At 40.3% G+C, this 131,607-nt stretch overlaps 1 protein-coding gene and 1 long non-coding RNA gene across 2 annotated transcripts; both read right to left on the bottom strand.

The window, feature by feature from the left end:
* Positions 1–23,433: 23,433 nt before the first annotated feature.
* LOC113026334 (solute carrier family 23 member 2) lies at positions 23,434–107,658 on the bottom strand. The gene is made up of 12 exons (XM_026174991.1): positions 107,583–107,658; positions 72,605–72,757; positions 68,377–68,534; positions 59,916–60,099; positions 58,931–59,112; positions 55,774–55,891; positions 54,075–54,231; positions 45,404–45,657; positions 38,525–38,689; positions 37,100–37,208; positions 23,994–24,089; positions 23,434–23,913 (listed from the first exon to the last, which is right to left on the bottom strand). The coding sequence occupies exons 1-12, from the start codon at positions 107,652–107,654 to the stop codon at positions 23,744–23,746; spliced, it is 1,818 nt and encodes a 605-aa protein (XP_026030776.1). The 5' UTR covers positions 107,655–107,658; the 3' UTR covers positions 23,434–23,743.
* A 14,181-nt stretch (positions 107,659–121,839) lies between these two features.
* Positions 121,840–122,920, bottom strand: LOC113027426 (uncharacterized). The gene is made up of 3 exons (XR_003273050.1): positions 122,748–122,920; positions 122,480–122,608; positions 121,840–122,219 (listed from the first exon to the last, which is right to left on the bottom strand). It is a non-coding gene; the product is annotated as an uncharacterized LOC113027426 (long non-coding RNA).
* Between the last annotated feature and the right edge of the window lie 8,687 nt (positions 122,921–131,607).

The following is a 131,607-nucleotide window of genomic DNA, read 5'->3' as shown; positions in this document are numbered from 1 at the left end:
CACTTTTCCCCTCCTTAGTTGATTCTGTCTTCCAACTCTTTTCTATATATTCGCCACTTTTCCCCAATTTTAATCTGAATTGTTCTTACACTTAGGAAGCTCATAATTCCACTGACTTCAGTTTGATGCAGTTTTATCATCAGGTCATCCTCCAACATCCAGGGATACGTAGCCTCACCAACTTTGGCTTTGATTTTTTTTTGTGTGTGTGAAATTTAGCAGCTCCATTATCTTTATCCCACCATCACCTTCCAACCTCACCACAACATGAAGGGATTCCACTTTAGACTTCATCTCACCTTCACAACTCTCACTGTCTAATCCTTCCAAGTTAGCCTCCTCATCCGACATAGCAGACAAGTCTGGTGTCAAATCGGCACTGCTGGCTGCTTCTGGCATGGTAAGTGGTATGTAGAGTTGGATGTCTCGTGACCACTTTTACGTGGTCTTGGTCTTGTATTGGTCTCGATGGACTTTGGTCTTGGTCTTGGATCCCTCGGTCTTGTCTTGGTCTCACTGTCTCGGTCTTGCTGTCTCAGATCGACATAGTGGTCGGGAGATTTGGAGTCAACGGTATCCATGACACACAATGTAATGTTCGATAATGTGTCGTGCGCAAAAGCATCAGCTCTAACAGAGTGCTTTGTAGTGAATCAGAAGAGTCAACTCCCATTGAGCGAGAGCCGGCTACTCACTTAATTTCCTTTCGCTGCTCAGCTCTCACACAGTGGCTCAGCTATGCTACAATCCCTCCATATTATAGCCAATCACATGCGAGGATATATATATATATCAGAGAGGGTGAGAGACGCGACAGTCAAGTGGAGCATGTGTCTGTCCTCTCAGTAAGTGAGTGAGACAGTAGACAGCAGTGAGGAGGGCTGTGTGAGTGCATCTCATAAACACATAAATATGCCTGACACCCGTAAACGAAGCAGCATCTGGCTGCAGTTTAAAGACTTTTTTGTCTCGGTCTCGGTCTTGGTCTCGTCTCAACTTTGTCTTGGTCTTGACTCAGTCTGTCTTGGTCTCGATACCCTCTGGTCTTGGTATTGTCTTGGTCTTGGTTTAGGCGGTGTTGACTACAAATCTAGTGGTATGTCATCCAGATATGGGCATAGATGGCACTGTTTATGTGATGGCATGCCACATCTGGCCCGATTGTGGTTTGGTTTATGTGGCCCATGCTCATAGAAAACAGGAAGATCCAAATGCCATGTTGCAATTCTATACTGCCATGGTAGCCAACATTTCAAATACAGGTTTGACAGGTTTGTGAGTGTACACTTTATCCTAAACCTAGTGAGGGTTTACTGTTTACCACTGAGTGGCTGTAGCTCAGGAGGTAGAGCAGGTCACCTACTGATCGGAAGGTTAGTGGTTCTAAGTCTGCATGTCAGGAGTGTGAATGTGTATGAATGCAGTGAGGAAGCACTCAGTTAAGAGAAAGTGTGTGATTGGATGAGTATAACATGTTGTATAGAGCTCTTTGGAAAGCAGAAAAGCGCTGTATAAGAATCAATCCATTCACTGTCTGAACAGTTTTGTCATGCTACTTTTGCACTATTATGTTCTGGCACATGTTGTTATTACATGGCTTGATTAAGGTACATATTAGGCTGACATCTGGGGCCAGAGCTGAAACTGTTCTGGGCCAGCATAGGACCACTAGTGTGTCTGCAATCGGCCTTGTGCTGGCCCATGTGTGGGCCACCTCTGGCCAACCACATCTGGGCCACCAAAGGGCCGTCATTCTTTGCGGTATGTGGGCCATGTGTAAGCACACTGTGTGGGCCAGATCTGGGCGATACCAGTTTTGCTATGTGGGATGCGTCTTATTCTTCTGACCTCTCTCCGCCTGCTGCCATTTACTTTCCTCTCTATCCTTTTCACTACCTCCGTACTTACCTCCATGCTATTGCAGCTATCGGTGTTCCCACCATGGCCTTCATGAAAAAGCATTGAAGAGTATTGCTATTGGATTTATACAGGCACCTTCTGCCCACACTAAATGTATTACTTGACCCAACTGTTGACAAGTTCAAATATGGAAGTTTTTTTCTGCCAATAAAAAAAAGAATATCCCCCAACTATAAATATATAAGTAAATACATTTGCCAACCATAAGTCACAATTTCAGGTCATATAAATTTTGACTCAATTACCTAAAACTTCCTGTCAGTTTTGATTTAATTTCATAGGATTTTGAGTTAGTAAGTCTCAGGAATCCTAAAACCTTAAGCCCTAATCTTAACCCCTAATCTCAACCCTTGTTTCAGGTTAGTAAGTCAAAATTGCAAGTCTATTCACTTGAAATTTTGGTAAAAACCGAAAATTGAAAGAGTAACCAAAATAACCAAAAACTGACTCATGGATGGTGAAAAAGGGTTAGGGTTAGGTTTCCATGAGTCCATCCATGGACTCCATGAGTCAGTTTTAAAACCAAAAACTGACTCATGGATGGTGAAAAAAAAAATCAGTGGCAGACAGAAGCTTCTGTATCCACAGTCTGCAATCCAAAGTCAAAGTCTGTTAATCCATTCAATCCATTTCAGACCAAAATGATCCTAATTACTTGCACCTGTACTTATAAAAGGAGAAAAAACATCTACTTAACAGTAACCAAGCCCTGCAAAGGGGTGGCGCTTATTCCTAGGTTCTACCACTCAAAAAATGACAACTTAAAGGTCTCTTCTGACTTCTGAAGAGAGTCTAGGTTAAGTTATTTTTCTCTCTTTTTTTGTCCTGTCAACACATACGCTCGTGTTTAAGTAAATGGCATTTTTTTTGCATCTATACATTATTTCTTTTTGTCTAGATACAAATGGTATTTTAGGTAAAAAAACAAAAACAAAAACAAAACCCATCATTGTGGGTGTCTTCCCCCCCCTCAAATTCTGCAATTCTTTACATGTGGACAAGGAAGCAAAGTTTTTTATTTCTGAACTGAAAAGTGATTGTGTTTTCAAAAAGCTCTATTGGTCCTTTTAACAGTCAAAACACATCAAAGCAAGATGGTGTGTTATACTGAGTTTATATCTGCTGTAAGATGTGTAGAGTGAAGTTGGGTTGTAACTAAAAAGCTAGCACTCAAAATCCCAACATCCAGCTCTCTCTCTCTCTCTCTCTCTCTCTCTCTCTCTCTCTCTCTCTCTCTCTCTCTCACACACACACACACACACACATACACACACACAAAGCTAAACTGAAACTAGAGCTGCAAACTCCTGTCACAAAAGTCAATTAGGATTTTCTTAATCCTCAAAAGGAGCTGGTAATAAAGTATACAACACTGTAGGCTGTCTCAAGGAAGCAAAATCGTTGCAGAGCTTTTGCTTTTCAACAGAAGTTGTCCCTAATTTTGTTCCCTGTCTTAGACCCTTAAAAGTAAATAAGATTTGATACGTTTTGTATATTTTAATATTGTGCCTTAGAAAATACAGTTTAAAATGGTTACATTACACTCAAATACAGTTTACTTATGTTGGATTATAACCTACTTTCTCTTCTCAGCAGGAAGTGGAACTGCTCATGTGGTAGTAGAGCAACAGGATTAACTGCACAAAAATAAACCACATTATCTTAAGGCAACAACATGCAGAGTTGGCAAAAGTACACACATTTGTGACATAAATAATATTTGTTACACTACGTCTAACACTTCACTTGGACACGTATGTTGTAAAAGAAAAAAACTCTTAATCTCTGAGTGAAGTTATCACACGTTCTTTTCTCTCCTTATGTAACACAGCAGCTTGCTACTGCTATGTTATGCTAGGCTATGGTGCTATATTAAGCTACAGCAGTTAAAACTGTGTGACAAACTGCACAGAATTTTGTGTGTTCGCTGATATTTAATGAGCTATTACGAACATTACAGTTGAAACTGCCTGCCACTTAAAAAAGCATTACTTTTTATTTTTTTATTATTTGTGTGTAACCAGCTACAGCCCAAACTCCACCTGAGAGCAAGAATAATAGCAGGATAGAGAGAGAAAAGAGAAGAAAGAGGAAAGAGAAAATAAAGAGGGCCCAGTGGGACCATGACAGAATTAACCATAACCAGTTAGTTCTGAATAATCAGTATTATGGTATGCAAATTGAGCATATGGAGGTGAGAGTAAAGAAAAAAGAGAACTTTTTTGTTAAGGTTAGTGTTTCTGAGTTTTCGGGTCGAAATGAAAAGATTTTGTTTTGATTTTAGGAGGACTTTAAAGATAATCCAGGCCTGTTTGCTTTTAATACATGTGTCAAGTTTTACTAGCTGATTTGTTTTTTCTGGGTGGATGTTATATACATAAATATATTTATATTTATGTATATATGTATATATATATATATATATATATATATATATATATATATATATATATATATATATATATATATATATATATATATGTATCTAGGCTGGCCAAAGGAGGAGATAGAAGCCACTGACATAAAGACAAGAAAGCTCCTTACCATGCATGGAGGGTTTCACCCCAAGTCCAGCACCCTGAGGCTGTATGCTAAGCGGAAGGAAGGGGGCCGGGGACTGGTGAGTATCAGCACCACAGTCCAGGATGAGACAACGAACATCCAAGAATACATTGGGAAGATGGCCCCAACTGACCGAGTGCTCAGTGAATACCTCAGGCAGCAGAAACCCAAGAAAGAGGAGGGAGACGAGGAACCATCATGGAAGGACAGGCCCCTGCACGGTATGTACCACCGGCAGATAGAGGAGGTGGCTGATATCCAGAAATCCTACCAGTGGCTGGACAAAGCTAGACTGAAAGACAGCACAGAGGCACTAATCATGGCAGCACAAGAACAAGCTCTGAGCACAAGATCCATAGAGGCTGGGGTCTATCACACCAGGCAAGACCCCAGGTGCAGGCTGTGTAAAGATGCCCCAGAGACAATCCAGCACATAACAGCAGGGTGCAAGATGCTAGCAGGCAAGGCATACATGGAACGCCATAACCAAGTGGCCGGCATAGTGTACAGGAACATCTGTGCCGAGTATAACCTGGAAGTCCCGAGGTCAAAATGGGAGATGCCCCCAAGGGTGGTGAAGAATGACCGAGCTAAGATCCTGTGGGACTTCCAGATACAGACAGACAAAATGGTGGTGGCTAACCAACCGGACATAGTGGTGGTAGACAAACAGAAGAAGACGGCCGTAGTGATTGATGTAGCGGTTCCAAATGACAGCAATATCAGGAAGAAGGAACACGAGAAGCTGGAGAAATACCAAGGGCTCAGAGAAGAGCTCGAGAGGATGTGGAGGGTGAAGGTAACGGTGGTCCCCGTGGTAATCGGAGCACTAGGTGCGGTGACTCCCAAGCTAGGCGAGTGGCTCCAGCAGATCCCGGGAACAACATCGGAGATCTCTGTCCAGAAGAGCGCAGTCCTGGGAACAGCTAAGATGCTGCGCAGGACCCTCAAGCTCCCAGGCCTCTGGTAGAGGACCCGAGCTTGAAGGATGAACCGCCCGCAGGGGCGTGCTGGTTTTTATATATATATATATATATATATATATATATATATATATATATATATATATATATATATATATATATATGCAGAGGGATTATGGTAAATGCAACTGTTTGTCGGAGGACAGATGGGGTATGTTTCATCCACTGTGGCTAATTTATTGAGATCTTGAACCTTAAGGTCATGAACTTTTCAATTCTGATCCGTTTAAATGATGAGTCCATGCAGGTTAAAGTCACCACCTTTGGTTTTAGGTATTTAAAGTCTGAGCTGGGATTGCATACAGACAGTGTTGGGAAGGTTACTTTTAAAATGTATTCCACTACAGATTACAGAACATATGCCCCAAAATGTATTCTGTAACGTATTCCGTTACGTTACTCAATGACAGTAACGTATTCTGAATACTTTGGATTACTTAATATATTATCATGCTGTTTACAACTACGTGAATGTACTGTTGCTGTGTGATTTATTACTATTACTGAAGGTCCGCGGCTCCGAGCCGTAGTAAAGGGACCTCTGGCTAATGCCGTGGGTTCTGTAGCCGAAAAATAGTTTTACTTTGTTGTGTGGGTCAACTTTGCTTGCGAGAGACAGAGAGAGGCGTTGAAAGGCTGCTCCAACGGAACTTATTGTTTTTGGAGGAAAACACGAGCACAGTGTACAGTCGAGTCTTAATAGCTTACTTACAACTGGGCTCGTCAGGCACTCTTCTTGGCTGCAGTGGTTATTATTATATTTACATGCTTCCAGCTCTCGTTTCTGCTCGATGACAGCTTGTACTTTTCCTTTTTCTTCCTCCCTCGCTCACAGACACATAACGGGTGTGGCAGTCCATTCTCCCTGCAGCACAGACTACACTGCCTATGATGCTACATTCTTTAGAGCTATATCTGTAGCATTCTGCCTGTTAGTTTAGCACAACAACAACAAAAAGGGCTCTCTCACCCAGGAAACACGCAGAGAGAGAGTCACTCTGTAACCATGGCAACCGTAACGCTGCCGCCTGGAACAACAGAACACAGCTGTCAAACAAAACCGAAACAGTCCTGACCCGCCACAATATGAAACAGGGAAGTACCGTCCTGTAATCAGTTTATTTCAACAAAGTAACTGTATTCTAAATACCACCTTTTTAAACGGTAACTGTAACGGAATACAGTTACTCATATTTTGTACTTTAAATACGTAACGGCGGTACATGTATTCTGTTACTCCCCAACACTGCACACAGATTTGTTTTGTCTGGTTTAAGTTATGACTTCTTTAAAATAATTTTATAAAAAACATTTTGCATTGGTTCGTGTTAGCATGAGTGTTCTGCAGTATTATCTTATATTGTCTTTTACTGGTAAAGTGGAAATAATCCTGATTTAGCTTTTTTGTCTAAATCCAACAAGGTTTTACCACTAAAAACCTACGTTGAGAGCAGGCATAATCACATTTCTAAGAAAATAGAAAACATTAACTGGGTCTGACAGACAGCTGAGAGCTCAAGTGGGAGCTCTCAGCTGCTGGAGGTACTTAGGTATTTTGTTAAAGGATGTCAGACTTTATAGGATAGTAAACGTGTAGTTACAGAATGATATTCATTCTTACTGAAACCTTTATTTGATCTGCATAAGATGACCCTGTGTCCATGATCATATGGCGGAAATAGTTTAGGAAGATGAGGCAAAGAGTGAGAGAAAAGTAGCCAATAAGTGCTCAGCATAAGGCGTTCTCTAAATCATCTTCATAAGGCAGTAAACTGGAAGGTTTTTAAACGGGAGTCCTAAAGTGTGACAATGAAAAAGGTTGATTTATTGAATTATTCGATTTTTTTGTTAATTTATTTCAGTATGAGAAATCACCATAGACTAAATCGTCAATGCATTTGGTTGATTACTCTTATGTCATTAGGAATGGCCACGCTTCAGTCTGCGGTGACCATGGCTACCACACACCATTACTGGCTCTGCCTCTATGCCCATAACTTCCTGAGAGTAACTTACTTCCCTAACAGCAGGCTGCTGTAAAACACACACACACACACACACACACACACACACACACACACACACACACACACACACACACACACACACACACACACACACACACACACACACACACACACACACACTTCTGGAAGCTAAGACTGAATGCAGATAACTAATTGTAATAACTGAGACTGTGAGAAAATCAGTTTCGTGGTGTTTACTTTCCCCAAAAGATTGTCATGATATGTTATTGGCTATGACCACATATCGTAACCACATTTCCCTTTTGGTGATTTATGCAGTGCAATGCATAAATCAGAATGCTGAATTTACATAACTTTAAATGACTAGTTGCCCCAAGGAATGAAACTAGTTTGGAAAATTGACCATAGCCGTTCATATACAGTAAACAAATGCAAATTTGATAATGGGGTATCTGGGCAACAAGGGAAGTTAATTCACATAAAAGAAGTTTCAAATAAATTAACTGACCATAACAAAATGCTGTTTAATCACTCTGAGTCAAAAGCTGGATTGGAAGCAATTGCGACTCGGGTTGTAGAGCACTTTGTCCACTATTTGGAAATTCTAGATAAGGTTGCTCCCAAGGACTGCTTTGGGCCCTGAATGCCACAAGTGCTGACACTTGTGTATAAGTCCATGTGTTAGAAACAAAGTGTTTTGTAGAACAAAGGAGCTTGCAAAGAAAAGCGTCTGGACTTCTTTAAGTTGCTTGAAGATGTTTCACCTCTCATCCGAGCATTATTATTATTATTATTATTATTATTATTATTATTATTATTATTATTATTGGTGGTGGTGGTGCTTTTGCTGTTTTATTTGTACATTTTTGTATTTTTATTCTATATAATAATGTTTTGGGTCTGAAACTCTACTAGTGGCAAAGTGCATGCCATCATTATCACTTTCTACTTCCTAAGAGCTTCAAACTCGATGACCCAGAGTTGGACCATTTCCAAAAAGGGATCATCCGATTCTAACCGCCTGTCGCAGAGCTTGATTCTTGAGTGTGTGGTGATCAGACGGTCCACACTGTTAGAAGAATGATACACCAGAAGGCATTTCTTTTGTTCGATGATCATTCTCACACTGTTGATAAGCCTTTTTAGTGTGTTATATTAAATGCAATGTTGTTATCCAGAGTGTTGCTAAATCTGTGTGGAAATATCAGTGTGAGCAACAGAAAATGCCAGGCTGGTCAGTGCCAGTATTCTAAGTAACACAGTTTGATGAAAGAAAAAGTTATGTCTTGTGCCTTTGTGCTAATTGATGTTATTTGGAGTTCGCTGGATAAGTGGCCAGGAAAATTGATACATTGAGGAGTTGAACACTTGCTTACCAGCATAGCTGGACTGGCCATCGGGCATTTGCCCGGTGGGCTGCTGGCGATTTTTTGTTTTTATGGGCCGATCGATTTTTTTTTTTTGGAAGGGTATAAATAATGAAAGGTTTGGCCAATTGGTCATGATCGACTCTGGGCTGGACCAATTACAGCCGAGGAGGTCGGATGCACCCTCCCCCTTGTTTAGCAATCTTATAGACGAACTAAAGAAAATGGAGAACAAAAAAAGGAAAGGAGGTGCAGAAAAAATTAGGGCCAAAAAGAAACAAGCCCTTCAGGCAGACGCTGCCAAATGTGTAAAAATAACTGAATTGTTTGGCGGTAGCTATGGCATAGCTTCCACAGATTTAGCAACATCAGCAAGTGGTGGAGGCCAGCAGGTGGATAAGGGAAAGGGGAGGCAAGAGGAGGAGAGACCCGAGGCGGCCGCCGGTCATAGTGGCAGAGGAACTGAACTTCAGGTAAGAGGTTATGACCTGCTGTCTATCTGTGTCAGATATAAACCAAGTTTAGTTGTAGTTTGTTTTCGTTGTGCTGACTTTTTACAGTCGCTTAGAATAACTGGTACTGCGTACTAGCTAGCATGATGGAGTTTATATACTGCTGGGCGGGTGCTATGAAGTTACTGATAGTAAATTTTATTTTATGCTTAAGGTTAGTTTCTCAAACTCCTCAAAATCTTAACAAATTGTGCCAATCCTTACATGCTGCACCAGGCTGATTTATCATCAAAAGTGGAGAAGTCTGTGACAGAGGAGACAGGAGAGCAGCAGAGAGAGATGGAGAGATGACTTTATGTCATCCATGAGGGATGTATTTGACATATGTTTCACATATTATAGCCCAACAAGTTACTTATAGCAATTTAGCAATTTAAATACGAGCAATCAGTTTTTGGCAAATACCGGAAATCAGTTTTTGGCAGACAATCACTTTTTGGCACAACACCGGCTATTGCAGTTAATAATACAACAGCTTCTTGCCATTTTTTGGGTTTCTTTTTATCGCTGTGTAACTGAGTTCAATTGAAAGTCTGCATGCGCTAGTACCTCTTGCCACAAGTTCCCAGAATCCTTTGCGGTTTTACCCGTGAATGACGTCACATTTTTGGTGGGTCAAAATGCCCGGGCCGATTTTTGGTCCCAGTCCAGTCCTGCTTACCAGTGACACTATAGTCATGATCCTGATTATGCATCATCAGTGATTGCATAGTTTCAGAATGTTGTTTTAATTAAGAAGGTGGACTACATATTCAGTGTGAAACATAGTTTCTATCATAAACATGGACGTCATAAAGTATCCCATTGGGAAAATCAATTACTACCACATTCCTTCTGATGAATTAATTCAAATGTTCTCTCTCTCTCCCTTGTCAAGAATTCCACAACAAAAATAATTCCTTAGAAAAATTTCTTGGAACAGCATCCATATCTGATGCCTTGTAGTCAGTCTGCCAGACAGATCAGCATGTGATGCAGAGCAAAGTAGCAGTTAAATTGAAGGCATTATAGGCATTTCAGTTCTCTGGAGCCAGGAGTGATTAGATAAAGTAGATCACTTTATGAGGCCTAAAATTGGTTTAAATGATTAATGAATCTGGCCTTCATTTTTGATCCCTCCAAAAGCTAAAACATTTTCAGCCGTTTTCTGGTTATGATTAATAGTGATAGAATATGTTGACGATCAAAATGAGAAGAAAACTCAATCAAATTTTTTCCGTACTGCGTGCTAGCTAGCATGACGGAGTTTCTACACAGCTGGGTGGGTGCTATGAAGTTAATGATGTTGAACCTTATTTTGTTCATAAGTTATTAGAGTTGCCAACCGTCCCGTCTGGTATTCAGAGAAAATATTACGCGTTTCTTATTGAGGTGAAAAGGAACAGTTTGTCCCGTAATTCAGCTACAATGAAAAAGGCACAAAGCTGGAGTTATTCTGTGTCTTTACGCTGCACAGCTGCCTCTTCTTCTCTCATTCTCCCCCCTCCCTCTCCCGTTTCTACTTCAATCATGAAACTGATCAATGATCAGCTGATCGGCTCTCTTGTTTGTTTATCGCCCACTTTGCGCCGAAAGAGGAAACCAGCGGATGTCGCGCTAAACAACAGCAGCACGTTTAAGCTTGATCAGCTGTTGTTAGAATTTATTTAATATTAATTTCTAGTATCAGCTGATGTTTGCTGGAGCCACAGCTGTAAAAAAAAGCTGCTGGTCATGATATGGTTTGGTTATCTGGTGAGAGGGAAACATGAAGATGAAACCAGGAGATGTCCTTACTGGATCATCAGAGCTGAACAGGTGATGGAGAAACAGGTTTACCTTTTAGATGACATGAATGAGTTGAAGGGAAGTTATGAACTGTTTCTGAGAGACAAATAACCCCAGGATCCTTTTTTAGGTAGCTGACAGCTGGTAACTGTGCAGGTGCGGATCTAGCAAAGTGTGGCCAAGGGGGCATGTAGGGCATTAACAGGGAATGGGGGGCACAAAGAAATACTTTACTTTCTTATTCTCATTTAAAATGTCTAGCTTTTAAAAAATAATTATCTGAATCTTACAACAAACGATTGATAGATTGATGCATATATACCATCAAAACAGTGTACATCACTGTCACAACAGTGTTTGTTTTCATTCAAAGGCTTTATGATTTTTCCTATAATGGTGGGCCAGTTTCTAGTCAAAATGCCCGGGCCAATTTTCTGTCCCAGTCCAGCCCTGTATGCAGCTCATCTGCAGTCTGGTGTTACCTACATCTTCCTATTCAGAAGGCAGAATTTCTGAGTTCTGAGTACAATCGAAAGCACCACGACTGCAGTTTTTGTGTTGGATGTAAAAGGCGCACATGACTCTGTGACGTAGGCTAGAATCATGGCAGCAGTCAATGACGGTCCAGGCGTGGGATTTCTCTCGTGGAAATATGCACGTTATCATATCCTTTCTATTGGTAGGTGGCACAGTGCACTTGTGGCAAGTAAGCAAGCTAGAAGACTGGCAAAGTTATGGAAGAAACACATTAACAAGAGAATTCTGAGTAAAACCAAAGTTACTTTCCCTAGTAACTAGTTACTTTGAAAGTAACGAGTAACTTGAAGTAACTGAGTTACTTTTGAGAGAAGTAACTAGTAATGTAACTAAGTTACTATTTTAAAGTAACTTACCCAACACTGGTCATACAAAACCCTGCACTGTATGAATGTATGAATGTTTTAGTGTCCTTCAAAGTGCTCTAAGTAACTAAGAATTGAAAAGTATGGTAAAAAGCTGTCTCTTTTGATTTGTTTCAAATAATAATAAGGCACCCAAAGCACTTTACAATTCCACTATTCATTCACACACTGGTGGAGGCAAGCTACAGTTGTAGCCACAGCTGCCCTGGGGCAGACTGACATAAGCAAGGCTGCCATATCGCACCATCGGCCCCTCAGGCCAAAACCAGTAGGCAGTAGGTGAAGTGTCTTGCCCAAGGACACAACAACCAGGACAGGGATCGAACCTGCAAATTACAAATGAGCTTCCCAACCCCCTGAGCCATGCGTCACCCCAAGTTGTGGATAAAAAAGTTGTGGACTTACAAATCTTAGCTTTCTGGGTTAACTGCTGAGTTACCCTAACCCATTTTTTTGTAGTTTTGCTTCGGTACACTAACACAGGGGGCTTTTAAATCAAACAATGAAGACTGATGACTGAAGGGCAGACTTTCAGTTTTAAATTAAGGAATTTGCTAAAACTAATGCATTAACTATAGTTAATAGGGTTAGGGTTAACCCTAACCCTAACCCACTGCTGTGTATAAAAATAGCTGTAATTGGTAAATATATTTACCAATTACAGCTATTTTTATACACAACAGTGACCATGTCAACATTCTTACTTAAGAAAAAGGATTGAACTGCTGGCCAGTTCAGCGAAACCAAAAGACCTGAAAGATCGCAAAAGACAACTGATGAAAATCATCATAAATAAAAAATAAAATGCATTCACAACATGAAATCAAATCAAGAACACTCTGGAGGTAGTATCATTGTCAAATTCTGCAATGAAGACGCCTTCAATGATTTCAGAGAGAGGAAGAACAGGATCGAAGGATGAATTTATGTTCTTTGCTTAGATTCAGCCAGAGGTAAAACCGATTAGACAACACCTCACAGGAATAGGAAATGATCCAAAGCAAACTGACAAGTTAATGTCCACGGGTTTTAAACTTAAACTGACAACAAATCATTTTCTTCCCAGTATTGAAAATAACCCTTGTACTTCAGTTATGTTAGTCTGTCCAATTATATTTGTGACTCTGAAAATGGAGGACTGTGTATAAAAATGTCTGTAATTCTGAAACAGTTATTGCATTGTTTTTTTATTAAAGCCTTGAATTAAACTTAAAAATCTGCCCCTCAATCACCACTGTGGTGGTGTACCAATAAAAATCGCTGGTAAGAGTGCATACCATTGCCTTGCCGGTATAGGAAACAAAAAGACACAGACACACATGAATTAATTTTAACACAAGCATGTGTTAATAATAAAGTGCTCTAGCATGAACAGAAATTAGCAGAGACATAAAATATAAATAAGGGACTTAAAGCTCTATCAAAGCATTCTCAGTACTTCATCTTTTTTCACCCGGGGTGTTAATGTAGTAAATAGCAAATCCGTGAAGGACTGTAGAGCAGGAAGCAGGGAAAACAGGCAGTTTTATAACAGCAGCAGACCTACAGGGATCAAGTACAAGGAAAAGAGAGACAGAGAGCCTCTTTATTTTGTGCATCCTCATTTGCTCTTTCTTCTGTCCTCCTGTCTGTTACCTATAAATCAATCTTGTTATGCCGTGTTGAAGGATATCTTGGTTCTTAAAATATATCCCAAAGAGGAGAGAGGCTTGCTGGATGAGGTATAATTCTTTGTATCTTTGAGACTTAAATGAGGAGGTCCAAACTGCAAGAGAGTACAAACCACGGTGAGAGAAACACCACAGAAACACCTTCTTTTTAGTCAAATGCTGTTTTCAGTTATTTAAAATGACCATATATGAGATCAAACTTTCAATCTATCTCAAAAAAAGGAAGCTGCAATGTCTCATTTTCATCATTTATTGTTATCTTGACTTCTCTCTCCTTATGTCTCTTTTTCACCTCCTCCATTCTCAACTTCTTTCTGGAGGGACTAAGACTAAAAGAGAGAAAGAAAGGAGAGGATGTCTCCTCTGGCCTCCATTCTCCTGCATGTGGCCAATTTAAGGCAATCTTCACACTGCAGGTCTTAATGCTCAATTCCCATGTTTTGATCAAATCAGATTTTTTGCGACCACAAATAAATGTGACAGCAAACGCGCTCTAGTGTGAACAGTTCACGGCCCTCAAAGTGGCCCGCTTGAGCAAAAGAAGACGTCACACACAGCGCGCTCTGTTTACGGAAGTAAAAATGGCAGCTACAGAGCTAGTAGGTGTTGCTGCAGCAGTCTATCAATGTCTGCACAGTCGTAACCGGCAGAATTTTGACAAATTTATTAGAGAAAGAAGGACACTGAGAAAATAGAGAGCCCGTGCTTTAACAATGGCCATCTTGTTTGTCTTCTCCAGCGCTGATAATTAGCGTCTGTCTTGTGTCAGTGAAGTAAAAGACGGATTTAATGTGACATGACCGTTCAAACAGCAGTTGCTTTCTAAAACATCAGATATGTATCGGATTCAGTACCACATAGGAAAGTGACCTAGGTTGGATTTGAAAATATCAGATTTGTGCTGTTCACACTGTCATACCATGATCGGATATGGGTCGCATAGGGTCAAAAAAGATGGATTTTATTAAACTATTATTTAATATTTGATCATAAATATTTTGATCCATAAATAAAAAGGATCAAAATATTTGATCCTTTCATGTTTTTAAGATGGTTACTTTTTCTTCACAATTTTTTATGTGTTTTATAAGAAGTTACATTAACTTGTCACATTTAGTTAAAAATGACCTTATATAGAAAAGAAAATTATATGTCATGACCACTGTTACAAACGAGATCATCTGTAGGCTAAATTATTCATGTAAAACTGTGTAAAAAGTGTCAAAGCTTAAATTTTACTGACACCACTCAGAAATCAAGTGTGAAAGTCTGTCTTACTTCATTAAATGTCTGATGCCTCTGCTCCTTTCTCTTTGTGCCCCTTCCTTGCCTCCTGCACTCACACAGTTAGCAGGATGGACTAAACACAAGGAGAGAATTAGAGGAGAGGAATTATGCATAAGCAATTTGGGAATTGACAAAGGAGTAAATACACAGAGGTAGGAGACAACTGTAAATGGGCAAGACCACATTGCCAGGAAACATATGAAGGTAGTCCTTTGCAGTAAAACACATATGAAATTATTTAACAATAAATAAGATAATGTCTTTACATTACTTTAATGATGGTTAAGGAATAAGAAGGTTTACTTTTGTTACTTTTCTCAGAAAGGGGCTCTGTTTGTATTTACATTCATCTAATACCATGCTGTTGAGCTCAGCAGTATCAGCCATCAGAAATTTAATATACCAAAATATTTTGCAAATTCCCCGTCAAGGGAAAAAGCGTTCTTGAAAAAACTTAGATCATTCTTTTTTCCTGTAACGTCTACTGCTTGGCAACAACAACAATGCCAGTGGTACATGTTATTGTATGGATTCTGTCTAGGATTTTATGAAAAAGGGACATCAGGTTGCTGCATCTGATATCTCTGGGTTGGTGTTGCTCCTGTATTATCATAATTACGTCCAACATCAACATTGCAACTGACAATCACTTTGTTATTTTCCACATCGCTTTGGAATGTGATGGAAAAAGAGAGAAATGCCCTTTTTTTATTTAAAATGATCTTCTAGGAAAAATGGCAAACATTACAAGTGCAATTTTTACTAATGTATGCGATATAACAAATATATAGTAAATGTAGGTTACCTGCAAGCCAAATATAGGTTACTCGTGTTGATTTGCTTGAGATAGTTATCTAATACTAACTTAATGCTCAAAAAAGTACACCTACCTAAATCAACAAAAACTATTGATTAACAGGTAAAGGTGGTTCTTATTTATTTAATTTATCAGAACTTGTATCCTTAACCAATGCTAAGGACAAGTTTTAGGGAACGACTTTAAAGCTGGAATATAAGCCAATATACTGATGTTTGTCAAGACAATGGACCACTTTGATTCTCTACATATGATTCACTAATGTCTAATAAATTTAGTCGAGTTGTAATATAATGAATCATTGCTATAATTCGTTTTTTGAATATCTCTATACCAGGACCAGGATCAGGTTACCTGTTGACTTCTATTAAAAATGGTTTCAGCATGAGTGGAGCACTTAAACACAGGATATTAGAGGCCAATCAAAATCCACAATCCAGATCTTTATTGTCAGGCAACAAATCATACAATGGTCATACAAGTGAAACATGAGCAACAAATAAAAAATACACAAATAAAAATTACATCTGAAGGGAAAACAAAATCAAACTACAAAAACAAAAAGATGCAAAACTGGATGGACAGGTTACCTGTAAAGAGTAACAAGGCAACCTGGCAGCTGGAAGAAGGTCAAAGGGTTGAATATATACTGAAGCGAGGATTGTCTGACTAGACATTGTTGTGGCAGAAAACTTTCGGAAATAGAACAAAGTGTGGAAGTAGAGCTGACAGGAATAAAATAAGGTAAGTAGTTCCCAGATTAAACAGGAAATGACAGAACATCAAAACTTCAGAATCGAAATTTTAATGAGCATTTTATTTTTCATGTCTTTTACATTATAGCCATAAGAAAACATGCATTTATTCTAATATTACATTATATTTAGTAACATGTAAATAAATTAGCGAGGCATGGTGCATGGGTGACATAGAAACAAGCATGTTATTAATAATGACCAGTTGCAGTCTTTGCAAAATCAGTAAGGCTTAGGGAAAACTAATAAATAATGGCTTCCAATCTTCTGGCCTCCATTGGATTAGTTCAGTATGGTGTACCTTAGAGTAAAGCTGTATAAAGTAGCTTAACTAAGGAGAAACTAACCTGCACCATCTTTTGCCCTAAGCCATGATCTGTTGGTCTTGGTTATACTGTATTTGCAGATTAATTTCCTTTGGTCTGTGTAGTTAACTTGGGGGTACGAACAAAAAAAGAGTAAAGTTCATCCTACTCGTTTTTGAACATAAACATTGTGTAGACATATTCATGCAGCCTTTGTTATTTTTCTCTTTTTTTTCTCTTGTTTGAAATAAACTATTCTTAAAAATCTCTGTTCTGAATGTTCTTAATTTTAGGACTTAATAAAACAAAATTATTTGTAAAAAAAAAAAAAATTGGTACTTTTTACTGGTACATTTCTTTTACTTTACAACTTTTTTTTTTAACTTCCATGGTGGGATTCAAGCAAAACACACACCCTCCCCTCCCTACATTAAAAAAAAATAAATTTAAACCCACAAACGAGCACCTGTATCTCACTTTCTTAATGACCCTACTACTAATGCAAGCTTGCATAGAGTAGACAGGCTTAGTTTACTATTCTCCTGCATTTAGGAGACCTTTGAGCTCAGAGATGGCATGCATTCAAGGCAGGTCACGTTTCAAAGGGTTGATAAACCCTGGGGCAGGTAATACCCTGACAGACTTTCTGTAATGCCTCACGTTTGGAACATTGTGGCTGAAGGTGTCTCTTCACATAATGAATGCTCACATCTGTCAATTCAACTCAATCCTGATTAGGATTTGGTAATCATGTTAGCTTTGCGCCAGTGTAGCTGCAAGGGTTGCCCACCATTTTAAATATCTATCTGTGCCACTGGCTTATTCCTTGACCAGGTGACTTGCTGACAAACTTGGCACTTTTGCTAGCCACATGGCTTTTACATATGGTACTCACAGTGTGTGACCTGATTTGCACTTGCTATGCCACTGAAGCTGTTGGTAAAACATGTTACACTACTTTTAACACCTGTCTTAGACTACGTCCACACTAATGCTTTTTCGTTTAAAAACGCATCGTCTTCTCTCCGTTTTGACGTCCCGTCCACACTGAGATGGCGTTTTCGCTGAAGGAAAACGCAAAAAACACATACATTTGAAAACAGTGCTTTCGCATATATGGACAGCAAAAACTGAGACTTTTTGAAAACGATGACACATTTTAGTCATGTGTTGCAGTCATGTGACCAATTAAACTAAGATAGCGGAGGGCATTATACAGCAGTCGTTTTGTTTGCTCTCAATTTTGACAGCCCTATTACAGATTAATATCAGTTTGTACATGCTCCAGAAAGCTTTTCTTCAAATTCTTTAATTCTCACTCACTTTTGCAACTTTGTACTTTTGTGTTACTTGCAGCAGCAAAAAACAAAAAAATACTTGCTGCTTTTCCTTGACATTCTGCCGCAACATTTCAAAGAGCCGGAAAGCAAATAAAAGGCAGACAGAAATGAGGCAGGTCGAATCTTCTTGCGTTTCACGCATGCGCTGCACTGGAACATAAGCGTTTTCGGCCATTGCAATGTGGACGCACAACTCTGTGAAAATGACTGAAAACGAAAACACATTTTCAAATCTATCCGGGCTAATGTGGACGTAGCCTTAGATACCAATGTTCTGAAAGAAGTGACAAATTACACACCATGAGCTCCCTTTAATTGATCCTACACTAGTAACTGTCATTCATCCCTATTCTCTGTTCATAGTGCTTGGAGCTGGATAATGAGTGTCTGCTTTTTGGAATTTCATTCTTTTTACTGAGTGCTATGGATATTTTTTGTAATGCGCCTGATCAGAAATATTAAACATCACACAAAATGTCAGATCTCCAAAAATGTCTTAAACAACACGAGAAAACGATGCAATGCCAGTCCTTACTGTAGAATGTATCATAGGTTGTATTTCTGAAAGAGGAAGAGATTTCAAAGATTCCTGTTCAGACCAGGGAGGGGTGAAGACAAAACATCAGTCAAAAATAAACATCAAAGAATTCAGAAATACCAAAACATGAGATAAGAGATGAAATAGCCTTTATTTGTCATTTGCAGGCCTTTTGCCCACAACCGAGATGACAGACCTTGCCGACCGTACGTACAATACACAAACATCACATTGGGGAGACAGGTCAGGCTAGGTAGCGAGGAAAAAAACATCGAAATGTGTAACACAAAAGGGTAAAGTGTGTCAATAGCATTCAGAGACCAGTTGATCAAATCCATAATTCTCTTTAGGTTTTAGAAACAGACTGTGAGAGAGTGTTCCAGGGAAAGTAATACAAAAAAAACACAAGACTAGACAAGGACATAAGAGCTAAGCAGGAAAGATAAGGGAGAGGAGAGGAGAAAAAGTGCGTCCGCCTCCCCCGAGAGCCAAAAAGAAGTGCAGACACATACTGTAAGTACTCGGGCTTTATGTTTGAATCCACTAACAAAAAGATTTAAGCATTTAAGCACATGTTTATACTGTGAGACCCTGATGGGAGTCTCTTATGCTGCATAAACCTGCCTTAATCATTGGCTCTAGAAGCTCTCCATGTTTATCTTAAAGCAATTAACCTTTGCCTCAGCAGTTGCCCTGTCTCTGTAACTGGGCAGCATGCTGTGAGACAGACATGCATGTAAAAGGTTACTGTAAATGCTGCTACACATATGTTCAACCCATTTTCTTTGTTTTTAACATTTTAGCATAACGTGTTTAATATCTTTTTTAGCATTTAAAAAATAATGTAGCATATTTTTTTAAAAACTAGATGCTGTGCAATTATTGCTGTTAACTCAGTAAAGTTCTGCCAACTAACAATGGACTCTACATGAGGGAAGTTGACTTTTAACTGGGATAGGGATAAAAAAATAAATATTTCTGTTTACACATTAATTCTTATAATCCTACTCTGACCTTTGTAGTTGGTGAGGACTGGATGTCTCTCTGCCCCTGGCGCCGATTAAAATATCAACCACTAATTCACAATTAGTTGTGCATATTGAATATTGCACAGGAGAAGTACTGGAATCTTTAACTGTTAATCTGTGCCATTTTCAAGATTTTGAATATTCAGATTTATTAATTAATTCTATATTCTGCTGTATTCGTCACTAAATATCATCCCCCTAACCTTAGACATGGTTCAGAGGAAATTGATGGATTTCTTTCCAAATATACAACATAAATTGCCCTATGTCTGTGAAGGTTCTCAGTCATCCAGGTCATCGTAGTCAAAGGAGCTTGCAAAGAAAAGCGTCTGGACTTCTTTAAGTTGCTTGAAGACGTTTCACCTCTCATCCGAGAAGCTTCTTCAGTTCTAAGGTCAAATGGTGGAGAGTTGGGACCCACACCCAGTTTCACACCTTGGCTCAGGCGATTAGAGGATCATCAGGGGGTCCTTTTGTCCCTCTGTGGGGGGATACTCCCACTAAGTTTATATCTGGGACTCTCCACCATTTGACCTCAGAACTGAAGAAGCTTCTCGGATGAGAGGTGAAACGTCTTCAAGCAACTTAAAGAAGTCCAGATGCTTTTCTTTGCAAGCTCCTTTGAATAAATTGCCCTAATTGACATAATTTGATGTATCATTAGTTCAGGGGATATAAATATTCACACTGACAACAGCAACAATGAAAAGTGATATAAAACAGACAATCCCTTTATTAGAATGTTTTGACTTTAAATAGCATGTGAATGGACCCATTCATACAAAAGGTCATACACTTGCTCTAATTGTTTCCAAACGCCTTGATGTCACATTTACAAATGTTCAAAATGTTGCTCTCTCGAATCATTATTGTGTGTTTTATTTGTCTTGTCAAAACAAATACCAACCGATTAATTAACGAGCATTACATCAATGGCATCACAGGTGACATATTTATCAGCGAACTTTCAAAGCACACATTACAAGTACTGTTATCATATCATTAAATGCTGCATAATTTCTCCGATGCAATTTCTCAAATAATTAATTATATTGATTTTGCCAGAAATGTAGATATACATAATCCACCTAAAGTTCCTGGAAGAAACAAAGGAAAGGTAAAGATGACAGAAATAAAATGCTGCAGACCTTTTATTCAGCTCACAAGTCAATTGGTTTAAGAGTTGGTCAGGTCATGTTTTTCACTGGTACTCATCATACCAAAAGTGCAAACGTTTTTGTGTTTTAATTCGTAGCTTTGGAACTGCTCAAATAAAAATTCAAAGGATTTTCCTTTGGGTCTATCACCGGTCTGTTACACGTTAACCTTCACATAGTCCTGCTTGGTGCTGTCATAAAAAATCTCAATATATCCCATCATTCTTATGCACATGACACTGCTTCACCTAACCTGAACCCTTTTCCTAACATGATCTAACCTTTTTTTTTTTTTAACAAACTAATAAGCTGCACTGATGACATTAACTCTGGATGTCTAGAAACTTTATAGAATTTTTTTTAGAACAGAATTATTTGTAGTCAGTTAGTTCACATTTATCTTTCCTGCCTCTGAAACACAGCAAAGAAGTCAGAAACCTTGGCATCATTTTGAACAGCGATCACAGTTTTGATAATAAGGTCTGCTGCCAGAGTCGTTACACGTACATGGAAATTTGAACATGTGCTGAAGTGCTTAACTACTTCATTGGCTCCCAGTTCAAAAAGTTAATTTTAAACTTTATGAACTAAACGTTCGCTGCCTTACTGCTCACTGTCTGCAACCCAGTTAAACAACATCAGGTGTCCCCCGAATTAGAGCTACATGTCGTGAGGGTGGTTTCTGTTACTGTGCTCCTATATTTGTAACAAGTTGCCTGCTGACCTGAGGTAAGTTACAGCTGTGCCTGCATTCAAAAAACGACTCAATAAGTCAAAAGCTGAGTGTCTGTGAGTGTGTGTGCATGTGTATGTTAGCTGTTTTAACTATTATAAGATTTATTTTTCAGCTGTCATTATAAACCTATATAGATTTGTGTTTATTTTTACTCTCTGTAGTAAGCAGATTGAATTTGAGTATGACGAATTCTGCAACATGACTAAAGTTGCCATTACCATGATTTGGTCAAACATTGCAAATATTTTAGTATTTCTAGTATGTTGTTTGTATGCCCACAATTTTTTCCTTGTTGCTCCTTGTTTGTTGTGTGTCTGAACATCTGGATTGTTTTTTGGACTTTACTTTTGCCATATTTGGATTTGTTTGCCTCCTCTGCCTTCCTGTGTACAGCTTTCTGGATTAAAGATCTGGATTTTTGGGTGTCCTGCTTGTGGGTCTTGCTCCTTCATGATCATTGTAATTAACTGTTTACTCTTAAAAAGCTATAAAATAATCACTAATATAAAAAACATTAATAAGCAACAATCTCAACTCGTCACATTTTAATACAACCTGTTCAAGTTCAAACAAAATGAAACAGTGAAAATGAAGCAGGACACAAACATCAGCGATATTGCAAAAAAAACAAAAAAAAACATCCTAATGTTTATAAATGCACTACCTATAAATTGCTATTTTAATTGCAACCATCCATATAATTAATTAATTAAACATAATATAAAAACAAACTAGTAACCAATTAGCACAAATATTGTTTCAGTGTTTGTTTTCGGTAAGTGCGATTATGTTAAAGAATCAGCGGCTTTATGTCTCCACTGGGTTTTCAGTCTAAAAGATAGTTTCAGAAGCACGATGACAGTTTAAAGCCGCAGCAGCTTGACCTCTGCCTATTGATGCCAATGTACACTGTATGTCTGTGAAGGTTCTCAGTCATCCAGGTCATTGTAGTCAAAGGAGCTTGCAAAGAAAAGCGTCTGGACTTCTTTAAGTTGCTTGAAGACGTTTCACCTCTCATCCGAGAAGCTTCTTCAGTTCTAAGGTCAAATGGTGGAGAGTCCCAGATATAAACCTAGTGGGAGAATCCCCCCACAGAGGGACAAAAGGACCCCCTGATGAAACTGGTTCACCCGAAAGACAAAACTCCAAAACACAAACTTAACAATGTGGTGTATGCTGTACAGTGCAGCGAGGAATGCTCAGACCTCTACATTGGAGAGACCAAACAGCCACTTCACAAGCGCATGGCACAACACAGAAGAGCCACCTCCACAGGACAAGACTCAGCAGTCCATCTGCATCTTAAGTATAAAGGACACTCTTTCGAGGATGCCAATGTTCACATTTTGGACAGAGAGGACAGATGGTTTGAAAGAGGAGTGAAAGAAGCCATCTATGTCCACTGTGAGCGACCATCTTTGAACAGAGGCGGGGGTTTACGACACCAACTGTCTGCCATCTATAATCCAGTTTTGAGATCCCTTCCCAGACGCCTTAACGCCCACTCACATCCTGGGCCATCTGACCTCAGGAATTCGCATGATAAGGTGGGGCCAGGTTTCACAATGAACACACCCGAAACTGGCTGATTGGGACCCACACCCAGTTTCACACCTTGGCTCAGGCGATTAGAGGATCATCAGGGGGTCCTTTTGTCCCTGTGTGGGGGGTTACTCCCACTAGGTTTATATCTGGGACTCTCCACCATTTGACCTTAGAACTGAAGAAGCTTCTCGGATGAGCAAGCAACTTAAAGAAGTCCAGACGCTTTTCTTTGCAAGCTCCTATGTACACTGTAATGTGAATTTGAAATTCTGTAATGTGAAACACTTCTATTTGTTTCAAAGATTCAACTCTTTAGAAATAATTAACCAGATCAACAAAAATGGGAAACTGAAACTTCAACAGAAAGGTGACACTGTGAAAACACTGTCAGCAGTGAAGTTTAAAATGAACCGTAATAGCACTGAAGAAATAAGGTAAGTGTCATGTACACTTATTTTGTCATTGAGAATATTCCATCCAATTAAGACTTCTTTGTTCTAATGGGGCTAACAGGCCAACATTAATGTTGCACACTGAGCTACCACATCATTACATGGTTGCCTCCTACTGGGTGGTGTTGTAAGAAGGGAGGAAGGGGAGGCACTGGAAACATCTAAACCTTTTCAAAACCTTGTTGCAGAAAGGTATATCATAGCATGACTGGTCATGCATGTTTTTGCTTCCATCTTGCACCTTGTCCTGCCAGCTCTTGATACCTCTCTCTTTGTCAGTACCTGAAAAAGATGGGATGAGGTTAGATGATAGAGCTTACTTTATAATTGATTGTCTTTAACACAAGTATTCTGTCATTCACCTGGAATGGTGTTATCCAGTATGAATCCAAAAAATCCACCGATGAACATATGTGTGGTAAAAAGCACTACAATCAATTGGTCCAGCTCTTTTATTCCTTTAGAGACAAGAACAAACAAAACAAGTCGTTAACCTTTATTAGCCAAAGATAAAAGAACTATAAATCTTGTACAAGATTATCGTTGCGCTTGCCTCTTCCATATGAAGGCAAGGATTCATTCTTTTTAAAACTAAATCAAGGCTTAATCATCCATCCACCCATTTCCTTAACTTCTTATGCAGTTTAGATCTCAAGGGTGCTGGAGCCTATCTTAGCTGACATCCCAGTCCAGCATAGGGCCAACACAGAGAGACAGACAGCATTCACTCTTACTCAGTTTACTGTGTGAGGAAGCCAGAATGCCTGGTATGCACTTTTACCACGGTTGCTGAGTTTACCATACACATTTTTTTTTGTGTGGTGTTTGGTTGTATTCAAGCATCTTAGAAGCAAACGGGTGAATCCCTATATGTCTGACTGAGATGGATTTGTCTGAGATATTTTATATTTTATCAGTGGCCTGTAAACTGTTTGTGGTATTTTTTGACAGTTAAAAACTTTCTTTGTTTGAGGTTTTCAAAACATTCGACTTCACATAGACACAAATAAATGAATATATTAAAGTATCTTAACTTGCCCTTCACTGGGAGTTGCACTGTGCTCTTGTTTATATAAAATTTTTAACTGGAGAGTGGATCAACTTGGTGAGGTTATCTGGTTATGGCTTACCGAGAAATGTCTATTTCAAATTAATTAATTGTATTCACACATTAGGCTAAAAACTTGATAGTGCCAAGAGAAAGGATTTTTAAATCTTATCAAACCTTATTAAAACTTAAAAAAAATCACATTTAACAGGATATTTTGTATAAGTAACTTGTATGTTCCCTTGACCACTGAAATCAAAGACAAGCTAGATAATGCTTCCAAATAACTATTCAAATCACTTCCCGGATACAGTTAAAAATGGACTGACTTTTTGAAGCAATCTGGGTCAGTACAGAATGTGATGTCACTAGGTTGTTTGGTTGCTAATAGATTCCCATTAGTTTATGTTAGCTAGTTAGTGACAAAACCAATAACGCCATGGAAAGTGTTTAATTCAATTCAGTTCTATAGAAATAAAACTAAAGTGGCTTCATGGTGCTTCATATTGTAAGGTAAAGACCCTACAACAGGGGTTCTCAAACTTTTAGGGGCCAGGGACCCCATACAGGGGGTAAAATATTTCCAAGGACCCCCTTATAACTCTCATGCTTTGAGATGAGATGCCACTTTAGCTTGGCTGGCTTCATTGCTTCATTTTCTAGCACTTGAAGACACACAATGCATTTTGGTCTTCCATCAACATTCTCGATAAAGCCAAACTCGAGGGGACTGTTGTCACTGGCACATGTTTTTAAGTGCCACTATGCGCCAGGTGACACTATGTGTTTTCACAGACCCCCAATCTGCATCTTGCATACCCCTAGAGGTCTGGGGACCTCACTTTGATAGCCACTGCCCTACAATAATAGAGAGAAAACCCCAACAATGAAATGAGCAATCACTTTGAGCAATCACTTTGAGCAATCACTTGGCAACAGTGGGAAGGAAAAACCCCTTTTAACAGGAAGAAAAGTCCAAGAAGGAAGTGGCTGCCTGCCACCACTGGTTGAGTTTAATGAAAGGAAGAGAGAATTAAAAAAAGCACACTGTGAAAAGAGCCAGAGATTAAGTAAATCAAGGTGAACTCAAACTTAAAAGTGGTCTGATACTGTCCTTCCTGTGTTTTTTCTTTGTCTGGTGGGTAAACTGAGAGGGGCAATTAACTAGCAGAGCAGATGTCCACTAGATGTGATCAGTACCATTTTATGCCATAAAATACTTTCTTTACCCAAGCACATCCAAACATAACTAAGTTTCTTACCAAAGCACGATCAGGAATCCTACCATCCAGTGATATGTTCATCTAAGATAACTCTTTATTGTCATTGCACAGTCATACATAGTACAGTAGTACAATGAAATCCATCCATCCCTCCATTCATTTTCTTTCGCCTATCAGGAGCAGGGTTATGAGGGCAGAAACCCAAGCAGAGAAGCCCAGACTCACTGTCCTCAGCCTCCTCCTCTGCTTATCCAGGGGAATAACACCAAGACACTTTCAGGCCAGCCAAGAGATGTAATCTCTCCTGTTTGTCCTAAGTCTGCCCTGGGGCCTCCTCTCAGTGGGATATGCCCAGAACACCTCAACCAGGAGACACCTAGGAGGCATCCTTATCAGATGTGCAAACCACTTCAGCTCGCTCCTTTTGATGAGCATGTCCACGGAACAAAAAAAATCTCCCTGTGGACATGCTCATGCATTCTAGGATTATCAGTTATGCTTCAGTTTCTTGTGTGATATATAAGTAGTAAACTGGTTGGATATGCTTTTGAGAGAAGAAAAACTATTTTATTGCATAAAATAGCACTGATCGCATCTTGTAGACATATATCTGCCAGTTGATTGAACTGCTCAGTCTGTCCACTCAACCTAACAACAAAAATCACACACAGAGGGGACAGTGTCGGACAGTTTGTCTGTGTGGTGAATCAACCGTGAGCCTGACTCAAACAAGCTCTTTTGCACATAGTCTTCATTTATTAAACTGCTCGACAAACTCTAACACTACAGTCAGCAGGAGAATTTTCCCATTACAGTGCAGCTAGCCAACAATAAAGAACAACTTACTGCTTAGGAGACAGAGAGTAAAGTTGATTGTAAAACAAATTAGTTTTTTAACATAAAAGTTATTGCTACAGCCAGGGGCGATTTAAAAGTGACACCCCCGAGACTGCTTTTTACTTTTAGTTTCCCTGTTTTCTATTGAGTTATCAATTCTGTTACTAGCTAGCTAATGCAAGACTATTAGCAGCAACCAACCAACTTAGTGATCTCACATTCTGTACTGGCACAAGATGGTGCTATGCATGCTCTAAAAATTGTAACTCTAAATACTTATTTCTTAAATCAACATTCACAGATAGTGCTAAATCTTAGAGTATTTTAAGTTGGGCTCCATGGTTTATTACACATTAATACACAACCACAGCAAAGTGTGTAATAGACAGGCTGGTCCAAATCGAGAACTGGATACACATGCAGAATCTGCATTACCAACAGGGGGAGATAATATATTTAAAGTCAGGAAGTCAGTAGTGAGCACAGAAAGGTATGATTTACATTCTTGGGTCGTTAATCGACAGAAATGATAAAGCTAGTTGGCTAATATGTATTTACATATGAATAATGTCTGTTTAAAATGTGTTCCCATGATTATTTCAATGTTAGTTTGAAATAAAATATCTCACTCTGCTGGTTCTGCAGCTTACTGCAACTTTGCATGCGTCTCCAATTCATGCTTTGGAGAGGCAAAGTATAAAATGGCGAACTGGCGTGTCTGTTGCACATTTTGCCATGATACTGTCATGTCCACTTTAAGGTGATTGCTTTCTTTATTAACATACAAAAAGTCTGCCTTTATAATAATTTTATAGTGGCCAGGAAGTCATGATGATAAAGCCATGATGTAAAATCTGCTTATGTATTAACCACAGTATATGTGACAGTATGTGTGACTGATTACTTCTTTTTGCTGCACTGCCCCATTACACTGGACCTTAGGGTTCCCCCACCTACCAAATCCTATTTTAACTCTTTTTTTTATTAAGATTTGTACCATATCAACCCTTATTTACTTTCTTAGGATTGGGGTATAGAGGAAGGACATGACTTCCAGAAAACAGTTTGGAGAAACATGGTGCAGCGGTGCACAAGGAGATGACCTAGAAGGGGACAACGTCAATGTAAAACTAGCTACTATCTGATGCCAATAGTAAAAATACATATATTTTTGTAACTGATGAACTGATGTAAATTAATCTTTTACATGGAGACATTTTAAGTGAAGTGGATAATAAGAAACAGAACATGTAGTAGCATTCTAAAAGTGTCATGAATCGCTGTGCGGCAGGCAGGAGTTGGACCCAAAATGCAAGACTCACAGACTCAGGGGATGAACTCAAAAATCACAGCTTTATTTGCTGGTAGGACAAACATACAAACTAAACTAAACTAACCTAAACTAAACTGGGGAAACAACAAACTAAGAACTCACAGAGAGACACAGGGCGATCCACACAGCATGAGGGACGACACGACACTGACTCAGAGAAACACAGGGTTTAAATACAATGGGAAGTAACGAGGGGAATGAGACACAGAAGGAGAGCACAGCTGGGAGAAATCAGAACTGATGAGACAAGGGAGCAAAGTAGGATACACTCACATGAGACACAGACCTTCAAAGTAAAACAGGAATTAGCACAGATGCAAACTAGACTAGGGGAGACAGCAACTAAGAAACACAGAGGGCAGCTACTAAATAATCAGAGAACTAAACAGAATACAAGAACACCAAACTAAGACACTACACTAAAGAACAAGCTAGGACAACAACGAGAACTAAGAACATAATACAGAAAACTCAGAGGCACAAGAAACTCAAAACACTGGGTCACTGACCCAGGACCGTGACAAAAAGAGCAAATTTGCTGGTAGTTTAATAAAAGCCACATTGTTGACACAAAGTGGTAACATAGGTACAATTTGCCTGTAGCACCTCACAAGAGTGTCCTGTGACATTGACAAAAGAGCCACGGATGTTTAGATATATGGATTTGTAAAGGTTTCTGTTGACCAAGGGGCACCGTTTTTAATCACTAGAGACCACTAAGATACTCTAAAATCCTGAGTCAGAGTTGGCTTTTCATGTGGCATGTGTGACCATGAGCACATGGTGGAATACAGAGGGCCATTCAAAATGGAAATGCCTGCAAGTCCAAGGCCGTGCTTTCATAATCCTTCTCAGGCAATAAACTGCATAATGAAGTTGTACTGAATTGAATCAAGAACTGCAAACAGCGCTGACGTAGTTTGACTCTGAAAAAACTCTTGTTCAAATAACCCATCCCAAAACATATACACACAAAGGAACACACACACATCTCCTGCCCAAAACGACAGCAGTCAAAAGTTCAAGGCATCCACAGAGTTGATTTTAAATCCAACAGCTTGTACATCGAAAGACGTCGGGATGAGCAAGAGTTTGTTTACAAAGAGCATTGACAGGTTTCCTCTTGTCTGGTGCTATCAGCTAATGTTGAGGCTGGGGACAGACTCTGGAGCAAGAGTGCTTTATCTGAGCTGGGCAGATTACAGCCAGTTACATGGGGGCAAGCCAAGAGGATTGGGAGGTAAGCAGCCTAGACCAGAGAAAACCAGACAAGCCCTCATGCCCAGTATTGCACTCTGGATTAACACTTTCTTGGGAGACACTAGCATCACATGACACATAGGATCAAGGTCTCATGTCTGCGGAGAAGAACTGTTTAATCTTGAAGATTGCTCTTTTGATGGCGCTTCATAGGAGGTGGTCACAAAGCCTATGAATCAGCTAATCAAAATGTCATCAAAATAATGTACTTATCAGTTGTCAACCTGTGACGATCTATAACTCTCTTACTTCTAAGATCTCTGACTGATCATATTTATTTCACATTGTGTAATTTCATCTATTAGATTAATGTTTGGATTGATGACTGCATTAGTGTAAGCTGAGAGTGATCTATCAGTTGCATATGAATGCATATTTTATTATGTTTATGTAATGTAGAAAAACATTTAAAGTATTACAAAACAATTTTACCCTATTCACCTTTCGCATTTAGCTTTATTATTATTATTTTTCCCCTTTCTGCTTTTTCACTATTGTTTTTCCCTGTTTAGTCATTCCTCTTACCAATAGGCCAATAGGCAATAATGTCAATGAAGAATTTGTGCACACTACATAAACAGAAGTGCAAGTAAACCTAGAGTTATCTATGATTATACCCTTGGAATGTTTTATAGATTTGACCTAGGCACTGTGAAACCTTTATAAGATGTATGTGATGGGATTACCATATTACAAATACTTACGAAGTTGCAGTGCTTTTTTTCTTTAAATTGTTTGCAAAATTGTCAGAGACCTGATTGAAGTTGGCAATATCTGCAATCAGCAAATTCCAGTATAACATAGAAAAAACTATATTTTTACAAATGAAATCTAGAGTAATTGTTAAAAACTAACAAACAAGAAACCCCCCAAAAATATTTCAAGCATTAGGTTCTTTTCTGATGTTTTCTGCAATCTGCACATCCCTAGATGTAGAAGTTTTCCAAAGAAGCTAAAGTCACATATAACCAAGCCAAGCCCTTAAAATTCTATTCTCAAAGCTGCCGACAACATCTACAGTTTTACACTTTAAATAAATGTGATTCCAACCCAGCCTCCTTCTTGTGCTAAGAAGAAAAGTCATGCATGGATGTACAAAGAATCAAGCTCAAGAGCCTTATCAGTGCCCCCTACTGGCTGTTATGCTGGTTTTATCCTATTCAACCCATATAAAACATGTCTTAAAAGACTGGACTCCAAACTGAATGTTTTTCTGTCCTAAGTACATAAAGGTAAAACCAAAGATTCCCAAAACACATTTAGTCTAAAAGACAATTTGCCACCTTTAGCCTAAAGACTAAATGTAAAATGTTTGCCATCTGGGCCTGTGGGATTTTGGAACACCTTGGCATTAGGAGCTTAGGCTGGCAAAACTACTGCATCTTTTCAAGGGTAATCTCTAAGTGTCTGTGGGAACACAGCCTGGAATTCACCGTAAGAGGACTATGTCACTGGATGTTTTATTTTTTGTCATTGTTTACTGATTTTGTTTTGATTAATAAAAAATAAAATGGTCAAACTTGTGTAATATCTCAAGCAGAAATCTTACAAAAGTGTCCCACAGCACAACTATTTGAACAATTATAAATGTTATTAAAGCACCATAGCTTAGTTTCTTCAATTATGCACCAGATGTTTAGAGCACTTTCTATTGTGATTCCTGTTAGATAAAATCATAAAGGAGGTGGTGAAATAAATGATAGATCACACCCAGTGTGGGTACAGACAAAGAGTTTGTCATGGTACAGTGGCTACTGTGTACTGAACTGAGAAGAAAATGACGTGAAACTGCTGCTTTCCAACATTTTTAATGCTCATTGATGCATAGTAACAAACTAGTGCTGTGCCATAACAAACAGACATGGGTTGTGTGGGCTTAAATAGACAAAAGAGCAGGTGCATGTGCCATCTTGTGTATTTTATCGTCCTATTTTGTTGATATTATGCTGTGAAATAAATTATTATAAACCAGGCTGAATAAGCTAAAATAGTACAGTGTGTTAGCAAGCTACATTCTTTGCTGTCTCTATAGGTATCAGATATCTTTTGTGCTTGAATTTTTCTCTGCACTCGTCATGTGATACCTGGGCATCGGGGTGCCAGAGCTGGGCCATGTACTATGAAACAAGTTCAGCATACACATGATATTCAATACCTGGCTTCACTTACCCTGCCAATTGTGTTAAGCAGTCACATGAAGGTGGTTATTAGCTCAGTAAGCCCAAGGTTTCCTAATCTAGCTATGCACACATTCACATGAAAGACGTGGCATATGACCAACCAGATGACCATTAGAAACATGGTCAGATTTTTGTTTTATCAACAAAGTGTCTGATTTCACAAACGAAAGGAAAACTATTTAAAATATAAAGACATTAATAACATGATACAGCAGTGACACAGTTGCTGCAGACAATGATATCAGTTACTCTTAAAACAACTTTTGCTATCTATGCATCTGAAACTAATTTCTGGAAAATTGATTGGTCAGTGAGCAGCGATTTTATACGCTACTGAGCTATAACCTGCTTCCGAGCAGGTTAGTTCTGCAGCATATTTATAGCTTGATAGGCCCTAACCATACTTTGTACTATTTTGGAGGACTGTACTATGTACAGGATTGATTTTTTTTTTCATGTCCTAAGAATAACATCCATCCATCCATCCATCCATCCATTTGCTTCCGCTTATCCTTTTCAGGGTCGCGGGGGGCGCTGGAGCCTATCCCAGCTGTCATAGGGCGAGAGGCAGGTTACACTCTGGACAGGTCGCCAGTCTGTCGCAGGGCTAACACATAGGGACAGACAACCATTCACACTCACATTCACTCGCACATTCACACCTAGTGGCAATTTGGATTATTCAATTAACCTATCCCCACAAGCTGCATGTCTTTGGACGGTGGGAGGAAGCCGGAGTACCCGGAGAGAACCCACGCAAACACGGGGAGAACATGCAAACTCCACACAGAAAGACCCCGGCCTGATGGTGGAATTGAACTCAGGACCTTCTTTTTTTTTTTTTTTTTTTTTTTTTTTTTTCTGGAAGTGACATCAGAAACAGCAGCATGTGACATCACGTGATGGCGGAGCTTCAGTTCATCCTTTGTCATCCTTTTCTTTTTTCTTTTTTTTTTAATAGGACAGGGGGAAAGAATGAAAGAAAGAGGGGGAGAGGAAGAAAGAAAACCAAAGGGGAGAAGAGACGGTGAGAAGGGGGGGAAGAGAGAAAAAAAAAAAAACTCCTGGGTCACCTGTATGGAGAGAAAGAAAAACAAAAAAAACAGGGGAGACAGCAAACAACAAAGAGCAACATAATAATAATAAAAAAAAGCACCATCACAATAAACTAGCTAGTCATAGATATCAATAGTTCCTAAATAATAAACGATATTGTGCAGCACGCAAGATAGACAGCGCACAGTGTGCTTTGAGGCAGCAGCCAAGAAAGCTGTAGTCCGCATCTGTGAATACCCATGTGTGCATACCTGTGTGCATACCTGTGTGGATCAGCATGCTTGCATTCCAAAGGTTTCTCCATGTAATGATCTGCTAGAGAGTGTGGGGAGCCACAGCCCTGTCCTCTATGGTATCAAGCAGGTATGGAGGAGATCAAAACTCCAGACATCCAGAGGCCCCCAGAACACAAGAGACCAAGGAAGACCAACAGAGGGGCAGCCGCGCCACTGTCCCAGTAAGAGCTGAGGAGAGTCCCAGATGAGAGCTCATTCAGCAGCCGCGGAGCAGAAGCCAGGGGGAGTTGCAGTGACGCGCCCGTGAGCTCCGCCGGCAGCCAGCTGTGCCTGAGTGACCGAGCCCCAGGCCGAGAGGCCGGGGGCACCCCACCTCCAAAGTGGCCCGAGCGAGCCCCAATAAGCGGCCGCCAAGGAGTGAGCCGGTGTGTACCCGGACGCCCACCCCCAGATACAAAGAACCACCAACGCACCGATACCTGAGGGAGTCCGCCACTGGCAGGGGAAGTGGTGGTGGGTGGAGATAGGCCTCCAAACCTTGGAGGGCCCGAGATGTCCCCAGAGAGGTGGCGTCTGATACCCAACCTGACATATAGACACAGACATACAGGCACACACAGACACAAACATCCATTCCCACCCTCATGCTCTCATATGCACTTACTCCACACTCAACCGACGTGGAGACAGACATAAAGAGACGCTGTATACACGATCACACTCCCCAAGCGTACTCTACTAACCGGGTCTAGGTACCCTTGCCCCTGGAGGGGGGGACTGCACCCAGACTCAGGACCTTCTTGCTGTGCGGCAACAGTGCTAACCACCGTGCCACCGTGCTGCCCTAAGAATAACATATATAAATGACAACAGTTTCTCAGTTAATGACTCAGTCAGTGAGGTCGACTGTAGCAAGGTGTACAGAGTATAGACACAGAATCCAAATGTAGGACATAGAAGGCTGACTTGAACAACAAATGATGAGTCTTTAATATTGGCTATAAACAAAAGTCCAAAGCACATTTCTAGCGTTAACTGAACTTCCAAAACACTACCTCGATCACTTAAATTACACAATTGAAAGTATATGTGTATTGTTTGTGTATTTATACACAGGCACTCATATATATTCAAATAATAAAAAAAAAAAGTTCATTTACCTGTTACTACCACACACCTGTAAGAACTATCGCCTTAGATCGAAAAGCGTGGAAGATAATCGCTGGTCAAGCAAGAGAACCTGCGGCACCTACAGCAGCGTACTGGTACCGCCGCTGGTTGCCCGCTAAAGGACAAGACTACCACACATCAAATCTGGTCATTGGTACTTGCTGGCTTGTGTAGCCACTAGGTAACAAAAGCTCAACACTCCCCCTAGCATCCTGGAGCATTTCTGTTGTGTTTTGTACGTGTTTTGGAGTTCGTACGTGTTTTGGAGTTTGTACGTGCTTTGTCTCTAGGGGCCACCGTAAATAGACTTTTATTTATTCACTCCACATAAAATGTAATAAATAAATCATACAATACAAAAACCAACTATTAACATTTCAACTTTTAACTATTTAAATTTTCAGCTTTTTCCTTTTAAACAAATTTAAAGTGAAACAACACAAAACACTGCAAACCACAACACAATAAAATATAAATATGAAAAAGTATGAAAACAAAAGGAAGATGCACATTCTCTTTCATATGGGCCTGCATGAATAAACTTTGAGTCCTTTATCTTCCGCAACTGAAAATAGTTGTGGATGATCATTACACCTTTCTAATGTGACGTTGTTGTGCCTGGCGAGTGTAACTACCGCCCCTCCCCCCTCTTCCCAGCGCAAAGCACAAGGCTCGCGTGTGGAGTGAAGCGGGAAAAAAAGTGCAAGAGAGAGGGTGAGAGAAAGAAGAAAACCCCGGCTTGCGTCGTTCACTTCAAAGAGTCTGCTCTAAGAGCCGTTTCGTTCTCGACCGACACATCACTAATTAAGACAAGCAATAAGCAAGAAAACACAGAGCTGCACAGGAGCAACACAACTAATGCTTTAACAATATATACAAAAAGAGTTGATTACATGCAGACTGCAAAGGAACAAGACATAGGTAAAACTAAACACACAGAACTAACACAGGACACAAGAGGGGAAAAAAGAAAATAACATAAAATACTAAACAGAGAGAAAAGATGAGTCAAATTAACATGAAAACACAGACAAAGGAGCAGTGTTACTCCAGTGATGTAAAGCAGAGGAGTGAGACAGAAGAAGAAACGATTCAAGAAACAACCACAACAATAAATCACAGAATGAGGCATGAAAACTAGACAGGAACCAGAAAAATAACATAAAAGCTCAGGATACTGAGAAAACAAAGAAATTATGAGCCAAAACAGAAACTTATTATAAGAACATCATGTTATATTGGAATTAGATATCAAAGATTCAACAATATCACAAGGAGTCAAACTCAATATTAAAATAATAAATCAGCTCAGTAATCCAGAAATTAAAGTAGTTTAAACTTCACACACAAAAACAATAAAACACAAACAGGCACACAAGCTCAAGGATGAGCTCAAAAAATGAAACCTCACTATTGGCTGGTTTAGAATACTATTTAGTTAGATTCAACAAACACATTTTTTTTTTTTAGTTTACTGGAGTAATTTATGTTCTTTCAACAGAAAAAAAGGTTTGTGGATTTACTTTAAAAAGTTATGTCAAATAGCTCCACTCAACCTTTCGGTGGAAGTAACTCCTGATTTTTATTTAAAAAGTTGAACCAAGTCCTGACGTTAGCCTGCCAAAATGGAGTGTCGTACTGAAAGAACACATGTGAATCAGGTAAAACCAGCGGTTCCCAAACTTTTTTTGCTGGGCCCCCCTTTGTTTTACAAGAAAAATGTTCGTGCCCCCCCCGGGCGTGCGTGCACGCACAAAGACATCCTCCAACCACACACACCCATATTTTGCTCCATTGCGGTTTATTTCACACCTCAAACATTTAGTAAACAATTAAGCAAATACAAGTAATTTGCAATAAATTACAGGTAGAAAGAAAGTAAACTACTAACTCTTTTACACTAACGTCTGCACCTACACTGGTATTTTTGAAAACGCAGCTGTTTCGTCCACACGTAAACGATGTTTCGAATCACCGAAAACTGAGATTTTTTAAAACTCCTTTTTTGCGTTTACGTGTGGACGAGGAATACAAAGTTTGTCACGCAACGTCAAAGGTATGTGCTTTATTTCACATTACACTGTGCGCCACGTTATTGTTTACGTGAGATGAATTGCAGATAGAGACAAAATACTGTTACTGTTAAATTGACTATGCGCACGCTTACACACACGCAGTTACTGTACCTCTATTTAGAAAGGCAGAGGCGTCACGGTGTGATTATTTTACGTGTAGTTGTTTTTTTCCCTGTGTTATAATATTCAACATTGCTATCAATACATTTTTCAATAAATGCCTCTCTGTGCAAAATGGGTTTAAAAACATAAACAACTGTGGCATACTGTTTGTCTGTGATTTGAACTGAGGGAACAAATCGTGGCAGGATCTGTCTGATATTATTTGTATCCCACTGTAACTTTACTGTATAAATAGCTAACATCTCCAAAATGTCAGGAGAAGTTTAGTCATTACAACAAGTGTTTGTGAACTAAATATCAAGAATGTGGGATATTGTTTGTCCGTGATTTGAAGAGCGTCCGTGATTTGAAGAGCCCAGCGCTGCTCCCAACGAAGGGAAAAGCAGTTTTGCAGTGGAGACCTACCTTGCCACTTGTGCAGGTGAAACCAAAGGGCAGATATGCTTCACCATATTTTCTAGTCTTTGGCTTAGAATGAAGTTGGTTTGGAAACATATTCAGCGATGCTTCATCTCCTGCTTTGTGTTTGTGTGGGCACCTGTGCTAGCAGTGTCCAAGCATGGTTTTTTTTTTTCTCCTTTTCATACCGTGCCCCCATACGTGGGCGGGCCCCACACTTTGGGAAGCTCTGGAGTAAAACTAAAGTAAACTAAAAAATAAATAAATAAATAATAATTTTAATTTGTTCAGTAAATTCAAGCAAAGAAGACTTTGAGTGTGTTTTCACAGGTTGGATGGTACCACTTGACATTAAAAAAAACCACACACACACTTTTTGACAGACTATGTTTCACAGTCAATATGTAGATTATTTTAACTGTATTTCTATACTTTCATGCAAATACTGATTTTAAAGCCCTAAAAGTGTGTGTGTGTGTGTGTGTGTGTGTGTGTGTGTGTGTGTGTGTGTGTGTGTGTTAAAATCACCAGTGTCAATGATGCCAGGATTGGATTGAAACCAGGTGGGTAGAACCAGACCGCTGAAGGTTGAAAAGCCCAGGATGACGAGGTTACGTGAAGAGTTAAGATCCACATACTGGAGAGAGAAAAGAAGACAGGATGGTGTGTGAAATAGGGTGAGAAAGAAAGAGAGACAGAAATAATGTGATACAAATTTGCTAAAACTGGTTTATTGACTCTCAGATGCAAGCCATTATTTTGTTGATCTGTTTCAGCTAGCTGACATTTCTGCTGTGGAAGTTCACTAAAATGAGATTAGGAATAATCAGGAAAAAAAGAGACCCAAATTCTATTTTGGTATGGGATTCACATTTATTTGGTCATGACAGGTTAACACGGGTCACAGTGAGGTCAGTGTAGATATATATATATATATATATATATATATCTGTGTGTGTGCGGATGTATGTATAAGACTATATTACCTGCCTATAATAATGAAACATGATACACAATAGTGTTACAACAGTACAAAACGAAATAGCTACAAAATATAGCTTGGGAAAACACCGTCATTTTTCATCTTTACAAAAACTGATAGAGCAAGTTCTTTAGCCAAAAAATACCATAGAGGGGAGGAACTAATAATACAGTTGTGCAACAATTCAGTTAAGGTATTTGCATTTACTGTATTTTCTAGCAAGTACTTCCTTAAACGCCGTCTCACTTATGTTTTTCAACAATTAATTAGTCTCGAAGTCGGAGACTTTTATAACAGCTAAAAATTCACAGTGTTTAGTTTTCAGTTCTCATTTAGGCATTAAGAAATATGTTTGTGGTTGAAAAACAAACACTCAAAAACCTTTTTTGGAATATCATTAAATTACTATCTTCTTGTCTGTATGTTTGTCCAATATGTTTGCTGTAATCAAACTGAAATAGCTTGATACGGGAAAGGTGATTACTATTGACCCTTACTCACTCAACCTAACCTTGAAATCACATATTACTGTACTTACATTGAATTTCATGTATTACGGATTACACTTACAGTGCGCTAACAACTGCCAAGCTCAATATCTAACATCAAAGCAGTTTTACAATATTGAGACATTTTTGTGCAGCAGATTTCTTAAAGGTTGCTTAAAGTGCCAAATGGTAGACAAGTTAATGACAATAAAAAGCAAATAAAGTTTTTATTACACACATGATCCTTATTTTCTGTTTTTGCCTGTATTCTAGATAGATTTAACAACACCGCTCACTGTGGAACCAGTGAGTCCAAGAAAGCCTTAATAGAGATGGTGCTTTGTTTAGCAGTGTTGTTTTATTTGAAGGGGTTAAGGATTAGGGCATCTTATTAAGCTATGCTCTAGTTACTCTGAATAAAAAAAAAGGTGCACAATAAAAGACAAATGCAATTTGATATGCTGTGAAATTAATTGTGTTTACCTGGAGGTTGGATATCCCAACTGCTGCAATCATTCCAAACATAATAAGGAACATGCCCCCAATGACTGGATCTGGGATAGTGATAAAAATTGCTCCAAACTTTCCAAAGATTCCGAGGATGATCATCAGAATTCCAGTTGTCTGGAGGACCAGCCTGCTACCAACCTAACATAAAAACAGAGCACAGGGACTCACTGTAAGGTGTACACAAGAAAACTTAAACCATCATTATTTTTGCAAGGATGTTGGAAGAATCTCTGGGTCTCACTGGACATGTGACATGACAACACAGGAAGAGTGGTTAAGCATTTCGATGCCATAATATTAAATAATAACTATATCTGAAATTGTCCTGTGATAAGACAGGGTGTACATGTTTTTAACAGGTGTGTACATACTAATCGCAATTTTTTTTAAATTGAAAATACAGTAACCTGCACTTTCAAACAAGACATGAATACAAGTGGATTTAGATTACCATTAACCAATGCACAAACAAACATATATACATAATACATATAAATCCATCTTGAATGTTGTCAGTAGTCAAAAGTAAACTTGGTTTTGGTCCCTTTCAGTAATTGGTGAAAATCTCCCAAAGGTGTTCTTTTTAAATGGTGTGTGGTAGGACTTGACTTAAGCGGTCACAGAAGTGCAGGAGACTGATGCTGCCCAGTGTAGCAAGTGATTTATTCACCATTTTGTGACCCAAATAATATTTACAAAAAAACAAATAAGAAACTCAACTCTATAACTAACTCAGTTCAAATAAACATAACTGAACTTAAATCAACAGAAATTAAGGTCAAACTGCACACAGCTACACTGACCCCTGAACCTTTCTTCTCAAACACCCGAGTTCTGCTTAAATAGTCCACTTAACCAAACGATTTCTCCTCTGGACTATTCCATTCGGTAGGTAAGATGAACATAATTATATTCAAACCTCTACTACTACTCTTTACTGGCAACATGAACTCTGTGGTGTAATCAATACATATTACAACAATAAATCTATTTCTTCATAAACCCTCTAAAATCAACTTTATTAAATTATAAGAGTTCTTCCCCTCCCGCACTTGGTCTCTTCCTGTGACCTCAGATGAACCCAGAAGCTATAAAGCAGGAAGTAAAACTACATTTCCTCCTTTTGTTTCTGGAAGACAGGTAGGTAAGGTAAGTTCTAAACAATACAAATTAACAGTTGAAATAAAGAACATGTTAACTTAACAAACTTGTAGGAATTGATTTAAACCAAGATGTTATATTATATAATCTGTAAAAGTGCAAAACATAAACAAACCCGGGATAGTAGATGTTTGCCTATTGCAGATTACATGTGAAATATGGTTAAATCAAATAAAGAATGTTAACTAAGAATATGGACAAGTGGTACTCTCACCCACTTTGTCACATGGTACCTATAGAGTATATTGATGTCATTGTCAAGTTGTTCAAGGAACAGTTTAAAAATATTTTTGTGCGTTGGGACATAGTATATTACCCTGCTGGAAACATCCCATTTAATATGGGGACCCCATGAAGTCTTTGGTTGGTGTAACCCACTAAAAGTGGTGTAAACCACTTTTATTCCCTGGCTTTTTGTCATCTCTTTTGATTGTTTTAAATGTACACCACTTTGCTCAACAGCTGTTGTTGATGTGCTATATAAGTACATTTGACTTTGACTAACCCATGCGATTTGAAGTGATGTGTATTCAGAAATACTATTCTGACTAAGACCCTCAGGGTGTACACCGCACCCCTAGCGTCGTTGCCCACCTCTCAATTTTAAAAACACATAGACACTGAGGGCTATCAGGAGGGGCTATGCGCTTACCTGCTGCTCTCTGGCAGGTAGCTCCATGCCCTCCTGGGTTTTAAATGCACCTTAGAACACACATGCATCAACACTACATAGGAGCGGGCGGAGGGAGGTTTGGAGTCTTCTCACACCCCTGTTCTCTCCGACCTGCTGGAGCGGGGGGCCAGGAGGAGGAGTTGGCCGTCCGACTGGGGTCTGGAGTGTGGGGCCTCCCTGCTGCTGCGGAGTCGGGGCGGTCTGCCTCTCCCCACCGCAGGGAAAAGGGTAACACCACCTGGGTCTGGGTGCAGTTTCCCCCTCCAGGGGCAAGGGTACCTAGACCCGGTTCTTAGAGTACGCTTGGGGAGTGTGATTGTGTGTACAATGTCTCTCTGTCTGTCTCCACATTGGTTGAGTGTTGAGTAATTGCATATGAGAAGATTAGTGAGTTACATTTGCCCTCTTAACTTCAGGCAGCCTGGCCATTCTCCTCTGACACCTGACATCAACAAGGCCAAGATAAGTACTGTTCAGTAGTAATCCCAGTAGATCATCCATTTCTCAAATACTGAAACCAACAACCATGTAAAAAACTACTTGAATTACCTTTACCCCTATTCTGATGCTTGATTAGAACTTCTGCAGGCTGGTGAGTGTATATTGGCACTTACAACAGCAATTTACAAAATCTGAGCTTTAACTTCTGCTATGAATCAAAACAGGGCTGCTTTGACTCTGTAAATTAAAAAAAAAAAAATAACAGTGACTGCTCCATCAGTTAAACTGTATATGGTTGTCAGTGTCATGGTCCTGGGTCGTTATACCCAGCGTTTTGTGTTTACTGTTCCTATTGTCCTGTGTTCTAGTATTTATTCTGATTTTGGTATTTTGTTCAATAGTTCTCAGGGTTTTGATTCTTAGTGTTTTTTTATTCCTGGCTGTGTGCTTTCCCGGTGCTGTGTTCGTGTTCCTGAGTTTGTTTGTAAAACTGTTTATGATTTCCTGTTTTACTTTGAAGTTCTGTGTCTTGTCATGCCCATTAAGTTCAGCTGTGTGTTCCTCCTGTGTGTTCTTTCCTGATTACCTTGTGTCTGTACTTATAGTGTGCTTCTACCTATGCACCCCATGGGTTCGTCTGTGTTATTTTGCGTAATCTGGTGTTCTCAACGTCTCTCTGCTCCTCATCCCGTGTGTCTCCGTATATTATGATTTCAGGTTTGGTTTCTAGTTTTCCCAGTTTAGTTTTTGTCTAGCCTGTTCCACATTTCCTGTTTGCCACTTGCCACACTGTAAATAAAATTCCCTCACATCACCACCACTGTCTGCAACTTGGGTCCTCCTTCAATACATCACACGACTGCTTCCCCAGCTGTGACAGTTAAATATGTAGTTTAGTCTGCAGCACAAACAGTAAGACTCACAAACAACAACAATGCAATATAACTAAATCATTCGTGTCTATAGCCTTCCGCTCCCATTAATTGTATCACAAGACCATAATCTAAAGGTCAAATAAAATCATATTTCACCCTGCTTGCCCTGCTCACTATCTCTGCTTCCACTGAGTCCATCCAAAAGTTAAAACGGTAGTTATCCACTAAAATACAAATGTATAACTTATAAAAAATCTTACTTGTATAATCGCAGTTCTACTGAACTATTTCTGTATATAGTATGGATCTGCCAAGGCTGTTAACTGCTCCAACCACCCATCTGTATGGAAAAATATTTACAGATATTTCAGTCACATGGCCATTAATAGTATGTGTTATTATTTTTAGGCTGTTTCAGTGAATATTTTAGAATACTAAATTAACATCAAACTCTCTTCTTACAACTACAAATATGCAGCTAGTATTTATATTAATGGCTATGTACATATATCACCACCAAAGCTCTCAGACAGATGAATCACCATTGTTTGACATGAATCAACATTATTTGTGCATTGCAAAGTTAATTTAGTTTTCTCTCCTTTCATTTTTTTTATGGGGTAGGGGCATCATATGCCCAGATAATACAGGGCACAGGACATCATATTAAGTGAGGAATGAATGTTACTTATAGATACTTTAATGACAATAACATCTGTATCCTAAAAATGTTTTATTGCATAATAATAAAATAAAATGAATACAAAATTTAAGAAATCTTTATTGCAGTCACTTATTATTTAAGTGTTCAAATTCCTTGTGACAAATTATCCAAGTACACAATAGATACTGTGTGTGTCTCACCAGAGTTAGAGGGGTTAGTTTAGACCAGACAACTTAATGTAGCAACTTCAGTAACAAAACTACAGATAGTACTTCTGAGGACAGTCGTCTGAGGAAATTCAGTTATAAATTTGCTCCTCTATGCCTTTAAATGTCTTCATTTACTCAAATGCATGCCAAATTACCACAAAAGCTGATTGACATATGTGACTAATTGCACTTCAGAATTTCAGAATTTATGTAGTCTTACAGCCATTTTAGGAAACCCTACCAAAACTGGTGTGAAGACATGTATATTAACATGTTTAACTCTTACCTGGCAATGAATTAAGTGTCTGTAGGTAATGTGAAAGATTTGTTCATTGTAATATATCTGGATGCACACTCTGTGTCATAGTCCTTCTGTCCTCCTGGTAGTCCTGCCAGTTTTTCTTTCTCTCCAACTTGGCTTTCTCTTATTCCTCTTGACTGTTTGTGTGCCTATATGTGTGTGTGGGCATGCATGTGTGGTAACCACACCTTAATTTCAGAGGCAGAATCCTCTTGTTTTTTGCACTCCAGCCTGGTATACCTACGGTAATCAACTCACCTGCTCCTCATCTGGTGATCAGTTGGCTCCCTTCAAATATGGAGGACATTATTATGCCCCTCTGCAGCCCCTAATCTCTTTGCAGTGGCAGTGCAAGAGTGTTCAGCTGTTGCTAATCAATCACACCTAGTCAGGTGTGGATAAAGGCATACTTGAAGTGGGCTTTCATAAAGGCTCACCAGTCTTTGTCTTAGTGGTACCAGCTACAGTATTTTAGCCACCTTCTTATGCAATTTAAAATAAAACCTCTGTGAAATTCTGGTATTAGTCTCCAAATTTATGTTGTGGCTTTTGAGCTGAGTCGTAAAATAAATGGGGGCTTGTCCAGGATAGTTTGGACATTTTTGTGGAGACAGAATATCAGTTTTTTGTGTCTATGCTTGATCGTTTAACTCTTAGTGGTAGATACTCATCCCTGTTCCGTAAATCTGTTCACCTGTGTAAATGTCATCCTTCTCTCTTTGGATTTATGGATGAGAGTTGGAGAAAGAAAACTGTTTCACTATCAAGTCTAAAGATGGAGTGGAATCTATCGGCCCATCAGCTTGGATTCTGTATATAGAAACTCTGGATGTCTTCCCTTTATTGAAAGACACTGTAAATACGTTTTTTCACATCACTGTCAATAAATTCACCAAACTGCATTCTGAGTCTGTGTTTGAGTCCTGGCTGTGTGACAGAATGCTCGAGCCAAAAATGGGCTCAGTGGACTCAACTGTGTTCTTGTCGCCGGCTTGTCCAGCAGGAAACTCAGCTGGCAAAACACAAAGCTCTGCTGCTTCACATATCAACAGAACAAGATATATGGGAAGAGCATGTTTTGAGGGGAGCATATTTTCATAAATTATTGGAAAAAATGAAGTCTGAGACTGTACAGTCTGTCCAAGCTGGAACAGGAGGCCATGGAGAAGTACATCACCCTCAGATGCCTGAGTCTCTGACGTGGTAGACTGAATCCATGATTTGTAATTGGTGGCATATGGTCTGGTTCACTTGCTATTCCAGCACTGACTGGACAATAACCTTCATCCAATGTCTGTTCTGCTGGTCCTCTCTCAAGAATGATGTCCAGGAATATGTGTCTGCTTGCCAGGTTTGTGCTAAAAATAAGGTTTGCAGCTCTCCACCCACAGGACTCCTCCGATCTTTTCCTACACCTGGGAGGCCTTGCCCTGGCCTTTCCCCGCTCGCCAGATAACATAGTCATCCTTACTATACTTTTCTAAGGCAGCCTACTTCATCAGCTTACCCAAACTGTATCCTCACTGGATGCCCAAGTAATGACTCAGCTTGAGAATTCTTTGGGACATCTTGTTGGATTGTGGTCCTCAAATTACCTCCTGGGTGTGAAAAGAGTTTTGCTCTGCCCTGGGAACCCAGGTTAGTCTTTTTTCTGGGTTTTACCTGCAGACATTATGACCAGGTGGAGAGGATAAACCAGAAGCTGGAGGCCTCCCTCTGATGCACAGTGTCCATGAATCCCTCCACCTGGAGCTCCCAGATAGCATGGGAAGAATATGCCCATAACTCCTTGACATCATCAGCAACTAGGCGATCAGCCACCCTCGTTTCCCTCTGTGGAAGGAGAGTGTTCTGTACTGTCTGTGCAACACAATTTCTGCACATGTCCGCGGCTCTGGAGGGTGACACAGGTAGCTCTGCTTCGGACAAATGAGCAGAATAAATAAAGTGCCGATCATTGCAAGACATCCAAACCCTATTGCTTAACAGGTTAAAAGATTTTGGCTTTCCACCAAGCATGTTCTGTTACGGATTCAATCTTGCAGACTCTCCTACTTTCATTGGACCACTTGAGATTTACTCTTTATTTAACCATGAATGTGCATGGAACATGGTCGTCGGAGTCCATGTTTCTCGGATGGTATTACAAGACAGGACATGCCAGGGTTACAAGAGCATTCTAAATTCAGGAAATTTGGATAAAATACAGGGTCATCTACTAATTGGTTCCATTGTTCCATTTTTCCTTGGGAATGACAAAGAGTTGTCTTGTCACATATGAATTCGTGTGTGTGTGATTGATAAACCACTTGAGGGTACCAGTTTAGCACACTGGGTTTAACAGGCAAACCATATACTGTAAGGCCCCATGTCTTCCTCCTTGCGTTCCTGTCTTTTCTTTACTATTCTTTTGGACTAAAGGTTTAAAAGTCCCCCAAATGTTTGTTATGTTTTGAATCAAATGAATTAAAAATCTTACAAATTGCCTTCTTCAAGAGATCTACAACCAGATAAGAGATTGTATATACCTTTGTAATGCCCAGTGCAGCAATGTTTTGGCTGTAGGAAGTGGTGCCATTTCCAGTTCCCCACAGAGCAGCAAGTATGCAGCCAATACCCTCTACGGCGATGCCTCGGTTGACAGCGTGTATGGGTGGTGGAGGGGCACCAGACAAGCGAGCACAAGCATAGTAGTCACCAATAGATTCCATGGTCGATGCCAAGACCCCGGCCATCATACCCAGCACTGATGACAAACTCACTGTGGGCACACCCCATTGGCCTGTGGATGCAGAGGAGGCATACTTAAGCTTTCCTAAACTATAGGAACAGGAAGACTGAAATCATGTCAGTGGCTACAGTACCTAATAGATGAATCAGTCATTGTCAGTTTTAATAAACATGAAGATTTATTTATTTGCCTGAGTAAAAAATTGTAGTTTGAGTGCCCATTAGTTTAGTTTGATCAAACCATTTTTGTGCTTTTTAATTGTTTAACTTATTTTAACACTCTGGATACTTTAAATCATGTCGGCAATGATGACACCTGGTCTGTTGGAGCTCACTTGCATTCACATGTCATATTACATTTCATTTAAATTAATTTTTTTAAAGAGAACATTTTCTTAAATGCAAAAAATTATAAACACTTTCAAGTAGAGTCAAACCCAAATAAAATAAGATATATATGTATAAACTAAAGTATCTTTTTTTTAAAAATCTTTACTCATTTTGGAAGGTTTTATGAGTTTTTGTACATGTGTTGCAATGCGTTAAAGTGTGCAAGTGAATGAGTGAATGAAGAGACACAACCATATCAGCATTCTGAAGTTTGCTCTGTTCTTCAAAGTTTTTGTGCTGTTGAAAACAAGATGTTATGATGCTGTAGACGTTAATTAATATTAACAATAATTCATGGTCCAACCTAAAATCCCTCAGGTCAGTGGAGTTTTACAGGCCCATGTATATTTTTATTGGCTTGTGCAAAAAGCTTTAATATTTATATTTTTAATTATTAGTGCAATTTAATTGAGACAGTATTTTATATTACTTTACTTTCAATCAATGTTACGAAAACCTTGAAATACACACCATGCTCCCCTTTAGGTTCACCCCTGTTCGCTTCCATCTAAAATAGGAAAGCTGTCGTCAGCCTTCAGCAAGATGTATAATTTAACCATAGTATCAGACTAAGTCAGCATCTCATCTGCATATTTTAATGTAGCCTTACTTCTGATTTATTTACTAGATTATATTTATATATTGACTCTTTCCCTAATTGATCTTTTTTACTTAACTTCAGTAATTACTTCCTCTGAACCATCGGCATGTCTTTTAGAGCCCATTCCCACAAGACTACTCAAAGTCCTACCCCAATATCAAAAATTATTGAAAAAGTAGTTGTAAAGAGAACTGAAGAGTTTCAGCTATGAAACAATAGAGAAACAGCATTATTTAACGTTACAAATGAACTTTTAATGCCCTCTGACAATGGACTCATCTGTGTGCTTGTCTAATTTCCCCTTGTGGGACAATAAAGAAAATTGAATTGAATTGTCCTGCTAGACCTCAGTGCACCATTTGATACTGTTCACTTTAAATGTTTTATTACAGAGAATTTCCCATGCTTTAGGTATTAGAGGTACTGCAATGCAGTGGTTTGAATCATGTCTATCTAACAGACTTTAATTTGTCCATGTAAATGGCAAGTCCTCTTCACACACAAAGGTTAATTATTGAGTTTCAATGGTTCAGTGCTTGGACCTGTTTACAATGTACACATTTCCAATATTTTATTTTAATTTTTTCAGCATAGAAAACTCCATCAACAAACAAATACAGCTCAGGCGCTGAGATGATAGGACAAGAAATAGCACAATAATAATAGTCAATAGGGAAAGACAAAAGAAAAAAGAAAGAAAACATTAAAATCAGAAACTACCAGTATCCATAACAAATTAAATGTCATGAATATGTAATAAACAGGGAAATTGCAGTGCCATGGTACATGTTTATACAACGTGAGCTTTCTCAAGATGAGAACAAAACGGAGTCCAGGATTTTGAGAAAACATTTGCTGCAGGTGTTTGCAGGTATCGAACTTTTTCCAGCTGAATGACTGATAACATGTCATTGAGCCAGACACTGAAGGAGGGAGGAGCAGCGGACTTCCATTCCTTTAGAATAAGTCTTTTCGCAATCATCATTCCGAGGTCGATTGGCACCCGCACAGTCGCAGGGATAGTTCTGGAACGTACACAGCACAAAAACTGCAATTTCTGGATTGGGTAAGATGGAAATCCCATAAGCTTTAGAGTACCAATCAAATATTTTGGACCAAAAATTGGTCAATGAGGGGCAATGCCAGAAAGCGTGAGCCAATGTGCTCTCTGATGTTTTACATCTGTCACATATGGGGGAAGTTGAAGGATAAATTTTGTGTAGTCGAACCTTGGAATAATGTAGCCGATGGACAATTTTAAATTGTATTAATTGATGTCTGCTGTTAACAGAGCAGGAATGAATTTTTGATAGGCATTTGTCCCACATTGATTCTGATATTTCTATGCCCAATTCCTCCCTCCAAGCGTCTCTTATCCTCGTAGTCTGCACTTCAATGCTGTCATCAAACAAACGTACAATTGTAGAAATCAAATGTTTGGAGTAAGGAGGGCTCAGGAACACCTTAAAAAGGTTATGTTCATGTGGAACATCTTGGTAATTCTTCATATTGGATTGCATAAAATGCCTGACTTGTAGGTAACGGTAAAAATGTGAATATGGTAAATCAAATTTTTGCTTAAGTTGATAAAATGATGCAAATTTTCCATCTATATAAAGATCTTTGAATTTGAGTAAGCCCTTCTCCTTCCAAACATAGTAGGATTTATCATCCCAAGGAGGCAAAAAGGCATGGTTATCACATATTGGTGCCTGCACAGAGGAGTTTGGCAGTTCAAAAAAACCTCTACCTTGGTTTAAAATCCGCACAGATTGTTTCGGAACAAACCCCAGTTTCTTAAGACTCTCAGCCCTCCCTACTTTTGAGAGAAGCAGGGCCTCTAGAGAGGAGCCCCTTACAATGCCAGCCTCCATTTTAACCCAAAGGGGGATGTTGAAATCACCAAGATCTGAGGATGTCTGCTGCCAGAAGGTCAAGGCTCTTAGATTTGCAGCCCAGTAATAATGTTTAAATATTGGTAAACTCAGACCTCCCTCCAATTTGGATTTTTGTAGATGTAATTTTGAAATCCTAGGATTCTTGTTGTTCCATATGTAAGAAGTAATAATTGAGTCCAACTCCTTAAAGAAAGAGGAAGTGAGATAAATAGGAAGATTTTGGCAAAGATACAGAAATCGAGGAAGAGAGACCATTTTTATGGAATTTATACGACCAACCATAGATAGGGGAAGAATTTTCCATGACTCGATGTTATGCTTTAATGTTGACAAGAATTCAGCAAAGTTCAAGCTAAAAATTAATTTGGGATCTTTAGGAACAGTTAATCCAAGGTATGTGAGATGGTCGTTAACTATCTTGAATGGAACGTTACAAATAAAACTCGGTGAACCGGTTTTAGATAAAGGCATAAGTTCACTTTTAACCCAGTTAATTGTATATCCTGAAATTTTGCCAAATGAGGTGACCAGATTAAGAAGGGATGGTACAGAGTCTTCTGCATTACGCAGGTATAATAGTACATCATCTGCGTACAAACTAATAACAGTTTCAACCCCTCTGACCAAGAGCCCTTGTATTTTTGGATGTGCTCTTATCTTAATCGCAAGGGGCTCTAATGCCAGAGCAAATAGAGCAGGAGACAGGGGGCAGCCCTGCTGAACAGAGCGCTGCAAAGGAAATGGCGCCGACCTCTCTCCATTTGTGAGAACTGAACAGGTTGGATTTGCGTATACAAATTTTACCCAAGATATAAATATTTCACCAAACCCAAACTTCCGTAATGACTCGAACATATAAAACCACTCAACCTGATCAAAGGCTTTGTGTGCATCAAGAGCTAAAATTGCTGCTCCTGCCGAACTACCATGGTCAGAATAGATGGTGTTGAGAAGACCTCTAACATTGAAAAAAGAAAGTCTGCCAGGGATAAATCCCGTTTGATCGGGGTGAATAATAGAGGTCAAGTACTTGTTCAGTCTAGTTGCTAAAATTTTGGTTATCACTTTTCAATCAAAAATTTGAAGAGCAATTGGCCTGAAGTTAGCAGGATCTGAGTCATCTCTGCCTTTCTTCAAGATTAACGAAATATTTGCTTCATACAGAGTTTGGGGTAGTACGCCCCTGTTTTTAGAATCACGCATCATCCTAAGCAAGAATGGAGCAAGACCATCACAAAATTTCTTATAAAATTCTATGCCAAAACCGTCAGGGCCTGAAGCCTTCCCAGATGCAAATGACTTAATAGCAGCTACCACTTCTTGCAATGTAAAGTCCGAATCGAGTTGATCTCTGGCAGCTTCATCTAGCCTAGGCAGACTGAGAGAATCAAAAAAGTCATTTAAGGCAGACTGTGTTACATTCAGCTGGGATGAGTACAACTCCTGATAGAACTCTCTGAAGTGCTCATTAATTTCTATAGGGCTTGTTAGAAAAGCACCAGATTTAGATCTTATTTTGTGAATTGCTCTCGAAGCTCGTGTTCCTTTTAGTTGTTGCGCTAGCAATTTACCGGGTTTGTCTCCTATCTCAAAATGTTTATGTTTCAGCTTCAGTAGTAGGTTGGTAACCTGGTCACTCATAATTGCATTGTATTCGTATTTGAGTTTTAATATCTCTCTGTAATCCTCAGGTGATTTAGAATTCTGGTAAGCCCTTTCTAGACGAGGAATGGCACTATTAATTTCAGAAAGTTGCTTCATCTTCTCCTTTTTGAGGCCTGAGCTATAGGAAATAATTTCACCACGCATTACGACTTTTAATGTTTCCCACAGTGTTGAATCAGAGACCTCTCCGTTGTCATTTGAGTCAAGAAAGTCCTTGAGTTTGGGTGTCAATGTACACATTTCCATTAGGTAGTATTATTCCATTAGGCATAGCATACTTTTTTTTAAATACAGAAAAAGTTGGATATGTAAACCAAATGACATACACCAATTAGTTCAACTCCAGGAGTGTCTTAAAGACATAAAGAGTTCTAAGACGTCTAATTTCACTTTACTTCTAAATTCTGATGAAACTAGGGTTATTGCACTTGACCCTAAAAATCTTACAAATATGGTGTCCAACCAGATGCTTACTCTGGATGGCATTACCTCCAGTAACACTGGCAGGAATCCTGGAGTTGTTTTTGACCAAGATATGTGGTTTCTTTCATTTGCGCAACATCTATAATATTTAGAAACATTCTGTCTCAGATACTGAAAAAGTAGTAAATACACGTATTACTTCTAGACTGGACTACTGTCATTTGTTATTATCAGGATGTCTTAAAAGCTCTCAGAGAAGTTTTCAGTTGATCCATAATGCTGCAACGAGAGTAGTGACAAGGACTAGAAAGAGAGCATATTTCACCCAAACTGGCTTCTCTTCATAGGTTCCCTGTTAAATCCAGAATCAAATTTAAAATCCTTGTCATTACATACAACATTGTCACAACTTTAACACAACAGGCACTAAAGCAGGGGTGGGAACTCCAGGCCTCAGTGGCTGGTGTCCTGCAGGTTTTAGATGTGTGCTTGATCCAACACAGCTGGTTTAAATGACCAAATTACCTCTTCAACATGTCTTGAAGTTCTCCAGAGGCCCGGCAATGAACTAATCACTTCATTCAGATGTGTTGGTCCAGGGTGATATCTAAAATCTGCAGGACACCGACCCTTGAGGCCTGGAGTTCCCCATCGCTGCACTAGAGGATGCATTTATTTTTAAATCTGGCTCGCCAGTAGACTTTTTTAGCTATTGAAAAGATGATTTTCCCAGCATCTTTGAGAATTTGCAACATAAAACTTTGTTTTCAGTTCCTTGATATTTGGGGAAATCTCTTCCTTTAGCAATCTCCTGAGCAATTTTCCATTGATTAAAGGTATAAAAGGTATATATCTATTTCTACTGTACCACCAGCTAAACCCAATAAAACCCAAACATGCTAATTAAACTTATTTAACATTCACTATCTTTATCATTGTCTGCACTATTGCAGTTAATACTGCTTTCAGTCTTCAACTTCTAACATTAAAAACTATCATGTGCTGTCAAAATTCTTTGGGTTCACAACAGGACATCATTAAAAGGCAAGTGTTTTTCCTGCCATCATTTCAAACAATTTTGTGTATTTGTTTGGCAAGTATCGGCAAGTATTTGCTAATCTGCTCATCTGCCTTCACACACATCAAGTTGAGTGACATCCCATGGTTAATGCAAAGGGTTTAATATAATGTTGGCCCACCATTTGCAGCTATAACAGCTTCAAGTGTTCCGGGAATTTTTGACATTCTTCCAGAAGTGCATTTGTGAAGTCAGACACTGATGTTGTAAGAGAAGGCCTGGCTCACAGTCTCTGCTCTAATTTATCCCAAAGGTGTCAGGTTGAGGTCAGGACTCATGGACCAACGTACAAATTATGGGACCTTGTCCCCTTCTGTACTTTGCGTTGTGACTGGCTTGGATGCAGCTGTTTGGCCATTGAGACCAATTCCATGACATTCTCTATAAATTGCTCTTCTATATACACTGCACTATTCTGAAGGCCACATGAACTTTGGAGGTCTGTAGTGAGGCCAGAAGGTTGATGTCATATATACACTATGCACCTCACCTTTGTTATGATACCAGTAGCAGTTGACGGTGGGATAGTTAATAACGAGGAAATTTCAAGCCTGGACTTGTTGCACAGGTCGCATCCTATAACTGTGTCATGCTGGAATTCCCTGAGCTCCTGAGAGTGACCCATTCGTTCAGAAGAAAAGAAGGAGTAGACGCAGTTTGTACGCTTTCATCCTTGATTTTATATGCCTATGGCCACGATTGGAATATCTGAACTCAGTAATATGGATACTTTTGTACCATCTGTAAACAGCAGATGATAGGTGCAAACAACTAAAGTCCTACAGCTGACTTTCCCAGCATGTTTATTGAATAAAAAAATACTGACATCAAGCTGAACCTGTGAGTTTCCAACAGGGAAATGCATTTTATACCCTTACCTAGACTATATATTGTTCCTGTTACAAAATGATATTGTTTTGCTTTGATCTCCTTTTTGTTTTTGTTTTTAAAAAAGGTCCCAATCCTCTACAAACATGTGTTCTTTCAAACTACAAAACAGACATTCCGCAGTCAAATCCCACATGACTTCTTACCAGTCAGAGCAAACTGACTGTTGGCACAAGGTGTTATGCCCTGAATGATACAGTCAATCAATCTGTCACTCTTCACTTACATACCAAGGTTTTAGCAGATACGCATTAAGCAATCAATCATAAATAAATGTCTAGTTTCATATCTAATCATGTGTGAATCAGTTAACAGCAATTGTGCAACATTTAACCCTTTAAAGCCGGTCGGAGCAGGCACGCTCTGTTTTGCATAACTATTTTTAAATCCTGGTAGAACTGCAACCACGTAAGCTAGCGCAATATTTTTTTTTGCATATGAAACCGGAGGAGTTGTACTTACATCTTATGCCATCAGCTTTTCCTAGGTCACAGTTTCCTTCCACATGTAGCTTTGCAAAAATTGCATAAAAAGCGCTTGCAGCAACAAAAACATAATATTGCCGATCCGATCAGCTGTTCGTAACACTTCCTACGCTGGAATAGAACTATCACATGTCCGCCATTACCTGCCCGAAACAGGGAGTGACGTCATAATCTCGGAAATGTAGTTTTTTACCATCAGGGCCTTGTAAGCCTATACTGGTGTTTTTAAAAATTATGTTTGACTTTATGACTTTCTGTGTCGTTTCTGGGATGCTTAGGACTCATATTGCACTGCTGGAAATAGTTTATTTTGATGCATATGCTGGTTTTTTTTTTGGTTTTTTTTGCAAATTTGCACTATAACATTTATTTTCGTTTTTCCTGCAGTACATAAAAATTGTTGTCTTTCAAAAATAAAACTATGAAGACACTCAAAATAAATTTCCTGTGGTTGGAAACTATTTTGTGCAACTATTTTGTATTTACAGTTTTGAGGGATAAGCCTCTTAAATTTCTGTATTATATGTTAAAAAAGCAAAAACTTCTTTCAACATTTTTTCCAACAATTACTATGCACTTAATGCATACATATTATTAAAATTTGGGCTATAATGGTTGTATTGATGTATAGCAACTTGAAATGCTCCCAAACATGGCACTACAGCATGTAAAAATATAATATAAGCTCTGGCGGACTTGGTTCTATGGTAGGTCTTAAAGGGTTAACTAACCACAGTTTTGCATGTTTATCAAGAGTAGCCTAATGAGAAGCAAGCAAGCCAAATGGTAACATAACTTCTAAGAATTTTTACTTTATTTGTAATACAGCAATAAATGGCAGATCTTTAATAATGCAGTTACTACAGGACTTTTGCAACTTTATATGTTTATGAAGCAAAGTAGTTTCCCTAATAAGGGTATTACAACTACTAAAATTAAAGATTTCTGAGGAAAGGTGTTCAAGAAAATTAAAAAAGTAAACAAAAATATATATATAGTAAAATAAAAGAACTGTTTGAAGTATGATACCTATTCACTTACCAGGATAAGGCACATGGAACCATGGAGAGTTTGTAACAGCATCCAGGTTTATGTCGGTTCTGGCTGAGAAGCCATACTTATCAGACTTTGAAGGCAGGACATCAAAAATGGTCAGCAAGAAACAGATAAGCCAGCCACCACACATGCCAAACAAAACCTGGAATTTGTTATCAAAAACAGAAAAACAAAAAATTTAACTAATACAAAAAATGCAAGTCCGAATTTGTTTTCAGTAACACTTTGAGGTGATAAGATGTTCCACGTGAATCTATCTTAAAACCAATAAACCAGCCCTTTCCATCCACACCCCTTCGTCAAATGTAAGATGGTGGTGACAGCTTAAGCACGATCACATTATTGATCAATTTGGTAGATGTACTTCTGCAGCTGTCATAAATATGAGCCTGAATACATGTGCATACAGTTTGTCTGGGACTCCAGTGGGTTTTTTTTAATCATCGCATTTGTACAGGGATTACATGGGAGAAAAGAACTGTGCACATGAATGCTTTTATTTAGGACATATCGAGGAAAGTGAAAGCATAACTCATAGTCAGGCAAACATGCAAGCAGAATGAGCTCATTATATTATCTAAATTTCTGCCTTAAAGTCATCATGATACATTGATCTGTAGAATCCATGAATGAAGATAACTGAGTGGGATTCATGGAAAGTTCATGGGTAAACTTGAGATAATTAATTCTAGAAGATTTCAGTTACCAAGTATCATATCCATTATAATGATAGCCTAAAAAAGAATATGACTTGACAGAAGATTGTGTGTACTTTTGTTTGTGGGTACACATTATGTGTACACAATCTTTTCTTAGATAGAAAGAAAAATACCATATTTTATGATAATGAATACTGATGAATAGCTAGAGCAGTTAAGCATTGTTTACTCTAATATCAACAGGCATTTAGATGTTGTTGGTGTTTTCAGACTTTTCTGGAAATATTTCTACCCACCATTTGATCTTTTGCCATTCTTTTAAATCTCTATTTTTTTAGTAGCTTAAAAAGAAAGCCATGGATGATGCTGTCATCAAAACTTTTTTTAATTTTCTTTTATCTGCAGCAGAGATGTAGCTGCTGATATGAAACAGATCTCATTCTAGAAAAATGTTTATTGAAAGCACGCCAAGTTTTGATGCTTGTTGTCTTCTTGGGAGCCACAAAAGGATTGTGTTTCAGCCGAGCACAGACACTTTCAAGGTATCCCATTGCATGAACATGAAAGAGGAAAGAACAACAGCTTAAAAATAAATTATATTATTTTTTCTTTCTATTTTCAAAACGATTTTTTCAAAAGATTTTTTTCCCAGTGTAATGTTATCAGCACTATAGACTGCCATAATAATGTTTAAAAGTAGAGGCAATATCATCCCTACACAGAGTTAAAAGGCAGATTCAACATACTAGTGTTTAACAAAAAGTCAAATTGTAAACTTGTTTTCAGTATACAAATGTTGTCTATTATACAAATAGACAACATTTAGTTTTTTCAAGTCTAACTTGACTGGCAGACTTTGACTTGACTCCACATGATTTCACAACTTATTTTTCATTAAATTTTTTATGAAGCAAGGTTAGGATGGTCGAAACTGTTTTTTTGGGGTCCCATCATTTAATTTGATCTTTTTTATCACAACGGAAAGCAAGTGAAACATATTAGACTTGGAAATTTTGACAACTCACAGAGAACAGCTTGAAGAGTGGATACTGGAACACCATCCATTTTTTATTCTTGTAAGAAACCATTGGAACATCAACGTTGCTGAGATATTGGGAGAACAGTAGAATCAGACCCACTGTGCTATAGGAAAAAAGAAAATGGGATAAAATGTGTTAATCATAGTAATTTCCCCTAAGGCTTGGCCCTTGCTTCCAGCTATTTGTGGAATTTCTTTTTAGCAGGGCATGGTTCACTGTTACAGGGAGGTCAGGGCAAGTGAAAACATGCCACTTTACACAACAGGCATGGCTGGTACTTGACACCTGAAAATGATATGTTTTTGTAACACTTTAAATGTGATGAAAGATGTCATACTGTGCATGAATACTGGTCAGATAGAAGTAAAGAGGTGATTTACAAATAAGCTGTCCATGTCTGCTTCTACAAGCTGCAGGATATGGACTGACACTTCTATTGATGGATGAGGGCCAGAGAGAGACTGCTGAAGTTATGAAGGATATGACTGATTACTATCCATATATGGCACCAGGAGGTGGATATGCTCAACCTTTTAAAACCCACAAATATCTCTCTATATAACAGGATTAGTCTGCATTATCTCAAGATAGAAATGTTAAATGAAGACAGATTTCACAGGGTAGCACTAGACAGGGCACAATTCTTAGCTGGAGATGTGGATTAACACAGTAGGCATTTATGTTTTAAAAATAAATGAGGGTAAATTTGTCAATATAGAATTAATGTCATGATGCTTGAGACTGATTGTGGTTTTTGAATTTGACCCCATATTTCAGTCTTGGTTAATGGTCGATGTTCATGGTGGTTCTAGTATTTGAAGATTTTATTTTTATTTCTATTTTAGGATTTTGGTTTGGTGTTTTGATTTCTCTCAGTGTCCATTTCAAAATGTCCGCATTCATGTTTGTCAGGCTCTTTTGGCTTCTTGTTGTTTTATTTGTAGGTTTGCATCATTTGTGTGATTAAATACCAAGGGTGAACCAGAAAGCAGAGCCAATGGAAAAGGTAATCAAATAGTTTCACAGCCTTTATTGGCACACAGAAAAGATGGATATAAGTACACAGGGGTCATGGGAGTTACCAAAGAGGAGGAGACTGGCTTCAGAATGATCAGCTCGGAGGAGAGAGAGGACCTCAAATCAAAACAGCGCCCAACTATAAAAGTGCTTTCTAGAACTGGAAGTATCATTTCTACTGGCGGATATGCATTTAAGAGCACGTCTTCCCATGGACTGGTTCTTATGTTGTGCTTTTCTACTTTGCTCTGAGTACTCAAAGCACTATACACTGACTCATTCACCGATTCATACCCGTTCATAAAAGAATTCTTTTTGTATGCTTCTTCTACACAAGAGCTTTCTATCTAACATTCACACATTGCATCGGAGAGCAACTTGGGGTTAGTATCTTGCCCAAGGAGCAGGCAGGGATCGAACCACCAACCTCATGATTAGTAGGTGACTTGCTCTCATAGGTAGAGCGGGTCTTTGTTCTTTGCCAGGTATGGCATAGAACAGAAGGAGAGAGTGTTTGCCCTGGAGGCAATAAGATCTACTTCCGCCTGGCCAAATATATCCCATACCTGAGCTTCTACAAAGAGTGCTTCCAGAGAGAAAAGCCTCAGATGGCCTGTAACATGGGTGGCTCTTAAGAGACAGAAAATGCTTGAGTGCTGGTAAGCACTGGTATGTGGCTCATGCTGCACTGCATTTCAGACTCTTCTCATCGATGCACCATTGCACAGAGACATCTGTGCATACCACCTTGGAAAGTGACATCCTCCGAGTCTGAGAGCACTGGTGCAGCATCCTGGACTCCCTTCAGGGGCAGAGAGCTAGCATAGAAGGTGTGGTTATTGTCACCCTCAACTAAAGGTGATACATTGCCCACAGTGAGAAAGAGTACAGAACTGTAACATCATTTTTAACAGTGTGAGTGGCACTATGACAATGACAGATACCATCTTTAAGATCATTTTGAAATGTGTCACAATCAAATGTAGCCACTGGCAAACAAAAAAAGGAAAAATCAAAGATATTTCCAGCCTGAGGAAAATGTTCTGCAGGTTTGAGGTTAGGAAGCTCCTCTGAAATTTCACAGAGAAACCCAGAGCTTGGATGTTTAACACAGACAGAGCCAGCTGCATCTCTGCACGTACTCTGACCCACCAATCATGTAGATAGGCTAACATGTGGAGGCCCCCCACTCAGAGGTGAGCTAACGCTCCCTTGGCACATTTAACGGAATTGCAAGGAATGAGAGACAGCCCGATGGCAGCAACAGATATTTGCAAGCTACACTCCTGAAAGCACACTTAAGAAACTTATAAACTTACAGTTATGAACCGTATGTACAAAAAGTGCTCAAATATAAATGTGTGATGCATTTAAATCTGTCTTACATCTAATATTTGATCAAATGTCCTTTAGCAAGTTGCATATTCCACAGATGGTTTTGGTAGCTCTTGCCTGACTTTCAAGCATTGTTCACATTTTTGTAGTTTAAGGTTAAGACTTTGAGAAAGGTGTTGCAAAAGCTTACCATTGCCCTGGTTTATCCATTTCACAACCAGTTCATTACACCAGCCCATGTGTGCTTGGGGTCATTGCCCTGTTGTAATACCCAATTGTATCTAAGTTACAACTGATGCTTTCGAGCTATAATGAAGAACTCTGAAGTAGTCTGCCACTGTAATTATTAAGTCCACTGTGTTTTGTACCATTTCCACTGGTACACTGCAGTACGTTGTTATAGCTCTGTGCTTAACAGCTGGTATAGTTTTATTTGGGGTTGAATGCCTGAGCCTCACTCCTCCAACAATACTTGTGTTAACTATGGTCAACTTAATTTCTGTCTAATTTGAACATAAAACCTTTCTTTGCAAGCATTCACTTCAGAGGAATTATGGAAAGCTCAGTATTACCAAAACATTCAGGTCCACGGTGAGTCTATGTCTTTTGACAGCAACCATAGAGGCAAGTGGCAAGTAAAGCAACGTGTGAATATGGGTTTCCTGTCCAGTTAGAATTATATGCTTTGATATAATAAAGACAGAATTAGGACTGGTAGACACTTCTGATGAGCTTAGAGACTTCTTTCAACATATTTTCCAACATAAAGCTAATCAGGATTTTAACTCACAGAGCAGCTATTCCCCAGTGGCCTCCAGACTTCTTTCCAGCCTCAGTAAACAGTGACAGACCAATGAGATTGATGGTGGGAGCGATAGCCAGAGGACCAATATATCTTAGCACAAGGCCCACCAGCCCAGATAAGCCTAGTGTGAGCTGAAGGAGAGAGGATACCAGAATGGCTCCCTGGATCTGTGGAAGATAAGACAATAAGGACGTAATGTCATTCCCTATGCCAACATAAAGGTTTCATATCTAAAATTAAATGCTGTGCATCTTTTGCCATTATAATGCTTTCGTTTGACTTTAACCTTTCAAAATTAAGTTTTAGGCCTTTTGCAGAACTCAGTTTTAGAACATGAAACTCTAAAAACTGTTCAAGTTAAAAGTCTGACATTTTCACTGGTTTGACCCAAAATCTGAAATTTAGGACAGATAAAATTGAAACAGACTGTCTATTAGCGATTTAAAAATAGCAGAATTCAAGCAGTTGTGTAATTTGAGCACATGCTAACAAAGAACTTCACATTGACAGCTAGCCACAGTTTCTAAATAGTATGTACTGTGCAGCCTCTGATGAGAAATATCTATCTATCTATCTATCTATCTATCTATCTATCTATCTATCTATCTATCTATCTATCTATCTATCTATCTATCTATCTATCTATCTATCTTCATTGATTGTACTTATTTGTATTTTTGTATTTCCTTCTGATATCTGTACCCGAGCTGAGGTGACGCAGAAATTTCCCCATTGTGGGATCAATAAAGTCTTATCTTATCTTAATGTAGCTTTTCTCTCGTTGGGTTCTTCACACTGTCCTTTTTCCTGTTTGTCGAGGGACTTAAAATGAATTCAACTTCACATTTAAATGTTAAGTCTTGACAACATATTTTTCACTTCTTTGCTTATTTATACCCCCCCCCCCCCCCCCCCCACACACACACACACCCACCTTGTTTTGTTTTTTTAACCACACAAGTGAACATACCTCACGCATTCTTGTCATCCAGACCTCATCTGAATTTTCCATTTGTAGCGGACTGGTGCCATTATGAAACTGCACCAATGGTTTCACAGGTGCATTTGGCACAGGACACTGCCACTTGGGTAATGCAAGAATTGCCAGGGTTGGTGTGATGAAACTGAATGTGCCACCCTGGAGGATTGGTAACCTGCAAGTCAATAATTTTAAAGTTAAAGGTCAAAGGTCACTTGACCAAATGATGTAAAGTCTCTTCTGATTACGCTTGACTTTGTATACTCAAAGCAAACCTGAAGATAATTTTTATTTTTCAAAATAACTACACTGATTTTACTCTCTCACACAGGTATATACGTATATAGATCAATCTCATGAAATAACAATCCATAAGATTGGCCTAAAAGTTAACTTTAACCTTAAGTGGCAAATGGACAATAATCATGCTGATGTTTTTCTCCACACATAATCATTTAACTGTCAAAATAAATTGCTGCACAGATTAGGCGGACTTATTATTTATAGCTGAGGAGGAACCATGGTTCATTCTTCATTTAGACACTTTAGGAATTGGCAGTTGATTATCACAAATGGAATCCCTTTCCTGATATTTCAAGTTTGTCAAAATATGTGACATTCAATTCATCCTGTCTTCCTCCCTTAGCCCATCAATCATTATCTGACTTGGTGGTATGTGTACCTGTCTGCATAGAGCTTACGACAACCTGTATCGATCAATCGTTTGTTTATTTTCTAGTCTATCTATGATATGACAGTGTTTTTCTGATTTAATTTAATTTACAGCATTTTACAAATCAGTTAGTGCTTGTAAAACCTATCTGCAAATGTATAGTATAGTGTACAATCCATTGGTTTTATTATACTGTAATCTGCCAAAGGGTAGTCAAGCTTTGTTATTACAGAGTCCTGTAATGTATTTTTTGGGAACGAAATCAAATGTTATTTCTTTCCTCTTAGTTTAGACTACACTCATGTCATAGTTATGTACCTATTTTCCCCGTGCCATATGCTCATAATGAAGAGTGAGAATGCAGTTTGTGTTTAAAACTAATTCAAACATCCAGAGAAAAAATTTCAAACTAAATAAAATACACCCATAGTGTTCATTCTTTAAACAAAGGATTTGGCTGTAGTGCGATATTAATGTTAACCCCTCCTTGGTAGGACTTCCCAGCAAGTCCTGGCAGTAACCTGAATAGAATAGAATAGAATAGCCTTTATTGTCATTGTACAGAGTACAACGAAATTGGAGTGCCACTCCCTTGGTGCAAGTTTCAATAATAAATATAAATGTAAAATATAAAAAGTACAAAAAAACCAATCATAAGTACTCAAACAATAGTATGTACAATATATACAGGATAGCATCATTAATATAATGACAGTATGAATAGCAGCATAATATAATGACAGTGACGGTATGGAATAGGTTCAATTGTTTTTGTGCTTATTTACTACGGTGATAGCTCTGGGAAAGAAGCTATCCCTGAATCTGTTTGTCCTGGTTTTATGTGACCTGTACCGTCGGCCTGACGGTAATAGTTCAAACAGTTGGTTGCTGGGGTGAGAGTAGTCCTTGATGATATTGCCAGCTCTGCTGAGGTACCGAGAGTTTGCAGTGACCTCCAGGCTGGGCAGAGAGCAGCCAGTGATCTTCTGGGCTGTGTTGATGACCCTCTGCAGTACTTTCCTGTCCGCAGCTGAGCACCCTGCATACCATGTTGTTATGCCGTACGTTAGGATGCTCTCTATGGTGGCTCTGTAAAATGTCACCAGCAGCCTCTCCTCCAGGTTGTTCCTCCTGAGGACTCTCAGATAGTGGAGACGCTGCTGGGCCTTTTTAACCACCGCCGTGGTATTTGCAGTCCAGGAGAGGTCATCAGAGATCTGCACGCCCAGAAACCTCATGGAGTGTACCCTCTCCACACAGTTCCCGTGAATGTAAAGTGGGGCCGGGTCTGCTCTGCCCTTCCTGAAGTCCAAGATAAGTTCTTTAGTTTTCGTTGTGTTCAGTTGGAGGTTGTTAACTGAACACCACTCACTCAGTCTGTTGACCTCATCTCTGTAGTCCGACTCATCCCCCCTTGAGATGAGTCCAACCACTGTGGTGTCATCCGCGAACTTTATGATGGTGTTTGAGAGATGGGTAGGGGAGCAGTCGGATGTGTAGAGCGTAAACAGGAGGGGACTCAAAACACATCCTTGTGGAGACCCGGTGCTGAGTGTGATGGTGCTGGACCGGTGGGGGCCGAGTCTGACAGACTGTGGTCTATTTGTCAGGAAGTCCTTGATCCAGAGGCAGATGGGGGTGGAGAGTCCCAGGTGAGACAGTTTCTGGACCAGGATCTCCGGGATGATATGATTGAATGCTGAGCTGAAGTCCAGAAAGAGCATTCTCACATAGCTTCCTCGGTGCTCCAGGTGACTCAGCGCAGTGCGGAGCACTATGGAGATAGCGTCCTCGTGGTTCGATTTGTCCTGTAGGCAAATTGGTGGGGGTCCAGAGTGGGAGGCAGACCGGCCCTGATGTGCTGACAGACCAGTCTCTCAAAACACTTCATCACTACAGGCGTAAGTGCAACAGGCCTGTAGTCATTTGGGCTGGCCACAGCTGTCTTCTTGCCGATGGGGATGATGGTGGAGGTTTTGAGGCAGGGTGGGACGGTGTTTGATGACAAGGAAAGGTTGAAGATTTTAGTGAAGACTCCGGTCAGTTCGTCAGCACATGCTCTGAGAACCTTTCCATGTATTCCATCAGGACCTGCCGCCTTCCTGGGATTCACTGACCTTAGAACACACCTCACTTGATGCTCCCTAAGTGTTAGTGTGCCAGTGCTGGGGGCGGGTGGAAGTGGTGTGGCAGCTGAGGGCCTGGTCGTCTCAAAGCGGGCGAAGAAACGGTTTAGATCCTCAGCCAGTGAGGCATCAGTCCTAGATGTTGCCTGGTTATTGCTTCTGCAGTTGGTAATGTGATTGATCCCTTGCCACATTTTTCTGGGGTCGTTGTCAGCAAAGTGATCTTCAATCCTCCTCCTATAGACAGCCTTAGCTTTCCTGATGCCTCTACTCAGGTCTGCCCTGGCCGCCCTATACGCAGCCCTGTCCCCTGACTTGAAGGCAGTGTTGCAGCTTTTTAGGAGGGATTGCACTTCGCTATTCATCCAGGGTTTTTGATTTGGAAACACCCTGACCCTTTTGTTGACGGTGACATTGTCAACACAGTTCCTGATGTACGAGAGTACAGTGTCCGTGTACTCCTGGAGGTTGTGGCTGGAGAATAAATCCCATACAGTTGTTGAGAAGCAGTCCTGCAGTTGAGAAAGGGCTCCTTCAGGCCAGGTTTTTATTGTCTTTGTCTGGGGCTTTGTTTTTCTCAGCAGGGGGGTGTAGGTGGGGGTGAGGGACATGCAGAGGTGGTCAGATCCAGCCAGGTGGGGGAGGGGTGTCGCTCTGAAAGCATGCCTGATGTTTGAATAGACATGGTCCAAAGTGTGTTCTCCTCTCGTAGCAAAGTTCACAAACTGGACAAATTTAGGAAGCACAGTCTTTAGGCACGCTTTGTTAAAGTCGCTTTGTTTGTTTATGGTGTTGAGCAAGAGGCTGAGAGCCGTGCTAACGTTAGCATCCGGCGGTATATAAACAGCTATCACAATAACTACTGTAAACTCCCTCGGGATGTAAAAAGGTCCGCACAAGACTGCCAGAACCTCCAAATCAGGAGAACAGTGTGTGTGAATGATCCTGCTGTTACAACACCACTCGTTATGCACGTAAACACATAGCCCCCCTCCTCTGCTTTTACCTGAGTTGCTGTTTCTGTCATGCCGGTGTAGCGTGGGGCCTGCTAACTCGACTGCAGCGTCGGGAATCAGCGGGTGAAGCCACGTCTCCGTAATAAGAATAATGCTGCAGTTACGTGCAAAGCTTGTGTTGGCTATCTGTAGCTCCAATTCGTCCAGTTTGTGGGTGATGGATCTGGCGTTCGATAGGAAAAGGCTCGGAAGTGCTGGCCGGTGTGAATGTTTGCGTAGCCTAGCATCTGAGCCCGACCGGCATCCCCTCTTCTGCTTTCTTTCCCCCGTCGCCTTCTACGCTTGCTGGGCGGGCAGACCATCCACGGTGACCCTGGCGGTCTCGCTATCACCACCAGGATGTTGTGTGTTCGCTGATAGTCGCCAGAAACAGACAAACTATATTTAAAACCTAGGTCAATTAGGTTCTGGCGACTGTAAGAGATGGTGGTGTTGCAAACATTCAAAAATATCCACATTAAAAGTAAAAATTAGCACCAAACTGGAGAGCTAAGAGCCGCTGCACCCGTGCGCGCCGCCATCTTGCTAATATGCAAAGCTCATTTTAAGTTTTCTGTAGCCCGATAATAAAAACTGTCAATGCGTTGGAATCCATTCAATCCTTCGAATCACGTTTAAAAACCCACTTGTTTAAGCTAGCCTTTGAAACAAATTCGATTTAAAATTTTTACTCAGTTTGCGTTTGTGCCATACCACTTATCTGAAACTTTTCCGTAATGATAACTGTATTTTCTTCGTCACTCTATTGCTGTAACCCCGCAAATGCGGCTCTTGTGTGAAGCACTTTGATGTACCTTGGTCTTTTAAATCTGCTATAGAAATAAAATTGAAACTTAAACTGAAAAATTAGTGATGGGATTTCCGGGTCCTTTTAGAGAACCGGCTCTTTCGGCTCGGCTCACTAAAAAGAGCCGGCTCTTTCGGCTCCCAACCGGCTCTTCAGGTTGTTTTGTTGCTTTAATTTATTTATTATTAACAACTATATAAAATTATGCACAAAAGGAATTACTAATGTAAAAAAAACCCTGTAGTTTTATATATATATATATGTTTATATATAAATATATATAAATATATATATGGTGGCCCCTAGAGACAAAGCACATACAAACTCCAAAACACACTTCTAGCGTTAACTGAATTTCCAAAGCTACCTAGATCACTTAAATTACACAATTGAAAGCATGTGTGTATTGTTTGTGTATTTATACACAGGCATTCATATATATTCAAATAATTTTAAAAAATGTTTACCTGTTACTACCACACACACCAAGTCGTTGGTACTTCCTGGCTTGTGTAGCCACTAGGTAACAAAAGCTCAACACTGCCCCTAGCATCCTGGAGCACTTCTGTTGTGAATTGTATGTGCTTCAGGGTTTTTTTTTATACACTCCACATAAAATGTAATAAATAAATCATATAATACAAAAACCAACTATTCACATTTCAACTTTTAACTATTTAAATTTTCATCATTTTCCTTTTAAACAAATTTAAAGTGAAACAACACAAAACACTGCAAACACACAATTAAATATAATTATGAAAAAATATGAAAACAAAAGAAGATGCACATTCTCTGTCATATGGGCCTGCATGAATAAACTTTCTGAATCCTTTATCATCTGCAACTGAAAATAGTTGTGGGTGATCACTACACCTTTCTAATGTGTTTCTGGCTCTCTTTCTCTCTCTTTCCCTCGGGCTCTGTTCTGTGAGTGTAACTACCGCCCCTCCCCCCTCTTCCCAGCACAAAGCACAAGACTCGTGTGCTGAGTGAAGCGGAAAAAAGTGCGAGAGAAAGGGTGAGAGAAAGAAAAAAAAACAACCCACGGCTCCCAATAAAGATCCGGCTTGCGTCTGTCACTACCCGATCCGTACCGGAAACCCGATCTGTACCCCGCATGTGCAAATCTTACGTCACTTCCTCTCTTTGCCAACATTGCGACATTCAATATATTTGAATGATACAGTTAGCACCCAGTTAGCTCCTAGCATTTCTCAACAGCTCTGCCTCCTTTTCGACTACCGGGACATTTAAACAATGGATAACCCGTATCCGCAACAAATTTTTGCTTTTCTCCTCAACAGAGAGTGTTCCCCGATTGAACAACAGCGCCGTAAAATAAGAAGAATGGTGCCTAATGACAGAGTTAATAATACAGACTTTATAATATGTCACGTGAAGATTCAGCAACCAGATGAAGTGTTTACTGGCAATTGACAGTGATAGCGGACATTATCATCACTTTTGCAACAATCCTCTCCACACAGACAAGCATAAACACACTCGATTATCACTAAATCAAATTTAACACACGTTTGTAATGACGCTAATTCAGTTTACAATAGGGTTCATTCGCTCAGTCAGCAGGTGGCGGTATCCTCGTACACTGGGAGTACACTGCCATTAAACGAACAGAAGAAGAAGAAAACCCCTGCACATGCGCGGTACGGATTGGGTAGACCCGATTTGTATGGTCCGACTTTGCACATGCGCAGTAAGGATTAGGAGTCCCGATCTGTCACTATCTTTTTATTTTTTTGTTTTTGTCTACATTATATTAAATGTTTCATTATCGGAAACATTTTAAATGTCACGGCAAGTGAGAAGAGCCGTGTGGAGGAGGAAAAGGAGGATCCACACGCAGGCAGTCGTGAAGGTGTAAAAGGTGATTTATTGAACACAAAAGGAGAGGCAAACGGCAACACGGAGAACTGAACTAAACTGGGAAACACCTAAAACTACAAAGCACAAACCTGAATGAGAATGAGCAGAGAAGAATGATGATGGACAGCAGGGAGAACACACGGGTGAGACATGGTAGATACACAGATGAGGCAGGGTGGAATACACAGGGTAGTAATGAGGAAATGGGCCACAGAAGGGAGACACAGCTGGAAGAGATCAGGGCTAACGAGACATGGGGAACAAAGCTGCACACACTAACATAAGACAAAGACTTTCACAATAAAACAGGAAACATGAATCACAACTCAGAGACATGGACTCAACACAGAGACAGAAAATGAAACATGGAACTGTACTATACATGAAACCACCATTCCTAAAACATGGATAATAGAAACATGAAACTCTAATAATAATAATAATAATAATAATAATAAACATCACTACAAGAGAATGAGAAACAATCCAAAACACCAAGATAACTGAAACACAAAGTACCAGAGAAACAAAGAATAATCCATGATGCAAAAGTGAACCAAAACATAATAAACTCAAAATACTGGGTCCAACGGACCCAGAACCGTGACATTAAAAGATACTTGTTATTATTAACATCTTAACAGATACTCTGACCTGTAACTATCGTAAAATGCTTCGACCGGAAGTAGACACCTTTCGCGCATGCGGGGTACCAATCGGGTTTCTGGTAAGGATCGGGTAGTGACAGCGTCATTCACTTCAAAGAGTCGGCTGTTAGAGCCATTTCGTTCACGACCGACACATCACTATGAAAAACATCCTCCTTTTCACCCAAGCAGTTTTATTTGATTGCTCTACCAATGGCAATGCTGCTATTTATTTAACAGACTCTTCCTGTTGGATATAAATTTCATATCAGCTATCATTATCTGTTAACTAAGTAACTACTCTGCTACTGAGGATGCCGCTAAAAGATTTGAGAATGCTACATGTAGGACACATACCGCCACATTCTTAAAGAAAAAGAATGTGCATGAGAAAACTGGCTCTTATAATAAACTCAGAAAGAAATCGGAATCCAATCAGTGGAGTTCTTGGAAGAAAACAAACCCCTGGCCTTTGCAAGGTATTGTAACTTTTATATCTAACAGCAAAATAACAAAACATGTAACTATCATTTGCTGTTTTTATTCTTGTTTGTGAATCATAATAACCATAATAAAAAGTGATATGTCAAAGTGTTGAAAAGTGAAGTTGTTCTCTTTCAGAAAGTGTCCTAGCTAGGCAATTAATTACTACTGACATGAGATGTTCTAGAGCAGCGGTCCCCAACCTTTTTTGCGCCACGGACCGGTTTATGCCCGACAATATTTTCATGGACCGGCCTTTAAGGTGTCGCGGATAAATACAACAAAATAAAACTAGTACTGGTACCGAAAAAAAGAAAATTTATTCATAACACACGTGAAAAGACCCAGGAAAACCGAGTAAACGATAAAAACAATAACAAAATAACGCTGAAAACCGATAAAAACCCTGAAAACTATACATTTCACGCCTGAGCCTCAACTCTCGCGGCCCGGTACCAAACGACTCACGGACCGGTACCGGTCCAAGGCCCGGGGGTTGGGGACGGCTGTTCTAGAGATTCCCACAATAAACTAACCCACAGTTTAAGTTCACATGAACCACTACAGGAGCTGGGCTGTTACTTTAGATCCTTTGTGGATGTGTTTTAGGAAGACTTATATTAATCCTCAAAAATCCTCACTGAACAAAGAAATGCTTCCCCAATATCAGGTGTGCCAAACAAATAAAACGCTCACTCATTCTTAGGTGGGGCATTGTCTCAGTTTGCGCACTGCAAAGCTAGTGCCAAAAGATATTACACAAGTGGAAATTCTTGTGTGAACTCTTGTGTCTTCGTCTGCTTTGGTTCACTGAAATCATAAAAGGGTGTTACCTGTTTCCAACAGTCGTCTGCAGCAGCGTACACAATCCTGACACAAAGAATATGGTGGAGATCAGCTGACTTTTAGCAATGTTGTTGTCCTTTATACAGAGCGGTTCAGCCAAGATCAGTGGAACTGCAATGATGCCACCGAAAGCAAGAATGTAATGCTGCAGAAAGTGGAATAATAGAGAGATTTTAAAGGATTAAACATATTTTCTTTTTATACAGATTAATTTATGTTTTTATCTTCATAAAACTCCTTTTTATTTGACTTTAATGCTTGCTGTGTTGTTGTTTTTTATTGAAAAACAGTCACAATGTGCAATGACATAGATGAGAATTAATTTCATACCAGACTGTACTGGATGTCATTATCTCAAAATATCTGCGTACAGATCAAATGCCAAGTGTAATTGAGGAAATGTCTAAATCTAAAACAGTAATACCAGTTTATCTGATGTTCTCTACTCAGTAAGCAATAAGAGTTTCCCTATATCAGTGTTTCTTTGCTTTAAATCATTATGACAAAGGCTATTTCTTGTAACTCAGAACTAGTGTGGTCAGCTAGAATAATAACAATCTTGTATCTGCTACATCAAAACACAACGGCCTGGCTGGCAGGATATGTTCAGTCTCAGATGTCTCACACTTTAATCTAATTTGAGTGATGCACAGACATATATCTGGACTCACTAAGGCTGCTTGCAGCCAAGTACAAAACACATTATATGTCATTGACAACACCATCGGTGTGGTCAGAGCTAATTCTCCTATCAACACAACCTACAATGTCGTCCAGAAAATGTTAAGTGATTTGTAAAAAAAAAATATAAATAAATAATATGGGCAATGGAGCGGGTATCCTTGGTGTTTCACCAATGCTGACAAAAGAAGGTAATGCCACAAGTATTAGCAAAAATGTCATATCCTTTTATGTCTTTGCAGCTGACATTCAAGGCTTTACTATACTTCACACAGGGGTGGAAAACACGGGCATTGTTTGTTTTAATCATTTTCCAAACCTGCAACAATCAGGGAGATATCAGTTCCATGGCAGTGAGGATTCCTTGTGGAATGAGATAGGCTGGTAGAAGTTACTCTTTCCAGATGTATAAACCTAAAAGATTTTACATTTTGCCCAACATTCATATTTTGTGGTCAATCCTAATCAGTAACATAAATGGCCTTTTGCCATGTCAAGTTAAAAGACACAATAGAACCTTCAGCATCACTTATTAAAAGATTTGAGTGAGTGGTCATATATATATATATATATATATATATATATATATATATATATATATATATATATATATATATATATATATATATATATATATATATATATTAGGGGTGCAACGATATTCGTATCGATATTGAACCGTTCGATACAGTGCTTTCGGTTCGGTACGCATATGTATCGAACAATACAACATTTGTTATTTATTTTATCAACTTTCCTTCTGACGATGCTGTCTGTGTTGAGCGCTCAGTGAATCTGCGTTCGACTACTCCGCCAAGGCTCGACAGTGCAGCCTAGGCGGCTGCACTGTCAGATACAGTCAGATACAGGGCTCGCAATATCGCTAGCCCGACGTCCCGGGGCTAGCGATTTTTTTCAGTCGGGCTACCAAAATCTATCTCTGCCCTGCCCGTCGGGCTATTGTAGGAAGGAAAAATATATGTCAATGCTTTTGCATTCTTTCAGAAATGTAGCTGGGTAATTATGTCATTGGCATCGGTGAGCCGCTGTCAATATGTGACATATTGCAATCGCGTTTGAATTTGCGCTTGTTTTTTTGCTTTCACTTTGCAATCGCGCAAACTGTGTATAGAGAGCGACAGCACTGATCTGTGAGTGATGATAATTTGTGCACCAATTCTTCTGACATCGTCTTATTAATTGTTAGCTTACTATGCAAACATGACAAGTGAAATCTCACGCAGCAAGCTTAAACATGTGAGAGGTTGATCGCGCAGAGAATCGCTGAGCTTATGTGAGTGCGTGTGTAAAAGCAGCAGGATATATATTTGACTACGATGACCTGGATGACTGAGAACCTTCACAGACAGATATATATTTTAGTTCTGCTGAGCCAAATAAGACAGGTCAGGGTGAAGAAGTGACAGCCAAAGAAAAGCTTACCACAAAACGGAGAAGTTATGACAAATCAGACTATAAGGCAAAAAGAAAGTGCAGCTTTATGGTTTCATGGACAAAAGAATTTCTGTGGCTGCAATATGACGAGCTATATAACCAGGGGTGCACATAAGTGGTCCGCAGGTGCGCATTCGCTGTCAAAATAAAAAACACGCACAAGGGTTAGGGTTAAATTTAAAAACTGTACTTTTGAGTTAAAATATATATTTATAATTTTAATAAATGAGAAATTAAAAAGGCATGAACATTTTTTTTGTATCGAAAAAATATCGAACCGTGACACCAAAGTATCGAACCGAACCGAACCGTGAATTTTGTGTATCGTTGCACCCCTAATATATATATATATATGTATGCTAAAATGCTAACAGATTATTTTCAAATAAATACAAATCAATAATATGCTACAGGAGAAAATAAAGTCACCAACATTTTGGTCATTTCAACATGCCAGCCTTGGAGCTTAAATTTAATATATTTTTACAGCATGATCATATTTTCCTTGTCGCTGGTTCAACCAAGGTCACTCAGCCTGAAAGAAAACTGGTATTATTATAACCTTGAAAATATCTAAACTACTACCCTGGGGCGCCTCTGTCAGTGCGCCCCAGGGTGGCTGTGGTTACAATGTAGCTTGCCATCACCAGTGTGCGAATGTGTGTGTGAATGGGTGGATGACTGGATATGTAAAGCGCTTTGGGGTCCTTAGGGACTAGTAAAGCGCTATATAAATACAGGCCATTTACCATTTACCACTTACTAACTTATGACCACACTTTGGATTTTAACCATATTGCAGGTCTTGTAAATAATGTTATTGAATGATTGAAATGCTGTTGCTAATCAGCCATGAAATTAACTCTTGACATTCTAGTCTTTGCTGCATGTCTTACCCACACTCTGGTATGTTATTAATAAAATAAAGTCCCATTTCCAAAAATGTTTTGACACGACTTAAAATCGTTTAACTAAAAATGTAAAGAAAGCGACTTTACACTAAAGTCGCTAACGAGTCACTAAAGAATCAGGGTTAGGGTTACTGACAGACCTTATTGTGAGTAAATACATACTGTTGCCAACACACATTAATTATCACCCCTTTTTAAAGTGAGACATTTTCTTTAACTACATTAATGTCATTTTTTGAATTATTGTTTATTTTTTAGTTCGCAAATGTTGCAACAACAAAAAAGACATTACCATCAACTTGTCAGGATTATGGAAATCTTCTAGTTATAATTTCAACTACATTTACCTCAGCTTTAGTTACACTTCTCTTTCTCTGTATTAAAAAGCTGGAAAACACTGACAAACCCACTTTCCTAACTGTCCAGCACTAAACTGCAGATAAAGGAAGCTGATGGTGCAATATCTATCATTAAGTTACTGAGTTATAGAAAGTTTTTAATTGTCTCAAAAAGAAATTGAGAAGGATGTGGAATTTGGGATTATGAATAATGACTGCTAATTTGACCTCGCATTTGCTGTAGATGTAAATGAGAATTGGTTTAGCCAATGCAACTTTATTTTTACAGAGCTGTAGGTTTGTCTCCTTGCTTTGGCATTGATCTAACATCAAGAGGCTTCATTATAAGAGTAAATGGACTGTTTCTTATATACCCCTTTTCTATTTGAGCACTCAAAGCACTTATTCGCCCATTCACACAAGCACTTTTTTTTCTGCACCTAAGTGCTGTCTTTCTAACAGTCACACTTTCACAGTGAATGTATTGGAAAGCAACTTGGGGTTTACTATATTGCCCAAGGATACCTTGGCACGCAGACTTGAGCAGGCTGGCTTGCCCTACCAACCTTTCAATCAGTAGATGACCGGCTCTACCTCCAGAGCTACAGCCAATCAAAGATGTTCAATAAATGAAAGCAGAATGTTTTCCTGCAGTAGTAGCAAGGTTCGATACAGTTTTCTGCTGTGACACTGGGCTAAACCACCAGTGTGTGAATGCGAGAGTGAATGAATAGTGGCATTGTAAAGCGCTTTGGGTGCCTTGAAAAGCGCTATATAAATCCAATCCATTATTATTATTATCCATTAAACAAGTCAGAAGATAGATTTACCTGGAAGCCAAGCAAAATGCAGAGGTACCATGGTGGCCTGTCATTAAGGGAGTAAACTAAATCTATTTTTTTTCCTGTTGTCTCTTCTAGGGTTTCCTCTGTGTGAGACTCCCCAGGATCAGCTGTCAGCTGTGGCTGTTCGTCGTCTTTGTCCTTTAAGAGAAGCACAGCAAAAGTCATTAGTCATTAATTAGTCATTAATTTAGCAATAATTTGTTTAATCCACTGCAATGCATTTCTTCCTCTGCATCATTTCAGCAACTGTTTGAAATTTTAATTACTTTAAATCCCAATTAATTGTATGCACAAGTTTGAATTTATTTAGGATTTTTTTTTAATGTATGTATATATTTGAGCTTGTATGTATGTTTTTACATAAAAGGCCAATATACACTCAAATCTTTTAATAAGTGCTCCTGCAAATTGCTGTGAAAGTGTTACTTTCTCAGCTGGAGTTGCTTTTTTTTCCTTACAGATGCTGCCTCCAGTTGGAGCTTGTATTCCATTTCCTTAACTGCTTGCGGTAGTATTGTGCTTCCATATTCTGCCAGATGGCATTACTACATGCATGGTAGTAATGTGGCTCTGTGATCCTCTTGCTTTGCCCCTGCTTTGGCAGTTATGAATCCTGAATTTTTGTTTGTCTGTGACTTCCTGGTGAAATGCAATGCTTGTGCTTTGTGGGAAAACTGAGCTCAGGTTCACTGTCTCACTTACCTGTCTCTTTAAGTTGCTTGCCTGCTTACAAAAGACATATTCCCCTTTTACTCAACTGCCTGTCCAGTCTCCACCACTTTCTTCTTCCACTGTCCCTGGGATCCTCTGGCCTGCCAGTAACAGCTCCCCTATCTTATCTGAGTATTTATCTGTTGCTAATAACTTCTTGCAAAACACGACAGAATTATCTGGCCAAACACTGGACTCAAGAGACTCAGCTGCCATACCTATATGGCTTTATCTAAACAAGGTTTGTCTTTGGGCCAACACAAGCATGTGCAACATTTATTCATGGAGCAGCTATAGACCAAATGTGCACCGTAATTGTGACAAGTAATTCTGGCCTCAGTGACCATAGCCATTCACCCCACTTCTTCCACAGTGATTGGTATCAATTGGGAGAGCTTAAAAAGTGTTAAAGCTTTCCCTCCTATGAAGTTTTTCTTTGTCTAAAAGAAGAGTAAGACTCTTAGGCCATTTTCTGATTGCTGGGGGTTACCAGAGGTTAAATCAAATCACCAGATTACTTCTGTTCAGTTCAGCTTTTGAGGCACCATAATGTTTTTACAAAATTAGATCTGTGTAATGCTTATAAACATAAAAGAAAAGGATGAGTGGAAAACTACTTTTACCACTCATTTGGGACATTTTAAATACTTGGTGATGCCATTTGGTCTTACTAATGCCCTTGCTGGTCTATGTAAAAGCAGAAAAATGTCCAAACAATAGCATTTCTGCTCCTTCTAAAATTGCATGGACACCCTCCATGCAATTATCAGTGCTTTCTTTTTGCTATTTATTATCAGTAATTTATGAAAAAAAAAATAGTACTCTTACTAAACTGGCCTTTAAGTGATTGGCCCCAGATGGTAAGTTAAACCCATGTGGCTTTTTCTCCCAGCATCTGTGCTGCTGAGAGGAAATATGATGTCGGGAAATGTGAGCTACTGGGAGTGTAATGCTACCATTAGACAAGTGCAAATGCTGGTTGGAGGGGATTGAGCAGCTATTTATCTTCTGGAGAGGCCACAAGAATCTCTCTTACTGTACATCTGGTTATGCTATGATGGAGAAAATAGTGTAGGGTCAGAACCCCTGATAGCCTGTCATGAAAATACCCCATACAACGTAATATACAGGGAGTGCAGAATTATTAGGCAAGTTGTATTTTTGAGGAATAATTTTATTATTGAACAACAACCATGTTCTCAGTGAACCCAAAAAACTCATTAATATCAAAGCTGAATGTTTTTGGAAGTAGTTTTTAGTTTGTTTTTAGTTTTAGCTATTTTAGGGGGATATCTGTGTGTGCAGGTGACTATTACTGTGCATAATTATTAGGCAACTTAACAAAAAACAAATATATACCCATTACAATTATTTATTTTTACCAGTGAAACCAATATAACATCTCCACATTCACAAATATACATATCTGACATTCAAAAACAAAACAAAAACAAATCAGCGACCAATATAGCCACCTTTCTTTGCAAGGACACTCAAAAGCCTGCCATCCATGGATTCTGTCAGTGTTTTGATCTGTTCACCATCAACATTGCGTGCAGTAGCAACCACAGCCTCCCAGACACTGTTCAGAGAGGTGTACTGTTTTCCCTCCTTGTAAATCTCACATTTGATGATGGACCACAGGTTCTCAATGGGGTTCAGATCAGGTGAACAAGGTGGCCATGTCATTAGTTTTTCTTCTTTTATACCCTTTCTTACCAGCCACGCTGTGGAGTACTTGGACGCGTGTGATGGAGCATTGTCCTGCATGAAAATCATGTTTTTCTTGAAGGATGCAGACTTCTTCCTGTACCACTGCTTGAAAAAGGTGTCTTCCAGAAACTGGCAGTAGGACTGGGAGTTGAGCTTGACTCCATCCTCAACCCGAAAAGGCCCCACAAGCTCATCTTTGATGATACCAGCCCAAACCAGTACTCCACCTCCACCTTGCTGGCGTCTGAGTCGGACTGGAGCTCTCTGCCCTTTACCAATCCAGCCACGGGCCCATCCATCTGGCCCATCAAGACTCACTCTCATTTCATCAGTCCATAAAACCTTAGAAAAATCAGTCTTGAGATATTTCTTGGCCCAGTTTTGACGTTTCAGCTTGTGTGTCTTGTTCAGCGGTGGTCGTCTTTCAGCCTTTCTTACCTTGGCCATGTCTCTGAGTATTGCACAGCTTGTGCTTTTGGGCACTCCAGTGATGTTGCAGCTCTGAAATATAGCCAAACTGGTGGCAAGTGGCATCTTGGCAGCTGCACGCTTGACTTTTCTCAGTTCATGGGCAGTTATTTTGCGCCTTGGTTTTTCCACACACTTCTTGCGACCCTGTTGACTATTTTGAATGAAACGCTTGATTGGTAAATGGCCTGTATTTATATAGCGCTTTACTAGTCCCTAAGGACCCCAAAGCGCTTTACATATCCAGTCATCCACCCATTCACACACACATTCACACGCTTGATTGTTCGATGATCACGCTTCAGAAGCTTTGCAATTTTGAGACTGCTGCATCCCTCTGCAAGGTATCTCACTAATTTTGACTTTTCTGAGCCTGTCAAGTCCTTCTTTTGACCCATTTTGCCAAAGGAAAGGAAGTTGCCAAATAATTATGCACACCTGATATAGGGTGTTGATGTCATTAGACCACACCCCTTCTCATTACAGAGATGCACATCACCTAATATGCTTAATTGGTAGTAGGCTTTCGAGCCTATACAGCTTGGAGTAAGACAACATGCATGAAGAGGATGATGTGGACAAAATACTCATTTGCCTGTATAAAGGTGTGGATGCAAGATAAGTGGTGAGAAAAGAAACAAAGGGATCAAAGATTTTAATAATATGACTAAAACCACAGAGAGTGTGACAAGGTTGGGCGTCAGCCAATCAAAGAAAAAGAAGACCAAGTAGTCTCATTCCCCACTGTCTTGTCTGACATGGTGGATTCACAGCCACAGAGCACAGAGAGCCACTGTAAGTTTCCTTCAAATATTTATTTAGTACATTACTACTGTGATTAATGAGAAAACCAACACAGACATGAAAATCCTTCATGACTATTTTAGTTAATGGTAAAGGTGTTAGCTAACTAGCCATAAATAATGTGAGTGAAGTGGCCCCCCCACCTTCTTCAAATCCAACAAAAGTGGTATCAAACGTTTGTGCTACGTTTGTGCTGCAAAAATTTTCGTTTGTGCTGCTATCATTTTAAAGATATTAATAAAAATTTCTAGAGGTCATCAGAGGTCAACCAGCCCCCCCCCCACATTAATTAAATCAAACAAAATGAGTGTCAATCAACTGTGCTACGTTTGTGCTGGTTTGTGCTGCTAAAATTGTCGTTTGTGCTGCTTCTGTTTGAAAGATATTAATGAAAAGGTAAAGGTCAAAAGGTCAACCAGCCACCCCATATTAATGGAATCAAACAAAATTGATGTCAAACGTTTGTGCTGGTTTGTGCTGCAAAAATGTTTGTTTGTGCTGCTAACATTTTAAATTTTTAATAAAATAACATCTTGATGCGTACTTAATCATCCAGGTAAGTAAATCCCAAAAGGTTGATTCTGTTTATCTGGACATTTTCAGTTGGAGAAACGTTTTGTCACTCATCCAAGTGACTTCTTCAGTCTCAGCTGACTGCAGGTTTCCCCAACCTTATAAACAGTACACATTTGCATAGTGAAGGAAACTAGCACCACTGAATGAACAATGGGCTGAGGGGTTAGTTCCATGATTGTTAGTATGCAAATTCTTATGACCATTGATCAATGACAACTAATCAAAGCCTACTGATTAATGGCCATGAGTACCATTCACAGAAAGTGGGGAATGGCTACAATCACAGCATTGTAGGATGGTGAAAGATGTACCCTTGGGCCCCCCCTTCTCGATGGACGAAGCTGTCTCTCAGTCTGTGTGTTCTGGCCCGGAGGCTCTTCAGTATCCTTCCTGATGGCAGCAAACTGAAGACGCTGCTGAAGGGATGAGTGGAGTCACCTGTAATAGAGAGCACCTTCCAGATGAGGCAGGTGCAGCTGCTCTTACTACCCGTTGTCATTTTTTCCTGCAGGAGTCATACTTGTGCTTCTCAGTTTGCAGAGGAAGTAGAGTCGCTGTTGGTCTTCTCCACATTCAGGGACAGGTTGTTGTTGCTTTACCACTCTGCCAGATGGTTAACTTCACCCCTGTAGTAGATCTCGTCGTGGGTCAGCAGAGTAAAGAGAAGGGGGCTCAACACACATCCTTGGGGAGCCCCCGTATTCTGTGTTCTTGGGCTGGAGTTGTTGCTGTCGACCCGTACTGTCTGCTGTCTTCCTGTCAAGAAATCTAGCAGCCAGTTATACAGCAAGGTGCTGATCCCCAGCAGATCCAGTTTGTGAATGAGCTGCTGGGGAATGATGATGCTGAAGGCTGAACTGAAGTCTATGAACAGCGCTCTGACATATGAGTCTCTAGTGTTGAGATGCGTGAGGACTGAGTAAGGGGCAGTTGAAATTCCATCATCACTTGAGCATTTTGACGAAAGCGATAATTTGATTTGATGCATGACTAACCGTTCAAAGCACTTCATAATGATGGAGGTGAGTTTGACAGGACGGTAGTCCTTAAAGCAGGAGGTAGATGACTTCTTGGGAACAGTAATGATGTTGGAGGCTTTGAGGCATGTGGGAACGACGGTACTGATTTTGGCAAGGGATCTCCACACACTGTCTGGGGATTGTGTCACCACGGTCTGCAGAGTAGGCTTGTAGTCTGTGATGGTTTGTATTCCTTGCCACTGCCTCAAGTATCTCTGCTGTCGCTGAAGCTTTGCTGTAGCTGATGCCACGTGACAGGTTTGCCCTTGCTGTTCTTTGGCTCACCTAATTCCCGGCTCTGAAGGCTTGCATTTTTCAACCTTAGGAGCATTTAAACCTGACCTGTGAGCCATGGTTTCTGATTGGCCCGGACAGTGATAGGCCTGGTGTCAAGATCTGGAGGATCGGCAAGGTGCTGATCAGAATCTCTCCACTCCTAGCCCTCCTTCTCTTCTCTTTTTCCCTCTCTCTCCCCCTCTCTTCTTCTCTGCCCTGTTTTGCAGGGGCGGAACGCATGGCGGCTTCACACCCTCGGTCCACGCCTTCCTGGATTGGGAACACCTGGGCCTCATCAGACCAGCTGGTATATTAGAAGGAGGAGATCAGCTGTTCAATGCTGGATTGTTGTGAAGGCTCTAGTCAGTACACGTCTAGCTCAAGTTTCCTGTGCCTCCGTCTCAGAGACTTAACGAGTGTTTCTTTGTTCCTAGATTCCCCGTGTTTCCCCATGTGGAGTGTGGAAGGAGTGACTGGTCGCTAGCAGAGAAGAGAGAGGTTGAACTGAGCGCGTGTGTGATTTCCCTGTTTTCCCTGGAGCCCTGCCCCTCACGTCTTGTATATAGTACATACACTTGGTGAAGATCTGTAAATAAACCGTCTCTGTTTAAACGCTACTCATGAGTCCTGCGAGTGGATCCTCTAAGCAACCCGTGACACCTGGTCTCTGTGACATCATCAATGCATTTTGGGATGTAGGCAGTAACACTTTCTGTATATTCCTTAAAGTCTGTGGTGTTGTCGTGTGTAGCAGCCTGTGGTGCCTCAGTCTTGCAGTGCCTCTGAGGACCCTTCTGGCCACACCTGTACCTGCTTACGAACTGGTTTGGTGACTTTGACCAGGGGCCTGTGGGAACCCATGGCACACCTAGGTTTCCGCCTGTACTGACCCTTATGCAAAATGGAAGTGGAATTAAGACACAGTTCCAAAAGCAAACACAACTGATCAGTGCTGAGAGTGGTCCTGTTGCTGAGGTTGGGGTGATCCTGTAATCTCTTATGAACTACCTCCAACGCTTCTATGACTGGGCTGCAAGTGAAGACAGATGTAACATCTCTCTCTCACAGGTTATGTTTCTCACTCTTAGGGAAACATAACCTGCACAAACAAAATAATTTGCAGGACAAATGTTTGACATCAATTTTGTTCGATTTGAAGAAGGTAGGGGGGCCAATTTCACTCACATGTGTACTGTTTATAAGGTTGGGGAAACCTGCAGTCAGCTGAGACTGAAGAAGTCACTTGGATGAGTGACAAAACGTTTCTCCAACTGAAAATGTCCAGATAAACAGAATCAACCTTTTGGGATTTACTTACCTGGATGATTAAGTATGCATCAAGATGTTATTTTATTAAAAATTTAAAATGTTAGCAGCACAAACAAACATTTTTGCAGCACAAACCAGCACAAACGTTTGACATCAATTTTGTTTGATTCCATTAATATGGGGTGGCTGGTTGACCTCTGATGACCTCTAGAAATTTTTATTAATATCTTTAAAATGATAGTAGCACAAACGAAAATTTTTGCAGCACAAACCAGCACAAACGTAGCACAAACGTTTGATACCACTTTTGTTGGATTTGAAGAAGGTGGGGGGGGGCAACTTCACTCACATCCATAAATACACTGATCAGTGTGCTGCCCTGACATTAGCTTTCGCTCTGAAATTTGACAGACATTCTGTCCATATTTCAGCAGTCATTTTACTCAGTTTGCTCCGCTGTTGGCAGTAAAAGCGCATTTTACTTCACCTCAGAGCCCTCATTCTGTATCACAGCATTGTGACTCAGGGGCATCAGTACATCACACTTTAAGTCACTGTGGAGGCGTGTGGTTTGTGGCTCAGTTCTAGGGGAGGGATGGACCAGTGTGTTCAGTTTTGTGGTGTCGGCTGGAGAAAGAGTGTTTAAAAAGCATTATATAAACTGGATAAACTGTCTGGGTTGTTGCTATAGCGTTCCAAAAACTTAGGCATGTCACGATGGATCCGTGGTCTGCTCAGCCAGTGGAGGTGCAAGCCAAGATAGTGACTGACCTGGTGGGGACACAGCGCCATCTTCTAGACAAGCGGCAGGAACAGTCCAAGCGGCAGATAAGGCTGCTCAAATGTCTGCTTGCTTGGGCTGGCTCCTCACTACCGCTGTTTCTGCTCCCCAGAGTCCGAGCATTGACGCTCCACCCAATGGACAAGAGGGAGGACCCCCAGGACTTCCCTGAAGTTTTACAGGCCACGGCGGAGACGTGCTGGGCACCCGAGAATGAAAAAAAAAAATGGCCTGCATTTGTATAGCGCTTTTCTAGTCCTTAAGGACCCCAAAGCGCTTTACACTACATTCAGTCATTCACCCATTCACACACACATTCACACACTGGCGATAGCAAGTTACATTGTAGCCACAGCTGCCCTGAGGCGCACTGACAGAGGCGAGGCTGCCGGACACAGGCGCCACCGGGCCCTCTGACCACCACCAGTAGGCAAACATGGGGTTAGTATCTTGCCCAAGGATATTTGAATGCTCACTGTGGCTGCTGCTTCTGGTAGAAGTGGCAGCTTAGAGCTTAGCCTTTAGGTGGTTGTTAGGAATTGCTTTCTCAACATCCAGCAAATCATCATGGACCGACTGGGACTCTTGCATGAGCATCACTGCTATTGGTTCCTGGAAGGGGAGATGGGGGTGAGAGGTTAGCCATTCGCCTACACTAGGAGGCTCCACAATTGAGTAGCCTGGGGGAAGCTTAGCTGTTGAACATGCTGACACTGATGCAGCTTATGGAGGGGTTCCCAGCATAAACAGCAGAGTCAGTTTGGCTGTCATCAGCCAGCAAGTCTCAAGCTGGCCATAATGCTGGCTAAGGATCACCTTGCAGCAGGGAGCTGGCAGGGACCCACAGCTGATGGCCGATCTCAGCCCCAAGGAGGCCCTGTGGTGCATCCCCATTGCAGCCAGTGGAGTCCAACGTTTAATCACACTTCCACTTCTGATATCTCTCCACGGTCCTGGCATCTAGCATCTTTGCACCTGCTATCATTAATGGAGGTCCCATTGAATGCATTGGCATGGACCTCATTGAGCAATTTCACCAGCATCCAAGCAGATAGTGCTTTTTATTATTTCTGGTTGCAACACAATATCCCGAAGCAGTGCCACTGTGCACCACTTCTACAAAAACTCTATTTTTGACTGGTTTTGATCACATGGTTGCAGTTGTACATAGTAAAACAAATAACAATACAAAAATTTGCAGTTCTCGTTATATATTTGAGAAAATGTCCATCCTTGAATTTGTGAATATTTTTTCTATAAATTTAAATCACAAGTATGTGAACATTTTTTACACGCAAGCATTTCAAATTACAAGTTCATATTTTTTCTACACATTCTCTCCTTTTATTTTACAAGCTCTCACATTTACAACATATTTACCCTCATAGTAATGCCAACAGACAGTCAGGTCAAACAAAAGGGGTGCTGAGAGTGAACGGGTCCAACCACCTATGCTGCCAAAGTTTGTTTGGATTTAGAGAACATTAGTATGGACCTAAAATCCAAAATGAAAAGTGTCATTCACAAAGTCCTCTAAAATAATATGAAAACCTGGAGCAGCTCAAACAAGAAATAAACCGCAGTTTAACCTCATTTAACACAAAGCTATAGCGACATTATATTGCCAGATGTATTTGCTCGTCTGGCTTCACAGCTGTATGAACTTGAGTGACAATCTGTTCTTAATCCATAGGATTTAATTTCGTGTTGCACAACTCTTTGCAGGTATAACAGCATCAACTCTTTTGGGAAGCCTGTCCACAAGGTTTAGGGGTGTTAGGCTGTTAGGTTTGTTAGGTTTTGGAGTGTTGGGTTTAGGCTTACAGTCTCCACTCTAATCCATCACAACTATGTTCTGTTGGGTTGACGTCAGGACTCTTTGCAGGCCAGTCAAGTCTTTCCACACTACACCAAACTTGCTCATCCATATCTTTATAGACCTTGCTTTGTGCACTGGTGCAAAGTCATGTTGGAACAGGAAGGGCCATCCCCAAACTGTTCCCACAAAGTTAAGAATATGAAATTTTCCAAAATATCTTGAAATGCTGAACCATTAAGAGTTCCTTTCGTTGGAACTATGGGGCTGAACCCGGCTTTTGAGAAAAACCCAACTCTATAATTTGCCTCCACCAAACTTTATACATGGCACAGTGCAGCCAGATAAGTACAATTCTTCTGGTAACCACCAAAGCTAGACCTGTCCATTGCATTGCCAGATTGAGACGCACAATTTTTACTCCAGAGAACATGTCTCTTGAAGAAAATATAATCTGATCAAACATTATTCAGCTTTAAATATTGTTCAGCTTTAAAGTTACTGTGCAACTGTGTAATAAAAATGTGCTCACGACTTTGGCCTTGAGAGCGATAAGAAGCGATCGCCTCATCCTGCAGGTGCAAGATATCTGCAAGCGAAGAGACTAGAACACCCAAGGCCGATTTCCTTTTATGGAGTTGTTTTTCTGCTAATGCAGCACTTTCCTCACAACCCCCTCCTGTAAGTTTTAGAGAATATATACCCATCCTCACAGCAAATCTTCGGAATCTCCTGATGTGAGCTGTGTTGAGAGGTTGTCTCTGTCTCAATAAAAGTTCACTGATTCCCCATCTGCCGCAGGTGTCCGGTTGTCTTCATTCTCCGCCAGCCTGGTTAAGTCAATTCCTCCTTAACATCTAAAAGAACCTATTTAATGAAGGAAGACGGGTTCACTTTGTGTTTAATATTATTCTATTGCTGTTGTTGTTTTTTTTGTATCCTTCAATTGGCGTCACGAACAGGATCCGCTCCAGGTCAACTGGAACGGATGGGAGGACTTCGGCCGTGGTCTGAGTGAACGGAGTTTGGACAAAAGCTGTGTGCACACAAAAACAAGGTAAGCAGACCTTTTATTTCTGCTATATTGAACATTATAAAAATACTTAGTGTCCAAACTCCTAGTAATTCATAACCAAAATTGTCTGGCTTACTTAAGGCTTGTTGAGAATCAGACAAGTGAATAAGAAATAAGTGAATAAGAGATAAGTGAATAAGAAATAAGTGAATAAGTGAATAAAGATAAGAGTGAACTGAGGTCTGACCACGGTTGCAGCCGACGGGTTGCTCTCCGGTGTCGGATACATACCTCAGTGCAGGTCTGGGACCTTGAAAGGGTTTATTAGTAACGCCTTTCTAAACAAATTAAAAGGTTAAAGGCCTTGAGAATATTTTTTAGTAATATTCTCTAAACTACAGAAGGGTTAGGAAGGCCCAGAGGACTTTATTAGAAAAGATCCTCTAAAACTTAAAAAGGAGAAGTACTGGTTGGAGTCCAAAGGAGGGGTCCCTTTGATCAATAGGAGAAAACGGATCTCTTCTTAAAACCCCGATGATTTTAGTGTTTTAAATGTTTTGATGTTCTGTTTGATATTGGACACACATAAATACACGCTGAATGCTTGCTGTGGAACACTGGGCAGGACAGTTTGGTTCTCCGTTGTTCACAGATTACACAATTAAAGGAACTAGGTTCCTCTTTTGGTTAAAATAATACACCACACATAGAATTTTTTTTTTACACATTTATTACATACATAAGGAGGGTAATGAGTGACTGCAGGTAATGTATGAAGTGTGAATGAGACGTGTGAACAAGGTGACAACCAACTAGCACCCCTATCAGGAAGCTCTAGGCAAGGTTACCCGCCAGACTCCGGTTTGGTAGAAGCTTGGTAACACCTGAAGGGATATTTCAGTGCTGACTCACCTTTAAAGCAGCGCCCCAGCTGTTAGTGCCTAACAGAGGCAGAAACCCAGCTGGCCCAAATTCTCCTTTAAAATCAATAAAAGAACACTCCTCCATTGACAGTAAAATGGATGGAGAATTAGATCGAGAAACTAATGATGATGGTTGGGGTCCCGGTGTTATTCTTAGCACATTGGGAGAACAATTAACATGTGTTGAGACAGTCATCAACTCCACACACCAGCCTAAAGAAGCAAAAAAGCAGAAAGAGTCATTGAGGAAAACAGCTGAAAGGTTAATGAAAGAAAAGGGAAAGGACGAGGGGAGTAGTGGTAACTGGGGAATAATTTGGCAGAATAAGGCTATGCAGGCAAAAGAGAAAGAGGAAGAAGCCAACTCAGCAGCAGCAGGTGCAGGTGTGATGAGCGGGGTGAGACACAGAAAGGAAGCAGATAAGCACGCAGGCCGCAAAGCTAAATTTAATCACTGGGTGTGTTTATGGGAAACTGCAAAACCACACATGAAGAAAAATAGGTCTCAGCCACCTCCCTATTCTGCCTCAACTCCTCCCTCAGCAGGCATATATCCGGTACTTAATATCTCTGGTGGAATAATGACTATTGGAGAAGAACCGCCCGTAGCTCCAACTCCCATAGATACCAAGCATTTTTGCCCAGGAAGCTCCTCTCTGTCGGCGACATCCTCAGCTAGTAGTAGAGCCCCCTCTTCTATGTCCCATTGTTTTGGAACCGGATCTGAGGGCCTAACTGACCCCCCTGCGAGCGCACCATTTGCGGTTCGAATGAACAGACAGGAACCCACTGAACAACAATTAACTGATCAAGAAGCAGCATTACGCCGCTGCTTAAATGAACATAGGTCAGTGGTCCAGGTGAATAATCGTGTTGCGTCAGCCCCTCTTTCCCGGTCCAACCCCTTTGCCAGCACTCCTGTCGCTGTTAAAGGAGATCTGACCGCTACTGCAAAAACTGAGCCTGGCACTTCACCAAATGTCACAGTTACCATGTCTTTGGTGGGCCGTCAGGATCCGGAAACACAGATGAGTTTAGCCCACGTTTTTGCTGACACTGCTACCCCACCAGGCGGGGAAGAAACTGAGGATACTGATGATGAACTCAGTGACCTTAACAATACACCCCCCTCTACCCCTCCCAGTTTAGGATATCAGACTAGATCTAAGGGCCCTGTGCCTCAGCCTCCAGGCATATTTCCCCTGGTCCAGACTAAAGCGCAACGTAGACCAGTGTATCAACCTTATTCATTCGGAGATGTCCAGGCCCTAGTGGACAAACTCCCTGACATAACGGAGGGAGGGAATGCCTGGTTGGCTGGTTTGGATAAATACACAGCTGGACAGGACCTCGCACTGGGAGATTTTAGAGCTATTATAACTAGGTGCACATCCCGATCTCAGGCAGCGGACCTGGAACAAAATGCGGGTACTACCATGCATGAGAACGAGGTGCCACTAATGCAGGCCTTGAGGTTTATTGGACCGGCCCTGCGCAAACAATTCCCACCCAAAAATCAAGGCACCTTACAGAAATTTAAATGGGAGGGAAAGCAAAATCCCACCCATTATCTAAATCAGGCTGTTGAAGACTGGGTGAACCATACAGGTCATCACCCCAGTAGGACTTGTTCACAGAGCATGTGGTTTAGAAGGGCGGTGCTGAGGGGCATTCCGGAGTCAGTAAGCCAGAAAATGGAGGATAATCCTGATTTGCAGGACTGTGACTTTGCAATCTGGAAGAAACATTTGATTTTTAATCTTAACAAAGTGCAGATTAAGTCTGATGATAAAGCGGAGAGCGTCGAAGATTTACAGTTGCAACTGTTGAAGGTTCAGCTGCAGAAAGCTAAAAACGACCTGGGTGGAAAAGGTGACAAGCCTAAAAAGCAGCTTGTGGCCGCTGCGGCTCCCCCTCCTGGTCCAGTTGCCCCTGATTTGTATCCGAACCCATGGCCAACTGATCCACAGCCCCCCCAGTATGGTGCTTATCACTCCCCGGCCCCTTATGGGCAGAGAGGTTCCCCATTTGGAGGAAACAGAGGTGGTTTCAGGGGAAGGGGTCAGATGGGAGGTGGTAGGGGAGGCCAGATGTATGTTTGTTTCCGGTGTGGACAACCTGGACACTGGGCTAAAGCGTGCCCTTTGAACCCGGCTGCTGGAAGAGGCAGGGGAGCCCGTGGTGGGCCCTATCAGCATCCTGGCCACAGAGGTGGACCTCGTGGTGCTGTAGTTGGAGTGCCCCCGGCCCCACAGATGCCTGTGATGGGGTGGGAGTACTACGAGGGTGGTCCCCAGCTATAGGACACCCCACAGACTGCCCAGGACGGTGAAGGGACAACGGCGGACCCTATGCTGTCCATAACTGTAGATAGAAGAAGAAGCAGCTTTTTAGTGGACACTGGAGCTACGTACTCCACCATTAAGGATGTTGCTCGTGAAAGACTTACTGACAGAGTGATTACAGTGGTGGGCATATCTGGGGAACCTAAAACTCTGCCTTACACCGTGCCCCTCCCCACAACGGTTGGAGATCAGACCTTGTTACACAGCTATGTTTGTTCAAAACAGGCGCCTGTGAATTTACTGGGAAGAGACTTGTTGATTAAATTAGGAGCCACAATACTCTGCTCTTCACAAGGCCTAACTGTGACTCTCCCTACTGGGGTTGTACTTCCCTGCTCTGATGGGCCAGAGGGAGGTGGTCAGTTTCTGCTGCAACCCTCCTCCTGTTTGGCGGACTCTGCTGACATCTACTGGGCATTATTGGAAGTTGAAACACCTGCTGAACCAGGAGTTTGGACTGCTTTTCAGCAATGGCGGCCGTGGCTCTCACTCCTACATCCTTATGTCCCTCCCCCTGACCCACCTCATGTTACACTGTTTTATGACAGGCATGACACCACCTGGTACCAGCACATGTTCCAAAAGCAGTGTGAGGGGCGGGCTTGGTCTCTGAACATGTCGTGCATTTTTGCGGCACCGGAGGGAGTGGCAGCAGCGGTTACTTTTACAACAGATCAATTACAGTGGTACATGATGTCTGATGAGGCAGCTCCCCATGTGTCACTGGCCTTACATCCTGGACACCAGGCTAAGGAGCTGGGTGGAATGGTTAAACGTTCCCTTGCGGCCACTGACTGGACACCTACAAAACTCCCACAGGTTTTGTTTTCTCCATCTACCAAGACATACCAAATTTTAAATGATTGCTTTAATTCCTCAACACTGCAACATGGAGTGGTCAGCGGGTCACATGGAAGAGAACACACAGACCACTGTGATGCTGCGCCTTTACTCGACTCTCTTCCAGATTGTTTGTGGTCCCTTGGACCCACAGATGTAGGTTTAGTTGATGTGGAGCCAGTCTCTTTTCAACTGTCATCTGCTACCCCTTTGTGGCAGCCTCAGTACCCACACAGACCGGAGGCTGAGGCTGGGATTGCAGAAACAATTTCTGGTTTGGTCACTGCCGGTGTCTTGGAGCCCTCCTGCTCTAAGTGGAACACGCCCATCCTACCCGTTGAGAAAAAAGGCACGGGGAAGTTCAGAATGGCACATGATTTGAGAAGGATTAATGCCTTACTTGGCACTCCTACTTTGCCTGTGCCTAATCCTTATGTTGCCTTGACCAACCTCCCACCATCTCATGCCTGGTTCACCTGCATTGACTTGGCTAATGCCTTTTTCTGCCTCCCACTTCGTGAGTCACTGCGTGACATCTTCTCATTTACATTTAGAGGCCGACAATGGCGTTACACTCGCTTACCACAGGGATTTGCCCTCTCCCCAGGACTGTTTAATCAGTGTTTGAAAGAACTTTTACAAACCAGCCCACTACCATCTGACTGTATGTTAATACAATATGTGGATGACCTTTTGCTGTCTGCCCCCACGGCTGACATCTGTTTGGAGGCCACCAGAGTGGTACTTCACCACCTGGCCAACACAGGTTTTAAAGTGAGCAAAAACAAACTACAGATTGCAAGAAAACAGGTTTCTTTTCTAGGCCGCATGGTCTCACAGTCCGGTATTTCCTTGTCCCCAGAACACAGGAACTCCATTTTGCACCATCCAAAACCTCTAACTGTAAAAGACATGTTGTCATTTTTGGGCCTGACTGGTTACAGCAGGACCTATGTCCCAGACTATGTTGGCCTTACTTCCCCTTTGCGCGTTTTGGTAAATGAACAAGGCATGAGAAACCTCTCTGCTCCCCTCTCATGGACTACAGAAACAGAACAGGCGTTTATAAAGTTGAAACAACAGCTTTCTGTCGCCTCTGACCTTGCTGTGCCAGATTATGCTTTGCCTTTTCATCTTGATGTTTCTGGAACTGGAACCCATATCAATGGTATCCTGTTCCAGAAAAAAGGGGGAGAGAGAAAAGTGTTGACATATGTAAGCGTAATGCTTGACAACACTGAAAAACGCCACCCACCGTGCACACAACACGTTTCTGGACTTGCAAAAATCATTCAGAAAACAGCACACATAGTGATGAACCACCCACTAAAAATTTTGACATCACACAGTGTGGTAGCCTACGTCTCCTCACAGGCCTTCACACTCACTTCACTCAGGCAGAGACGCCTCAGTACCATTTTGGAAGCACCACACATCACCTACTCACATGAAGGCATAAACATGGCTGATCACATGGGATCAGGGGAACCACATATGTGTGAAGAGGTTGTGCAGGTACAGGAGAAAATCAGGCCAGATTTGCAGGCAGAACCTCTAATGGATGCAGAAAAAGATTGGTTCACAGATGGATGTTGTTTCAGAACTGAAAGTGGAATGTTGAAGGCTGCATGGGCAATAGTGGAACAGACAGACATGAGATGGAAAACAGTGAAAGCAGAGCAGTTGACAGGACAACAGTCTGCACAGAGAGCTGAACTGAGAGCGGTGATTGAAGCCTTAAGGATGGGAAAGGGACAGAAAGTGAATATATACAGTGATTCAGCTTATGCTGTGGGAGCAGTGCATGTGGAGCTCAAGCAGTGGCTAAGAGCTGGTTTTTTGACAGCCAGCGGAAAGCCTATTAAACATGAGATAGAAATGAGGGAATTAGCGGAAGCACTGTTGTTACCTGTTAAGGTGGCAGTGGTAAAATGCAAAGGACACAGTGCCGGATTGGACTTAGTGGCATTAGGTAACAAACAGGCCGACTTAGTAGCTAAGCAGACAGCTGGTTACTTACCCTCCCTGATTATGGTAATGGACCCAGAAGCCACACCCCCTCCAGAAAGACCACCCATACAACTAGGCCTAGCCACAATCAGAGAGTTACAGGACAAAGCCAGCCCCCAGGAAAAATCATTATGGGTAACAAGAGGGGCCACAAACACAGATGTTTGGCGTGGCCCAGATGGAAGGCCCATTCTACCGCCAGGGGTCAGACAGACAGCAATGGAAGAGGCACATGGAGTGGGGCATGTGGGACCTGCACAAATGATGAGGAACTTAGCCGCCTGGTGGCACCCTTATCTAAAAGACATGACAAAATACATGGTTAAAACCTGTAAGGAGTGCAACCAATTTGGAATCAAGCCCGCCTTCAAGCCAATAGCAGGGTACTTCCCCATCCCACTTTGCCCAGGGAAAGAAATAATCATTGATTACACAGACATGGTGGACAGAGTAGGTAGTTACAGGTACCTGCTGGTGGCTGTGGATGCATTTTCAGGTTGGCCAGAAGCCTGGCCGACAGCAAGTGAAAACAGTGGAACTGTGGTGAAGTGTCTGATTAATCATTATATACCACAGCATGGGTTTCCCGAGGTCATAAGGTCGGACAATGGTTCACATTTCAGGAACCACGATCTGCAGAGGGTTGAAGCCGCATTAGGTTTGAAACATAAGTTTGGCTCAGTTTACCACCCCCAATCCCAGGGGAAAGTGGAAAGGATGAATCAAACTCTAAAAACTAAATTGGCTAAAATCTGTGCACAGACCAAATTAGATTGGGTTAAGGCATTGCCTCTTGCATTAATGTCCATAAGATGCTCAGTAAATCAAACCTCTGGTTACACTCCATTTGAGTTGGAGCATGGCAGGCCTTTTCCTGGCCCCTCCTCTCGCCTGTTAATGTCGGATGAAGCTGATTCAGACCTCGATCCGAGGACATATTATAACATGCTCCGCAGTTTTGTTGCCCAGTATTCCTCACAGGTCGCTGAAAGAAACCAGCAAGAGCTGAAAGAGGCGGCTACACCTGGAATGGACTACGTCCTCCTGAAAGTCACAAAGAGAAAGTGGGCTGAGCCTCGCTGGACAGGCCCTTACCGCATAACAGAGCGGACCTCCCACGCTGTCAGGCTCGAAGGGAAAGGTGACACCTGGTTTCATTACACACAGTGCGCTGCTGCCACCGAACCAGGAAGAACCTTGAGAGAGGTGCAGAAGGACCTGTCAGAAGGAGCTGCAACAGCATCACCAACCACTTGAGGGAGCCAAAACTCAACCTACAAGCCGGCTGGTTACAAAAGGGGGTGTTCTTCATACTGAACTAAACATTTTTATTTTTCTATTTTTAACATCTTTTATGACTTTGCTTTTATATTGGCTTGAGTTTTTAAGATTTACATTTTACATTGCAATAGTTTTAACCGCTGAAAGCTCATTTAAAGTTGTGTCACTGATACTTTTTGTTGCTCTTTAACTCCTAGAACACGCCCTTGGCGAGGTGGGGGGAACTGGACCACCTTTCTGTGCCCCATCATCCTCTATTAGAAGACATCCAAGCTAAGTAAACATGTCTTGGCCCTTTCCCCCTGAAATGACAGGCAGGCAAAGATGTTGCGTCTTTGTTTGCTTCCTGGCCCTGGGTCTCATTCCCATTGGCATAATCCTGATCTGTGAAGGGCCCCCGAAACTTCTGACACCTTCAAGTTCAAAAGCTTCGCCCCCTTCTGACAGTCCCAATCTGACAAATGTAGCCCCTAGGGTCTCGCCCACCACTTCCTCTCCAGTTTTGCCCACGCCCGATCCATTTAGAAAGAAACGAGACACGGTTACCTCCTGTACCCCAAGTACGACTAGAATGATTACTCTCTGTGTCCCCAACAATAAAAGTTGGGTAGTCGAAATAGATTTCGCTAGCTTCCCAGTCACTCCCGTCACCAAAGACCAAGGGGGGGATCTTTTTAACCTTGCAGTACATCTCTCCTCCTCAGTGTGGTATATAACCCTGGGAGGTTGGCATCAGTGGAAGTGGTCCAGTTTAGTGTCAGAAACGGACCTCGATTGGTCCAAGCACTCTAGGGGTCAGGCTTTGCACTGGAGAAACCAAAATATGCTCAGAATAGCAAAAAAACCGGATCTTTCAGGCTTAATTTTTACCCTAAAGGATCTGGCCTTGACCTCCTGTCAACAATTTATACTTGCCCCTTGGACTGATCGCACCGCCCTGTATTGGCAAATGGAAATATGCCCTAGCGTTGGTGCAGCTCCAAGCTCTGTAGTTAAAGATGATAATCCCACCTTTAATGGCCCTCCGGTGACATATACAAACGGGGGGAGAAACGGCCGAATACGCATTGTAGACACAAATAAAATGTCTAAAGATGACCTCTTCCAAATTCTAACCGGTATTTCTGGAGCAACAAACAACTGGTTACTACTAGCTGAACAAGCTGCTGACAAGACGGCTTCCGACTGCATAGTGTGTATGGGAGCCCGCCCCACTTTAAGAGTGGTACCGGCGCCAGTCAATAGTGCATGCCTCCTGCATCTTATGAACAATACAAAACGAGGTCATTGCTCATATCTGGAAAACCACTTTCCTAAAACTCAACGCTCGGTCTCTAATAAACCACCTTTCTTTTCTTCAGATGTAGCTGTGAACAATTTCACTTGTATTAACCTGACTGGCAATGCAGTAAAACTAGGTAGCTTGAACTCTTCTTGGTGCACTGAGATGACGGTTATGAAACCAAACTTCCGACCTACGGCTAGGGCTGATTTGTGGTGGTGGTGTGGCAATAACAAGTTATATGATGGTTTCCCTCGGGATGCGTCAGGTCTTTGCGCTCTCATAACTCTTATTTTACCTGTTTTAGTCACTCCAGTAGATCTCTCTATAGAAGTACACGAAGTTGGCCTCCCATCCTCCTCTGAACGCCGCTCTAAACGTTCTCTAATCCCAGGTTCAGCTCATAATCCAACCTATATTGATGCTGTAGGTATACCCCGTGGGGTCCCCGATGAATATAAACTGCGAGACCAGGTTAAAGCAGGATGGGCCTCGATACTTTGGATGGTTGAAATAAATGCGAATGTAGACAGAATTAACTACATTCACTTTAATGTGCAACTGTTGGCTAATTACACTCGAGATGGTTTTGAAGCTGTGCATGCACAGTTATCTGCCACTTCCCTAATGGCTTTCCAAAACAGGGTCGCAACGGATTTTCTCCTCGCAGAAAGAGGCGGAGTCTGCAGCCTTTTTGGTCAGGAGTGCTGTACCTATATCCCCAATAACACAGCGCCTGATGGTTCCCTCACTAAAGCTATTACTGGTCTCACAGCTCTTACTGTTAAAATGAAGGAACACTCGGGCGTTGATACTGCCATGTGGGACTCTTGGCTTAACATGTTTGGCAAATATAAGGCCCTTGTAGCTTCCATCCTAGTTTCCATCTCAGTTTTTGTTGCTGTCCTAGTCACCTGCGGTTGCTGTTGTATTCCATGCATTCGATCCCTCTTCCAGAGACTGATTGTTACAGCTCTCACTCCTGAGGATAAGGATCTCGCCCGGCAGATGCCTTTATTGGCTAGTCAACTTCCCACCTCCTCGCCAACGGATGATGAAAACTCTGATCGTGAGGGTGACGAACATTATCGTCTTTCTCTTGTTTAAATGCTTCTAGAATGGTTGTTTCTCTGTGGTGTTTTGTATTAGGCTTGTTATTAATTGTTTCCCTCACCCACTTCCTCTTGAAGGATATATCTGGTTGAACTGTGTCTGGTCGGGTTGTGAGGGTTAAGCGATGTTCTCAGGGTCTCCGGACTTAAGCCTGAGCGAATGTGTACTCCCACCACTGGATATAAATTGTTTTTTTTCCACACCCCTTCCTCACGTTTTACCATATTCACTTTTGAATGTCCTTAGCAGTTACCGTTCTGGGTTTATTTTACTGTTGATTTATTCTTTCACATTTTCACGTTTATATCTCTCATTATTATAGTATACTCTGTACTCTCCACATTTTTATCATTACTTATGCTTTTTGGTTGCTGGGTTACAGGAACTGTTAATTTTGTGTCACTACCCTGGTTGCACTGACTCGTTGTATCCTTGTGTGCAGGACAGCTGTTACTGCTTTCGTCTGGAACCGAGACTGCTTGCAGCCGACCCCTGGGCAGGGTGGTGCCTGGACTCTTTTCTCCTCATCTGCAATGACAGATAAAGACAAATGATAAGACCCGAGGAGTTTTTCGAGCCAGGCTTCGACACGTCTCTGTGTTCCTTTGAATGTGACTTATTTTTGTGTGTTGACCCATTTAAGATGGGTCAAAAGGGGGATTTGAAGAAAATATAATCTGATCAAACATTATTCAGCTTTAAATATTGTTCAGCTTTAAAGTTACTGTGCAACTGTGTAATAAAAATGTGCTCACGACTTTGGCCTTGAGAGCGATAAGAAGCGATCGCCTCATCCTGCAGGTGCAAGATATCTGCAAGCGAAGAGACTAGAACACCCAAGGCCGATTTCCTTTTATGGAGTTGTTTTTCTGCTAATGCAGCACTTTCCTCACAACCCCCTCCTGTAAGTTTTAGAGAATATATACCCATCCTCACAGCAAATCTTCGGAATCTCCTGATGTGAGCTGTGTTGAGAGGTTGTCTCTGTCTCAATAAAAGTTCACTGATTCCCCATCTGCCGCAGGTGTCCGGTTGTCTTCATTCTCCGCCAGCCTGGTTAAGTCAATTCCTCCTTAACATCTAAAAGAACCTATTTAATGAAGGAAGACGGGTTCACTTTGTGTTTAATATTATTCTATTGCTGTTGTTGTTTTTTTTGTATCCTTCACTCTACAGCTCTAGAGTCTAGTGCCAGTATGCTTTAAACCACTGTATATGATGCTTTGCATTGCACTTGGTGATGTAAGGCTCAGATGGAACTGCTCTGACAAGGAAATCCATTGCATGAAATTCTCCATGCACCGTTCTTGAGCTAATCTAAAAGCTACATAAAGTTTAGAGGTCTGTAGCAAATGACTCTGAAGTGGTGACCTCTGTCCATTATGCACCTGAGCATCAGCTGACGCTGCTTTGTGATTTACAGTTTTTTCTGATTGCTTAAGCACATTTATTGTAACTATTGGCTAATTTTGCAAAACTCTTCACACAAATAAGAAAACCTGTCACCCAATAATCAAAACATTGTAGTTCTCTTGTAAAAGAAAACACAGCTAGATTAACTCTTCACACCTTCGTAAAAATGGTGTTTCCGTATCAAACAGTACACACAAGCCATCATCTACTAAGCACACAATGCGCCAACTGCACACTGATGGTATGAATACAAAACACATCTGGCTTTTGCTTTCTCTGTGCACAAGGTAGGCTATGTCAGTTTGAGCTCATACTTCTGTCATAGATCCATAAGCATAGAGGGATCCAAACTTCAAGTACTGGTGTTTATTCAAACACATCAAAACAAACACAAGTGTTTATTTCCAAGTATAGGATTATTTGCAATCGCCATAATGACTATATGGGTTACTTGGTCTGCAGTGAACATGCTTCCTCTGCTCCCAGCATCTGGTCATCTAGCAATTCTGTAAAGTAACAATTTCAGTATTTTTACATCAATGGTATTGGTGTGTTTCTCATTGGCATATGGCAGTGCTACAAATCTTTGTGCGAAGTGACTATACTCACCGATTCTCATTTCAAGATGTCCTTATGGTACTTGCTACAGTGTAGCGCAGGGGTGCTCAATACGTCGATCGCGATCGACCAGTCGATCGCAAAGGTAGTATTGGTAGATCGCATGGCATTAAAAAAATAGATGCCAGCCTATCATCCATCCCGTCACTTGATTGATACAGGGAAGCCAGTCAGATGACAGCAGATTTTTTCTGCCGCTTAGGTCGCTGCGCAATGCGCAAACAGCGGCGCGAAGTGTAGTAAAACTGACAAGCTAGTCAGCGAGTTAACTCCAATTTTTAGCTCTCGGTTTTTTCTCTTAAACCTGGCCGTCAGCAGCTACTGTCCGGACTATGCATCCCTGGCTGATTCAATTCAGTGCAAGTCATCAGAGTAAACTCAGGTAATGACAAAAAATTTACATAGTTAATTGTGTTGTGAAATATTGGATATTGCGGTTATGCATTGTAGATATAAAGAATCCTCAATATATTTATAAATAAGTATATGTTTTGGATTTTTGTAGTGGGTAGATCATTTTGACTTGGTCATTTTATAAGTAGCTCACATGCGGAAAAAGTGTGAGCACCCCTGGTGTAGCGGCTCGAGTTAGGCTGGACCTGTTGGCCAGCTACCCTCAGGGTCATTCCACGGTTGATTACATGGTCCACTATTGTAGCTCTGATGTCATCAGTGATTCTATTTCTTATTCTTCCTACCCTTCCTCTCACCCCTCCTCATCTTCCTCTCCTCCCTCCTCGTCTTCCTCTTGCTCCTCCTTGTCCTTGTCGTCCTCTTCATCCTACTTCTTCACCTCCACGTCCTCTTCCTCGGCCTCCTCTTCTACACCTCACTCTTTCTGCTCCCTCCATTGTACTCCGCACACACAGCTTACCTGTATTATAGTGCTTAGGCTGATTGCAAAGTGAACTAATTATCTAAAAAAGTTTTCACATGTGAAAGTGTGCCAGACAGTTGGCAAATTAGTGTTAATGATAGCCATACATGTGTATACTTTTGCTAGGAGTGTGTTGGAAATTTGGTAATTGAGTGTTGTGCAGTGAATTGTGCCTACAGTTTTGCAAAGTGTGTGTTACAAAATTGCAAACTGAGTGCAAAGCAGTTTTTGTGCTTTTAGTTTTGCAAACTCAGTGAGTGGTTTTGCTATAAGTCTGAATAGTTTTAGAGATTGTGCTACAGGAATCACAGTTAGGGTTTAAGCATTCAGAAAAAACTGTAATGTGGAATACCACTTTGTGGATGTTTTTCCCAATCGTTTCCACTCTGTTATATATTACTAACAGTTGACTGTGGAATAATAGTATGAAAATTCCATGACTGGACTTGTGACACAGGACATCCTACCACAGTATCACACTGTAATTTGTTGAGCCCCTTAGAACGACCCATTCTTTCACAAACATTTCTAGAAGCAGTCTGCATGCCTAGGTACTTGATTTTGGATTAGAATTTCATTTTTTGATAACATTTCACTTGAACTCTCAAAATGAAGTCCATACAGATGTTGGAGCATGTGAAGAAGGCCACCATTAAGTGAAAAAAACACCATCATTGATAGCTGATACAGGGAGGTTTGAAAGCCTCACCTTTAAACCACCAGTATACCTCTTGCCATTCTGGCGAGATACTGTAGCTTAATTGTTGTCTCATCTTACCCTAAAAATCTTCTCCAGAAAGCATACACTTCAGTTGTGATTGAAGGTATTTATACTGGAGCAGGGGCAGGGGCTTCATGTGCGCATGCGCCAACCAGCGTGCAGCCTGTTACAGTCGCTCCTGCTTTTCTCTTAGTTTAGCTCTTTTTTCTTACGTATTCTTTTTTTTCCTGACTTATATTTTCCTCCGTTTTCTATCTCTTACTCAATCATGTGGATTGAGAGAGTTTTTGTTCTTCTGGTGGCCGTGGAACTGTTACTTTTATCATGGAACGGGACCGCGGCACATCTCCTACACGCACGGACTGTTTACTCCAGAGATCAGCTGATCGCCCTGATGCCGGCCGGCTCGCTGGCCAGGCCCGCAGAAGTGCCCGCAGAAGTACCAGCTGAAATTTGGAGGAAAACACATCGGGGATGCAGAGGTCAAGGACAGAAGAGAAGAAAAAAGGTGACGGTGAGACAGCGGAGGCTCGAAGCGAGGAGGAGGTTTAAACCGTGTCTGCCGTCTATCGTGATGGGAAATGTGCGATCGTTGGCAATTAAAATCGACGAGCTCTCAGCACTGGTACGGAGTCAGAGGGAATACCGAGAGTGTAGCCTGATGTGTTTCACCGAATCATGGCTGCACCAGGTCATTCCCGATGAGAATGCTTCCGTGGAAGGCTTCCACACTGTTCGGGCGGACAGGGACAGCATCGCTAGCGGTAAGCGTAAAGGAGGTGGGCTTGCTGTTTTAGTTAACAACCGGTGGTGTAACCCTGCCAACATAACAATCAAAGAAAGGATTTGTTGCCCGGACACTGAACTGTGTGCTGTTGGACTCAGGCCGTATTATTTACCCAGGGAATTCTCTCACGTCATCTTGGTGGCTGTTTATGTTCCCCCCTCTGCTAACCCCACAGCTGCATGTGACACTATCCACTCTGCCATAGCTCGGCTACAGACTCAGCACCCGAGTGCCTTTATTGTGATCTCGGGTGACTTCAACCATGTATCACTGGACAATACACTACCAACATTCAAACAATATGTGGACTGTCCCACCAGGGGAGAGAAAACTTTAGACTTACTGTATGCTAACGTCAAGGATGCATACAGCTCCTCCTCCCTCCCCCCACTTGGTAGGTCAGATCATAACCTGATTCACCTCACCCCCCGCTATGTGCCAATTGTGAGGAGGGAACCTGTGACCACCAGGACTGTTAGGAGGTGGTCAGAGGAGGCAATAGCGGAACTACAGGGCTGTTTCGAGGTGACCGACTGGGAAACACTCTGTGAGCCTCACGCCGAGGACATCAATGGGCTTACTGAGTGTATCACAGACTACATAACTTTCTGCACCGACTCCATTGTTCCAGCTCAGACTGTTCATTGTTACCCAAATAACAAGCCGTGGGTGACTAAGGACATCAAAGCCCTCCTCAACAACAAGAAGAGGGCTTTCAGAGGGGGCAACAAAGAGGAGGTGAGGAAGGTCCAGGTGTTACTAAAGGACAAGATCAGAGAGGCTAAGGACAATTACAGGAGGAAGCTGGAGTGGAAACTCCAGCAGAACAGCATGAGAGAGGTGTGGAGGGGCATGAAGACCATCACTGGATTCAGGCCAACCAACAGCAGGGGAGCTGAGGGAGGTGAGAATAGAGCCGACGAGTTGAATCTGTTTTTCAATAGATTCGACACCACAGTGTCTGCTCCCACCCCCACAACCTCACCTGCAGTCAGCCTGGAATCCAGAGCCACACCACTGTGCCAGCCTCTCTCTTCACATGTTGCCTCCTGTGAGATTCCTGACACCCCTCCCCCACCCATCACCTTCACTCAATACCAGGTTGAGATGCAAATGAGGAGACTTCACTCAGGCAAGTCTGCTGGACCAGACGGAGTGAGTCCCCTTGTCCTCAAGGCCTGTGCCCCCCAGCTGTGTGGAGTCTTTCATAAACTGTTTATGCTGAGTCTGAGTCTGCAGAGGGTCCCGGTGATGTGGAAGACATCATGCCTCGTCCCTGTACCAAAGACGCCTCGTCCCAGTGGCCCCCAGGATTACAGGCCCGTGGCACTGACCTCCCACATCATGAAGACCCTGGAAAGGCTCATCCTGGACCAGCTGCGACCCATAGTAAGACCACATCTGGATCCCCTTCAGTTCGCTTATCAGCCTCGTCTCGGAACAGAGGACGCCATCATCTACCTGCTCAATCGTGTCTACACCCATCTGGACCAGCCGGCGAGCACTGTTAGGGTCATGTTTTTTGACTTTTCCAGTGCTTTCAACACCATCAGGCCGACCCTCCTGGGTGATAAGTTAGCAGCGATGCAGGTGGATGCTTCTCTGGTGTCCTGGATTGTTGATTACCTGACAGGAAGACCACAATATGTACGTCTCCCACAGTGTGTGTCTGACAAGGTGATTAGCAACACAGGGGCACCACAGGGGACTGTCCTCTCCCCCTTCCTCTTCACCCTCTACACCACAGACTTCAGCCACTGCACAGAGACCTGCCATCTTCAGAAGTTTTCTGATGACTCTGCGGTGGTTGGATGCATCAGCAGGGATGATGAGACAGAGTACCGGGCTGTGGTCGACTCCTTTGTCACGTGGTGTGAGCAGAATCATCTGCAGCTCAACGTGGCAAAGACCAAGGAACTGATCGTGGACTTCAGGAAGACCAGGAAACACTTGACCCCTGTTTCAATCCAGGGGGTCAGTGTTGACATTGTGGAGGACTATAAATACCTTGGAGTACACATTGACAATAAACTGGACTGGGCTAAAAACACCACAGCACTTTACAGGAAGGGCCAGAGTCGTCTCTATTTTTTGAGGCGACTGAGGTCCTTCAACATCTGCCAGAAAATGCTGAGGATTTTCTATGAGTCTGTGGTGGCCAGTGCGATCCTCTATGCTGTTGCATGCTGGGGGAGCAGGCTGAGGGTCGCAGATGCCAACAGACTTAATAAACTGATCCGTAAGGCCAGCAATGTTGTGGGGATGGAGCTGGACTCCCTCAAGGTGGTGTCAGAGAGGCGGATGCTGTCCAAGATAAAGACAATGTTGGATAACACTTCCCACCCACTCCATGACATGTTGGTCAGTCACAGGAGCACGTTCAGTGAGAGACTGAGATTACCGAAAAGCACCACTGAACGACACAGGAAATCATTCCTGCCTGTGGCCATCTCCCTGTACAACGCATCCACTTAACACACTGTTTGCTGCTACAACTACACATGTTTCTTTTCCAAATATTTATTTATAAGTGACTTATGTATGTATGTATGTATATATATTTATATATTGTACTAAGTTAGCGTATTGTCTGTCTTGTCTTAATGTTGGTTTAAAATGGAGCACTGTAACAAAAAATAATTTCCCCCAGGGATCAATAAAGTATTCTGATTCTGATTCTGATTCTGATTTAGTCTGCATCTTTCCAGTTTAATGATGTTAAACTTTGTAGATCATAGAGCTTCACTGAGTCAAGCTCTAAGAATAATGCCGCCTCCTTAAAATTTTCAAATTCATCTGAGTATTTATTGAACCAGTGAGTTCTTTCAAAGAAATCCTTTTCATTCTTGCAAAGAGAAACTACGAATTCTATTCAATCATGATGCACTAATAAAAAGTTAACAGGCCTTAAACCTGCCAAATCAAAAGACACTTGAGAACCTTCAGCATATTTATTAAAATATCTAAGTGAGTGTATGTATATATATATGAGCCTGTATGTATGTTTTTAACCCTGTATGGTTTAAAGAAATCCAATATAAATTCGAACTTGTCCACCTAATTCTTGTTCTTTTTTAAAAAAATGCATTAAAGATGTAGAATTCAAAGAAAGAATTAAAAGCCCCAAACTACCATGACATACATGCCCATAATGAGTGTACAGAAATGTCTGACCTTGTATATCATGTTATACAATCTTTCTAGCTTCCTTCTTCTTTTACCAGTCATAGTCCCTTCATTTAGAATCTCACCACTTTCACCTTTGCAATTCTAGCCTTATTTCTCTCTTGCTTCCTCCTAGCATGCCTTCCCTCCTTTCTCACCTTTTGTGTTCTGACAAAAGTGGCACAGTTTTCACCCTATTGGGCAACATTATGAGATGAAGTCATTTTGAACCTGGCCCCCGACCAAACAGGTATGGACATGTCATTCATCTCATTCATTATGTCATTCATTATCATCCAGTGATTCGGTCAATATTTTACTTCTAACACCTCTCCTTGTACAACATTCCCGCCCCGTGCGCCAACAAAAAAGAAAAAAAAGAAAAGAGAGAAAGACAACCCAACCAAAACAACCAAGGACAAAGCAAAGACACTATTGGACACTGTTGTTATGGCGGAATCTTCATGAAATCCATCCATCCATCGCTTTGTCAGTGTACTTAATCACTATGTATTAACAGGGTCTATACTATTGCAACAGCATTCTTTCTACGTGCTTCACATATTAGAACCAGAAGGTTCTAAAATTCACTAAAGTCTTCATCACTAGGTCCACAGTGGGACACAACTGTCTTTGAAACCTGCTGTGTCTCAGAGGTTGTGCTCTGCACTCATGTCTGTGAAGGTTCTCAGTCATCCAGGTCATCGTAGTCAAAGGAGCTTGCAAAGAAAAGCGTCTGGACTTCTTTAAGTTGCCTGAAGATGTTTCACCTCTCATCCGAGAAGCTTCTTCAGTTCTAAGGTCAAATGGTGGAGAGTCCTAGATTTAAACCCAGTGGGAATATCCCCCCAAAGAGGGACAAAAGGACCCCCTGATGATCCTCTAATCACATGAGTCAAGGTGTGAAAATGGGTGTGGGTCACAATCAGCCAGGGTTTCGGGTGAGCTCATTGTGAAACCTGGCCCCACCTTATCATGCGATTTCCTGAAGTGAGATGGCCCAGGATGTGAGTGGGCGTTAAGGAGTCTGGGGAGGGAACTCAAAACTGGATTATAGATGGCAGACAGTTGGTGTCGTAAACCACCGCCTCTGTTCTAAGATGGTCGCTCACAGTGGACATAGATGGCTTATTTCACTCCTCTTTCAAACCATCTGTCCTCTCTGTCCAACATGTGAACATTGGCATCCTCGAAAGAGTGACCTTTGTCCTTAAGATGCCGATGGACTGCTGAGTCTTGTCCTGTGGAGGTGGCTCTTCTATGTTGTGCCATGCGCTTGTGAAGTGGCTGTTTGGTCTCTCCAATGTAGAGGTCTGGGCATTCCTCGCTACACTGTACAGCATACACCACATTGTTAAGTCTGTGTTTTGGAGTTTTGTCTTTCGGGTGAACCAGTTTTTGTCTGAGCCAAAATCAGCTTTTAAGTGAAAGGATAAGACAGGTCCATTTCACTATAGATGCCATCCAGATCAAGATTAGCCAGACTCTGCAGGAACTGGAAACCCTTCTACCCTCTCCAATCTTAGAAGAGGTTTACAAGTTTGTGGACAAGGCTCAGCAGGCCCAACACTCTAAAGCAGGGGTGTCAAACTCAAATACACAGTGGGCCAAAATTCAAAACTGGAACAATGTCGCGGGCTAACATTAATATTTATTGAAAAAAAATCTTCCTCCAGATATAAGAATCAATCTTTTCTTATTGACTCAAACAAGTTTTGCTGAAAAACTGAATATGGAACAAGCAAAGCTTAATACTAAACAAAATATATATTAGCTGTATAATACCAGTAGGCCAGCTCTAATAGTAATTTGGTATGGCTTCGCGGGCCAAATGTAATTACACTGCGGGCCAAATCTGGCCCGCGGGCCAGAGTTTGACACCTATGCTCTAAAGGAAAAGAAAGACAACACAGAAAATTTCACACCTTGCTTTCAAAAACACACACTCCTCATTCTGAACCTACACAACTCAGAGAAGAAAACACACCTGAAGACAGGAGAAATGGGTAAAGATCTTTTCAGACCGGAATCTCACTGAACCTGAAAAGAGAGTATTAGCCAAAGTACTCAATTTTGCCATTTCTCCGCAACAGTTGCCCATAGTGGACCTCATCACAGCCACAGAAACTGCCATACAGATGAATAAATTATCACCGACAGAAGCAGAGCAAATCAGGATGAAAGTCTCAGCCACCCTCTCCAGTGCCAAAGTCCCTCCGTCCAACCTCACAATACAAGAAAAGTAGGCCGTCGCTTCCCTGAGCAAAGACCACAACATCACTATTTTACCAGCTGATAAGGGAAGATACACTGTGGTCCTAAACACTACAGATTACCACACAAAGATCATTACTCTCCTCAGTGACAACAATACCTACGAAGCCTTAAAGCGAGACCCCACAAGCAGCTACAAATAAAAAAGAAAAAGAAAAAAGAAAGTTATAGCTTGCCTTCAAGACCTTGAAAAGGACAAAATCATTGACTGCCTTACATATCACCACCTTTACCCAGGGGATGCCATACCCTGCTTTTACGGACTTCCTAAAATCCACAAGGAAGGTGTCCCACGTCAGTAGCATAAACTCAGCTACTTACAACATTTCGAAACACCTTGCTACCATCCTTGCACCTCTCGTGGGGAACACCCCACACCACATCAAGAACTCCACCGAATTCACCGACAAGGTCCAGAAACTTACCCTGGATCCAGATGAAACCATGGTGTCCTTTGATGTAGTCTCTCTCTTCACTTGCATACCCACCACGGAGGCAGTGTAGACTGTCAGAAAACGACTACAAAAAGACAGCTCCTTAGAAGACAGAACCAACTTCACACCCGATCAGATTTTCACACTGTTAGACCTCTGCCTTACCACAACATACTTCAAATACAATGAAGGCTTCTACAGACAAAAACGTGGCTGTGCCATGGGCTCCCCTGTGTCACCTATTGTAGCCAACCTTTACATGGAGGAATTGGAAAGGAAGGCTCTTTCAAAGGAAGAGTACCCAGCCACTGGTACAGATATGTAGACGACTCCTGGGTCAAAATCAAGACACAAGAAGTGGAATCTTTCACTGCGAACATTAACGCCTTGGATAAAAACATCAAGTTCACTAGGGAAGACACAAAGGACGACTGTTTGCCTTTCCTGGACTGCGCTGTGCACATTGAAGAGAACGGCAACCTCAACATCGAAGTTTACCGGAAGCCCACACACACGGACCAGTACCTCCTCTTTGACTCCCATCACTCTCTGGAACACAAACTTGGAGTAATTAGGACCCTACACCACCGGGCAGAACATGTTCCCTCTGAGCCTAAAGGGAAAAAGAAGGAACACACATATGTAGCACTCAAAACATGCGGTTATCCTAATTGGGCGTTCATAAAGTCAGCAAAGAGGCACAGAAAAGAAGATCAGACATCAGCGAGGGAGGATAAGAAGGACAGACGCAACAACATTGTCATCCCCTATGTAGCCGGTGTATCAGAAAAACTTAGGAGAGTTTTCTCCAAGCATGACATCCCGGTGCATTTCAGACCCAGCAACACACTCAGACAAAAACTGGTTCACCCGAAAGACAAAACTCCAAAACACAGACTTAACAATGTGCTGTATGCTGTACAGTGTAGCGAGGAATGCCCAGACCTCTACATTGGAGAGACCAAACAGCCACTTCACAAGCGCATGGCACAACACAGAAGAGCCACCTCCACAGGACAAGACTCAGCAGTCCATTTTGGATCTAAAGGATAAAGGTCACTCTTTCGAGGATGCCAATGTTCACATGTTGGACAGAGAGGACAGATGGTTTGAAAGAGGAGTGAAAGAAGCCATCTACGTCCACTGTGAGCGACCATCTTTGAACAGAGACGGTGGTTTACGACACCAACTGTCTGCCATCTATAATCCAGTTTTGAGTTCCCTCCCCAGACTCCTTAACGTCCACTCACATCCTGGGCCATCTCACCTCAGGAAATCGCATGATAAGGTGGGGCCAGGTTTCACAATGAGCTCACCCGAAACCCTGGCTGATTGTGACCCACACCCATTTTCACACCTTGACTCATGTGATTAGAGGATCATCAGGGGGTCCTTTTGTCCCTCTTTGGGGGGGTTACTCCCACTGGGTTTAAATCTAGGACTCTCCACCATTTGACCTTAGAACTGAAGAAGCTTCTGGATGAGAGGTGAAATGTCTTCAAGCAACTTAAAGAAGTCCAGACGCCTTTCTTTGCAAGCTCCTTTGACTGCTCTGCACTCATCTCGTCAAACAAAGTTGACACCTTGTTGTGTGAATGTCACCATTCCATCAGTCTCAACCACTCAGTTGCAAACCCATCTGTACCACATTTCCTCTCCAGCAAGAAGCATCTTCAGACATTTGCTTCAGTTATTATTTGCTTCCATCTAGTGGCTCTCTTCCTGTAACCCAGCATCTACAGATAACAGAAATACATATGACTGGATGTGGGTAAGCTGTTCACGTCAGGGTCAGCTGAACAAATCTTCAGCTGTTGCTGCATTGTTTTTATTTGTCTGGGTTTTGAGTCACTGAGTCAGATTTCTCACTTTAATGTTTAAAATGCTTTTCACTCTACAGACATCTCAATATTAACTGCCAAAAGTCTATTTGATAATGTTTTTAGGTTTGTTTATTATGTAAGATGCTACTTAATAAAATGACTATACACTACATCCTTTCAAAACTGAGGCAAACAATATGCTACAAAACCATGTCTGGGTTTTGATATCCTCTCCAACCTCCACCCGGAGAGGGTAGAGTGCCCACTCTGGGTCAGGTTTGAGTTCCTGCGCAAGTAGAGGAGTTTAAGTATCTCAGGGTTTTGTTCGCGAGTGACAGGAGAAGGGAGCGGGAGATAGACAGCAGGATTGGAGAAATTGCGAATACAAGCAGCGGAAATGGGCTTCCTCCCAAGGGTAATTCAGCCATCTGGGAGGGGCTCAGAGTAGAGCCGCTGCTCCTCCACATCGGAAGGAGCCCGTTGAGGTGGTTCAGGCATCTGATAAGGATGCCTCCTGAGCTTCTCTTGAGTGAGGTGTTCTGGGTATGTCCCACCTGGAGGAGGTTCCAGGGCAGACCTAGGACAAACTGAAGAGATCATATCTCTTATTTGGCTGGCCTGGGGACACCTTGGTGCCAAATAAGCTGGAGGAGGTGGCCGGGGAGAGGGAGGTCTGGGCTTCTCTGCTTAACTTGCTGTCCCCACGACCTGGCCCCGGATAAGATGAAAAAGATGGATGGATGGATGATTTTGATATACTGAGTTAGATTTTTCATTCTCCCATTAAAAGTAATCTCAACACTGTTTGATCACATTAAACAGCCAAAAAAAAGGGTCATTTTAATACAGTGCCACACCACTTTTGCTCCAGAGCTCTTGGAATACATTAAAATTGGATTTAGACGACAATAAAACAAGAAGTTAAAGAGACAAGTGAGCTATTCATAGATAAGCTGATTGTTTATTTAACGTTTAACCTCAACCGTTAAGCTATGTACAGGAGTTGCCTGATGGTCAGGTGATCAAGTTCTGCCAAGTGATCGTGGACTGCTGTTAGCTTCTTCAGCAATGTGCTAGTATTGTCTCAATTGACCGACTAACATTAGCTTTCCTGATTCTTCTTCACCACAGGGGCTTTCTTTACTTGCATCCTTGATGCACAACGCCTCTGTCAGTGCGCCCCAGGGCAGCTGTGGCTACAATGTAGCTTGCTATCGCCAGTGTGTGAATGTGTGTGTGAATGGGTGAATGACTGAATGTAGTGTAAAGCGCTTTGGGGTCCTTAAGGACTAGAAAAGCGCTATACAAATGCAGGCCATTTACCATTTATTTACTTGATCTCATACCTGAGACGAGGCAGTTGCTTTATCCTTAGCTCAGCAGATGCTCAGTTAAAATGCTGTTTTCTACCAGAGTTGGCTTATCATGTCCATGCATCTCACTATTGTTCCCATTGTGCTGGCTGTAGTCTCTGGATCTCTTGCTTTGATTGCACCAGGTGCCAGGTACTTCTCGGTCAGTGTGGATATTGGTCGTCTGTTAATTCATAACTACTCATGGGTTTGGATGCCACAGTACACTTTTTATCAATATGTCCTGGTTCCACAAGAGGACATACTGATGAAAAGTGGCCTTGTTGAGACAGGTGATGTCCGAGCTGTTATTACTTTAGTCGTGTATCTCTTGCTCTTCCAAGGTGTGTGGGGGTGTGTGCATGTGTGTGTGTGTGTTGATTTTCCTTCTCTCAAAGTGACTTTGTTGCTCAAATGAAATATCACATAGGATCATAAATGTATTATAAATCCTACAGACTCAAGGGACACAATAATCTTATAACACTTGTTTTTAGCATGTTTTTGCCAGATAACTATTGTAGAGGTTAAAATTTAAGAGAAAAATATAAGTAGACCTTTCTTCCAAAAAGGCTAAAACAAAACTTTGACAATTGTAGATGCGTGTTGTGTACAATGCACTTTAATAAAACTAACTTAAAAGAGAGACGTGAAATGAAGATGTGATTTTCCCCAAAGGAGGAGGCTTTGATAATACAAGGTTAGCTAAATATGATAAACAAGGCCCAGTTTTGCAGATGATGACAGATTCACATGCTTGCCCATCTGCAGTGGAGTTTGTTTATGTTCCAATTTTCTTTCTTCAGTCAATTGCCATGGGTAGGAAGAGGAAAACATCAGCCTTAAAGTCAGCTGTGTACACTTGAACACCACATGCAGTCTAAACTTTTTTTTCCCCATTTATACACAAACAGCCATGGAGTCCGCTCCACTTACATATCCCTCCTTTTGGGCAACACATGCACCCTTTGTTGATTTCACATTCCAGAGTGGCTTACATTTAGCTCTTAGTGCTGTATTGAAAGGATATCACACTGTAGCTCTTTTTTAACTCTAGTCTGCTAATATAAGCAAACATACATATTGTCAAAATCTTAAGTAGTGACTCTGTGTTATTATATGTTTTCCATTTGTCTTTGTGACAGAGTTGGAGTCTTATGACACCAAAAAAATCAATCAAGATCAGCCGGTGCACCGAAAGAAGAAAGAAAATCAATGTGGAAACTTTAGAGCAGATAAAGACAACACATCACTTACCCCAAATGCAGGATTGTCTGTCCCCTGGTCATTGAGTCCAAGCTCTATTGTTTCTTCTGTCGTGAGATGCATTGTGGAAAATCAGGCAAGGTGTTGTAAACTCCGCATAAATACAAAAACACACAAGGTGGGAGTAAATCTCTAACTGAGCACAGAAATAAAAGGGACAACATTAATAACCCATTTCCCTAGTTTCGCTAGGAATGCTGACTATCGCAGTCAGAAAGAGAACGGCTTAGTTATTTTGTAATCTCCTCTTTGGCTCTGAAAACTTTCTGGACTGCTGCTGGGTGAGTGTGAGCTCTAGTTACTCTGACTTTGGGTCATGTGCCTGCTGTTGTGTGATGATGGACCTATTGAGAATAGCGAAGCAAGTTTGTCACATGCATCTTTATTTACACATGAATCATACTGTTATCAAATATTTGCAGGTGAAATATTTAAGGAATTTAACAAAGTGGCAGATTTCAGCTTTTGATGTTCATCTTTGGATTGGATCCATGGATACCATGTTTCCACTTGACACATTACGATACCCGACACTAATTGCAACTGTATTAAAATAAATCACAAATCATTGTATTTTGCTCACTGCACTGAGGCAAAAACTTAATTTAAAAAAACTTTTGAAACTTACTGTGACGCACAATCATCTTTCCTTATAAGCAATATAATTTATTTTCTCCTAGAATTGTTTTTTTGTGGTCTATTAATTTGCAACAGCTCAGTGATAAAGAGATTGACCTCGAGTGCTATCATGAGCAAACTAGTTCAAAGACGTTACATAATTATGCATTTTACGTCCAACATGGAAAAATTAAGTGCTCACACAACAATAAAGCATTTCAGAAGCTTAAATGCAGATTTCTGTATTTCTCCTATAGAAACCTTGCCTTCTTTAACTAAACACCTTATAACTAGACTTGATTCTGCATTTCTCATTGTAACAGTGCTTAACAAATTTATTTGACCACCTCTCATAAAACAAGAAAACTTAAATGTTTTAGAAATCTATCTAAACCTTTTTTAAAACTAAAACTAATATTGTTATTTATTAGGGAAAACAATGAACTGGAAAATTAATTAATCACCCATAACATTCAACCACTAAAGTTACTTTTTTTTGTTTTTTGTTATGCAGAAGCCAGACAACACACACCATCCAGCCATCCATCCATCTTCTTCCACTTATCGGGAGCTGGGTCACGGGGGCAGCAGCCTAAGCAGAGAAACCTAGACCTCCCTCTCCCCAGCCACCTCCTCCAGCTTGTCCAGGGTAACACCAAGGGTTTCCCAGGCCAACTAAGAGATATAATTTCACCAGCGTGTCCTGGCTCTACCCTGGGGCCTCATCCCGGTGGGACATACCCGGAACAGAAGCATCCTTGTCAGATGCACGAACCTCCTCAATTGGCTCCTTTCGATGTGGCAGAGCCGCTCTAGAGTACTTTGAGCTCTACTCTGGCAGACTCCCTAATAGAGAGGCCAGCCACCCTTTGGAGAAAGCTAATTCCTGCTGCTTGTATCCATGTCACTACCCAAGGCTCGTGACCATAGATGAGCTTGGGGATGTAAATTGACTGGGAGAGGAGCTTTGCCTTTATGCTCAGCTCTCTCTTCACCACGATGGACTGGTACTATGTCTGTATCACTGCAGCCACAGCACCAGCTCTCGTCTCCCCTCACTCATGAACAAGACACCAAGATACTTAAACTCCTCCACTTGGGGCAGTAGCTCATCCCTGACCCAGAGTGGGCACACCACCCTTTTTTGGTGAGGATCTTGGCCTCAGACCTGGAGGTGCTGATTCTCATTCCGGCCGCATCACATTCGGCTGCGAACCGCTCCAGTACGAGCTGGAGTCCACCACCTGATGAAGCCAACAGAACCACATCATCCACGAAAAACTGAGAGGATATTCAGAGACTGGCCAAGTGGAAGCCTCCCACCACCTAGAAATGCTTTAAAATTGTGCAATAAAAATTGTCACTTATTTTGTTCACAAAAGAATTGTGAACAGAATAAGTTAGTAAATTTGGGAGACAAACATCCTCTCTAATTTTACAAAGCATATATTTACAGCTGGATCTGATGACCCTGCAATAAAAAACATGTGCAGGTTTCTAATTATATTGCCCAAGGGAAGCATTTAGAATATAAAATGCATCGATGTCACCACTGAACCCTGTGGAACCCTGTGACTAACTGTTGAGTGTGAGCAAGACTCTATTTACATGCATATACTGGAATCGATTAGATTGATATGATACAAACCATTGCAGTGCAGTACCAATGGTGTTTTAATCTCTGTAATAAAACTCTGTAGTATACTGTGGTCAGCAGTATTGAACGTTGGTCTAGTAGAACAACCACAGAGATGACTCCACTGCCAGAGGCCATAAGTTATCATTCATATCCTTTACTATTGCTGTTTCTGTGCTATAATATACTATAAATCCTGATTGAATAAACCATTCATTAATGTTGCTGTAATTAATGATATCTGTTGAACTGATGTGAATTTTTTTATGGTTTTTCTAATGGTTAAGATTTTGTTTTTGTTGCTAGTTAAACTTGGCTACCTAAGGTTATTCTACGGTGGCTGGGAAGTGCAAATCGCAACAAATTAAAAAACCACAACAAATTAAAAACCCCACAACAAATTACAAAAACCCACAACAAATTACAAAAACCCGCAACAAATTACAAAAACCCACAACAAATTAAAAAACCCCACAACAAATTACAAAAACCCACAACAAATTAAAAAAAACCCACAACAATTTACAAAAACCGACAGCAAATTAAAAATCCTTGACGGAAAGGGATTGTCTGAAATACCAGAAGTGACGCAACGATTAGCCTAATCCGGTTGTTCAGTGATGACGCGACGAATCCTACTTCCGGGCCTAATATGGCTTTTGTGTTGTTAACATGTTTAATGCTATGTATTTTCTTGTATTTGATCTCAAAAAGCTCCTTAGGATGTAACTACAGCCCAGCCCATGCAGCAGTATATGAATGACTAACTTCGTATTATGGATGGATTATCTCAGTTGTTCTCCTGGCTGAAGTTTGGTCCTTTTACAGCAGGGGTGTCAAACTCAAATACACAGTGGGCCAAAATTCAAAACTGGAACAAAGTCGCGGGCTAACGTTAATATTTACTGAAAAAAAATCTTCCTCTAGATATAAGAATGAATCTTTTCTTATGGACTCAAACAAGTTTTGCTGAAAAACTGAATATGGAACAAGCAAAGCTTAATACTAAACAATATATATATTAGCTCTATAATACCAGTAGGCCAGCTCCAATAGTAATTTGGTATGGCTTCTTGGGCCAAATGTAATTAGGCTGCGGGCCAGATTTGGCCCGCGGGCCAGAGTTTGGCACCTATGTTTTACAGCCTCCTGCCATGCGATTACATTTGTTCCTGACCACCGAGAACACTCACGTTAACTGTTATCGAGTGGAAAAAAAGTTAGCCTGTTTATATTATGCTAACATAGCTGTGTCGCTAGCGGTCACGTAGCACATCATTATATACCAGCTAGCCCAACTTCAGTAACCCTACAAACGTCACTGCTGTTTAGTTTTCTGTCTTCATTTATGTTGGAAGTGATAACAGAGGTGTACGTTTTAATTTGTTTCCAAAACCCCGCAGTCAGGACATGCTATATTGCAGAGGTGTGGACTCGAGTCACATGACTTGGACTCGAGTCAGACTCGAGTCATTAATTTTATGACTTTAGACTTGACTTGAAAAAATTTTCTAAGACTTGTGACTTGACTTGGACTTTTACACCAATGACCTGGGACTTGAATTGGACTTGAACCGGTTTACTTGAAAAGACTTGATATTTCACCCCAAATATAAAATTTAACATGCATATTATATAGAGATTGAAAATGTGACGTCATTCAGGGGTAAAACCACAAAGGATTCTGGGAACTCGTGGCAAGAGGTATTAGCGCACGCAGGCTTTCAATTGAAATCAGTCACACAGCGATAAAAAGAAACACAAAAATGTCAAGAAGCTGTTGTATTATTAACTGCAATAGCCGGTCGCATGACAGCCACGGGAAGCCGACGGGTAAAGAGATCGGTTGTTATCGGATTACGTCGTTGAAGAGAAATTGTTCGAGCCATGTTTCCGAAGTAACAAAGAGGCGACGGATGGCCTGGATTGCAGCCATTCAAAGACAAAATATAACGTCCCAGAACACTCCAGCTCACAGGTTAGTCTGCTCCAAGCATTCCCACAAAGGTCAGAGTTTTGTAGTAGTTAATACATCATTTTTCTTAACATAATTGGTGATATAGGTTACAAGCAAGTCTGGCGCTGAACAGAAATTGTCACGCTATGCTCCTTTATTTATTGTGCATAAATAGTGAATTGTCCTGACACAATATTGTGTTTCGCTTCTGTTATTACCATGGTACATTGACAAAAACATATACTTTTATTCACAGGTAAAACAGGTTTTTGTATCACCAATTGCCCAGTGCGATTACAGCATACAATATTATTGTCACTGTTACATTTCAGTAATGCGAACCAGAAATTATTTCCACTACTAATTAATTACCATTGAGCACAAAGGTTATATTAATAAACGGTTAACGAATGTGTATTTATGACGACGATTTGTGAGACTGGTAAACTTATGATAGGTACGATGGTCTTTCGTTCTACACTGTGCATTTCAAGGTCCTGTACCCATCTGTCGGTAAACTGTACCTGGGCTTGTTGCAGTGACCTGAAGTTACTAAACTTCATGTGTGTATGCACTCACTCCAAGAACCGTATGATTATAAATATGCATATAAATATGCTACGATGAGATAGCTGACTTCATCTAACTAGCAAATGTTGTCCAGGCTACGTTGGTGATGCAGTTTTTTTAATGTATATGATATTTTTGTCAAGCGATTTTAAAGCCAGTCCTACAACCGCATCCAAGAATAACATGCAGCTTATCTCAGAACCGTCGGTGAAAATTATTCTAGGAGCTAGGTTTAATTGAGCTGCATTTTATAGAGGTGCAATTTCACAATTTGTGTATATTTTCTACGTTCACTATTTCGTCATGTGTTGAGAAAAACACAGATTTAAAAATTACATGGTCTAATATTTACATTTAGCATATAACTGCAACATTATTTTTTCGGTTTTTTTTAAAGACTCGAAACGACTTGAAATTCAAAATTTCAGACTTGTGACTTTACTCGGACTTTTACACCAGTGACTTGAGACTCGACTCTGACTTGCCTGACATTACTTGAGACTTGACTTTTGACTTGTGGATAAAGACTTGAGACTTACTTGAGACTTGCAAAACAATGACTTGGTCCCACCTCTGCTATATTGTATTTAGATAGAAGCTAGCGAGCTAACTCCCTGCTAACTTCTAACTCTGTTAAATGTCATAAATTCCATTTTCATGGATGCCTGGATGCTAAACTCAATTGTTACACCTGGTAGAGCAGAACGCTGATCATTTTATTAAAGATGAAAGACTTTAGACAGTTTTTCAACTCTCAGTAATGCCATAGTGATCATTTGATATATGGACCTGCAGCGGAGTTTAGGTCCAGACACGGCTAGTGACGTCAGACTGAACAACCGGATTTGGCTTTTGGAGCGTGATGTCACGAGAGGGGGCGTGGCCATGATTTTTGTTTGAGGCGCTATGTTTCTGGGCCAAACAAAGCGCTCCTAAAAGCAGTCAGTGATCACTGTTGGCCTCCCTCTGCTTTTATCACCACTAATCATTTGAAAGCTCAGTTTTTAAAACCTTACGATGTAGCTACAGCCCAGCCTATGCAGCAGTATATGAATGACTAATCCTATACATCCTTGTGGATGAATTATCTCAGTTGCTCTCCTGGCTGAAGTTTGGTCCTTTTACAGCAACCTGCCATGAGATTACTGTATATTTGTTCCAGACCACCGAGAATCCTAACGATAACTTTTATCAAGTGGAAAAAAGTTAGCCTGTTTATATTATGCTAACATAGCTGTGTCGCTAGTGGTGACGTAGCAAATCATTATATATAACCTTCAGTAACCCTAGAAAACGTCACTGCTGTTTAGTTTTCTGCCTTCATTTATGTTGAAAGTGATAGCAGAGCTGTACGTTTGAATTTGTTTCCAAAATCCCTCATTTAGATGGAAGCTAGCGAGCTAACTTCCTGCTAACTTCTAACTCTGTTAAATGTCATAAATTCTGCTTCGTTTTCATGGTTGCCTGGATGATAAACTCAATTGTTACACATGGTAGAGCAGAGCGCTGATCATTTTATTACAGATGAAAGACTTTAGATAGTTTTTCAACTCTCAGTGATTTATGGACCTGCAGCAGCCGTTTGAGCCCATGCTAGTGACGTCAGACTTAAAGACCAGATAAAGAGTGATATGAACATATCTATAACTTACCGGAATGAAAATGTCTGGAGCACACCAACAGATATTTGGAGATGGAAGAGAACTGGATATCAGCTCGTCTCACAGCTGCTATCCAGACTAGACGCCTTCTTTTGGTAACATCTGATACAAGAGGTCTGTGAAGGTTCTCAGTCATCTAGATCATCGTAGTCAAAGGAGCTTGCAAAGAAAAGCGTCTGGACTTCTTTAAGTTGCTTGAAGACGTTTCACCTCTCATCCGAGAAGCTTCTTCAGTTCTAAGGTCAAACGGTGGAGAGTCCCAGATATAAACCTAGTGGGAGTAACCCCCCCCAAAGAGGGACAAAAGGACCCCTTGATGATCCTCTAATCGCCTGAGCCAAGGTGTGAAACTGGGCGTGGGTCCCAATCAGCCAGAGTTTCGGGTGTGTTCATTGTGAAACCTGGCCCCACCTTATCATGCGAATTCCTGAGGTCAGATGGCCCAGGATGTGAGTGGGCGTTAAGGCGTCTGGGAAGGGATCTCAAAACTGGATTATAGATGGCAGACAGTTGGTGTCGTAAACCCCCGCCTCTGTTCAAAGATGGTCGCTCACAGTGGACATAGATGGCTTCTTTCACTCCTCTTTCAAACCATCTGTCCTCTCTGTCCAACATGTGAACATTGGCATCCTCGAAAGAGTGTCCTTTATCCTTAAGATGCAGATGGACTGCTGAGTCTTGTCCTGTGGAGGTGGCTCTTCTGTGTTGTGCCATGCGCTTGTGAAGTGGCTGTTTGGTCTCTCCAATGTAGAGGTCTGGGCATTCCTCGCTGCACTGTACAGCATACACCACATTGTTAAGTTTGTGTCTTGGCGTTTTGTCTTTCGGGTGAACCAGTTTTTGTCTGAGCGTGTTGTTGGGTCTGAAATACACTGGGATGTCATGCTTGGAGAAAACTCTCCTGAGTTTCTCTGATACACCGGCTACATAGGGGATGACAATGTTGTTGCGTCTGTCCTTCTTATCCTCCCTCGCTGGTGTCTGGTCTTCTTTTCTGTACCTCTTTGCTGACTTTAAGTCCAGACGCTTTTCTTTGAAAGCTCCTTTGACTCTGATACAAGAGCTGTCTCATGTTGCGCCCAGGTGGGGAAAGAATGAAAAGATAAACCATTTTCAACCTTATTCCCTTGCCGGTCGTGCGATCTAACTTTACGACCGACCGCACAGCAAGTACGAACCATAGCTGGTGTTATCCATGTACTTTCGCTCCTCTTTCGCTAGCGCTTTGTTTGGCGCAGAAACATGGCGCCTCAACCAAAAATCATGGCCACGCTCCAAAAGCCCTATTAGGCTAATCGTTGCGTCACTTCCGGTATTTCAGACAATCCCTTTCCGTCAAAGATTTTTAATTTGTTGTGGGTTTTTGTAATTTGTTGTGGGTTTTTGTAATTTGTTGTGGGGTTTTTTAATTTGTTGTGGGTTTTTGTAATTTGTTGCAGGTTTTTGTAATTTGTTGTGGGTTTTTTTAATTTGTTGCGGGGTTTTTTTAATTTGTTGCGGGGTTTTTTAATTTGTTGCGGGTTTTTAATTTGTTATGGTTTTTTAATTTGTTGCGATTTGCACTTCCCAGCCACCGTATTATTCCGATAGCCTGATATGTAGGAATCGACGGTTATAAATATATATTTATAGTTTTATTTGGGGTATAGTTTTTTACCCCATCTCTCACCCTCTGATAGCTGGGATAGGCTCTAGCGCCCCCATGACCCTGATAAGGGTAAGTGGAAGGGAATGGGGCGGTGAATGGATGTTTTTTGTTGGGTTTTTTTAATATGTGTAAATCTAATGTAACAGACTATGTTTTTATTCTTGTTTATTTTTAATTGACAGAATTTTTGTGCTGTTGAAATTTTAGATTATGTCATATTAATGACTGACGTTAAATAGCACTGCTGACCAAAGAGCACAAAATGACTAAGGCTTTTAGTTCTGGCATTTTAAACAGCACAGCACAAGAAATTGAAAAATAAGCGTGAAACAACACTCATTTTTCAATTCATAGCTCTATTGGTTAATAAATTAATCCCTTTTCACAGTATGCAAAACATACTATACAAACTATTTTTTCTCATTTTGGAGTGTTATCACTCTATCTGCTGTATCACTTTATATTTTAGCGCATATGCCATTATCTGCCTTGAAGTTTAAGTTGTGGTCTCCAAGTTGCAGCTATTAGAAGTCTGCTTGACAAGAAAAAGTGCAACTGTTTTTATGAAAGGATTTGGTTTAATGTTCTTCTCAGTGTGCACTGCACCATGTTGAGTTGACTGAAAGGAGGTAAAACAGCTTGGGATTGCTGACTTTAACACTTATTTATGGCTTTCTTTATGTAACTACAAAACATACTCAAACAGAGAGACAAAGAGACTCCTTGGTCATGGTTTCTATTTTGCCTAGGTGTTTATAACTGAATAATGCTTGAATTGTATTCATGTCTGGAGAAATAAGAAGTAACAGTCAGCAGGACAGTTTTAAGGTACTCATTTATTTCCCCTTTGATGCTGGTTTTAGTGCATCTTACTTCTTTGGTATCTCAGCTCACACTTAACAGTGTCGCAAAAAATGTAATAAGCCAAAAGAGCACAACTATCTAATGCTGAAGAAAGTTTAAGGTTGTTTGGAATTGTTTTGATTTTCATAATTTGAATAAAGTATTTTTCATATAGTGTACACACTTGCAGGTTTTATATAAAAATATACTATTAAAATATTTTATATATTGCAGGTAAACATATAGTATAGTTAAAAACATTCTAATGTTAGGACAGTTCTGGCAGACAGCGACGAATGAATGAAACGTGAAAAGAATGGATCAGAGCTTTACTTCAAGGTTTTGATTAACCATGGATCCTTGTGATCCTTGTGCATTCACACAGTAGCTCCATATCCAAGTGAAAACAAGTTACAAGCATGTGCTCCTTACATAGCTAAGGTCAACCCATATATTTTATTAGTGAATATAGTTTTTAAATCCTTGGTGAAAAATCACAGGAAGAAAAGGTGGATAATCTACCAACAAAGCATCCATCAGTGACAAGAATCACTGTCAGTTAATTTAAGGTAACATAAGGTTACCTTAAATTATAATTTCATTTCTATTATTATTATTTTTCAGTCGTTTATTTTCTACATTTACATTTATAGCTGTATAGCTGGTATTTTTAGATTTGTTTTTATTGATTTTTTTTTGCAAATATTGCTGCTAGGGAGTTGCTTCTAATTTCGTTGAACATCTGATGTTTAGTGGTTAGCACTGTTCCCTCAAAGCAAGAAGGTCCTGACCAGGGCATGCTCCAGCTTCCTCTTACAGTCTAAACACATGCAGTTAGTAGGTTTAGGTTAATTGGCTAATGATCTGAAATGCTTGTAGATGTGATGTGCTGTTTGTCTCTCTGTGTTAGCAATGCAACAAGCTGCTGACCTGTTCATATCCAGTGACCCTGAACAAGATAAACAGTAAAAATCGATGGGTCGACAGTTAAGTTGTTAAGTTGTAGGAAGAAAATTGCCAAGAGCAAACATGGGAACTAGAGTGAAGTTTTAAATTGTTAGTGAAAAAAATAAATAAAGATATGAACTCTGAAAACAAGAAAAAAAATGGAAGAAAGAATTTTAAAGATATGACTCAAACAGTTAAAATAGTTTTGCTTTCTGTGGCTGTATTTTGACTAAAGATTAACCTACCGATCAGTTTAGCAGAGTAATAAAGCAAAGCTTTATTAAATTATTTATTAATATTATCTACGCTGGGGAGCTGCTAAGATGCTGCTGAAGAACATATGTCAAATTAATAAAGCCAAAAGTCAGAGTATGAATTTGTAGTGTATGGATCGTTAGCCAAATTGGTATTATAGGGTGCAGTGGTAGTGCAAGAAATACAGAAACTGAATTGTTAAATATTAAGAACAACCATAAAGCACCAGATTTGGTCCAGGAACATCACAGGCACAGGGATTACAGCGATTACATTCAGATTTTCACAGATGGGTCTAAGGAGCCACAGACAGCAACAACTGTTATTTCCACATAAGATCATCACTGGGAGAAGAACATCTAATTCAAGTGTATATGTAGAGGATTTGTGTGCAGTGGCTTGAAGGTGTGAGGAATAGTAAGAAGCTAAAATGCAGTGATTCACTCACTGTCAGCATTATTGTCTATTGATACAGGGACAGCAAGCAAGCACCTAGAGATGGTTTACGAATTTTTATCACATAATTCACGTTTAACTGAACAGGCAAAAAACATCTCATTAATGCGTGTAGAGAAGCAGGGGCTCTAAGAGGAAGGAGCATGTGATTATCAGCAGACTTCAAGCTGGATGCAGTAATTTGAATGGCACGTAAATAGCGTAAGAATGCAACTTAATACTGTAATCAGTGTTAAGAAAGATAAATAGTACAACACGTTTTGATTTCATGCAGGGAAATCGGTGAAGCGAGAAGAGAGCCAAGTAGAGACATGCAAAGTTTAGGGCTAGGGGAGGTCAGTTTAACAAAAAATGTGATCATGTCTGGAGACTCAGCAGAGAGGACAAGAATTTTATTTACTGTCTTGAAAGCGACCAGAGTTGAATATGTCACTAACATGACTATATGGGATGACTTTGTAGGTGAATGACAGATCAAAGAAACTGGAGGGGTGGTTGATAAAATAGAAATAGATGTAAGGGACGTAAAATTTAGAAAGTAAGATTAATTAATACTCAGTAGTTTTGCCTAGGGAACCAAAAAAGAAGTTTGGAGAGGCAACTAACTAAAATTGTCAAAGATAATGGGAGAGGGTGTCTTTATACATGCTCAGTCATTCAGGTAAGGAAATCCTAAAACGTTTATTGTGTTCACGTGGATGAGTGATGAAACATTTCTCCCACTGAAAACACTATGTCCAGATGAACAGAATCAACCTTTTTGAATATTAGAGGGACTAAATTAATGTGGGGAGTGATTACAGGAATGCCAGTGGGCAGCGATCTAGAGAAACCTAAACAAAACATGCATGATAGTGAGAATTACTGACTGAAGAAATCGTCTAAAACAACTATGGGGAGAGAGCTGATAACTTATCAGTGCCTTTGGAATTCATTCCAAAGGTACAGATTAGACAGTCGGGGGGGGGGGGGGGGGGGGGGTGATGAACTTTCAGGTTAGACCTTCTGTGCTTCCTCCCCTCAGGTGCTACAAGTGTCAGAGATATGAGCATTGCAGTGTGCAAATGGAAGCAGAGGTGCTCTAAGTGTGGGGGTGAGCACAGATATGGAGACTGTGATAATGCAAAAGATAACTGTGGTAGGCAGCACAGGGTGACCTATGGGGGATGTGAGGTTAGGAGAAAAGATATGGAAATAGAAATAGAAGTTAAAGAAGTTCACAGTATAAGTTGCATAGAAGCTGTAAAGAATTAACGAAAAAAGTTTTGTGAAATAGGCATATGACTGACAGGAAAGTCAATGTACACTTACATTGCAGAAGATGATTTTGCTGATTGCTTATCTGATAAATTGCATGGACCAACTGAAACACTAAACAGCAAGACAGAAACAGAACAACAGAAAAAACTGTGAATGGATTAGATTAATTTTTTGTATAAAAGACACGCTCTGGGAGTTAATAAGTGAACCAAGACAGATAAGAAGGCAGGAGGACCAGAAGAGAAGACAATATGATTATTTTAGAGTGGGACACTAAAGGTTTGGAGAAAATTGGAGAATAGTTTAAAGGAATCACTGAATTTCAAAGGAAGGACAACAGAAAATATCTGTACAGAGGAAACCTGGTTAAAACGACAAAGGAGAAGATAATGAAGTAGTATGTATAAACTTTGTAAAATGGGGAATTCAGTATAGAGTCTTTGGAAAAGGAACACATAATATACAACAACTAACATAAAATACATAGAATAACCACTAACTAAATGCTAACATACAACCACTAACAGTAATATCTAACACCAAGTTAGCTGTCAAATATTAGGCTAAGAAAGCATTTGATCCAAAATCTTACTATCATGAAAACGAAACTGGATCTTATTGCTTTGCTGTGAAAGAATTGAGTCAGTCCATGTGCATTTTTTATAAGACAGACCAGGGGCGATTTTAGCCCATTTTTCAAAATGAATCGAAGCACCCCCAAAGATTTCTTACTTTTTTTTTTACAATATTTTCTGTGTGTGTGTCACACTACTAAAAATATAAAAAGCATACAGAACTTGGTTGAGACGTAACATTTTAACAACAAAAGTATAGATAACCACCCTCTCCCAAAATGGTTTGTTCCAGCTCGTCTTTCCCGTACGCTGGCTCTAGCACCCTTTCTGCCAGCGCGATGGTGGCTGAGAGGCAGCGGAGCGGAGGTGTAAGTGCCTGGCTTAAAACAGGACATATTAGCTCCATTTAACCCTAAGTTACTCTTTATATAGTTAGGTAGGAGTCAGGCCATGTTTCTTTTTAGCTGAAAAACATTACACCCAGTTAACCTGCAGTGTTGAAAACGTGTTTTCCGACAATGTTTGCTAACCTACAATCCGTCCTGCTCTGTAGTAAAATCAGTGACATTTGGCCGCCCTGTTGCTCCCATTGAAATGTATACAGCCTATTTAAAATCTAAAACTTATAATTGTCCGTAGCCTACTGTTGTTACCACTGTCCTGTTTGAAATGGATACTAACTAGCTAACTGACTGAATGCCCATTAACCTTATAACTCCTGTTGTGTGTGTGTGTGTGTGTGTGTGTGTGTGTGTGTGTGTGTGTGTGTGTGTGTGTGTGTGTGTACAGAGAGACAGCCAGGTTCATAATGGATATAAGGAAGTTTTTTCAAAAAAAGGAGCCACATTCAGGTAAAAGTGTAAAATCAAATGATCCGTTAATCAAGAATAATGTTGGATCAGTGTTTCAATATTTATATCTTTTATTAGATGTTCATGTGGTTTGGTTATTTGCCTTTTGGTTGAAAGTACACTGATAGATGATTCTTGATAGAATTTTTTTTTCATATTAATTTAATTTTTTCATCTAATTGAATACAATTTATTTGTGTATGATTGTCAGTCCGAAGAGGGAAAGAGGAAAGAGGGGAACGTGAGGAGAAAGTACAAGGTCAGGAAGAACCAGGTAAGAAAACAGACAGGGAACAGTGACAGCCAAAACAGAAACTGTTAAACTGACAAAGAGAAAAATAATCTGATTTTACTCACACAAACTGGAAGTTGTGTTCTCCCTGTATCAAACAGTGAATGAGGCTGATAACAGATTGTTATGTATTTCCTGACATTTGCATCATATCCACACAGCCTGTGCACTTTGTAGCTTTTCTTTGGAGAGCAGCATAAATCATGCTACTCGCATGAATGTAATGCTCGCCATATTTCTGAAAGATGCACCACAGGAAGCAACAGCTATACTAAACCAGTCTGGTTGTCACTTTGTTACAACGCCATCTTTATTACTCCTCTTTTTTTACAGTTATATTGGAATTGCCATTTTCTGGCAACTGCAATACATCAACAGCCACTTTTGTAAATAAGTCAAGATTGCATCTTGTAACTCTGAGCTGTTGCTGGTTTTCTCTGAGACGGAGATGAACAAAATAATGTTTTAGTTCAATCCTGGTTTCAAAGAGCGGTAGAAAAAATGTCTCAGTTGGCCTTTATGAATATTCCCCATGAACTGTTTCCAAACATAACATTGTTCATCTACTAGTTACAAATACATCAAAAACAAGTTTACTAGCATTTCCACGCCACATTTAAAGAGTCTTTTACTAGTTTGATAAGCATTAAAATCGTTTAACAACACAAAAGTGAAGTAAACCCCATATTCAGCTGTATGTATGATTTAAATGTGTTTTATTGGAGCACACACAAGAACCACTGCAGCCAAACACAATTTCAAAGAAATGTACGTCTCTTTTTAACTGTTTTGTTTGACCAAAAATCCACTGAAAGTTGTTACTGTGCTGGCTTTATAGACATGTGTACCCTCCTTTAAACGCACATACACTGTATCACCCTGCTGCAGCTGATAGAATCCTGCATTTCCTCCATTATCAGCTGTGTCAGTTGACCGGTGATCATGGATGTGTAAGATCACCTCATTGTTCTTGTATAAATGCAGCCATGTTCTATGGCGACCTCCAGAATGAGAGAAAATGTTAAAGTACACACCTGAAACAGGTGCTGTAAAGACACCTGGAGAAAAAAAAAGTAAACTCCTTTAATTGTTTGTCATTTTCTGAAGAAGCAAGTTTTACACGTATAAATGCAAGAAACACCTCAGTTGAACACTTGTAATATCTTTAAATCTCTTTCATTTTTTCAAAATTCTCGAAAAAGTTTCAGTATTACGAATCTGCAAATGTTATTACTGAATGTAAACATGCATAATCACATGACACATTTTTTGGGCTTTATTTACTTGACTAACACAAAAATGTGAAGAAGAATCTTACCTGTAACTGGGCTGTAGGCATTTCCAATATTAAAAAATGTATAATCGTAGATCATAGTTACATCTGTGTCAAAGGGCCCAAATGGTGAATCCACTCCAATTCCAACACTGAATATGACCGTGTTTCTCTCTAAGAAAAAAAGAAAAAAAAACATGTTTATTTCAGATATGTGTTAAAGTATGATTCTTCACATCATTTTATTTCTCCAGATGTTGAAAATCACAAAAAAAACCAACCCAAAAACGTCTGCTTCAGCTTTATTCTTTACCTTTTTGTCCCAGCTGAAGTTTTCCAGCTTGCTTTCAATGTTCATCATCTTGATTTCCAAAGAATTTAATTTTTCTGTCATGGCATTGGTTTTGATAGTATCCTAGGCCACAGCCAGGCCACAAAACAACAAAATCAAAAATAAACTGTTGAGATTCATCTTCCAAATTTCACCACTTAACAGACTTCTGACAAATGATCTCATTTGGTTGCTTTTATGTCATCTACTCATCCGCCATTAATTATTAACATGTACACACATTTTTCTACGTATTTGTTATCTAACTATGTCAACCAAGATCAATGAAAGAAATCAATAAAGAAAGAGCAACACAGCAGTCCACAACCTTTTTTTGTGTCACCGACCAGTTAGGGTTGTCAAAAAAAAATTATACTCGGCGATACAAATCGATACTGAAAAGAACATTACTATCGGATTTGGTACTCACTTGCAACAGTATCAATTGGAAGAGTGCCGTTTTCGCCTCCTCCAGCTGACACACAACTTCACAGCCTCACTCACTAGCAGCTGAAAGAGCTGACGTTCACAACACTGAACAAGACCGTATGACGGTCACTAAAGCTCCTGTTTCAACAACATTGACATGTTAAAGAATAATATCTAATAATATATAATTGTGGGATATGTGACTATGGACTAAAGGCAATGGTGCTGTTGCATTATTTGATTTAATGTTAAAACCATGTTATAACAAACCATGTTATAACCAACCATGTTGTAACAACCATGTTATAACCATGTTATAACCAACCATATTCTAACCATGTTAAAACCAACCATGTTATAACTGTGTTATGACCAACCATGTTATAACCAACCGTGTTGTAACCATGCTATAACCAACCATGTTATGACAAACCGTGTTATGACCAACCGTCTTATAACCAACCATGTTATAACCAACCATGTTATAACCATGTTATAACCAACAATCTTATAACCATGTTATAACCAATCGTGTTATGACCAACCATGTTATAACCATGTTATAACCAACCATGTTATAACCATGTTATAACCAACCATGTTATAACCATGTTATAACCAACCATGTTATAACCAACCATGTTATAACCATGTTATAACCAACCATGTTATAACCATGTTATAACCAACCATGTTATAACCATGTTATAACCAACCATGTTATAACCAACCATGTTATAACCAACCATGTTATAACCAACCATGTTATAACCAACCATGTTATAACCATGTTATAACCAACCGTGTTATAACCATGTTATAACCAACCATGTTATAACCATGTTATAACCAACCATGTTATAACCATGTTATAACCAACCATGTTATAACCATGTTATAACCAACGGTGTTATAACCAACCATGTTATGACCAACCGTGTTATAACCAACCATGTTATGACCAACCATGTTATAACCAATCATGTCATAACCATGTTATAACCAACCATGTCATAAACAACCATATTGTAACCAACCGTGTTATAACCATGTTATAACCAACCATGTTATAACCAACCATTTTATAACCATGTTATAACCAATAGTGTTATAACCATGTTATAACCAACCATATTATAACCATGTTAAAACCAACCATGTTATAACTGTGTTATGACCAACCATGTTATAACCAACCGTGTTGTAACCATGCTATAACCAACCATGTTATGACAAACCGTGTTATGACCAACCGTGTTATGACCAACCATGTTATAACCATGTTATAACCAACCATGTTATAACCATGTTACAACCAACCGTGTTATAACCAACCATGTTATGACCAACCGTGTTATGACCAACCATGTTATAACCATGGTATAACCAACTGTGTTATAACCATGTTATAACCATAGCATGGCTTTAATATGGTTGGTTAAAACATGGTTATAACACGGTTGGTTATAACATGGTTATGACATGGATGGTTATGACATGGTTGGTTATAACATGGTTGGTTATACCATGGTTATAACACGGTTGGTAACGGGTAACCGGTTATAACCAACCTTGTTATAACCAACCATGTTATAACCAACCGTGTTATAACCATGTTATAACCAACCATGTTATAACCATGTTATAACCAACCGTGTTATAACCAACCATGTTATAACCAACCGTGTTATAACCATGTTATAACCAACCGTGTTATAACCATGTTATAACCAACCGTGTTATAACCATGTTATAACCAACCGTGTTATAACCAACCGTGTTATAACCAACCATGTTATAACCATGTTATAACCAACCATGTTATAACCAACCATGTTAAAACCAACCATGTTATAACCATGCTATAACCAACCATTTTATAACCAACCATGTTATAACCAACCATATTATAAACATGTTATGAACACCCTTGTTATAACCAACCATGTTAAAACCAAGTTTGTCATAACCAACCATGTTATAACCAACCATGTCATAACCATGTTATAACCAACAGTGTTATAACCATGTTTTAACCAACCATGTTATAGCCATGCTATAACCAACCATGTTATAACCAACCATGTTACAACTAACCATGTTATAACCAACCGTGTTATAACCAACCATGTTATAACCAATGGTGTTATAACCATGTTATAACCAACCATGTTATAACCATGCTGTAACCAACCATATTATAAACATGTTATAACCAACCATGTTATAACCCTGTTAAAACCAACCATGTTATAACTGTGTTATGACCAACCATGTTATGACCAACCGTGTTATGACCAACCGTGTTACGACCAACCATGTTATAACCATGCTATAACCAACTGAGTTATAACCATGTTATAACCAACCGTGTTATAACCAACCGTGTTATAACCATGTTATAACCAACCGTGTTATAACCATGTTATAACCATGTTATAACCAACCATGTTATAACCAACCATGTTATAACCATGTTATAACCAACCATGTTATAACCATGTTATAACCAACCATGTTATGACCAACCATGTTATAACCATGGTATAACCAACCATTTTACAACCAACGGTATTATAACAACCATATTATAACCAACCATGTTATAACCATGTTATAACCATGCTATAACCAACCATTTTATAACCAAACATGATATAACCAACCGTGTTATAACTATGTTATAACAAACGGTGTTATACTAATGTTATAACCAACTATGTTACAACCAACCATGTTATAACAATGCTATAACCAACCGTGTTATTACCAACCATGTTATAACCAACCTTTTCATGACCAACCATGTTATTACCAACCATGTTATAACCAATGGTGTTATAACCATGTTATAACCAACCATGTTATAACCATGTTATAACCAACCATGTTATAACCAACCATGTTATAACCAACCGTGTTATAACCATGTTATAAACAACCGTGTTATGACCATGTTATAACCAACCATGTTATAACCATGTTATAACCAACCATGTTACGACCAACCATGTTATATCCAACCATGTTATAACCATGCTATAACCAACCGTGTTATTACCAACCATGTTATAACCAACCTTTTCATGACCAACCATGTTATTACCAACCATGTTATGACCAATGGTGTTATAACCATGTTATAACCAACCATGTTATAACCATGTTATAACCAACCATGTTATATCCAACCATGTTACAAGCAACCGTGTTATAACCATGTTATAAACAACCGTGTTATGACCATGTTATACCAACCATGTTATAACCATGTTATAACCAACCATGTTATGACCAACCATGTTATAACCATGGTATAACCAACCATTTTACAACCAACGGTATTATAACAACCATGTTATAACCAACCATGTTATAACCATGTTATAACCATGCTATAACCAACCATTTTATAACCACACATGTTACAACCAACCATGTTATAACCATGCTATAACCAACCGTGTTATTACCAACCATGTTATAACCAACCTTTTCATGACCAACCATGTTATTACCAACCATGTTATAACCATGTTATAAACAACCGTGTTATGACCATGTTATAACCAACCATGTTATAACCATGTTATAACCAATGGTGTTATAACCAACCATGTTATGACCAACTGTGTTATGACCAACCATGTTATAAACATGTTATGACCAACCATGTTATAACCATGCTATAACCAACTGTGTTATAACCATGTTATAACCAACCATGTTATAACCATGCTTTAACCAACCATATTATAAACATGTTATAACCAACCGTGTTGTAACCAAACCATGTTATAACCAACTGTGTTATAACCAACCGTGTTATGACCAACCATGTTATAACCATGCTTTAACCAACCATGTTATAACCAACCATGTTATAACCATGTTATAACCAACTGTGTTATAACCATGTTAAAACCAACCATGTTATAACTGTGTTATGACCAACTATGTTATAACCAACCGTATTATGACCAACCGTGTTATGACCAACCATGTTATAACCATGCTTTAACCAACCATGTTATAACCAACCATGTTATAACCATGTTATAACCAACTGTGTTATAACCATGTTATAACCAACCATGTTTTAACCAACCATGTTTTAACCAACCATGTTATAACCATGTTATAACCAACCGTGTTATAACCAAACCATGTTTTAACCAACCGTGTTATAACCATGTTATAACCAACCGTGTTGTAACCAAACCATGTTATAACCAACCATGTTATAACCAACCATGTTAAAACCAACCATGTTTTAACCATGCTATAACCAAACGTGTTATAATTAACCATGTTATAACTATGTTATAACCAACGGTGTTATAACCATGTTATAACCAAGCGTGTTAAAACCAACGGTGTTATAACCAACCATGTTATAACCCTGTTAAAACCAACCATGTTATAACTGTGTTATGACCAACCATGTTATAACTAACGTTGTTATGACAAAGCGTGTTATGACCAACCATGTTATAACCATGCTATAACCAACTGAGTTATAACCATGTTATAACCAACCATGTTATAACCAACCATGTTATAACCAACCGTGTTATAACCAACCGTGTTATAACCATGTTATAACCAACCATGTTATAACCAACCATGTTATTACCAACCATGTTATAACCAACCATGTTATAACCAACGTTGTTATAACCATGTTATAACCAACCATGTTATAACCATGTTATAACCAACCATGTTATAACCATGTTATAACCAACCATGTTACGACCAACCATGTTATAACCAACCATGTTATAACCATGCTATAACCAACCATGTTATAACCAACCATGTTATAACCATGTTATAACCATGCTATAACCAACCATTTGATAACCAAACATGTTATAACCAACCATGTTATAACTATGTTATAACCAACGGTGTTATAACCAACGGTGTTATAACCAATGGTGTTATAAACAACCATGTTATAACCGACCATGTTATAACCATGTTATAACCAACCGTGTTATACCCATGCTATAACCAACCTTTCTATAACCAACCATGTTATAACCAACCATGTTATATCCATGTTATTACCAACGGTGTTATAATAACTATGCTATAACCAACCATGTTACAACCAACCATGTTATAGCCATGCTATAACCAACCATTTTATAACCAACCATGTTATAACCAACCATATTATAAACATGTTATGAACACCCTTGTTATAACCAACCATGTTATAACCAACCATGTCATAACCATGTTATAACCAACCATGTTATAACCATGTTATAACCAACAATCTTCTAACCATGCTTTAACCAACCATGTTATAACCAACCATGTTATAACCAACCATGTTATAACCATGTTATAACCAACCATGTTATAACCATGTTATAACCAACCGTGTTTTGACCAACCATGTTATAACCAACCATGTTATAACCATGTTATAACCAACCATGTTATAACCATGTTATAACCAACCATGTTATAACCAACCGTGTTATAACCAACCATGTTATAACCAACCGTGTTATGACCAACCATGTTATAACCATGCTATAACCAACTGTGTTATAACCATGTTATAACCAACCATCTTATAACCATGCTTTAACCAACCATGTTATAACCAATCGTGTCATAACCATGTTAAAAACAACCATGTTATAACCAACCATGTTATAACCAACCATATTGTAACCAACCGTGTTGTAACCATGCTATAACCAACCATGTTATGACAAACCGTCTTATGACCAACCATGTTATAACCGACCGTGTTATGACCAACCATGTTATAACCAACCGTGTTATGACCAACCATGTTATAACCGACCGTGTTATAACCATGTTATAACCAACCATGTTACAACCAACCGTGTTATAACCATGTTATAACCAACCGTGTTATAACCAACCGTGTTATAACCAACCATGTTATAACAAACCATGTTATAACCAACCATGTTATAACCATGTTATAACCAACCGTGTTATAACAAACCATGTTAAAACCAACCATGTTATAACCATGCTATAACCAACCATTTTATAACCAACCATGTTATAACCAACCATATTATAAACATGTTATGAACACCCTTGTTATAACCAACCATGTTATAACCAACCATGTCATAACCATGTTATAACCAACCGTGTTATAACCATGTTTTAACCAACCATGTTATAGCCATGCTATAACCAACCATGTTATAACCAACCATGTTACAACTAACCATGTTATAACCAACCGTTTTATAACCAACCGGTTTATAACCAACCATGTTACAACCATGTTATAACCAACCGTGTTATAACTGTGTTATGACCAACCATGTTATAACCAACCGTGTTATGACCAACCGTGTTACGACCAACCATGTTATAACCATGCTATAACCAACTGAGTTATGACCATGTTATAACCAACCGTTTTATAACCAACCGTGTTATAACCATGTTATAACCATGTTATAACCAACAATCTTATAACCAACCATGTTATAACCATGTTATAAAACACCATGTTATGACCAACCATGTTATAACCAACGTTGTTATAACCATGTTATAACCAACCATGTTATAACCAACCATGTTATAACCATGTTATAACCAACCATGTTACGACCAACCATGTTATAACCAACCATGTTATAACCATGCTATAACCAACCATGTTATGACCAACCATGTTATAACCATGGTATAACCAACCATTTTACAACCAACGGTATTATAACAACCATGTTATAACCAACCATGTTATAACCATGTTATAACCATGCTATAACCAACCATTTGATAACCAAACATGATATAACCAACCGTGTTATAACTATGTTATAACAAACGGTGTTATACTAATGTTATAACCAACCATGTTACAACCAACCATGTTATAACCATGCTATAACCAACCGTGTTATAACCAACCATGTTATAACCAACCGTGTTATAACCATGTTATAACCAACCATGTTATAACCATGTTATAACCAACCATGTTATAACCAACCATGTTATAACCAACCGTGTTATAACCATGTTATAACCAACCGTGTTATGACCATGTTACAACCAACCATGTTATAACCATGTTATAACCAATGGTGTTATAACCAACCATGTTATGACCAACTGTGTTATGACCAACCATGTTATAAACATGTTATGAGCAACCATGTTATAACCATGCTATAACCAACTGTTATAACCATGTTATAACCAACCATTTTATAACCATGCTTTAACCAACCATGTTATAAACATGTTATAACCAACCATGTTATAACCCTGTTAAAACCAACCATGTTATAACTGTGTTATGACCAACTATGTTATAACCAACCGTATTATGACCAACCGTGTTATGACCAACCATGTTATAACCATGCTTTAACCAACCATGTTATAACCACCCATGTTATAACCAACCATGTTTTAACCAACCATGTTATAACCATGTTATAACCAACCGTGTTATAACCATGTTATAACCAACTGTGACGCCCACAAGTGTAGGGTCACAATTGTAATTTTGTTGTGAATTGTTTTTGATGTAAAAGACCTGATTTTATGGTGGTATTGCACTTTTCATTTAGCGTTATGGACAATGTAATTGCGTGGCATTGCCACAAGGGGGAGATAGTGGTGAGTGCGATAGGCTGTTGCAACGCGTCTCGGCCTCAGACGAGGAAGAGCCTGCAGACCGAACGCAACTGATGTCTCCTGTCTCTGCTTTTCTGTTAAAAAAACAGGTCAGTAGTTCAAGTTTGCTCACCACAATGTACATATAAAGGCAAGAAACCTTTTTCTGTCTTAGTTTAAAGACCGCAAATGTTGTGAGAGAGTGTGTTTTCACTGATTGAGAGAAAGCTAACTATACCGCCATTTGTAATGGCAGCCGCCATTTCACTCGTAGTCTAAATAGGCAGCTGGTCTTATTATCTGTTTTATTTTGTGACAAATGGAGCTCTTAGACACTTCTTTTATCCTGGCATTATTGGAAGTTACAGTTGATTAGGACCTACCCAGTTCTTATGTGTCAAATGTAAATAGTCTGATGTATACTGTTTGTGGATGATTGTGAACTGTTTGTGAGCAAGGGAAGAATATTTTTGTTTATTGGTTACAAATGTAATATATTGTTTGAATCTGTTAAAGTATAAGAAAAGTATAAAGGTGACATAAGCGGGTTAATTGCAGTGTTAGTGATGCTGCACAGAAATGTTTTGATGCTGAAATGCAGTAAAATTGGTTACAGATTTATTGTAAATAAGGACGTTCATATACAATGATTATTTTGTAAGTTTATTCTTGTGAGAGTGCAAGGTAACCAAAAGGGTTTGAGCTATGGACCTAATTGAATGTTTGTGTTGTTAAAAGCGAAATGTGTGTGTCTAAATGAAAA

Source organism: Astatotilapia calliptera, chromosome 7, assembly GCF_900246225.1.
Source record: "Astatotilapia calliptera chromosome 7, fAstCal1.2, whole genome shotgun sequence".
NCBI lineage: Eukaryota > Metazoa > Chordata > Actinopteri > Cichliformes > Cichlidae > Astatotilapia > Astatotilapia calliptera.
The sequence above is the reverse complement of the archived record's forward strand: the minus strand, read 5'-3'. Positions and strand labels throughout refer to the sequence as shown.

Bases quoted from the DNA above. Each gene is read 5' to 3' on its own strand.
- LOC113026334 (XM_026174991.1), bottom strand. From the start codon at position 107,654: ATGCATCTCACGACAGAAGAAACAATAGAGCTTGGACTCAATGACCAG. The intron at 55,892-58,930 runs GTGAGTTAAAAT...TTTTTCCTATAG, and splicing joins CACTGGGGAATAGCTGCTCT to CACAGTGGGTCTGATTCTAC. The intron at 24,090-37,099 runs GTGATTTTAACA...TTGTCTCTAAAG, and splicing joins TCCTGGCATCATTGACACTG to GAATAAAAGAGCTGGACCAA.